Source organism: Elephas maximus, chromosome 20, assembly GCF_024166365.1.
Source record: "Elephas maximus indicus isolate mEleMax1 chromosome 20, mEleMax1 primary haplotype, whole genome shotgun sequence".
Lineage (NCBI taxonomy): Eukaryota > Metazoa > Chordata > Mammalia > Proboscidea > Elephantidae > Elephas > Elephas maximus.
The window spans coordinates 62,807,696-62,929,273 of NC_064838.1; the positions used below are offsets into that span (position 1 = coordinate 62,807,696).

General features: G+C 43.4%; 3 protein-coding genes and 1 pseudogene across 12 annotated transcripts; 3 read left to right on the forward strand and 1 right to left on the reverse strand.

Annotated features, from left to right (window-relative positions):
- Positions 1-9,004: 9,004 nt before the first annotated feature.
- LOC126063960 (60S ribosomal protein L23-like) lies at positions 9,005-9,435 on the reverse strand (annotated as a pseudogene).
- A 32,801-nt stretch (positions 9,436-42,236) lies between these two features.
- On the forward strand, positions 42,237-103,622 carry ABHD6 (abhydrolase domain containing 6, acylglycerol lipase). Of its 2 annotated transcripts, XM_049862607.1 has the most exons (11): positions 42,237-42,373; positions 63,450-63,514; positions 69,145-69,186; positions 71,786-71,938; positions 85,670-85,826; positions 87,080-87,193; positions 88,366-88,498; positions 90,634-90,791; positions 96,026-96,080; positions 96,515-96,615; positions 102,006-103,622. In XM_049862607.1, the coding sequence occupies exons 3-11, from the start codon at positions 69,167-69,169 to the stop codon at positions 102,180-102,182; spliced, it is 1,068 nt and encodes a 355-aa protein (XP_049718564.1). In that variant the 5' UTR covers positions 42,237-42,373; positions 63,450-63,514; positions 69,145-69,166; the 3' UTR covers positions 102,183-103,622. The 2 variants fall into 2 exon arrangements, with proteins under 2 accessions (XP_049718564.1, XP_049718565.1); XM_049862608.1 differs by lacking the exon at positions 69,145-69,186.
- Positions 103,623-108,605: 4,983 nt separating this feature from the next.
- On the forward strand, positions 108,606-115,783 carry RPP14 (ribonuclease P/MRP subunit p14). 9 transcript variants are annotated; one of them, XM_049862844.1, is made up of 7 exons: positions 108,606-108,840; positions 110,827-111,036; positions 111,996-112,093; positions 112,193-112,277; positions 114,487-114,563; positions 115,196-115,274; positions 115,697-115,783. In XM_049862844.1, exons 3-7 carry the CDS (start codon positions 112,008-112,010, stop codon positions 115,751-115,753), a joined length of 384 nt encoding a protein of 127 aa, XP_049718801.1. In that variant the 5' UTR covers positions 108,606-108,840; positions 110,827-111,036; positions 111,996-112,007; the 3' UTR covers positions 115,754-115,783. The 9 variants fall into 9 exon arrangements, with proteins under 9 accessions (XP_049718801.1, XP_049718808.1, XP_049718807.1 ...); XM_049862850.1 differs by lacking the exon at positions 108,606-108,840 and adding an exon at positions 108,847-109,032; XM_049862846.1 differs by lacking the exon at positions 108,606-108,840 and adding an exon at positions 108,847-109,014.
- A 51-nt stretch (positions 115,784-115,834) lies between these two features.
- HTD2 (hydroxyacyl-thioester dehydratase type 2) lies at positions 115,835-121,277 on the forward strand. Its single transcript, XM_049862843.1, has one exon. It carries the CDS (start codon positions 115,862-115,864, stop codon positions 116,366-116,368), a length of 507 nt encoding a protein of 168 aa, XP_049718800.1. The 5' UTR covers positions 115,835-115,861; the 3' UTR covers positions 116,369-121,277.
- The last annotated feature ends 301 nt before the right edge of the window (positions 121,278-121,578 follow it).

The window sequence follows — 121,578 nt, forward strand, 5'->3', positions numbered from 1 at the left end:
TGGATAGGCATCTACAGGGGCCAATACATGGGGCAAAAGATACCTTGGAAATTGAGGCAGGCAAGACGAGATTCCAGGGGGAGTGCAAGTGTCATGGGCTGAGTCGTCCAAAAGCAGCAACAACAAACAAGGAGGCTGTGGAAACTCCCCACTACCGTCAGGAGCGAGCTGCAGGACCCAAACAGGTGTTTCCAGTGCTGATTCCGCCCTCTGCCTAATCTGAGCCCAGCAGTGATCTTGTGAAGTATGCAAATCACTCAGTCATCACGTTTCACAACCAGCTTGGGGCTGGGGCAAGGGAAGGTGCATTATTTGAGGTTTCGTAATGGTGACATACTAGCTGATGAAGGATGCTCAACCACATACAGCATCTCCCGTACAGGGCTGTGCCTGGACCCCAAGCAAGTTACTTTCTGATTGCCCTTTGCTGTCGAGTTGATTTTGACTCATAGCGACCCTATAGGACAGAGTAGAACCACCCCATAGTGTTTCCAAGGAGCGCCTGGTGGATTTGAACTGCCCACCTTTTGGTTAGAAGCCATAGCTCTTAACCACTACGCCACTAGGGCTTCCAAGCTTCAAAGAATCCTTTTTTGATGTAAAGAGCACACTCCCTACTGTGGTCTCTAGGCCTGGTGACCTGGCCACTACCTACCCACTTCTACAGGGTCCTGTGGCTCCGCTCACCTCTCTCCCAGCCCCTACATTCCCACACACTGCCTGGCTTTCAGTTCCCAGCTCAGGGCCTTCGTACAGCTGTTTCCTCCACCTGCAGCGCTCTTCCTCCTTCCACCTCCAGGCCTCAGTTTCAGTGTTGCTCAGAGAAGCCTTCCTGCCCCTCCCCCGCATTGGGGTCTTCCCTCTTGTTCTCTACCACAGCCCCATTCATCTGCTTCATGGCCTGTGTCATAGTGACACGTGAACTTGGTTCCTGCTCTGACGTCTGTCTCCTCTCTGGACAGACTTTGGTGTGTGTCCTCACTGCCTGAGTCAGGGCTGGCACCTAGCAGGTGTTCAGTAAATAATCACTGAGTGCATGACAGGATCCCCTGACTAACCAGAGGCCAAGGTTCAATAATGCTGCATGAAGGTTTGGAGCCTGAGAACTTGGCTTCCCTGGATAACCAAGCAAACCTCAGCCATAGAGACGAAAAAAAAGACAGTAATAATAACAGCCACCACAACACCTTCTACTATTCGTGGGACACTAAGCGCTAAGTCCTCCAAGTGACTCTCTGGCCTCGGAAGCACAGGATACAGCAGGGCTTCTCAACCTTGCCACTATTGATATCTGGGGCTGGATAATTCTTTGTGGTAGGGGTCTGTCCTGTGCATTATAGGATATTTAGCAGCATCCCTGACCTCCACCTGCTAGATGCCGGTACCACCCCTTAGTCATGACAACCAAAAATGTCTCCATGTGCTGCCCAGTGTCCCCTACTGAGAATGCTGATTTAGAGTTTAAAGCTCATGCTCACCTGCTTATTGGCTGTTCGATCTTGAACAAATAACTAAATCCCTCTGCGCCTGTTTCTTCACCTTTAAAAGAGGGGTGATAATAGCTCTTACATGTAGAGCTGTAAAGATTTAATGGGTTTATAACTACGGTGCAATGGATTGCTTTTATATGGCCTTTCTTGCCATGGTCTTGTAACTCCCACCAAATGACTGGGTGGGACTATGCAAATGAGGTTCTTGTGGCCCACCAAGGGGATTGGATAACTGGCTAATAATGGAAATAAGGTGCATGGTCAGTTTTGCCATCCTACTAGACTAAAAATGAGCCAACCCAGAGGCAGAAAGGGGGAACCTCCCTACCATCGAGAAGAAGAGGTGGGAGTAGAGTGTGTCCTTTGGACCCAGGGTCCTTGTGCTGAGAACCACCTAAACCCAGGAGACAGAAAGAGAGAGTTGTGACACAGAGAGGGTAAGCATGGCAGATAGCCAGCAGCCACAGAACCAGGAGACCAGCAGGAGACACAATGGTGGAATCTTGGCACATAGAGCAAGAAAACTAAGCACCTCTGAGCAGGAGTCTTGCTGGTGTAGTGAGGAGTCCCAGGACACTAATTGGCAGAGTAAAAGAGCTTTTGTAACACTTGCCTGAGCAGGGCAGAGGCCAGAGAGAGGCCTGCCTGTGGGCACAGCTGAGGACCTGTCCTGATGGAAGAAGTATATCCTGAGTCGTTTCTGATCCTGAATTGTAATTCTGAATTATTTCCCTATTAAACCCCATAATCGTATGGTCTGTGAATTCTGTGTGGCCATTGCAAAGAATTATTGAACCCAGCAGGGAAGTAGAGAGTGCCACGGGAGGGACAGCTGGTGTCAGAATTGGTAAAAAAGTATAAGAGGGGAGCTATGTTTGACCTCCACCACATAGCGATCAGCCTGGGGCTGTCGAAGCTGATCATGGTTCTCCTCCCCCTTGGGAAGTTAGATAAGGTCTGACAACGCCACCACACCATTTTTGCAATAACTAAAGGACAGACTGAGCACAGCAGCTGGCCTTTGAGGTACTCGATCAGCACCACATTCAGTCTTCAGAATAAACTGGGCGAGAAGGGATTGCTACCCTGTTTTACAGATGTGGAAATTCAGACTTGGAGATCAAGAAGTCAGACCCGAGTTGCTGGCTGTGGAAGTGACATCAAAGGCAGGGATTTGGGTTCTCAGGGCTAATTCCCTTTACCAGCCCTCTCTTTACAGGTACGAGACGGGGCTGGTGGAACTGCAGACCTTGCCTGACCAACCGCAAACCCTGAGTTAGTGGTGTTGCAATTAATGGGTTAGACCTGCCAGGGCTGGATTAGGATGAGGGGAGTAAGCACTTGCCTTGGGAGTAAAATGTAAGGGGGTGTCAAACATACTCTGTAATCAAGATAAAAAACACTTTAATGCACTATTTTGAAAAATCAAAATTAATGCAAAAAAACCCATGACGAAATAAACGTCAAAATTCTAAGTAAAGACGGATCTGACCCTGCACTTGCCTGGCTCACCATTCTTGCCTCACCCTAATCCCGGCCCTGGGATCTGCAGGTCTGTGGAACCACTCAGTGAGCTCAGCAGGCTGGCTGCGGCTCTGGGTGACAGGCCGAAAACAGCGCCCTCTCCTAGCCAGTGGTGAGCACCACCCCTCTCTGGGGGAACCAAGTCTCTGCTGGGACCACAGCACCCTTTGTCCTGATACTCCCATGTGACATCTAGGTTAACGGTTGCAGGCAGTTCAAAGGATGCCGGTGGAGGCCCTCCACACACCCCCCTTCCAACCGGCCATTGCCTTTCTCTCATCACCACCTGTGTAAACATGCCCGGGGACAAGCTGCCTGTTAATACAAAGTTAGCCTTTCCAGGCGACCACGAGGGAGTGCTGTGAGGGGCCAGGACCAGGAGATGGAGGGCACCTCAGGCTGCTGACTCAGGGCCCTGAGCAATTGTACAAAGTTCCTTCTAAGGGTTTAGTAGTTCTTACCCTCATTTTGTTTCTTTTTACTTTGAAATCGTTTCAAGCTCACATAAAAGTTGCGAGAATAGCGCAAAGAACTCATATACCCTTCACCCAGATTCGCCGTCGGACATTTTGCCACAGTTGCTTTTTCATTCGTTTTCCGTATGTACGTTTTAATATTTTCTGAACCGTGTGAGCCTAAATTGGAGACCTCATGCCCCTTTATCTCTAAAAACTTGAGTCCATTTCCCAAGGACAAGGACAGTCTCTCCGATAACTACAGGACAATCATCAAAACCAGAAGGCTTAGCAACGATACCATATTAGTAACTTACATCGCTGGGGCAGGTGGTGCTGGGGGTATGGACCGAACTGGGTGACACTGTCAGAGGGGGTGGCACCAACATTTTTGTGTAGCGTTTCAATGGAAAATTATTTTTTATAAAAATATCCCTGTAAGCACAACAGAGAACCCCTGAGGGAGCAGGAGATCAGTGGGACGCAGACCCCAAATTCTCACAAAAAGACCAGACTTAATGGTCTGACTGAGACTAGAGGAATCCCGGAGGTCATGGTCCCCAAACCTTCTGTTGGCCCAGGACAGGAACCATCCCCGAAGACAACTCATCAGACATGAAAGGGACTGGACAGTGGGTAGGAGAGAGATGCTGATGAAGAGTGAGCTAATGATATCAGGTGGACACTTGAGACTGTGTTGGCATCTCCTGTCTGGAGGGGGGATGGGAGGATAGAGAGAGTTGGAAGCTGACAAAATTGTCATGAAATGAGAGACTGGAAGGGCTGACTCATTAGGGGGAGAGCAAGTGGGAGTACGGAGTAAGATGTATATAAACTTATATGTGACAGTCTGACTTGATTTGTAAACGTTCACTTGAAGCTCAATAAAAGTTAAAAAAAAAAAATCCCTGTAGTTGGTTGTAAGAACAAAAAATTTTCCTAAGCTCAGCTTAAAACCCCCCCAAAATAAAAATCAAACCCACTGCCATCAAGTAGATTCCTACTCCTAGGTAGCCAGCGGGACCAAGTAGAACTGCCCCATACGGTTTCCAAGGCTGTAATCTTTATGGACGCAGACTGCCGCATCTTTCTCCTGCAGAGCAGCTGTTGTTGTCATTGTTAGGTGCCGTCGAGTCTGTTCTGACTCACAGCGACCCTATGCACAACAGAACGGAACACTGCCCGGTCCTGACCCATCCTTACAATCGTTGTTATGCTCGACCTCATTGTTGCAGCCACTGTGTCAACGCACCTCGTTGAGGGTCTTCCTCTTTTCTGCTGACCCTGTCCTCTGCCAAGCATGATGTCCTTCTCCAGGGACTGATCCCTTCTGACAACATGTCCAAAGCATGGAAGACGCGGAGCAGCTGGTGGGTTCCAATGGCTGATGTTTCAGTTAGCAGCCGGGTGCTTTACCCATGTATCAATATACTTACCGGCTAAAACTCTATGCTGATTTACTTATAGCATCTTCTAGTGAGCTCCAGTCAGAGCTGTCATAACTACTCGATTCCAACGGTTCTTCGAATCCTGTGGTTTCCTCTGCAGATGCTACAAGCACACAGTTACTTTCGTTGCTGCCGTTGTGTTTATAGTCACTTTTGATTTTGTCAGATTTTCTAGTGTTTCGGATATGATATTGTGGTAATTAGCATGGGAATGACACCATGAGTGACCTCACTGGGTGACACCAACCCTAGTGACGCCACTTCTTATCTGCAGACCTGATTCGAATTTTACTAGATGTTCTAATAATGTTACTTACAGCAGTTTTTTTTTTTTTTTTTTTTTCTTTCTGGTCCAGGATCCAATCAGAGATTATTCGCTACACTTAGTAGTCATGTCTCCTTGGTCTTCTTTTTTTTTTTTTTTCAATTTCTTTTATTGTACTTTAGGTGAAGGTTTACAGAACAAACTAGTTTCTCGTTAAACAGTCAGTACACATATTGTTTTATGACATTGGTTAACAACCCCACTCTCCCTTCTTAGCCTTGGGCTCCCTATTACCAGCTTTCCTGTCCCTTCCTGCCTTCTAGTCTTTGCCCCAGGGCTGGTGTGCCCCTTTAGTCTCATTTTGCTTTATGGGCCTGTCCAATCTTTGGCTGAAGGGTGAACCTCAGGAGTGACTTCATTATTGAGCTGAAAGGGTATCCCGGGGCCATACTCTCAGGGTTTCTCCAGGCTCTGTCAGGACAGTAAATCTGGTCTTTCTTTCTGAGTTAGAATTTTATTCTACGTTTTTCTCCACCTCTGTCCAGGACCCTCTATTGTGATCCCTGTCAGAGCAGTCAGTGGTGGTAGCCAGGTACCATCTAGTTGTACTGGTCTCAGTCTGGGGGAGGCTGTGGTAGTTGTGGTCCATTAGTCCTTTGGACTAATCTTTCCCTTGTATCTTTAGTTTTCTCCATTCTCCCTTGCTGCCAAAGGGGTGAGACCATTGGACTATCCTAGATGGCCACTCATAGACCTTTAAGACCCCAGACGCTACTCACCAAAGTAGAATGTATAACATTTTCTTTATCAACTATGTCATGCCAGTTGAGGTAGATGTTTCCAGAGACCATGATCCCCATAGCCCTCAGCCCAGCAATTCGGTCCCTCAGGGAGTTTGGATGTCTCTATGGAGCTTCCATGACCTTGCATTGGTCAAGTTGTGCTGGCTTCCCTAGCACTGTGTACTGTCTTACCCTTCACCAGAGTTACCACTTATCTATTGCCTACTTAGTGTTTTTCCCTCCCCACCCCTCCGCTCCCTCATAACCATCAAAGATTGTTTCTTTTTGTGTGTAAACCTTTTCATGAATTTTTACAGTAGTGGTTTCATACAATATTTGTCGTTTTGTGATTGACTTATTTCACTCAGCATAATGCCCTCCAGATTCATCCATGTTATGAGGTGCTTCACAGTTTCATCATTGTTCTTCATATTTGCATAATACTCCATCGTGTGTCTCTACCACAGTTTGCTTTTCTATTCATCTGTTGATGGGCATCTAGGTTGTTTCCATCTTTTTGCTATTATGAACAGTGCTGCAATGAACATGGGTGTGCATATGCCTATTCATGTGATGACTCTTATTTCTGTAAGATATATTCCTAGAAGTGGGGTAGCTAGATCATATGGTATTTCTATTTCTAGCTTTCTAAGGAAGCACCATATCGCTTTCCGAAATGGTTGTATCATTTTCCACTCCCACCAGCAGTGCGTAAGAGTTCCAATCTCCCCGCGGCTTCTCCAACATTTGTTATTTCCTGTTCTTTTTTTTTTTTATTCCTGCCAGTAAATCTGGGGTGAGATGTTATCCCATTGTGGTTTTGATTTGCATTTCTCTAATGGCTAGTGATCATGAGCATTTCCTCGTGTGTCAGTTGGCAGCTTGAACATCTTCTTTGGTGAAGTGTTTGTTCATTGCCTTTGCCCATTTTTTAATTAGATTGTCTTTTTGTTGTAGAAGTGTTGGATTTTCTTGTAGATTTTAGAGATTAGACCTTTGTCTGATTTGTAATAGCCAAATTTTTTTTCCCAGGCTGTAGGTTCTCTTTTTACTCTTTTGGTGAAGTCTTTTGATGAGCATAAGTGTTTAATTTTTAGAAGATCCCAGTTATCTAGCGCATCCTCTAGACCTTGTATGTTGTTGGTTGTGGTTTGTATCCTGCTAATGCCATGTTTTAAGGCCTCTAGTGTTGATCTTATTTTTTCTTCTATGAACTTCATAGTTTTTTGGCTTTATATTTAGGTCTTTGATCCATTTTGAATTAGTTTTTGTATATGGTGTGAGGTGTGGGTCCTGTTTCATTTTTTTTGCAGACATAAAACTTTTTAACAAATGGTGCTGGCAAAACGGACATAAAGTTTTGCCAGCACCATTTGTTAAAAAGACTGTCTTTTCCCCATTTGATGGACTTTGGGCCCTTATTGAAGATCAGGTGACCATATGTGGATGGATTTACATTTGGGTTCTCAATTCTGTTCCATTGGTCAACGTATCTATTGTTGTACCAGTACCAGGCTGTACCTTTTTTTTAAATAATTTTTATTGTGCTTTAAGTGAAAGTTTACAAATCAAGTCAGACTCTCACACAAAAACCGATATACACCTTGCTATACACTCCCAATTATTCTCCCTCTAATGAGACAGCCCACTCTCTCCCTCCACTCTCTCTTTTCGTGTCCATTTCGCCAGCTCCTAACCCCCTCCACCCTCTCATCTGCCCTCCAGGCAGGAGATGCCAACATAGTCTCAAGTGTCCACCTGATCCAAGAAGCTCACTCCTCACCAGCATCCCTCTCCAACCCATTGTCCAGTCCAATCCATGTCTGAAGAGTTGGCTTTGGGAATGGTCCCTGTCCTGGGCCAACAGAAGGTCTGGGGGCCATGACCACCGGGGTCCCTCTAGTCTCAGTCAGACCATTAAGTTTGGTCTTATGAGAATTTGGGGTCTGCATCCCACTGCTCTCCTGCTCCCTCAGGGGTTCTCTGTTGTGTTCCCCGTCAGGGCAATCATCAGTTGTAGCCAGGCACCATCTAGTTCTTCTGGTGTCAGGATGATGTAGTCGCTGGTTCATGTGGCCCTTTCTGTCTCTTGGGCTCGTAATCGCCTTGTGTCCTTGGTGTTCTTCATTCTCCTTTGATCCAGGTGGGTTGAGACCAATTGATGAAACTTCGATGGCTGCTTGCTAGTGTTTAAGACCCCAGATGCCACTCTTCAAAGTGGAATGCAGAATGTTTTCTTAGTAGATTTTATTATGCCAGTTGACTTAGATGTCCCCTGAAACCATGGTCCCCAGACCCCTGCCCCTGCTACACTGGCCTTCGAAGCATTCAGTTTATTCAGTAAACTGCTTTGCTTTTGATTCAGTCCAGTTGTGCTGACCTCCCCTGTATTGTGTGCTGTCTTCTTTCCCTTCACCTAAAGTAGTTCTTATCTACTATCTGATTAGTGAATGCCTCCTCCTACCCTCCCTCCCCCACCTCGTAACCACAAAAGAATGTTTTCTTCTCAGTTTAAACTATTTCCCTTGTTCTTATAAAATGATCTTATACAATATTTGTCCTTTTGCAACTGACTAATTTCACTCAGCATAATGCCTTCCAGGTTCCTCCATGTTATGAAACGTTTCACAGATTCCTCACTGTTCTTTATCCATGTGCAGTATTCCATTGTGTGAATACACCATAATTCATTTATCCATTCATCCTTTGATGGGCACCTTGGTTGCTTCCATCTTTTTGCTATTGTAAACACTGCTGCAATAAACATGGGCACGCATGTATCTAAAAAAAAAAAAAATTTTTTTTTTTTTTTTTTTATGCATGTATCTGTTCGTGTAAAGGCTCTTATTTCTCTAGGATATATTCCAAGGAGTGGGATTGCTAGATCGTATGGTAGTTCTATTTCTAGCTTTTTTTTTTGGAAAGAATAATTTTTAATAGGTGTACCACATTTTTACACAAATAACACTGCTTGTATACTTGTTTGCCAACCTTGTAGGGGGGCATGGTTGGCAAATAAACATATGAGGTGGATTTTTTTTTACAATTACACTGGAGAATTATGCAATGCTGCCAGCATTGGATGCAATCCTGGGCCACAAGTCTGCACGCTCCTTTGCAGCTGGTCCAGTGATAGCAGAACCTTTCATCTTACCCCTGCCTTATCTTCAGAATAAAGGAACACACCGTCTGTTCTCCAGTATGACTTTCATTGTCGTATTACCACTGCTGGGTGTACCTTCTTTCTGAGTTCTGGTTTCCGTTTCTTGACGGTAGCCATCACCATGTCACCCACACCAGCAGCAGGAAGCCTGTTCAGTCGCCCCTTGATCCCCTTCACAGAGATGATATACAGATTTTTGGCTCCTGTGTTATCAGCACAATTGATCACAGCTCCTACCGGAAGACCCAAGGAAATCAGGAATTTTGCACCGGAGGACCCACCACGTCCTCGCTTCGACATCTTGGACGCCAGAAGAGGACAGAAAAGCTATTTCTAGCTTTTTAAGGAAGCGCCAAATTGATTTCCACAGTGGTTATACCATTTGACATTCCCACCAGCAGTGTAGAAGTGTTCCAATCTCTCCACAGCCTCTCCAACATTTATTCTTTTGTGTTTTTTGGATTAATGCCAGCTTTGTTGGAGTGAGATGATATCTCATTGTAGTTTTGATCTGCATTTCTCTAATGGCTAATGATCGTGAACATTTCCTCATATATCTGTTAGCTACCTGAATGTCTTCTTTAGTGAAGTGTCTATTCATATCTTTTGCCCATTTTTTAATTGGGTTATTTGTCTTTTTGCAGTTGAGTTTTTGCCGTATCATGTAGATTCTAGAGATCAGGCACTGATCAGAAATGTCATAGCTAAAAACTTTTTCCCAGTCTGTAGGTAATCTTTTTACTCTTTTGGTGAAGTCTTTGGGTGAGCATAGCTGTTTGATTTTTAGGAGCTCCCAGTGGCACTAGTTTTTTTTTTTTTCCCAGTTATCTAGTTTTTCTTCTACATTCTTTATAACGTTTTGTATACTGTTTTGCCATGTATTAGGGCTCCTAACGTGGTCCCTATTTTTTCTGCCATGATCTTTACCGTTTTAGATTTTATATTTAGGTCTCTGATCCATTTTGAGTTAGTTTTTGTGCATGGAGTGAGGTATGGGTCTTGTTTCATTTTTTTGCAGATGGTTATCCAGTTATGCCAGCACCATTTGTTAAAAAAGACTGTCTTTTCCTCATTTAGCTGTTTTGGGGCCTATGTCAAATATCAACTGCTTATATGTGGATGGATTTACGTCTGGATTCTCAATTCTGTTCCATTGGTCCACGTATCTGTTGTTGTACCAGTACAAGGCTGTTTTGACTACTGTGGAGGTATAATAGGTTCTTAAAATCAGGTAAAGTAAGGCCTCCCACGTTGTTCTCCTTTTTGAGTAATGCCTTATTTATCCGGGGCCTCTTTCCCTTCCATATGAAATTGGTGATTTGCTTCTCCATCTCGTTAAAGAATGTCCTTGGGATTTTGATCGGAACTGCATTAAATGTATAGATTGCTTTTGGTAGAATAGACATTTTTATAATGTTAAGTCTTCCTAGCCACGAGCAAGGTATGTTCTTCCACTTATATAAGTCTCTTTTGGTTTCTTGCTGAAGCGTACTGTAGTTTTCTTTGTATAAGTTTTTACATCTCTGGTAGGATTTATTCCTAAGTATTTTATCTTCTTGGGGGCTACTGTAAATGGCATTGATATGGTGATTTCGTCTTCGATGTTCTTTTTGTCGGTGTAGAGGAATCCAACTGATTTTTGTAAGTTTATCTTGTATCCTGATACTCTGCTGAACTCTTCTATTAGTTTCAGTAGTTTTCTGGAGGATTCCTTAGGGTTTTCTGTGTATGAGATCATGTCATCTGCAAATAGAGATACTTTGACATCTTCCTTGCCAATCTGGATGCCCTTTATTTCTTTTTCTAGCCTAATTGCTGTGGCTAGGACTTCCAGCACAATGTTGAATAAGAGTGGTGATAAAGGGCATCCTTGCCTGGTTCCCGATCTCAATGGGAATGTTTTCAGGCTCTCTCCATTTAGGGTGATGTTGGCTGTTGGCTTTGTATAAATGCCCTTTATTATTTTGAGAAATTTTCCTTCTATTCCTATTTTGCTGAAAGTTTTTATCATGAATGGGTGTTGAACTTTGTCAAATGCCTTTTCTGCATCAACTGATAAAAGCATGTGATTCTTGTCTTTTGTTTTATTTATGTGGTGGATTACATTAATTGTTTTTCTAATGTTGAACCATCCCTGCATACCTGGTATGAAACCCACTTGATCAGGGTGAATTATTTTTTTGATATGTTGTTGAATTCTATTGGCTAGAATTTTGCTGAGGACTTTTGCATCTACATTCATGAGGGATATAGGTTTATAATTTTCTTTTCTTGGGGTGTCTCTACCTGGTTTTGGTATCAGGTATATGCAGGCTTTATAGAATGAGTTTGGTAGTATTCCGTCCTTTTGTATGCTCTGAAATACCTTTAGTAGTAGTGGTGTTAACTCTTCTCTGCATGTTTGGTAGAACTCTGCAGTGAAGCCGTCCGGACCAGGGCTTTTTTTTGTTGGGAGTTTTTTGATTACCTTTTCAATCTCTTCTTTTGTTATGGGTCTATTTAGTTGTTCTACCTCTGTTTGTGTTAGTTTAGGTAGGTAGTGTGCTTCTAGGAATTCATCCCTTTCTTCTAGGTTTTCAAATTTGTTTGAGTATAGTTTTTCATAGTAATCTGATATGATTCTTTTAATTTCAGTTGGGTCTGTTGTAATATTGCCCATCTCATTTCTTATTCGGGTTATTTGATTCCTCCCTTGTTTTTCTTTTGTCAGTTTGCCGGTGGTTTATCAGTTTCTTTATTTTTCAGAGAACCACGTTTTGGTCTTGTTAACTCTTTTAATTATTTTTCCGTTCTCTATTTTATTTAATTCTGCTCTAATTTTTATTATTTGTTTTCTTCTGGTGCCTGAGGGTTTGTCTGGCTTTGGTGTCAGGGTTATGCTGACCCTGTAGAATGAATTCAGAAGTATCCCTTCCTTTTCTATATTCTGAAATAGTTTGAGTAGTACTGCAGTAAGCTCTTCTCTAAATGTTTGGTAGAATTCTCCAGTGAAGCCAGCTGGGCCAGAGCTTTTATTTGTCGGGAGTTTTTTTTAAATCACTTTTTCAATCTCTTCTCTTGTTACAGGTTTGTTCAGATTTTCAGCATAGTTTTGTGTTAGTTTAGGTAGGTAGTGTGTTTCTAGAAATTTGTCCATTTCCTCTAGGTTTTCAAATTGGTTCAAGTGTGGTTTTTCATAATACTCTATTATGATCCTTTTTATTTCAGTTGGGTCTGTTGTGATGTCCCCCACTTCATGTCTTATTTGGGTTATTTGTGTCCTCTCGTGTTTTTCCTTTGTCAGTTTGGCCAGTGGTTTGTCGCTTTTGTTGATCCTTTCAAAGAATCAGCTTTTGGTTTTGTTGATTTTTCTATTCTCTCTTTCATTTATTTCTGCTCTGATCTTTATTATTTCCTTTCTTCTGGTGGCCGTAGGCTTCTTCTGCTGCTCCCTTTCTATTTGTTCAGGTTGTGTAACTAATGTTTTGATTTTGTCCCTTCTTTTTTGATGTGTGCAGCTATTGCTATAAATTGACCTCTGAGGACTGCCTTTGATGTGTCCCAAAGGTTTTGGTTTGATATGTTTTCATTCTCTTTTGATTCTAGGAATTTTTTTTAATAATTTTTTTTGTGTTTTAAGTGAAAGTTTACAAATCAAGTCAGTCTGTCACATATAAGCTTATATACACCTTACTCCATACTCCCACTTACTCTCCCCCTAATGAGTCAGCCCGTTCCCTCCTTCCAGTCTTTCCTTTCCTGACTGTTTTGCCAGTTTCTAACCCTCTCTACCCTCCCATCTCCCCTCCAGACAGGAGATGCCAACACAATCTCAAGTGTCCACCTGATACAAGTAGCTCACTCTTCATCAGCATCTCTCTCCAATGCATTGTCCAGTCCCTTCCATGTCTGTTGAGTTGTCTCTGGGAATGGTTCCTGTCCTGGGCCAACAGAAGGTTTGGGGACCATGACCGCTGGGATTCTTCTAGTCTCAGTCAGACCATTAAGTCTGGTCTTTTTATGAGAATTTGGGGTCTGCATCCCACTGATCTCCTGCTCCCTCAGAGGTTCTCTGTTGTGCTCCCTGTCAGGGCAGTCATCGGCTGTGGCCGGGCACCATCTAGTTCTTCTGGTCTCAGGATGATGTAAGTCTCTAGTTCATGTGGCCCTTTCTGTCTTTTGGGCTCATAGTTATTGATTCTAGGAATTTTTCGATGCCATCTCTGATTTCTTCTGTTGCCCAGTGGTTTTTAAGCAGGGTGTTATTGAGTTTCCATGTATTGATTTTCTTTCCCTTGCTCTTCCTGTTGTTAATTTCTACTTTGGTGGGGCTGTGGTCAGAGAAGATACTTTGTATTATCTCAGTGTTTGGTGGTCTATTCTGGCGAACATTCCATGAGCCTTGGAAAAGAAAGTGTACTTTGCAGCTGTTGGGTAAAGTGTTCTATGTATGTCTATGAGGTCAAGTTGGCTGATTGTGCCCTTTAGCTCTTCTGTATCTATGCTGAGTTTCTTTCTAGATGTTCTGTCCTTTACCGAGAGTGGTGTGTTGAAGCCTCCTACTATTACTGTGGAACTGTCAATTTCTCTTTTCAGTGCTGTTAGAGTTTGTTTTATGTATTTTGGAGCCCTGTCATTGGGTGTGGAGATGTTTATTATGGTTAAGTCTTCATGATGGAGTGTCCCTTTAATCGTTGTATAGTGGTCCTTCTTTGTCTTTTATGGTGGATTTTGTTTTAAAGTCTATTTTATCTGAGATTAGTATTGCCACTCCTGTTCTTTTTGGTAGTTATTTGCTTGTTATATTTTTTTCCATCCTTTGATTTTTAGTGAGTTTACATCTTTATTCCTGAGGTGTGTCTCTTGTAGACAGTGTATTGATGTATCTGTTTTTTCTTTATCCATCCTGTCATTCTCTATCTCTTTATGGGTACATTTAGGCCATTTACACTCAGTGTAATTTTTGATAGGTGTGAGTTTATTGCTGTCATTTTGTAGTGCTTTTTCTTTGTGGTGCTGACTTTTGTGTGTGTGTGTGTGTGTGTGTGCTTTAAGTGAAAGTTTGCAAATCGAGTCTGTCTTTTTACAAAAATTTACGTACCCTTGCTATTTACTTCTAGCTGCTCTCCCCCTAATGAGACAGCACACTCCTTCTCTCCACCCTGTATTTCTGTGTCCATTCAGCCAGCTTCTGTCTCCCTCTGCCTTCTTATCTCCCCTCCAGACAGGAGCTGCCCACATAGCCTCATAAGTCTACCTGATCCAAGAAGCTCCCTCTTCACCAGTATTATTTTCTATCCCATAGTTCAATCTAATTCCTGTCTGAAGAGTTGGCTTTGGGAACAGTTCCTGTCTTGGGCTAACGGAAGGTCTGGGGACCACGACCTCTGGGGTCTTTCTAGTCTCAGTCAGACCATTATGTCTGGACTTTTTATGGGAATTTGAGGTCTGCATCTTACTGCTCTCCTGCTCCTTCAGGGATTCTCTGCTGTGTTCCCTGTCAAGCAGTCATCAGTTGTGAGTGCTGACATTTTCTTTGTTCCTCTTACTCCTGTGCTGAGTTCCTTTTGTTTGTGGATTTCTCTTTCATTTCTTTTGTTTTTGTAGATTTCATTTTTACTAAGACTTTGTTTTTCTTCTTTAATGAATGAGTAGGATTGTTAACTTTCTTTGTGGTTACCTTGAAATTTACCCTTATTTTCCTGGGTTTGAACCAGCCTATTATTGCTTGGTATCACCTTGCCTTCCTCTCCATTAGAAAGTTCTATACTTACACCGCTTATTCCCTCTTTTATTGTTCTGATGTTGTTGTCATTTACAGATTAACCTCTCTGGTTCCCTGTTGTAATTCTTTTGGTTTTGGGTAGTCCTCAAGCGTTCATTTCCTAGGTTGGGGTCTGGCTGGTACAATCTTGCATCCTAGATTCAGGCTGTGGTCTGATGTTGTTTGTTCTCAGACTGAAGGACTCCCTTTAATAATTCTTGTATTTTGGTTTGGTTTTTACACATTCCCTTCATTTCTGTTTATCTGGAAATATCCTAATTTCACCATCATATTTGCAGGACATATTATTCTTGGTTGGCAATTTTTTTCTTTCAAGTTTTTATATATGTCATCCCCTTGCCTTCTTGCCTGCGTGGTTTCTGCTAAATAATTAGAGCATAGTCTTATTACTTCTCCTCTGTATGTCTTTTTACTTTTCTTGAGCTGTTCTCAGGATTTTTTCTTGGTCTTTGATTTCAGCGAGTGTGATTATGATATGCCTTGGTGACTTTCTTTTGGGGGCTATCCTATATGGGGTTCGTTGAGCTTCTTGGGTGGTCAGCTTTTCATCTTTCATGATATTAGGGAAGTTTTCTGTCAGCAATTCTCCAATGATCCTCTCTATGTTTTTCATTTTCTCTCCCTGTTCTGGAGCTCCAATCACTTGCAAATTTTTTACTTTTGATTATATCCCATATCATTCTTGGGGTTTCTTCATTTTTCTTTGTTCTTTTTTCTGATCTTTCCTCAGAGTTGTATTCAAGTGTTTGTCTTCATTTTCGCTGCTTCTGTCTTCCATCATTTCAAACTTCCTCCTCAGCGCTTCTGTGACACTGTCCATTTCTGAAATCTTGTTGTTTATCTTTTGGATTTCTAATTGTTGTTTTTGTATGATTTTTAGTTGTGAACTTATTTTGGCATTTTGTTCCTGTATTATTTTCCTGAATTCTTCCAGTTTTTGGTCTGTATTTTCCATGAATTTTTCTGCCTTTTCCATGAATTTGTCTATTTTGTCCTCATTTTTGTCTGACTTTTGTTCAACTCTTGGATAGCTCTGAATATTAGAGATTTGAATTTTCTGTCAGGTAGTTCTAGTGCCTTTTCTTCTACTGGAAAGTCATTTGGTGTTTGTTTTGGATGCCTACTGGAACCACCCTGTCCTGGTTGTTTTTTTTTTTTTAATATGTTTTGATATCATCTGCTGTCTTCAGGACATTCAGTAGTTATTTTCTTTGTTTATTGATTGTAGATCTGTTTGTTTCATCCTGCTCTTTGTTGTATTTGTTTATGTCTGAGCACATAGGCTGTGCTCTTTGTTTACTCATCCGTGGTCATGATACTTTTCACCTCCTTGTCCAGTGGGCAGGGGCAGTCACTCAGCTGTGGTGCAGCAGGGCAGCTCTAGCGGGTGCTCTGTCTCCTGCTGGGAACTTCATGAAGCTGCTTTCCCATACTCCCTGTCCACTGATCTCTGATGTGGGCAGGGCGAATCCAAGCAGCATGGACGCTGCACTTCTCAGCCAGCCGAGCCACCACTGCCAGCCAGGAAGCACAGAGGTAAAGCAGCAGGGAGAGGATGCGGGGGGGCGCAAGAAAGCGTGTATCGCTGGTTACCAGGTGCTCTGTCTCCTGCTGTGAGCTCCGTGAAGCTGCTTTCCCATCCTCCCTGTTCGCTGGTCTCCAACAGGAGTCCAGGATGGCAAATCCATTCTGCGTTAGCTGATAGGGGACCTCTGCATGCATCTCTTTTCACTCTCTGTTCTCTGTCAGCTTCTTATTCCATTTGGTGCTTGGCTGAGTTCTTTATCTCTTCATTTAACACTTTGGGTTCCAGGACTGATGTTTGTCTCTGTTTTACTTAGTTTTTCAGGTCTTTGCTGTGGAGGGGCAGTGTGGTGCTTCTGTCTATGATGCCATGTTGGCCATAAGTCCCTCCTTGGTCTTCTTTAATCTGAAGAGTTCCTTGCTTTTTGTCGTCTTTCATACCATCCACATTTTTGAAGCATACAGGGCAGTTGTTTTGTAGAATCTCCCTCAGTTTGGGTTTGTCTGAGGCTTCTTCATGTTTAGATTTAAGTGACTAATGCATGCTGGGCAGGAATCCTACCTAAGAGACATTGTGCCTCACAGAATTTCTTAAAGGAGTGCCTTCTGGTAGTCACAGGGCTGCTGAGTGACTCTGAGATGCAGGAAGCAGGTCACAATCTAAAAGCTGTTAATCACTGCAGCTAACAGGATTGTGAAGCCCTTGTGGCACAGTGCTAAGAGTGTGGCTGCTAACCAAAAATTCAGCAGTTCAATCCACCAGGCACTCCTTGGAAACTCTATGGGGTAGTTCTTCTCTGTGCTATAGGGTCACAATGAGTTGGAATCAACTTGATGGCAACAGGTTTGTGTTTTGGTTAACATGATTTAGTGAGTGCTTGCTATTTGCCACTCCTCTCTGTATTTGTTGGCTTGGGGGGTACTCTTTCTACTTGGAAGACTATTGTGTGGGCTGCTTATGTCAGATCACAACAACGATAATAAAACAATAGCAGTAGGCTACACATATTGAGCAGTACTAGGTGCCGTATTACACGTTTTCCTTACATTCAATAGGTTCTTTAATCCTAACAACCACCCCACTATTATTATCCTCATTTTACAGATGATAAAAGTGAGGCTCAGAAAGGGTAAGTCACTTGCCCCAGGTCTCACAGATAGTAAGAGGCACGGCCAGGTCTGTTTCACACCAGAGTGGGAGTACCTGGCCAATATCCGATACCATTTCTTCTCTGGCACATAACAGTGCCAAGGCCCCGCTGGCGTTCTAGCTTGGAACACAAAGAACAGTCCACATTTCCTACCATCCCCACCAGTCTCTCCCAGGCTCACAGCATACGAGATGTTTTCTCCCCATATTCTGAAACTATGTCCCCTCTCTTGCCCCATACATAAGGAACATGAAAGCTTCAGGGACTCCCAGGCAGTGCGTAGAGTACCCCAGTAGGTGGGTGGTGTTCTCTAGGGATGGACACCCCTCCTGGGCCATGCATGCATTAAGGATTTATTTATAAATCCACTGAAAACCACTTCAGCCCCAAATGCAAGGTGAGAGAGCAGGTATGAGCAGGAGGTGTCAATGCTTCACCAAACCGTGACTCATGAATGATTCTCAAGGCAAGACTCCCACTCCCAGGATGGGGCTTCCCCTCCAAAGGCAGGTCTACTCCTAAACTACCCCAGAACCTGATTTAAATCAGGCCAGTGTCATTCTTAATATATGACCTTAAGAAATCAGCTGATTTGTTTCTTTGCTGCAGAGATTTGCTGGAACAATCAGCTCAAGGCTTGGGATTTGGGATCATTTTGTAATGTAGGTGTTCCCGTAGATTTGTCATTCACTCATTTAACAAGTCACTCTTCTAAGTGTGGGGGAGAACACAAAGACGAATAAGACAGTTGCTGCCCTTGAGAACTCCAAGTCAATAGTTATGTAATTGGATTTACCTTTGGTCTCAGTGAGTTTTCTGTGCCTCTGAGCTATCATTATGCATCCACTGACCACAAAACTGTCACAATTTTGAGTTACAGTGTCAATCTGACACTCAAACCAACTGAGGCCCATTGGACACCATTTTTTCTGGACTATTACGACATCTCTGACTGCAGAGTTGGGGAGGGTGACCAGCCATCTGCGTTTGCCTGGGACTATAGGGGCTCCTGGGACGTGGGACTTTCAGTGCTAACACAGGGAACATCCCAGGGAAACTGGGATGAGTTTGTCACCCCAGTGTTGGGGACAAGGGCAGCAGGAGTGGGTTGGGAAGATGAGAAACCCTTTGCCATTGAGTTGATTCCCATAAGACAGAGTAGAACTAACCCATAGAGTTTCCAAGGCTGTGATCTTTACGGAAGCAGACTGCCACATATTTCTCCCACGGAGCAGCTGATGGGTTCAAACCGCCAACCTTTCAGTTTTCAAATGAGCACTTAACCACTGCTTCACAAGGACATCTTGGGGAGATGAGAGAGGAATAATATTCATAATTGCTAATGTTTACAGTGTGTTGAAGGATTTACTACTTAGAACCAACTTACAAGGTAAGAACTATTATTCCTCCTATTTTGTAGATGTGAAAACTGTGGCCCAGAAAGTAAGCAAAAGTGTGCATTTAGAAGATGGCAGAAGCAGGCCTGCCAGACAGCAAACCCTGTGTTCCCAATCATTACTCTACACTGCCTTAGAAGTCTCCTGTGTAAATGTGGTGCAGATAAAGTCCTGAAACTATACTAGAAATTAATTCTCAGAGACTAAAAACAGGCTCCTCTGGGAGCAGAAGCCAGTGGAAGCTGTGTTTCCATGGCGACCCAATCATCTCCAACCAGGCTTTATTCAAATGTAGCTACAACTGTATAGAGCTGCTATCACTAAAATGAAATGCATTTCTTAAGGAAGGGACTCTCAGAAATTTTCTGAGCTTCCCCAACCCACATTCTATCAGTCAAAACTTCAGCAGAGGCTCCACAACAGCCTGCAAAATGTAAGTCTTGCATAAAGTCCTAGCACGTGCTTGAGGAGTTGATACAGTGGTTAAGGGCATGAACTTCAGAGACAATTCCTTACTCAAACCAATAACTGGCTATCTGACCTTGGGCAAGTAACCTATGTTAACCCAGGTTAGCTAGCTATTAATGGCCATCTGTCTATCCTGTCTTTAAGTGAAAGAAATCTACTTGAGAACACTTAGGAGCAGACAATATGCCTGTTTTCCACAGCTACCTTGACCTCCGAACCTATACCTGCCTCATCTCTCTCTACTCTGTACCAATGTCCATCCTACTTCTGACCCTTTAGCCTGTTCCCAGCCAACTGTGTGCCACCAGAAGGAGATGGCCAAGTTTGGTTCCTCCTGCTCCTTATGCCTTTGAGTACGTAGTATTCCTAGTCCCCAGAGCCCTAACCCAGGTGCCAGGACCACTGTCTAAAGGGTGGCCAGACTATGATCCATCCATACATATTTGTGACCCAGCTCCCCACCCAACTCAGCAGCTCAGAGAAGAGCCAAGATGGGAACAAGTGGAGATGTATTATCCTTCAGGAAACATCACGATTTAAATGGTATATGATGTGACACAGATCTTTGAAAGTTTCATTAAGATGTTCGTGTTTAGCAGCCATCTAAGATGCATCAATTGGTCTCAACCCACCTGGATCAAAGGAGAATGAAGAACACCAAGGTCACACGATAACTAAGAGCTCAAGACACAGAAAGGGCCACATGAACTAGAGACTTACATCATCCTGAGACCAGAAGAACTAGATGGTGCCCTGGCAGGGAGCACAACAGAGAACCCCTGAGGGAACAGGAGATCAGTGGGATGCAGACCCCAAATTCTCACAAAAAGACCATACTTAATGGTCTGACTGAGACTAGAGGAATCCCGGAGGTCATGGTCCCCAAACCTTCTGTTGGCCCAGGACAGGAACCATTCCAGAAGACAACTCATCAGACATGAAAGGGACTGGACAGTGGGTAGGAGAGAGATGCTGATGAAGAGTGAGCTAATTATATCAGGTGGACACTTGAGACTGTGTTGGCATCTCCTGTCTGGAGGGGGGATGGGAGAATAGAGAGAGTTGGAAGCTGAAAAAATTGTCATGAAATGAGAGACTGGAAGGGCTGACTCATTAGGGGGACAGCAAGTGGGAGAATGGAGCAAGGTGTATATAAACTTATATGTGACAGTCTGACTTGATTTGTAAACGTTCACTTGAAGCTCAATAGAAGTTAATAAAAAAAAAAAAAAAAGATGTTCGTGTTTAAGAGACTATGATGGGATCCTTAAAGGCCCAGGAGAGAAACGAGGTACACTGAGAGGGAGAGGTATCCATAAAATGAGCTGGGTGTTGTGGTTGCTAAAATGAAGTCTGGAAGGCATCCAGTAAGAAGCTTTGGAGAAATATGTGTTTTCTTACCAAAAAGAACTCTGCCCTACACACATACACACACACACACTCACACACATGCACACACCCGTGGGTAATCTTCATCCGTTGATTCCCAATTTACATTAATGTCTTCACGGGCTCTTTTCCATGGCTGACCTTCAACTATTCAAAGACAGTTTACAGGCCCCTCTAAGGCCTGGGTGAGCCCGGTAAGTGCTTGGTGCACGAACAATGATGCTGATAGCTAATATTATGCACACTTACTCTGTGCTAGGTATGGTGCTAACCTTTAAGCACATTATTCAGGTCAATCTCAATAGCCTTATGAGGTTGGTGCTGTCGTCAATACTTCATCATCATCCCTATCTATAGATGAAGAAACTGAGGTTTAGATAGATAGCTAATAAGTGGTAGAGCAGGACTTTATGAAGCTGGAACCAACTGTCTTCACCTGAGATGTGTTCAAGTGACTTAAACCCTTTGAGTTTTTGTTTCCTCATTGCCATCTGCTGTCTCTTACCAGCTTAGCAGCCGCAACTTCCAATCCAGCACCAGCGTTCTTATTTTCCTTAAAGTTGGTCAACCCCTAATTTTAATCCATGTGGTTCAGGTGAGGTAGGAAAGAATTCCTTAAACAAACATAACAATCACTAAACATACAGGGTAATGTGACTAAATTAAAACAAATATGTGTTTATCCGAAAACACTAAAGTAAAAAAAAAAAAAAAAAAAGCCATAAATTGGGAGAAGATATTGCAACACATACCTCTACAAGTCGTTAAGACAAGGACAACTAAAAAAACAGGGAAATGACACAAGCAGGTACTTCACGGACACGGAAACGTGAATGGCAAATAAAGATAAGAAAAATTGCTCAACCTCAATAGTAGTCACAGACATGAAGATTAAGATCACATTTTACACCCATTAGATGAGTCTGATGGTGCCCGGTGTTGCAAGAATGATTCCAAGATCCTAAAGCTATCCTCCTACATTGTTTTCTAAAAATTTAAAATCTGCCTTTTACATTGAAGTTTTTAATCCATCTTGAATTGATTTTTTTTTGCCTTTTGGGGGGATTAGATAGTGGTTAAATTTCCTTTTTTTTTTTTTTTTAACATGGATGGTCAATTGTCCTAGTACTTTCTATTGAATTGTCCCTCCTTTCCTCATGATCTGAAATGCCACCTCTGTCATAAATCAAGTTTTCCTATATGCCTGGGTCTGTTTCTGTGGTTTCTATTTTATTTCATTGCTGGTTTTATCTACCCCTGCATGGATACCATTCACTCTGCTTTTATAATAAGTCTTGATATCTTTTTTTCTTCTTCTTTGTGGGTCTTTTGGCTTTTCTTGGACCTTTGCTCTTCCATGCAGATCTTACAATGGGCTGTCAATTTCCTTGAAAAGCCCTGTTGAGATTTTGATTGAAGTTGTCTTGTTTCTGATTTTGAAGGAAACATTTCTAACTTTTCGTTATTGAGAACGATATTTGCTATAGGTTTTTGGTAGAAATCTATACCTTTAACTGGCTAAGGAAGTTCTCTTCCATTTTTAGTTTGTTATAAGTAATTACCATGAAAGATTGTTGAATTTTATTTAAAAAATTTTTTTGCAACTATTGAAATGATCTGATAGTTCTTCATTAATATAGTTAATTACAGGAATATATTTTCTAACATTAACCTATCCATGTGTTCCTGGAGTAAACCCAGCTTAGTTAGGATACAGTATCCTTTTTATATAATTTTTTTTAGATTTGATTTACTAATATTTATTGAGGATTTCTACTTGTATTTTTATGACTGATTTATGTGTCATATTGGCCTGGTCTTATTTTCTTTTTTTTATTGTGCTTTAGGTGAAAGTTTGTAGCTCAAGTTAATTTCTCATACAAAAATTTATACACATATTGTTATGTGACATTAGTTGCAATCCCCACAATGTGACAGCACCCTCCCCATTTCCACCATTCAACTAGTTTCTGTCCCTTCCTGCTTCATCCTGCCTCTGCGCAGGAGCCACCAATTTGCTCTCCTGTATCTGATTGAACTAGGAAGCACACTCCTCATGAGTATTATTTTCTGTTTTATAGTCCAGTCTAATCTTTGTCTGAAGAGTGGGCTTTGGGAATGGTTTGAGTTCTGGGTTAACAGAGCATCCGGGGCCATAATTTTTGGGGATTCATCCACTCCCTGTCAGAGCATTAAGTCTGGTCTTTTTACATGAATTTGAGTTCTGCTCCACTCTTTTCTCCTGCTCCATCTGGGACTCTCTGTTTTGTTCCCTGTCAGGGTGGTCATTGATGGTAGCCAGGCATCACCTGGCTCCTCTGATCTCAGGCTGGTGAAGTTCCTGGTTCTTGTGGACCTTTTGTCTCTTGGGCTAATATTTTCCTTGTGTCTTTGGTGTTCTTCATTCTCTTTTGCTCCATGTGGGTTGGAACCAATTGATGCATCTTAGGTGGCTGCTCACAGGCTTTTAACACCCCAGATGCCACTCAAGTCTGGTCTTATTTTGATGTCAAGTTATTTGATGTCATCATAAAGTGAATTGGGAAGTAGTTCCTCTTTTTCTATTCTCTGGAAGAACTTAGAGTGAAATGATCTATTCCTTAAAAGTTTAATAGACCTTGCTTGTAGGACCATCTGGGCTTGATGTTTTCCCTTGCTGAAAATTTTCATCAATTTCTTTAATAATTATAGGACTCATGTTTTCTAGGTCTTCTTGAGTCAATTTTATAAATTACTGTTTTCTAGGAATGTGTCTATTTGGTCTACATTCTCAAATATATTTGCAAAAAAATATTCTTTGATTATCATTTTAATTTTATCTAGTTACGGGCCAAAGGGTGGGTTTTGTTTTTTTTTTTAATATTGTTTATGTGTGCTTTCTTTCTAATTTTTTTGATCTCACCAGAGCTTTGTCTATTTTATTAGTCTTTTCAAAAGATAAATTTTGGCTTTGTTGAGCTTCTATTATGGCTTTGTTTTTATTTTATTATTTTTGCTTTTATCTTTATTATTTTCTTTCACATACTTCAATTTTATTCCACTGTGCTTTTCTAACTTCCAAAATTGGGTTAGTTAATCACTTTCCATCATTTTTTCATTTACTCATTTAAGGCTATGTAAATTTCTTTCTTACTAAGAACTGTTTTACTACATTTAACAAGTTTTATATCCTATGTCCATTATTGTTCAGTTCTAAATATTTTAAATTTTCCACTATAATTTCTTCTTTGACTCGTGAGTTATATAGAAATTGCTAAATGAATGTGGATTTATAATTTATCAGTTTGTTAATTATATAGCGTCAAAGGACATGTTCTGTATGATACTGATTCTGGAAGTTGTTACAACTTGCTTTATGGCCTTGGATGTGGTCAATGTTCCACGTGTAATTGTTGAATACAAGGCTCTGTCTCTGTCCACTAAATCAAACTTGATCATTATATCGTTCAGCTCTTCAGTATATTTTTTGTCTGTTCGTCCTATAAATAATAGACAGTTTAGAAGTGATACATTTTGCTGGCAAATTGAAATTTTATTATCATGTAGCGATCCTCGTCAACACTAATACTTTTTTTGTTAGTCTATTTTATCTAATATTAAAATAGCTACACTAACTTTCTTTTGGAAAGTATTTGCCAGGTACATCGCTTTTCACACTTACTTATGAACTTTCCAAATTCCTATGTTTTAGGAGTGCCGCTTGAAACAGTGGCTCTTCGGTGGTTTAAAAATCTAGTTTGACAATTTCTAACTTTTAACTGATGAGCTTAGCTCATTTACGTTTGCTGTGATTACTGGTATATCTGGACATGCTTTTAACCTTATTTTTGGCTTTTTTCTCTTTGTCTCACTTATTTCTGCACTTCTTTTAGGTTGATTTTTTTCCCCCTTATTGGCTTATGCCATTTCCCCATCCTACTAGTTTGTAAGTTATATATCTTATTTTGTACTATTTTAGTGAGACATTTTGACATTTTACCATGTGTACTTAACAAAGGCTAAATTTCCTATCTTTATTCCCTTCCCACACAAATACAAAGGCATTAAAACATTTAACTTCAGTAGCCTCTTTCCCAATTTATTGTTGCCCAGTGTTTTAGTTCTGTCCTTGTTTTAACCCCACAAATTAGATATTTTCATTGTTGTCATTATTGTTGTTTTGTACTGACAATTTTATTTTAGATTTACGTATCTACCGATTTGTACACTCGGCATTCCTCCTTTCATTTCAATTATTTTTAATGGGATCATTTTTCTTCTTCCTGAAGTACATCCTAGAAGTTCATTTAGTTGAGGTGTTCTAGTGGTAAATTCCCTTAGTTTTTGTTTCTCTGAAGATGTCTGAATTTCATCCTCTTTCTTGAAAGGTATCTTTGCTGGGTGCCCAGTTCTCAGGTCTTTAAAAACACGATTTCACTATCATTTGGCTTCCATTGTTGCTGTGAAGAAATCTGCTGTAAACCTAATTCCTTCTTTTGTGAGTAATTTTTCTCTTTTTATCTCTAGCTGCTTTTAAGGTCTTTGTTTTTTGATGTTCTGCAGTTTCACTACAACCTTTCTTGGTGTGGGTTTTCCATTATTGATCCTGCTTGGGATAGGTTATGCTTCCTATGTATGTGGATTCAAGTCTTTTTTATGTCCTAGAATTTCTCAGTCATTACTTTTTCAAATGTGGCTTGTCCTTCTCTCTCCTTCTTTGATGCTGATTAAATGGATATTAGATCCTCTTGTTCTGTAGTGCTTATTTCATAATATCTCTTTCATATTTTTTCTGTCTTGTCACGCTGTGCAGTTCTAATTTAGTGAGACCATACGGCATCTGTTCTTTTGGGTGGCGCGGTGGTTAAGCCTTCAGCTGCTAACCAAAAGGTCAGCAGTTCAAACCCATCAGCCACTCCTTGGAAACCCTATGGGGCAGCTCTACTCTTTCCCATATGGTAGCTATGAGTCAGAATTGACTCTATGGCAAAGTTTGGTTTGGTTGGTTAATCATGGTCTGTGGGGGTCCTGAATGCTTTCTTACAGAAAGAATCTTTGTTTATGCCTGGAGTGAAGGAGTGCTACCCATCTGAGAACACTCTAGCCCATTTGAGTGTCCTGGATAAATATGGGACTTTCAGGTTCAGCAGCTCCAAATTATAGTTGGTGAAGGTTTAGTCTCCCAACGTTGTTTGCGGGTCTGTATAGGCATTTTGTCTGAAGACAACCCTGCCTTTCACGTGTATTGCTCCTCACTGTCCCCCACACTTATTTGGACACAGTTTCAGCCCTGCAACACATGACAGTTCATTTTATCTAGGGTAGAGTTTCTTTGAGAAGATGGATGCTTCAGAATATCTGGTCCACCATATGCTGAGGTGCAATTGAATTTTTAAAAGCCTAAAGGCAACATGAAAACCCTGGTGGCACACTGGTTAAGAGTTCAGCTACTAACCAAAAGGTCGGCAGTTTGAATCCACCAGGCACTCATTGGAAACCCTATGGGGCAATTCTACCCTGCCCTATAAAGCAATGAGTTGGAACCGACTTGACAGCAAAGAGTTTGGTTTTTGGTTTTTAAAGGCAACATGGAGCCCTGATGGCTCAGTGGTTAAGGGTTCGGCTGCTAACCAAAAGGGCAGCAGTTCAAATCCACCAGCTGCTCCTTGGAAAGCCTATGGGGCAGTTCTACCTTGTCCTATAGGTTCGCTATGAGTCAGAACTGATGGCAACAGGTTTAGTTTGGGGATTTTTAAAAGGCAACATTGTGACATTTCATAATAATGCTTTTGTCACATTCCAAATTATTGAAACAATTTTGAATCTTGGTTTTCTTCCCAGCTTTGTTTGACTTCAATTCTTCTGATGAGCTGGATTTGTGTTGACGTAAATTATTTTTTTAAATGTCAAGGGCAGAGAATTGAAGCATTCCATTAGAGAATTCCTTCCAGCCTGATATTTTTAGATTAAACAAACCTGGGCCACTGTTGTTTGAGTGTTTATGAATCCATTGAACTGTGATGTTATGCATTCTAGGTTTCTCCATCTTGCCCATAAACAGATCATAAAATGCTTTGTTCAAAGCCTACTATAGTCAAGGTTCTCTATAGGATTTCTACAACAGTCTCCATAGCTACTTACATCAGTGAACCATAAAAAATGATTCCTTTGGACTGATTATTCATGGACAATCCATATCAGCTTTTAGTAATAACCCCATATGAGCTCTTAGTGCTCACCTCTTTTTTTTTTTAAAGTACTAACTTTGCTAGAAATCAACACCATACCTATCAGTCTCTAGGTTTGTGTGTCAATCTTTCTCCCCTACTTGAAATGGACACTCACTCATTGAAGCCTTTTGCATGATTTCTTGAAGATCACTAAATATATTTCTGAGATCATATCTAAACATCCTTTTGGTACCCTGGGGATTCATTTCTTTTGATTTGGTGACTTGAGCTAGTTTAAATTGACGGGTGCTGTTTCCCTATCTTTTCTTCCTATCCTGGGCTCCATTTCCTTCTTGGTGATGATGTTTTAACCCAATCAGATGGACATTCCTTCTCCCCAGTGAAGGTGGAGTAGAATAGAAAGCTGGTAGTTCAGCTTTCTCACCACCATCTGTTAACATTACATATGCTTGATTTCTTTTTTTAATTCAACTGCTTGATTCAAATCCAAATTTAAATTAATCTTTTTCTGTCTTTAGTATTTGAGTCTCAGTCACTCTGGGTTTTAGCTTCGCTTGCCTCTCCTTGGAAACTCTGTGGGGCAGTTCTACGAAGGCAATGGGCAAATGGGAATGGGCTGCCTCTCCTTAAAGGTCCAGATGAATCTTCTGGAAAATTTCCATCATCTTCCAACTTCTATACAGGTTCTTGGAAAATCTGAACTCACCCACAGTATCTCTCAGAGTTCTGCCTGTCCTTCCCGTTCAGGGTCTTCTCTTGCCTAGCACTGCCTAATTAGCATTTGCAACAAACGAATCAATAGACTGTAATTCTAAAAATTACATTTTTATAACTTCCTTATTATTGAGTACATCTTTTTATAACCATATACTTCATTTTGAAATACATCAGCTTGTTGCCTCATGATATATCTTATTACTTAACTCTTGCATCAATATACTTTTTTTCAGGTGTGTATAACTCATCCTGAAGTTTAGACTGTACTCCCAGAAGGAAGGAGTCTAAGTGCATGTTCCATACTAGGGTCCCATGCGTACGTAGACGTTCAATGAATATTTAATTCACAAATAAATGAATAAGCAATATTTTGAGTCATTTGGCAACAAAATGTGTTTGGCCTAAAAATGTTAATATTTCATATTGGATTTCTGGCTACAAGCTCTCTTAAGGTGAGACTTTGTCATATCTTTTGTATTTAACCTCATTACTGGTTATGGCAGCCATAGTGTAGTAGTTAGGACATAGATTTTATGTTCAGACATACGCAACTTGGTTTGTATTCTGGCAGTGTCAATTAATAGCTATGTGACCTTAGACAGGTTATTTAATCTCTCTGAACCTCAATTTCCTCATCTGTAAAATGGATGTAATAATAGTACCTGTCTCATAGAGTTATTGGGAGGATTCAATGAGATAATGCATGTAAAGCACTGAGCACAAGGCAAGGCACATAGGAAAAGCTCAATACATGTAGCAAGTTAATATTTGCCTGCTCTGTGCCACTCATCATGCTGGTTCCTGGAGGAGATGGAGGTGAAAACTGAGTTAGCAACTCAGTGGGGTTGAGAGTCACCTAAGTGAATGAATACATTGGGTACAATGTGCTATGAGGATGTGGATGATGGAGCAATGAATTTTGCCTGGGAAGGCTGATGGGAAGTGTGACATCTCAGTTGCATATTGGGCAGGGGGCTCAGTGGTTGGTTCCAAGTTGCCACACAGAAATGCCTGGGGAATGGATCATGCAAATGGCTGGGAAGCCCAGGGTTGCTGCCCACCTGGCATCTCTGTGCACACGGAGTGTCTTGTGTTTTTAATTTTTTTCCTACGCACATTTCCACATGCTGACAAGGCCTTTGTCCTTCATGTTATTCATGATTCCATCATAGTTTGCATACCATTCCCTGATTAAATAGTTGCTTAATATATTTTTTTTTCAGTCTCTCACACAAAAATTTATACACACGTTGCTATACACTCCTAGTTGCTCTCTCCCCAATGAGACAGCACACTCCTTCCCTCCACTCTCTATTCTTGTGTCCATTTGGCCAGCTTCTGACACCCTCTATCCTCTCATCTCCCCTCCAGACAGGAGCTGCCCACATAGTCTCATGCGTCTACTTAATCCGAGATTATTTTCTATCCCGTAGTCCAGTCCAATCCCTGTCTGAAGAGTTGGCTTTGGGAATGGTTCCTGTCTTGGGCTAACAGAAGGTATGGGGACCATGACCTTTGGGATCCTTCTAGTCTCAGTCAGACCATTAAGTCTGGTCTTTTTATGAGAATTCGAGGTCTGCATCCCAATGTTTTCCTGCTCCCTCGGGAGTTCTCTGTTGTGTTCCCTCTCAGGGCAGTCATTGGTTGTAGCCAGGCACCATCTAGTTCTTCTGGTCTCCAGATGATGTAGACTCTGATTCATGTGTCCCTTTCTGTCTCTTGGGCTCGTAATCGCCTTGTGTCCTTGGTGTTCTTCATTCTCCTTTGATCCAGGTGGGTTGAGACCAATTGATGCATCTTAGAGGGCTGCTTGCTAGAGTTTAAGACCCCAGATGCCACTTCCCAAAGTGGGGTGCAGAATGTTTTCTTAATAGATTTTATTATGACAATTGACTTAGGTGTCCGCTGAAACCATGGTCCCCAAACCCTGCCCCTGCTACGCTGGCCTTTGAAATGTTCAGTTTATTCAGGAAATGTCTTTGCTTTTGGTTTAGTCCAGTTGTTGCTGACCTCACCTGCATTGTGTGTTGTCTTTCCCTTCACCTAAAATAGTTCTTATCTACTAATTAGTGGATACCCCTTTCCTTCCCTCCCTTCCCCCTCTTGTAACCATCAAAGATTATTTTCCTCTGTTTATTTCTTGCGTTCTCATAATAGTGGTCTCATACAATATTTGTCCTTTTGCAACTGACTAATTTCACTCAGCATAATGCCTTCCAGGTTCCTCCCTGTTATGAAATGTTTCACGGATTCGTCATTGTTCTTTATGGATACATAGTATTCCATTGTGTGAATATACTATAATTTATTTATCCATTCATCCATTGATGGGCACCTTGGTTGCTTCCGTCTTTTGGCTATTGTAAACAGTACTGCAATGAACATGGGTGTGCATATATCTGTTCATGTAAAGGTTCTTATTTCTCTAGGATATATTCCAAGGAGTGGGATTGCTGGATCATATGGTAGTTCTATTTCTAGTTTTTTTTTTATTAACTTTTATTAAGCTTCAACTGAATGTTTACAAATCCAATCAGTCTGTCACATATAAGTTTACATACATCTTACTCCGTACTCCCACTTGCTCTCCCCTTCTTGAGTCAGCCCTTTCAGTCTCTCCTTTCGTGACAATTTTGCCAGCTTCCCTCTCTCTCTATCCTCCCATCCCCCCTCCAGACAAGAGTTGCCAACACAATCTCAAGTGTCCACCTGATATAATTAGCTCACTCTTCATCAGCATCTCTCTCCCACCCGCTGACCAGTCCCTTTCATGTCTGATGAGTTGTCTTCAGGGATGGTTCCTGTCCTGTGCCAACAGAAGGTCTGGGGACCATGGCCGCCGGGATTCCTCTAGTCTCAGTCAGACCATTAAGTATGGTCTTTTTATGAGAATTTGGGGTCTGCATCCCGCTGATCTCCTGTTCCCTCAGGGGTTCTCTGTTGTGCTCCCTGTCAGGGCAGTCATCGATTGTGGCCGGGCACCAACTAGTTCTTCTGGTCTCAGGATGATGTAGGTCTCTGGTTCATGTGGCCCTTTCTGTCTCTTGGGCTCTTAATTGTCGTGTGACCTTGGTGTTCTTCATTTTCCTTTGCTCCAGGTGGGTTGAGACCAATTGATGCATCTTAGATGGCCGCTTGTTAGCATTTAAGACCCCAGATGCCACATTTCAAAGTGGGATGCAGAATGTTTTCATAATAGAATTATTTTGCCAATTGACTTAGAAGTCCCCTCAAACCATGTTCCCCAGACCCCCACCCTTGCTCCACTGGCCTTTGAAGCATTCTTTTTATCCCGGAAACTTCTTTGCTTTTGATCCAGTCCAATTGAGCTGACCTTCCATGTATTAAGTGTTGTCTTTCCCTTCACCTAAAGCAGTTCTTATCTACTGATTAATCAATAAAAAACCCTCTCCCTCCCTCCCTCCCCCCTTCGTAACCACAAAAGTATGTGTTCTTCTCAGTTTTTACTATTTCTCAAGATCTTATAATAGTGGTCTTATACAATATTTGTCCTTTTGCCTCTGACTAATTTTGCTCAGCATAATGCCTTCCAGGTTCCTCCATGTTATGAAATGTTTCACAGATTCGTCACTGTTCTTTATCGATGCGTAGTATTCCATTGTGTGAACATACCACAATTTATTTACCCATTCATCCGTTGATGGACACCTTGGTTGCTTCCAGCTTTTTGCTATTGTAAACAGAGCTGCAATAAACATGGGTGTGCATATATCTGTTTGTATGAAGGCTCTTGTATCTCTAGGGTATATTCCGAGGAGTGGGATTTCTGGGTTGTATGGTAGTTCCATTTCTAACTGTTTAAGATAATGCCAGATAGATTTCCAAAGTGGTTGTACCATTTTACATTCCCACCAGCAGTGTATAAGAGTTCCAATCTCTCCGCAGCCTCTCCAACATTTATTATTTTGTGTTTTTTGGATTAATGCCAGCCTTGTTGGTGTGAGATGGAATCTCATTGTAGTTTTAATTTGCATTTCTCTAATGGCTAATGATCGATAGCATTTTCTCATGTATCTGTTGGCTGCCTGAATATCTTCTTTAGTGAAATGTGTGTTCATATCCTTTGCCCACTTCTTGATTGGGTTGTTTGTCTTTTTGTGGTTGAGTTTTGACAGAATCATGTAGATTTTAGAGATCAGGCGCTGGTCGGAGATGTCATAGCTGAAAATTCTTTCCCAGTCTGTAGGTGGTCTTTTTACTCTTTTGGTGAAGTCTTTAGATGAGCATAGGTGTTTGATTTTTAGGAGCTCCCAGTTATCGGGTTTCTCTTCATCATTTTTGGTAATGTTTTCTATTCTGTTTATGCCTTGTATTAGGGTTCCTAGGGTTGTCCCTATTTTTTCTTCCATGATCTTTATCGTTTTAGTCTTTATGTTTAGGTCTTTGATCCACTTGGAGTTAGTTTTTGTGCGTGGTGTGAGGTATGGGTCCTGTTTCATTTTTTTGCAAAGGGATATCCAGTTATGCCAGCACCATTTGTTAAAAAGACTATCTTTTCCCCAATTAACTGACATTGGTCCTTTGTCAAATATCAGCTGCTCATATGTGGATGGATTTATATCTGGGTTCTCAATTCTGTTCCATTGGTCTATGTGCCTGTTGTTGTACCAGTACCAGGCTGTTTTGACTACTGTGGCTGTATAATAGCTTCTGAATATTTCTAGTTTTTTTAAGGAAGCGCCAAATCGATTTCCAAAGTGGTTGTACCATTTTACATTCCCACCAGCAGTGTAGAAGTGTTCCAGTCTCTCCATAACCTCTCTAATTTTTATTATTTTGTGTTTTTTGAATTAATGCCAGCCTCGTTGGAATGAGATGGAATCTCATTGTAGTTTTGATTTGCATTTCTCTAATGGCTAATGATCCTGAGCATTTCCTCATGTATCTGTTAGCTACCAGTGACATTCTTTTGCCCATTTTTTAATTGGGTTGTTTGTCTTTTTGCATTTGAGTTTTTACAGTATCATGTAGATTTTAGAGATCAGGCGCTGATCGGAAATGTCGTAGCTAAAAACTTTTTCCCAGCCTGTAGGTAATCTTTTTACTCTTTTGGTGAAGTCTTTGGATGAGCATAGCTGTTTGATTTTTAGGAGCTCCCAGTTATCTAGTTTTTCTTCTGCATTGTTAGTAATGTTTTGTATACTGTTTATGCCATGTATTAGGGCTCCTAACATTGTCCCTACTTTTTCTTCCATGATCTTTATCGTTTTAGATTTTATATTTAGGTCTTTGATCCATTTCGAGTTAGTTTTTGTGCACGGAGTGAGGTATGGGTCTTGTTTCTTTTTTTTGCAGATGGATATCCAGTTATGCCAGCACCGTTTGTTTAAAAAGGCTGTCTTTTCCCCCATTTAAGTGTTTTGGGGCCTTTGTCAAATATCAACTGCTCATATGTGGATGGATTTCTGTCTGGGTTCTCAATTTTGTTCCATTGATCTATGTATCTGTTGTTGTACCAGTACCAGGCTGTTTTGACTACTGTGGTGGTATAATAGGTTCTAAAACCAGGTAGCGTGAGGCCTCCCACTTTGTTCTTCTTTTTCGGTAATGGTTTACTTATCCAGGGTGATTTGTTTCTCCATCTCATTAAAAAATGTCATTGGAATTTGGATTGGAATTGCACCATATCTATAGATCGCTTTTGGTAGAATAGACATTTTTACAATGTTAAGTTTTTCTATCCATGAGCAAGGTATATTTTTCCACTTATGTACATCTCTTTTGGTTTCTTGCAGTAGTGTCTTGTAGTTTTCTTTGTGTAGGTTTTTATAACTCTGGTAAGATTTATTCCTGGGTATTTTATCTTAGTGGCCACTGTAAATGGTATTGATTTGGTGATTTCCTCTTCAATGTTCTTTTTGTTGGTGTAGAGGAATCCAACTGATTTTTGTATGTTTATCTTGTATCCTGATACTCTGCCAAAATCTTGTATTAGTTTCAGTAGTTTTCTTGAGGATTCTTTAGGGTTTTCTGTGTATAAGATCATGTCATCTGCAAATAGAGATACTTTTACTTCTTCCTTACCATTCTGGATGCCTTTTATTTCTTCATCTAGCCTAATTGCCCTGGCTAGGACCTCCAGCACAATGTTGAATAAGAGTGGTGATAAAGGGCATCCTTGTCTGGTTCCCAGTCTCAAGGGGAATGCTTTCAGACTCTCTCCTTTTAGGATGATGTTGGCTGTGGCTGTGTATAAATGCCCTTTATTATGTTGAGGAATTCTATTCCTATTGTGCTAAGAGTTTTTATTATGAAAGGGTGTTCATCTTTGTCAGATGCCTTTTCTGCATCGGTTGATAAGATCACATAGTTCTTTACTTTTGTTTTATTTAGGGTTACATTAATTGTTTTGCTAATATTGAACCATCCCTGCATACCTGGTATGAAACCCACTTGGTCATAGTGAATTATTTTTTTGATATGTTGTTGAATTCTATTAGTTAGAATTTTATTGAGGATTTTTGCATCTAAGTTCACGAGGGATATAGACTTGTAATTTTCTTTTTTTTTATGGTGTCTTTACCTGGTTTTGGTATCAGGGATATGGTGGCTTCATAGAATGAGTTTGGAAGTATTCTATACTTTTCTATGCTCTGAAAAACCTTTAATAGTAGTGGTGTTAGTTTTTCTCTGAAAGTTTGGTGGAATTCTGCAGTGAAGCCGTCTGGGCCAGGGATTTTTTTTGTTGTTGTTGGGATTTTTTTGGTTACCTTTTCAATCTCTTTTTTTGTTATGGGTCTATTTAGTTGTTCTACCTCTGTTTGTGTTAGTTTAGGCAGGTGGTGTGTTTCTAGGAATTCATCCATTTCTTCTGGGTTTTCAAATTTGTTAGAGAATAACTTTTCATAGTAATCTGATATGATTCTTTTAATTTCAGTTGGGTCTGTTGTAATATCGCCCCTCTCATTTCTTAATCGGGTTATTTGATTCCTCCCCTGTTTTTCTTTTGTCAGTTTGGCCAGTGGTTTATCAGTTTCGTTAATTTTTTCAAAGAACCACCTTTTGGTCTTGTTAACCCTTTTAATCATTTTTCTGTTCTCTATTTCATTTAATTCTGCTCTAATTTTTATTATTTGTTTTCTCCTGGTGCCTGAGGGCTTCTTTTGTTGCTCTCTTTCTATTTCTTCAAGTTGTAGGGATAGTTCTTTGATTTTGTCCCTTTCTTCTTTTTTTTAATGTATGCATTTATTGATATAAATTGACCTCTGAGAACTGCTTAACTGTGTCCCAAATGTTCTGATAGGAAGTGTTTTCATTCTCATTGGATTCTCTGAATTTCTTTATTCCATCCTTAATGTCTTCTATAACCCAGTCGTTTTTGAGCAGGGTATTGTTCAGGTTCCAAGTGTTTGATTTCTTTTCCCTGCTTTTTCTGTTATTGATTTCTACTTTTATGGCCTTATGGTCAGAGAAGATGCTTTGTAATATTTTAATGTTTTGGATTCTGCTAAGGCTTGCTTTATGACCTAATATGTGATCTATTCTAGAGAATGTTCCATGTGCACTAGAAAAGAAAGTATATTTGGCTGCTGTTGGGTGGAGTGTTCTGTATATGTCTGTGAGGTCCAGTTGGTTGATTGTGGCATTTAGGTCTTCTGTGTCTTTATGGAGCTTCTTTCTGGATGCTCTGTCCTTCACCAAAAGTGCTGTGTTGAAGTCTTCTACTATAATTGTGGAGCTGTCTATCCTACTTTTCAATGATGTTAGAGTTTTTTTTTATGTGTCTTGCAGCCCTGTCATTGGGTGCATAAATATTTAATAAGGTTATATCCTCCTGGTCTATTGTCTCTTTAATCATTATATAGTGTCCTTCCTTATCCTTTGTGGTGGATTTAACTTTAAAGTCTATTTTGTCAGAAATTAATATTGCCACTCCTCTTTTTTGACTGTTGTTTGCTTGATATGTTTTTTTCCATGCTTTTAGTTTTAGTTTGTTTGTGTCTCTAAGGTTTGTCTCTTGTAGGTAGCATATAGATGGATCATGGTTTTTTTTTTTTTTTAAATCTATTCTGCCACTCTGTCTCTTTATTGGTGCATTTAGTCCATTTACATTCAGCATAATTATGGATAGGGATAAGTTTAGTATTATCATTTTGATGTCTTTTTTTGTGTGTTGTTGACAGTTTCTTTTTCCCACTTAATTTTTTGTGCCGAGTAGTTTATATATTGTGTTTTCCTCTATTCTTTGTAGTTGATTTTGTTTCTGCTGAGTCTCTATTTTTTTCTTGTATTTTATTTTGATGAGTAGGATTGTTAGTCTCCTTTGTGGTTACCTTAATATTTACCCCTATTTTTCTAAGTTTAAACCTAAATTTTATTTCTTTATATTGCCTTGTATTCCTCTCCATATAAAAGATCTATGACTACATTTCTTAGTCCCTGTTTATTGTTTCAGTGTTGTCTTCTTTTACATAATGATGTCGCTGTTTCCCTGTTTTGGGCATTTTTTTATCTTGATTTATTTTTGTGATTTCCCTATCTGGGTTGATGTCTGATTGCTTGGTCCAGTGTTCTAGACTTGGGTTATTATCTGATATTATTGATTTTCTAACCAGAGAACTCCCTTTAGTATTTCTTGTAGTTTTGGTTAGGTTTTTACAAATTCCCTAAACTGTTTATCTGGAAACGTCCTAACTTTGCCTTCATATTTGAGAGACAGTTTTGCTGGATATATTATTCTTGGCTAGCAATTTTTTTCCTTCAGTTTTTTTGTGTAAGTCATCCCACTGCCTTCCTGTCTGCATGGTTTCTGCCGAGGAGTCAGAGCTTATTCTTATTTACTCTCCTTTGTAGGTGACTTTTCATTTATCCCTAGCTGCTCTTAAAATTCTCTCTTTATTTTTGGTTTTGGCAAGTTTGATTATAATATGTCTTGGTGACTTTCTTTTAAGCTCTACTTTATGTGGAGTTCGATGAGCATCTTGGATAGATATCTTCTCATCTTTCATGATATGAGGGAAGTTTTCTGCCAACAAATCTTCAACGATTCTCTCTGTATTTTCTGTTATCCCTCCCTGTTCTGGCACTCCAATCACTCATAGGTTATTTCTCTTGATAGAGTCCCACGTGATTCTTAGGGTTTCTTCATTTTTTTTTTTTAATTCTTTTATCTGATTTTTCTTCAAATACGTTGGTGCCAAGTGCTTTATCTACAGTCTCACCAATTCTGCCTTCCACCTGCTCAATTCTGCTCTTCTGACTTTCTATTGAGTTGTCTAATTCTGTAATTTTATTGTGAGTCTTCTGAGTTTCTTATTGCTGTCTCTGTGGATTCTTGCAGCTTATTAAATTTTTCATTATGTTCTTGAATAACCTTTTTCATTTGTTCAATTGCTTTATCTGTGTTCTTTGGCTTGTTCTGTGTATTGCCTGATCGCCTTCCTGGTCTCTTTCCTGATGTCTTCAAGAGTTCTGTATATTAATCTTTTGTATTCTGCATCTTGTAATTCCAGGAAGGCACCTTCATCCAGAAGATCTCTTGATTATTTGTTTTGAGAGCTTGTTAAGGTGATCATGCTCTGCTTCTTTATGTAATTTTACATTGAGTGTTGTCTTAGTTTATCTTATGTTTCCTTCCTGTATCCTAGCTTCTTTGTTTTGTTTTGATACGCCCAAATAGGTTGCTTGAGTGAACTAGCTTGATTATTTTTGCCTTTGAAGCTCTAACATCCTGTAACCAGGTGACTAGGGCTGTTATCAGGTATATAAGCCTAGGAGGCTATTCACTTTTCTTGTATGGATTTAGCTCAGGTGTCCGGGTTGTTGGTCATAAAGTGTGTGGTACGGGCTGTGTCCTACAGTCTTAAAGGGGCAGGGTTGTTTGGTGTAGGTACTGGTAACTAGTTGCAGCAGGGGTTCACACTCTGAATAAGGCAGGGGGCTTCCAATCGTCCCCTGAGTGTCTGTGAGGAAATCAAGTCCCTGTTATCTGGAGTGCACAGGTGGGTGGGTTCTGCAGATGGACCGTGGGCACCCAATGCTTTTGGCTGTAAGGCCTGGGAGGTACCAGCTATCCTTGGACCCCTGTCATGGGTGGCTGGGTCACCTGAGTAAAGCCACCAGTCCTTAGGCCCCTGATGTGGGTAGGTGAGGACCCTGTTTAGTAGGCAAAGTGGTGTCAAACATCAAACACCCAACTCTCCACTGCACAGCTGAAACAGTTGCAGCCTGCCAACAAGGGTCTATTCTCCTGAGATAGGCCCACACAGGTCCATGCAGGGGGAAAAGTATTCAAAGTCCACAGACCATTTATACCTGGACAGGAGCCGCTTCCGTCCTGAGCTCCCCAGGTTAGTGGAGCTGGCAGATTACCTTTCCCCCAGCTGTGAATTTATTTCTTCTCCAAGGCCAGGAGGATGGCTCAGGATGCTCAGCAGAACCTACCTCAGGCCCAGGGAAATCAATAGCCACTGAAGCTGGCTTGGGGGCTGGGGGCATGGTAAAATATAAACAAATACTTAGCTTTTGCCGAGAGCACCATTCTTCTCTGGTTCCGGAGGTGTGAGTAGGCTATGCAACTGGCTGTTTCTCCCTGAGGAAACTGCGGCTGAACACTACCACCAACCTGCTGCAGTCGCTCCTAGCAATGGTTTCTGAGGGTTCCTGGCGATTCAGGTCTGGCAACTCCTCTCTGCTTCTGAACTGCCTCTCCCACCCCCTTCCGCTTAGTCCATTTGCTAACTTTGCCTTTGATGTTCAGGGCTCCTAGCTTGTCATAAATATAACTGTTTCACTTTTTTTGGGGGGTCTTTGTTGCAAGAGGGATCACCAGAAGCGTTTGACTACTCTGCCATCTTGGCCTGGCGTCCCTCTACTTTTTTTTTTTTAATAAATAGACTCTATAAGTCCTTGAGGGCAAGAAATATGTCTTTATTCACCTAGAGAGTACCCGGCAGGTAGAAGGTGCTCCATAATGTTTCATGAATGAATGCATGTAGTGAACTCCTTTGGCCGCTGGCCCCACCATGTGCTGGCTCTGAGATCTTTAGCAAGTCAATTAAGCCCTCTGTGCCTCACTGCTCCTGTTTGTAACATGGGTTGGTGTCTCTGACAAGGTGGTTGTGAGGGCTAAGTGAGGTGATGCCCAGTGCCCAGCAGGTAACTAGTGTTTATTAAATGGTGGTGGCCATCAGTACCACTCAGTTCTGACTGGCATGCCACTGGGTCCAGGAGATGTCCACAGACTGCATGGCATGGTGAAGCCTGGGGTATTCTGCTGCTGGCAGAGGAGAGGTTTTGGAACTCTTTGCTAATGCTGGGGTAAGACTGTCAGTTGAGAAGGCATTTCTTTTTGGCTTAACTGAAGGTGGTATCAGGAACTTGGGTGGCCCCTAGAGCTGCTCCCTGGCCTCCCAATGATTCCTCAGTGACAGGGCTCAGAGCACTGCTGACTTAAGGTGGGATGGAAGGTGAATCCCCTCACCTCCTCCTACCTTCTTGACAAAACAAAAGCTGGGGCTAATTCAGTCTTCTGTCAGTCACCAGTGCAGGGAAAGAGTCATCGAAAACATGACTCCCACCTGGTGTGTCTAAATATAAAACTCTCTGGAAAAAAAAAAATTCTCCCTGAAAATACAAAGTCCAGACGCTTGGAGACCCTTCAAGCATGAATTACCCACTGTTAAGGTTTTGGAAGCTGAAATTTAAAAATTTTTTTAAAGTAGTGTTTTAAAAGACAGTTACTTGCAGCCACACCAAGCAACATTTGATGGTTTCCAGGTTGAGGCTTTCCTGGAAGTCATTCATTGATTTCATTCATTTATTAACTCCTCAACACCAGTGTGGTGAATGCTCCCCGAGTCTAAGACTGCACGGCTGCTATGGCTGTTACTACGTCTATTACGTGACAGATGGAGATTACTCTGCACTGACCCACTGGACCTGCTCTGGGCGTGGTGGACGACAGCTGCCATAGAAATGTTCAAGTTTGGCAGCGAAACAAGATGAGGCCAGAGAGGAAGGACCGGGCAACACATCCTTTAATGAGTAAACTGCCCCCCAAAACTCTGGGAACAGTTCCCTTAAACAAGCGAAATGTAGCCCTTGAAGTCTGGGTGAGGAGGTGACCAACATCACAGAGGAAGGTGCTCCAGGCCAAGCCAGGGTGATTGTCCTGAACTCCAGCTGAATTCCAGAAGCATCCTTGATAAGACAGGCTTTACAGGGATGGGCGGTCACCAGTGGTCTCAGACGTGCCTCTTTGCCACTTCACTGGGGCTTGTCCATATCCCATTCCTAAACCTAAGACCTACCCTATTCATCCAGGCTTGGCCAGCCTAGCAGGCTTGGCCAGCCTAGCAGGCTTGGTGGATAAAGGAGGTTGCCTTTGTGATGGGTTTAAATGGCCAAGAGGGTCCTTCTGGGCACTGGAACCACCAGCTTGGCAGACAAGCAAGCCAAGTTCTCAGTAGGAAGACCTGAGTGCCCTGAGGGCAGGACCCTGGCCTCTCCTTGCTAATTGCTACACAGTGCCTGGCACATAGTAGGTGCTCAGTAAATACTCGTTAAATGAACAAATGAATGAGCACTTTGACAGAAAAAGCCCCACAGTGCAGTGTGAGCCCAGCAGCAGCTGGGGAAAGACTTCTGAGAGCAAGTGATTTCTAAACGGAGACAAACAAAACCAAAAGGAATAGCCAAGCCAAGCAGGTGAGGAAGAGAGTTTTGCTGGAAAGAGCGGAGAGGCAGAGTGGTGTAGTTCTCCCCGGGCATCTTGGAGTGTGAAGGGGAGTGTGAAGGGGAGTGCTGCTGGGTGATGTGGCTGTCATGGAAAACTGAGGTCAGATGCTGAAGACCTTAGCTGGTGGGCGGGGGGGGGGTAGTCAGAAAACTTCATTTGAATTTAATGGGTGATAACTTTTATCCCCCCATTTTTTCTAAACATTTTTTTGTGTATGTATGTGTGTATGGCAAAATATATGTAACATAGAATTTACCAGTTTAACTCTTTCTAACTGTATAACTCAGTGGCATTAATTATATTTACAATACTATGCAACCATCGCCACTATCTGTGTCCAACACTTTTTCATCACCAGAGACAGGAACTCTGCAGCCAGTAAGCATTGCTCTAACTCGCCTTCCTCCACTCCGGCAGCCCCTGGGAACCACTACTTTTTCTGTCTCTATTCTATTCTAGATATTTCACGTAAGTGGGATCATACAATATGTGATCTTTTGTGTCTGGCTTATTTCACTCACCATAATGTTTTCAAGGTTCATCTGTGTCATAGCATGTATGAGAACTTCATTTCTCTTTATGGCTGAGTGATAGTCTATTGTGCGTATATACCACGTTTTGTTTATCCATTCATCTGTTGATGGACACGAGTTGTTTCCACCTTTTGGTTATTGTGAATCATGCGCAGTGACCACTGGTATGCACGTGTCTGTTAGCGCCGCTACTTTTAATTCTTCTGGGTATGTACCTAGGAGTGGAATTGCTGGGTCATGTGGTAATTCCATGTTTAACATTTTTAGGAACCATCAAACTATTTTTCACAGCAGCTGCATCGTTTTACCTTCTCACCCAAACCAAACCAAACAAACCCACTGCCCTCCAGTCCATTCCGACTCATAGCAAACCTATAGGACAGAGCAGAACTGCCTCATAGGGTTTCCAAGTCTGTAAATCTTTAGGAAGTAGGCTGCCACATCTTTCTCCCTCTGAGAGGCTGGTAGGTTCAAACCACCGACCTTTAGTTAGCAGCCAAGAGCTTAACCACTGCGCCACCAGGGGTCCTTCCTTCTCACCCACCTCCCTGTTTTTTCGCCTAGTGAGGTTTAAGGTTTAAGTAGCCCTTTTTAAAAGGAAGACATGACTGTAGTGGGGATATAGCCAATGGTTGCACAGGCCTTTCAAGAAGCCCATTTTCTCCTCCTAGCACTGGTGTGGGGCAATCCTGGGTTGGAGGGCCAGCTCTGACCCTACAGGCTGAGTATCTAGGCAAGCCCCTCACCTCCCTCAGCCTCGGTTTCTTCTTCTGAGTTAAGGGAGCCTACATAGGATTAAATGAGGCGGCGATGTACGCGAGGTCCTTAGCTCTTAGTGCTTAGTCTGCTCGTAGTATCGCTTGGCTTGCCTGGGAACCCACGCGCTCTCTCCCAGTCCTTTGGGGGCAGAGATCCTGTCTGAGTACCTCGGTGGCAATGCCAGGCACATCTCAGCAAAGGAAACAACAGCCCGACGACTAGGGCCTGGCGCTGTGGAACCGGACTCTGGGTACCACTCCCCCGCCGGGCCGCCCCACTGAGAGCTCTTCGGGGCGGGGCCACTCCAGGCGGCATTGCCCTCCTCCCGCCGCACCCGCAACACAGCAGGTGGCCACGCTCGGGAACCTGGGGAGGACAGGCTGCTGTGCAGATACTAACTTCACCTGGGGTTGAATGCTGTGAGCCGACGCGCGGAGGAGTTGGGGGCTCCCTTCTGGGGCTCCCCCGGCGGCGCAGGGAGCCGGGTGCGGGCGGGGGAGCGGCGGGGGCGGGGCCAGCTTTTCCTGTCGGAGGACTCAGACCTGCGAGCCGCGCCTTTAAGGCACCGAGCCGAGCCCGAGCCGAGATCCGCGCGGGCACGGGCGCTGCGGCCGGAGCTGGTGCGGGCTGGGGGCCGGGTCCGGGGCCGCGACGAGACGGCTGAGCCGGTTCAGGTGAGCGCGGGCGGGCAGGGCTGTGCGCTTAGGGAGGGAGGATCCGGGCGCCCCCACGGCCCCGTGACCTATCCTCCACTTCCCGGGTCCCGGCTGCCGGGCCCTCCCCGCGAGCGGCGGACGGGGTGAAGAGACTTGCACCCCTTTCTGCTCCGTCCCCCAGCTCGGCACCAGAACCTGAGCGCACCCTTTCCGTGTCTGGATGGATTTGGGGTTTGTGTACCCCCGTCCTCCGCACTTCCCGGGTCCGGGCTGCCTAACACCCCAAACCCGGGACAGGGTGAGGATAGGTCGGGGACCTGCACCCTCTTTTACTCCGCTCCGCCACTAGCCCCTATGCACCCCTCCCAGTGCCTGGATGATTTTAGGGCTCCTGCACCTCCGTTCCCCCTACTTTCTGGGGAATGGCGACAGCTTGCTTTCCCAGCCGACATCACTCCCCTTGTCGCCTCCCCCCGTCCAACTCCAGACAGCTGCACGCCCTAAGACCCCTCCAACACTCGCCCCCAGCAGGCTTTCAGCTTCCCTTCCCACAGTCTGCTCCAGTTGCCTCGACCTGTGCCCTCTCCACCCTGCCACCCGCGAATCGGGATTCTGGTCCAACCACCCTGACAGCCGGGTGCCCGCCAGCCCGCCACCCCGGCATCCCCGCCTACGCCTGCACGGGTTTTCAGGCTGCAGCCGTGCAAATGCGGATTGTGTAACGCGGGCTGTAGGGAGGGCACGTGGAGACCTGCTCCCCTGAACTGAACCCGCAGACCAGTGGGGGAGGCCAAGTTGAGAGAGGGAGGCAGGGAGGAAGGAAAAAGATGCCCGGGGTCTAGAGGCTGGGCATCCAGGAGTATGTATTCTTAGGGTCCTTTTCGTGCCCCAGGATGATTAAGAAGAGGAAACGGGCACAGGGTCCTACCCCCGCTGGGACCAGGAGGCCCGCAATTTGCCTCACCCTTCTCCAGCTCCAGCTCAGAGATCCCTGATGGTGGGCTCCGCTGGGCTTGGGCTTAAAAATAGTCTAATAACAATAGTAACTGAGATACAATAAGCAAGTGTGTGGGTAGTGGTTGAGTGCTACAGCTGTTGACCGAAAGGTCAGCAGTTCAAATCCGCCAGCTGCTCCTTGGAAACTCTATGGGGCAGTTCTGCTTTGTCCTGTAGGGTCGCTATGAGTCAAAATCTACTCGACCACAACGAGTTTTTTGGGTGTGGGTGCCAGGCCCTGTGCTAAGCACTTTAGGAAGATTATCTGCCATAACCCTTATAACATACCCATGTGGTAGGTGCCAAGGAAGAGTGAGGCTTCCAGAGGCGGCCCCAGATACAGTGAGCCTGACTTCACAGCTCCCGTTCTGAACCACTAGACTTTGTTACCCAATTGTAACTAATTAAGTCTTCTTAACACCATTTTTATAATGTAAGAAGTTAGAAAGGAGAGAAATAACCTGTGTTCCCAGCATCCATTATTTTTTTTTAATTAGGTTCCTAGACCAGCAAGGGCTCCTTGGTGCCCTCTTCAAAGAGACTGAGGCCCGGAGAGAAGGGACTGGCTGAAGGCCACACAGCTAGAAAGTACCAGGTCTGGGATGCAAAACAGGGCCTCACGTGTTCTTCCTGGGCTACCGCCTGGTATCCCAGGCCCCTAAGCAGAGGCCCCTAGAGACTCGGCCGCACCACCTCCTGTTGCCTTGGCTGAGCACCAGAGCGTGGCTTCTTCCCACTGCTGCTTTAGCTTAGCTGTTGTCCTCGGGAATGCCTTCCTGGAACCTCATATACCCCTTAGGGCAGCTCAGCTGTCCCCTCCGGGAATATGCCCCTGATTCCCCCTGCTCATGAAAGCTGTTCCTTTCTCTCCTGGAATCCATAGCTGGAATCTTACTACTTCCCACCCCCCAGATGGCATTTGGAAAATGCTCCTGTGGGCATCACCCTGTTAGGTGCAGTTGTCCTGCAGAACCAGAAACACTCCCCAAGGCCCCTCTTGCGACCTGCCTGCCTGGTCAGCCTCTAGAACGCAGAGAGAGGGGTCCATGGGAGGAAGGGTCGACTTCTGAAGTAAGAACAGGCTCAGGATTTCTGAACCCTGCAATGCCAACCTCCCTCAGTTGAGCTTCGGCCTGACTACAGGGAAAATGGTTGAACCTTGTACCTTACATTAATATCATACATTTATTTTTGTTCTTAACCAAAAGGATTTTCACCGGGAAATCAGACAAACTTGGGTTCAAATCTTACCTCTACTACTTGCTAGCTGTGTGGCCATGGGCAAGTTACCTAACCTTTCTGAGCCTGTTTCTGATAATAGTTTCTGGAGACAGTGGTGAGACTTAGATAAAATACTGCACACCGCCCAGGACATGGTAAGCACTCAATAAGCACTAGCTGTTTTACAGGCGGAACCCTGATGGCACAATGGTTAAGAGCTTGGCTGCAAACCAAAAGGTCAGCAGTTCCAACCTACCGGCCGCTCCTTGGAAACCCTGTGGGGCAGCTTTACTCTGTCCTGTAGGGTCGCTATGAGTCGGAATCAACTTGACAGTAACAGATTACTATGAAAGAGGAGCCTGGTTGCACAGTGGTTAAGTGCCAGACTGCTAACCAAAGGATCAAATCCACAAGCTGCTCTGCGAGAGAAAGATGTGGCAGTCTGCTTCTGTAAAGACTCATAGACTTGGAAACCCTGTGGGGCACTTCTACTCTGTCCTGTAGGGTCGCTATGAGTCGGAACCAACTCGCTGGCAATGGGTTTAGTTCGTTTTGTTGTTATGAAACGTGAGTGACAGTTTACCGTCATTTTGAGTTACTACAGAAAAATTATTACTAAAGCACTGACATTGACTGTGCTTAGGGTGGGCCAAAGGAGTTCTGGCCAAGAAGAGGTAAGCATTTTTTTGTGCTCAGAAAGGCCTATGAGGGTTTCTTCAGCCTAACCCATCCTTTGCTTTGCAGGAAGAGACAGAATTCCTTTTCTATTTCCCTAGTTTTAGAAATTAGCAAGCATTGGACTCTGAGAATCTGCACACCTGGAGTGAATGTGGAAATTTAGTGTGTGCAGCTGGAAGTAATTATGAAACTTAATGATAAGAGAAAAAAACTTGCTCTTAGAGGTGACCTCGATTTGCACTCTATGTTGGTTCAGGCGTGTCTTGCGGGCTGGAGGTTAGAATCAAAGCTTCTCTCTGGATTTGCATGGAAGGAAAGCAGGAGTGAGTATTTTATCCTAGTAGGCTAGTAAGGAGCTAAGAGCAGAAATCAATTTCCCTATGCCATATTCTGTAGGAGCCCTGGTGGTGCAGTGGTTAAGCGCTTGGCTGCTAACCGAAAGGTTGGTGATTCACACCCAGTAGCTGCTCTGTGGAAGAAAGATGTGGCAGTCTGCTTCTGTAAAGATTTACAGCCTTGGAAACCTTACGGGGCAGTTCCACTCTGTCCTGTAGGGTTGCTGTGAGTCAAAATCAACTCTATGGCAGTGAGTTATGCCATTTTCTTTACTAAACTCCTGGTTATTTTGGTGACTGGGTCAGTTATGGCAGTGATGAGTGTTCAAAAGAAGAGGGGAACTATGGACTTTAATTAATAATAATGGAACAATATTCATTTGTCAGTTGTAACAAATGTACCACACTAAGGCAAGGTGTTAATAATAGGGGCAACTGCAGGGATGGGGAGGGGCGTATGGGAACTCTGTACCTTCTGCTCAATTTTTCTGTAAACCTGAAAACAAAAAAACCAAACCCACTGCCATCGAGTCGATTCTGACTCACAGCAACCCTATAGGACAGAGTAGAACTGCCCCATAGAGTTTCCAAGGAGCACCTGGCAGATTCGAACTGCTGACATTTTGGTTAGCAGCCGTAGCACTTAACCACTAAGCCACCAGGGTTTCCTGAAGCTGCTTTAAAAAATAAAGGCTATTAATTAATTTAAAAGAGGGGGACAGGAATGTCCCCTCAAAGCTAAGTGTTTGGAATATGCCAGGAAGCTAGTTCTGCAAGTAGAAAAAGTTTTACTTTAAAATTTCTCTTCATTCTTTATTGGGATAATTGAAAACCTTTGAGTTTAGATTGCTTTTGAAGACGTCACTTTTTGTAAATTTCCCAGTTCTGTGGAATTTAGCAGTCTACCGGACTTCTGGGATCCTGAGGGACTTCCACATTTTTCATGCTGTCTAATGTGATGGTCACTAGTCACATGTGGCTATTTAAATTAAAATTACATCGAATTCAAAATCCAGTTTTTCAGTCACACTATAGCAGATAGAGAACATTTCCGTCTTCGTAGTAAGTTCTATGGCACAGTGTTGTTTTAGATTAATAAGACCATGGCAAAGCTGCTTGATGATGGGGTTAAGTTCCATTCCTCCTGTCAAGTCATCTGCAGGCCAAGAAAAAGAGTGAGCAGAGAAAGGGAAGGTTAATAAACCCCCCTAACCTCGTTCTGGCTGGCTGACTTACTGGCTTTTAACAAAGCAGGTTAAAAGGATGAGAGAGAGGGTGGGATCAAATGAAGCATCTCAGGGCGATGCAGCTCTGCCCTGGCTGCACATTAGAACCACCTAGAGAACTTTTTTAAAAAACACCCATGCCTGGGCCAGGTCCAACTGAATCTCAATCTCCAGGGCTGAGGCCCAGGAATCATAATTTTTAAAAGCTCCCCAGGGGATTCTAATAATGCAGCCAGGATTGAGAATGACTGACTGCCTTCAAGACTGTGAACTTAAAAAAAAATACTTCTAGCAAAGTTGCAGGGTACACGGTCAACAAACAAAAATCCACAGGTTTCTGTACACCGGTAGTGAGAAACCTGAAAGGGAAATGAGAGAAACAATTCCATTTACAATGACATCAAAGAGAATAAAATACCTAGGAATCAGTCTAACCAGAGATGTGAAGAATTTATACAATGAAAACTGTAAAACGCTGATGAAAGAGATTAAAGAAGACTTAAATAAATGGAAAGGTGTTCCATATTGATGGGTTGGAAAACTTAATATTGTTAAGATGTCAGTAATACCCAAAGCCATGTATAGATTCAACACAATCCGGATCAGATGCTAGCAGCCATCTTTACAGAGATAGAAAAACAAATCCTCGGCTTTTATGGAACGGCAAGAGGCCTCAGATAGCTTTAAAAAAAAAAAAAAAGTTGAAGGAGAAGAACAAAGTAGGCCTCACTGTTCCTGATTAAAACACACTGTACAGCTTTGGTAATCCACACATCCTGGTACTGGTGTGACAATAGACACATAGACAATAGAATTGAAAGTCCAGAAATAAACCCACACTTCTGGGGTCAACTGATTTTTTTTTTTTTTTAATTGTGTTGTGCTTTAGGTGAAAGTGCACAGTGCAAATTAGTTTCTCATTCAAAAACTTATACACAAATTGTTTTGTAACATTGGTTGCAATCCCTGCAATTTGTCAGCATTCTTCCCCTTTCCCTCTACACCCCAGGATTTCCCATGTCCATTCATCCAGTTTTCCTGTCCCTTCCTGCTTTCTCGGCTTTGCTTTTAGGCAGGTGTGGCGCATTTGGTTTTGTGCACTCTGTTGAACTAAGAAGCACGTTCCTCACATGTGTTGTGTTACTGTTTGCTTTGTAGGGTTCCTCCAGTCTCTGTCAAACTAGTAAGTTTAGTCTTTTTTGTGACTTTGAATTTTGTTCTGTATTTTTCTCCTGCTCTGTCTGGGACCCTCTACTGTGATCTCTGTCAGAGTGGTCAGTAGTAGTAGCTGGGCACTATCTAGTTCTTCTGGGCTCAGGCTGGTGGAGGCTGTGGTCCATGTGGTCCTTTAGTCCTTTCGACTAATATTTTCCTTGCCCCTTTGGTTTTTATCATTCTCCTTCGTTTCAGACTGGATGGGATTAATAGATGTATCTTAGATGGCCACACACAAGCTTTTAAGACCCCAGATGCTACTCACTTAAGACGTGGAACTCTTTTTTTATGAACTATGTTATGGGTATTTTTTTTTTATGTTATGCCCTTTGACCTAGATGTCCCCTGGGATTATGGTCCCCAGCCCTCAGCACCAGCAACTCGGTCCCTCAAGGTGTTTGGATGTGTCCAGGGAGCTTCTGTGACTTTGCCTTGGTCAAATTGTGCTGATTTCCCCTATATTGCATGTTGTCTTTCCCGTCACCAAAGTTGACAGTTGTCTACTATCTAGTTAGTGATTTCCCCTCTCCACCCCTCCCTTGCCTCATAACCATCAAAGATTTTTTTTTTCCTCTGTGTGAACCTTTTTCTGTGTTTTTATAATAGTGGTCTCATACAGTATTTGTCATTTTGTGATTGACTTATTTCACTCAGGATAACCCCTCCAGATTCATCCATGTTGTGAGATGTTTCGTGGATTCATCATTGTTCTTTATTGTTGCGTAGTATTCCGTTGTGTGACAGACACATAGACCAATGGAACAGAATCAAGACCCCAGATGCAAATCTACCCACCTATGGTTAGCTGATCTTTGACGAACGCCCAAGGTCCATTAAATGAAGAAAAGATGATCTTTTTAACAAATGCTGCTGGCAAAACTGGATGTACATCTATAAAAGAATGAAACAGGAGCCATACCTCACATCATACACAAAAACTAACTCAAAATGAATCAAAGACCTAAATATAAAACCAAAGATTATGGAAGAAAAAAATGTCCTTAATACATGGCCTAAATACAATACAAACCACAACTGACAATGTACAAGCTTTTTTTTTTTGCTGGGAGTTTTTAAATTACCTCTTCAGTCTCTTGTTATGGGTCTGTTCAGATTTTGTGTCTGGGATTGTGTCAGTTTAGGTAGGTGCTGTGTTTCTAGAAATTTGTCTGTTTCCTGTAGGTTCTCAAATTTGTTGGAGTACATTTTCTCATAGTATTCTGTTATGACCCTTTTTATTTCAGTTGAGTCTATTGTAACGTCCCCATCTCATTTCTTATTTGTGTTATTTGCTTCCTGTCCTGTTTTTCTTTTGTCAGTTTAGTCAATGGTTTGTTGATTTCATTGATTTTTTTCAAAGAACCGACATTTTGTCTTGTTGATTCTATTGTTTTTCTATTTCATTCATTTCTGCTCTTATCCTTATTTTTCCTTTCCTCTGGAGGGTGTGGGCTTCTTTTGCTGTTCTCTTTCTGTGTGTTCGAGTTGTAGGCCTAACATTTTGAATTTGGCCTGTTCTTCTTTTTTGAAGTGTACATTTATTGCTATAAATTGACCCCTGAGCACTGCCTTTGCTGTGTCCCAAAAAGTTTTGGTATATGTTTTCATTCTTATCTAATTCTAGGATTTTTTTTTTTTTTTATTCCATCTTTGATTTCTCAAGCTGCTTTCAGGGTTCTTTCTTTGGTTTTAGCAAGTGTTATTATGATACATCTTGCTGACTTTCTTTTGGGGTCTATCCTGTATGGTGTTTTTTGAGCTTCTTGGATGGTCACCTTTTTGTCTTTCATGATATTTGGGATGTTTTCTGCCAGCAAATCTTCAACAATCTTATCTGTGTTTTCCATTTTCTCCCCTTTTCTGGAAGTCCAATCACATGCAGATTTTTGTGCTTGATTGTGTCCCACATAATTCTTAGATTTTCTTCATTTATTCCTCTGATTTTTCCTAAAACAAAGTGGCATCCATGTATTTATCTTCAGTCTCATCAATTGTATATTCCACTGTTTGAGATTTTCTCCTAAAACCTTCTATTGAGTTGTCCATTTCTGAAATTTTGTTTATCTTTTAGATTTCTAGTTGCTGTTTTTGTGTGATTTCTAATTATTTATTTATTTTGATTTTTTTGGTCTTGTATTATTTTCCTGAGTTCTTCTATTGCTTTGTCTGTTTTCTTTGATTTTGGCTATGTTTTCATTGGTTTTGTCTGTGTTTTCTTTGATCTCTTTGCTAATCTCTTGAAGAGTCCTAAATATTAGACTTTTGAATTCCCTATCGGGTAGTTCTGATGCCTTTTCTTCTGCCATAAGGTTATCTGATTCTTTATTTTGGTCACTTGCTGGAGCCATCTTGCCCTCCTTTTTTTTATGTTTTTTGGTATTGTCTGCTATCTCCGAGACATTAAGGTGTTATTTTCTTTATTTATTGATTGTATGTCTGTCTGCTTCTGCTTTTTTGTTTTGATATGTCAGGGCAGGTGGGCTGGGCCTGCTTTGCTGCTTGCTCGTCTGTGGGCATGATAGCTTCCACCACCTTGCCCAGGTGGGCAGGGCAGCAGCAGGAAGGGGGAGCCCACTTCACTGTACACTGTATGCTGTACGAGGTGCTTGAGGGCAGACTAGGCGGTGCTGTCTGCATCCTGATGTTGGTCCAGCAGTATGGGATCATTCACAGCCCCTACCTAGATGGGTAGGGGTATCAGACAACTCATTTCCCATCATTTAGCAGCTGGTCGAGTGGCAGGAGTGGAGGAGCAGTGTGGGCCTGGTGTGGTGGTGGGCTTAGCACTGGAGACATGCTAGCTGCAGCAGCACAGTGCGGGCTGGTGGGAGGTAGGGGGAAGTGACTTACAAGGCTAGGTGGGAGAGAGAAAGAAAAGTGAAAGATAAAAAAAATCCACAAGATGAGAAGGAACGGGGCATGCCCAGGGGTGGGGTGTTTCATATTGTGGACTCTGCAGTTGCAGCTCCTGGGATGGGGGGGTGGGATTCTTGCTTATATTCACTAGAAGGGTGGGGGGTCAGAAAGTGTGTTTCTCTTGTTACTGGGTGCTCTGTCTCCTGTTGGGAGCCTTCCTGTAATCCCTGTCTGGGATTGTTGCTGGGTGTGTTTTAAGATGGCAACGCTGTGCAGTGTTAGTTTGCAGGGGATCTCCACTCCATATCGCTCCTCATTCTCCGTGTTCTGCCAGTTTTTTTGTTCCATTTTGTGTTTGATCTAGTCCTTTTTCCCTTCATTTGATGCTTAGGTTTCCAGGATTGACGATTGTGTCTGTTTTACTTAGTTTTTTGGGTCTTTGCTGCAGGCGGATGGTATGGTGCATCTGTCTAGGGCCCATGTGGCTTCATGTTCTTAGCTATATTTGGCAAGAATGCTAAGGCCATTCAATGGAAAAAGAAGAGTCTCTTTAATAAATGCTCCTGGGAAAATTGGATTTCAACATGCAGAAAAATGAAACAGGATCCATGCCTCACACCACACACAAAAACAAATAAAAAAAAATAAGGACCAAAATATTCAAACTAAAACCATAAAATGCTTAGAAGAACAAGCAGGGGCAATGCTGTCAGGCCTAGATTTCAGCAATGGACTGTCTGTTAATGAAAGCATTAACAGCAAAAGACAAAATAAATAAATGGGACCGTATAAAAATTAAAAACTTTTGTTCATCAAAAGACTTTACCAAAAAAAGTGAGAAGACAAACTACTGACTGGAAGAATATCTTCAGAAACCATATATCCAACAAGAATATAGTAAACAGTATATATATGTAAAACTTCAACAACTTAAAAACAAAAAGCCAAATAACCCAATCATAAATAAGCAACTGACTTGCATAGACATTTCACCAAAGAGGACGTTCAGATAGGCACCGAACACATGAAAAGATGCTCAACATCTTTAGCCATCAGAGAGATCCAAATCAAAACCACAATGAGATACTATTTCATTCCCACTAGGATCAATGGTTAAGAGCTTGTCTACTAACCAAAAGGTCCTCAGTTCAAATCTACCAGCTGCTCCTTAGAAACCCTATGGAACAGTTCAACTCTATCCCATAGGGTTGCTATGAGTCAGAATTGACTCAACAGCAACAGGGTTGATTTTCGGGTTTTAGGATGGCTAAGATTAAAAAAAAAAAAAATGCAAAGATATGGGGAAATTGGAACCCTTATCTTTCGCTGGTGGGAATGCAAAACGGCATAGCCGTTGTGGAAAACAGCATGGTGGTTCCTCAAAAACCAAAAATAGAACTATCATATGACCCAGCAATCCCACTACTAGGTATATACCCCAAAAACTTGAAAGTAGAGACTCAAAAAGAGACCAGTGTTCACTGCATCACTATTCACAATAGCTAAAAGGTGGAAACAACCTAAGTGCTCATCATCAGATGAATGGATAACCAAAATGTGGTACATACATGCAGTGGGATACTACTTAGCCACTAGGAGAAGTCATGATACATGCTACAGTATGGATGGAGCATGAAGACATTATGCTGAGCAAAATAAGCCAATCACAAAAGGATAAATATTGTATGACCTCACTTATGTAAGGAGCCCTGGAGGTGGAGTGGTTAAGAGCTCAGCTGCTAACCAAGAGGTTAGCAGTTTGAATCCACCAGCCACTCTTTAGAAGCCCTATGGGGCAGTTCTACTCTGTCCTATAGGGTTGCTATGAGTCAGAATTGACTCTATGGTAACGGATTTTTTTTGGTAACAGAAGTGAAGTGGTATCGTTTTCGTTTTAATTTGCGTTTCCCTAGGTTTTTAATGATATTGGGAAACCCTGGTGGCATAGTGGTTAAGTGCTACGGCTGCTAACCAAAAGGTCGGCAGTTCGAATCCACCAGGCGCTCCTTGGAAACTCTGTGGGGCAGGTCTACTCTGTCCTCTAGGGTCGCTGTGAGTCGGAATTGACTCGACAGCAGTGAGTTTGGGTTTGGAATGATGTTGAGCATTTTTTCATGTGCTTATTGGCCATTTGAATATCTTCTTTGGAGAAATGTCTATTCAAGTCTGTCTTAGTCATCTAGTGCTGCTGTAACAGAAATACCACAAGTGGATGGGTTTAATAAAGAGAAATTTATTTTCTCACAGTCTAGTGGGCTACAAGTCCAAATTTAGGGCAAGTCTCCAGGGGGAGTCTTTCTTTCTCCGTCTGCTCTGGAGGACGGTCCTTGTCATCAGTCTTCCCTTGGTCTGGGAGCTTCTCAGCACATGAACCTCTGGTCCAAAGGAGGTGCTCTTCTCCTGGCTGCTTTCTTGGTGATATGACATCCCCCCACTCTCTGCTGTCTTCCCTTTCCTTTTATCTCTTATAAGATAAAAGGTGGTGCAGGCATCCCAGGGAAACTCCCTTTATATTGGATCAGGGATGTGACCTTAGTAAGGGTGTTACAATCCCACACTAATCCTCTTTAACATAATCTAGTCTTGCCTCATTAACCGTAGGCAGAGATTAGGATTTACAACACATAGGAAAATTACAATCACAAAATGGAGGACAACCACACAATGCTGGGAATCATGGCCTAACCAAGTTGACATATTTTGGGGGGACACAATTCAATCTATGACAAAGTCTTTTGCCCATTTTTTTTTTTTTTGAATTGTTTGTATTTTGGTTGCTGCATTTTGTTTCACTCTTAACTATGAATTTCTGCATGCGCTTTCACCTTATATTCCCTTTCCTGGTGCCAGTTTTCCTGGGTTACTGAGATCTCCTCTGGGGAGAAGGTTCTGGCTAGAAAGAAAGTGGGTACCACTATCTCACAAAGGTTCTTGACTTTGTGTTGGGAGCCAGAAATCTATCCTGTTATAAACCTATCACATGTTTATAAAAGGGCTTCCATTTGTTTAACACTGCTTTGTTCCCGCAGTTAGAAAATCTGTAGACCAAGTTCACCCTCTTTAGAAATGGCAACCCCCCCCTTTAATCTCCTGGCTTTTCCTTTTAGGCATGCAGCTTCGGCAACAGGAGAATGTTTTTGGGTGCTGAGGTTCTATTTTAGGCCCTCTGCTTTTGCATACCCATATGGAGGGCTATTTTAATTCCTTTCAGTCATGTGGAAAATAGTGGCTTATGAGATGCCCTTTCTAGTCCTTTACCTCTGAGGGGTGACCTCGGTTGGTTACAGTGAATGTGTTCACACATTCATGGCAAACTGTTTGCATAAAAGCTTGTTCTGGGCATCCCAGAGCCTAAAGCCTTGAAAACCCTATGGAGTGTTCTGCTCTGCGTGCATGGGGTCGCCGTGAGTCAGAAGCGACTCAATTTAACAGCAACAATAAAGAGCCTTAAGGCTTGGAGAAGCTTGGAGTCAAAGGGTCAGGGTGTGGCTGGAGAGTTTCTGGCACGGGTTTCTGTCTTTTTTAATCACGCTTTAGGTGAAAGTTTACGGAGCAAATTCGTTTCTTATACACAGATTGTTTTGTGACATTGGTTGCTAACCCCACAATGTGTCAACACTGTCCCCTTCTCTGCGCCGGGTTCCCTGTTTCCATTCGTCCAGTTTTCCTGTCCCTTCCTGCCTTCTCATCTTTGCTTTTGGCTGGTGTGGCCATTAGTCTCCCAGGTGTGAACTGAGCTATGAAGCCTGACCCTCACGTGTGTTATTGTTGGCCCAATAGACCTGTCTAATCTTTGGCTGAAGGGTGAACCTCAGGAGAAGTGACTTCAGTACGGAGTTAAAAGGGTGACCGGAGACCGTGCTCTCGGGGTTGCTCCAGTCTCTGTTAGACCACCAGGTCTGGTCATTTTGTGTGTGTGCGTGTGTGTGCACGTGAACTTGAATTTTGTTCTGCATTTTTCTCCTACTCTGTCTGGGGCCCTGAACCGTGATCCTTGCTGGGATCTAGTTCTGGTTCTGGGCTCAGTCTGATAGAGGTTGTGGTAGTTGTGGTCCATTAATCCTTTGGACTCATGTTTCCCTTGTGTCTTTGGTTTTCTTCATTCTCCTTTGTTCCGGCTGGGGTAGGACAAGTGGATGTATCTTAGGTGGACTGTAAGCTTTTCTTGTTTAAAACATGATTTCAAGCAGGAAGTTGTTTTATACTGTCACCACAGACCACATTTGACCTAAAAGACTGATGATGTTTTGAAGGTGCTGGCCTGGGTCAGGGCATGTGTGTGATATGTCTCATTGCCTTGATTTTCAACCAAAGTAATTTTAGAAAGATACATCGCAGCATCTGCAAGTTCCCTGCCTTCCAGTCGAGCCCCAGATTGGTCTGTCTGCCAGTCACTTCTCTGGCTGTGTCTCTCCTCTGGAGAATTGGGTCGCAGGGTTTTTTGGTCTGTGATTTCCCACCCACGGGACAAGCCTGGTTTGGTCAAGTGTCCTTGCCCACAGCATTGCCTCAGGAGACAGAAGCCGACCAGGAAGCTGTGGGCTGGGCTGGTTCTCCAACAAGAACCCCTGGAGGAACCTGTTGCCAGTGCCTTGGTGCAAGGTAGGATAGAGTGACTCCTGTTATCAGTACCTAGCCCAGAGCACAGAGGAGATAGTGCTGAAGGGACACTCTTGTGGTTACAGCATGGAGAATCCTTATCCTCTTCTTAGAGTGCTGGACTTCAACCGTTAAGGATTGCAGTTCCTGCCACTCCAACTTAACCTTTGGGCAGTGACATCACATAGGGTAGGAATCCCCTCAGTCTTTGAGTGTTACCTTAGTAGGCAGCCAGGCCACCTGGCTGATGTGTAGAGATGGAGGGATTTTCACCCCGACGGCGTGAAAATTATGCCAGTTGAGCTAGGTGTTCCCTGAGACCATGATCCCCAGCCCTCAGTCCAGTCATTTGGTCCCTTAGGGAGTTTGGATGTGTCTGTGAAGCTTCCATGACCTTGCCTTGGTCAAGTTGTGCGGGCTTCCCCAGTATTGTGTACTGTCTTACCCTTCACAAAGTTACTACTTATCTATTGTCTAGTTAGTGTTTTTCCCTTCCCACGCCTCCCCTCCCTTGTAACCATCAAATATTGTTTCTGTGTGTAAACCTTTTCTAGGATATATTTGTAGGAGTGGGATTGCTGGATTGTATGGTATTTCTACTTCTAGCATTTTAAGGAAGTGCCATATCATTTTCCAAAATGGTTGTATCATTTTACGTTCCCACCAGCAGTGTATAAGAGTTCCAAGCTCCTCACGGTCTCTCCGACATTTGTTATTTTCTGTTTTTTGATTCCTGCCGGTAATGCCAGGGTTAGATGATATCACATTGTATTTCGATTTGCATTTCTCTAATGGCTAGTGATCTTGAGCATTTCCTCATATGTCTTTTAGTTGCCTGAATGTCTTCTTTGATGAAGTGTCTGTTCATATCCTTTGCCCATTTTTAAATTGGATTATTTGTGTTTTTGTTGTAGAGACACTGGATTTTCCTATAAATTTTAGAGATTAGACCTTTGTTGGATTTGTCATAGCCAAAATTTTTCTCCCAGTCTGTAGGTTCTCTTTTTATTCTTTCGGTGAAGGCTTTTGATGAGGATAAGTGTTTAATTTTTAGAAGATCCCAGTTATCTAGCTTATCTTCTGGTGTTTGTGTATTGCTAGTTATGGTTTGTATCCTATTTATGCTGTATATTAGGGCCTCTAGTGTTCACTGGGTAGTGTTGACCCTATTTTTTTTTTCTATGATCTTTACAGTTTTTGGTTTTGTATTTAGGTCTTTGACCCATTTTGAACTAGTTTTTGTATATGGTGTGAGGTTGGGGTCCTGTTTCATTTTTTCACAGATGTATATCCAGTTTTGCCAGCACCATTTGTTAAACTGTCTTTTCCCTATTTAATGGACTTTGGTCCTTTGTCAAAGATCAGGTAACCATAGGTGGGTGGATTTACATCTGGGTTCTCGATTCTGTTCCATTAATCAATGTGTCTGTCATTGTATCAATAACAGGTTGTTTCGACTACCATAGCTGTATAGTAAGTTCTGAGGTCAGGTAGTGTGAGTCCTCCTACTTTATTCTTTTTCTTCAGTAGTGCTTTACTAATCTGGGGCCTCTTTCCTTTCCATATAAAGTTAATGATTAGTTTTTCCATCTTTTTAAAGAATGCTGTTGGTATTTGGATTGGAATTGCATTGTATTTTTAGATTGCTTTGGGTGAAATTGACATTTTTACAATGTTGAGTCTACCTATCCATGAGCATGGTATGTTTCTCCATTCATGTTGGTCTTGTTTGGTTTCTTGCAGTAGTGTTTTTAGTTTTCTTTGTACACGTGTTTTACATCCCTGGTTAGATTTATTCTTAAGTTGTTTTTTTTTTTAAGAGCTATTATAAATGATATTGCTTTCCTGATTTCCTTTTCATACCCAGTGCCGTTGAGTCGATTCCGACCTATAGTGACCCTGTAGGACAGAGTAGAACTGCCCCATAGAGTTTCCAAGGAGCGCCTGGCAGATTCGAACTGCCAACCCTTTGGTTAGCAGCCATAGCACCTAACCACTACACCACCAGGGTTTCCTTCCTTTTCATAGTTCTCTTTATTGGTGCATAGTAAACCAACTGATTTTTGTATGCTTATCTTGTATCTTGCTACTCTGCTGAATCTTCCTATTAGTTCCAGTAGTTTCCTTGTGGAGTCCTTTGGGCTATGTATGTATAGTATCACATCATCCACAAATAGGGATAGTTTTACTTCTTCTTTACCAATTTGGATGCCCTTTATTTCTTTTTCTTGCCTTATTGCTCTAGCTGGGACTTCCAGCATGGTGTTAAATAGGAGTAGTGGTAAAGGGCAACGTTGTCTTGTTCCTGTTCTCGGGGGAATGTTTTCAGCCTCCCTCCGTTAAGAATGTTGTTGACTGTTGGTTTTGTATAGACGTCCTTTATTATGTTGAGGAGTTTCCATTCTGTACCTATTTTATTGAGAATTTTATAAAGAATGGGTGTTGGATTTTGTCCAGTGCCTTTTCTTCATCAATTGAAATGATAATACGATTCTTTTCTTTTGATTTATTTATGTGGTGGATAACATTGTTTGATTTTCTAATGTTGAACCATCCTTGCATACCTGGTATGAATCCCACTTGGTCAGGATTTTGATATGATGCTGAATTCTATTGGCTAGAATTTTTGCATCTATATTCATGAGGGAAACCCTGGTGGCGTAGTTGTTAAGTGCTACGGTTGCTAACCAAAGGGTTGGCAGTTCAAATCTGCCAGGCGCTCCTTGGAAACTCTGTGGGGCAGTTCTACTCTGTCCTATAGGGTCGCTATGAGTCAGAATCGACTCGATGGCACTGGGTTTGGTTTTTTGGTTTTATATTCATGAGAGATATTGGCCTGTAATTTTCTTTTTTTGTGATGTCTTTGCCTGGCTTTGGGATCAGAGTTATGCTAGCTTCATAGAATGAATTCAGAAGCATCCCTTCCTTTTTAATGTTCTGAAATGGTTTGAGTAGTACTGGTGTAAGCTCTTCTCTGAATGTTTGGTAGAATTCACCAGTGAAGCCACCTGGGTCAAGGATTTTTTTGGTTGGGAGTTTTTTAAATTACCTTTTCAATTTCTTCTCTTGTCATGAGTCTGTTCATATTTTTGACCTCAGTTTGTGTTAGTTTAGGTAGGTAGTGTGTTTCTAGAAATTTATCTATTTCCTGTAGGTTTTTTAATTTGTCGGGGTATAGTTTTTCATAGTGCTCTGTTACGGTTCTTTTTATTTCAATTGGGTCTGTTGTAATGTCCCCCATTTCATTTCTTATTAGAGTTATTTGCATCCTCTCTTTCTTTTGTCATTTTGGCCAGTGGTTTATGGATTTTGTTGATCCTTTCAAAGAACCAGTTTTTTATTTTGTTGATTCTATTGTTTTCCTATTCTTGATTTCATTTTTTTCTGCTCTGATCTTTATTATTTTCTTTCTTCTGGTGGCTGTGGGCTGCTTTTGCTATTCTATTTGTTTGAGTTGTATAGCTAAGGTTTTGATTTTGTCCCTTTCTTCTTTTTTGATGTGTGCCTCTATTACTATAAATTGACCTCTGAGCACTGCCTTTGCTGTGTCACAGGGACTTTGGTATGAGGTGTTTTCATTCTTATTTGATTCTAGGAATTATTTTTATTCCATCTTTGATTTCTTCAATTACCCAGTGGTTTTTAACCAGGGTGTTATTCAGTTTCCATGTATTGGAGTTTTTTTCCTTGCTCGTCCTGTTATTAATTTCTACTTTTATTGCATTGTGATCAGAAAATGTGCTTTGTATTATCACGGTGTTTGGGATTTTGTTGAGCATTGCTTTGTGGCCTAAGATGTGGTCTATTCTGGGGAATGTTCCACGTGTGTTAGAAAAGAATCCCTACTTTGCTGCTGTTGGGTGGAGTGTTCTGTATATGTCAGTGAGGTCAAGTTGGTCGATTGTGGCCTTTAGATCTTCTGTATCTTTGTTGAGTTTCTCTCTAGATGTTCTGTCCTTTACCAAGAGTGGTGTATTGAAGTCTCCAGCTATTACTGTGAAAACTGTCAGTTTCTCTTTTTAGTGCTGTTAGAGTTTGTTTTATGTATTTTGGAGCCCTGTCATTGGGTGCATAGATATTTATTATGATTATATCCTCGTGGTTGATTGTCCCTTTAGTCGTTATATAATGTCCTTCCTTATCTTTTATGGGGAGCCCTGGTGGCACAGTGGTTAAGAACTGCAGCTTCTAATCAAAAGCTCAGTAGTTCGAATCCAACAGCCACTCCTTGGAAACCATATGGGGCAGTTCCATTCTGTCCTGTAGGGTCACTATGAGTTGGAATTGACTTGATGGAAATGAGTTTTTGTCTTTTATGGTGGATTTTGTTTTAAAGTCTATTTTATCTGAGATCAGTATTGCCATTTGTACTCTTTTTTGGTTGCTGTTTACATGATAATATATTTTTCTATCCTTTCATTTTTAATATTTTTATTTCTAAGGTGTGTCTCTCATAGACAGCATATTGACGGTCCTGTTTTTTAATCCATTCTGTCGTTCTCTGTCTCTGCATGGGTGCACTTCAGCCGTTTACATTCAGTGTCATTATTGATAGGTGTGAGTTTATTGCTGTCCTTTTGTAGTGATTTTTCTTGTGGTGCTGATGTTTTCTCTGTTCCTCTTCCTCTTCTGTGGTGAATTCCTTTTGTTTGTGTATTTTTTGTTGTTGTAGATTTTTGTGTCTACTGAGACTTTATGTTTTTCTTCTGTATTTTGATGAGCAGCTTTGTTAACTTTCTTTGTGGTTACCTTGAAATTTACCCCGTCTTCCTAAGTTTAAACCAGTCTTTTATTACTTGATATTGCCTTGACTTCCTCTCCATTTGAAAGTTCTATACTTACTCTGTTTATTCTCTCTTTTATTGTTCTGGCGTTGTTGTCATTTATAGATTGACCTTACTGGTTCCCTGTTGTAAATTTTTTAGTTTTGTTTTATCCTTGAGAGTTCATTATCTAGGTTTGTATCTGGCTGATGCTGTCTTCTGTCCTAGATTCAGGTTGTTGTCTGATATTGTTTGGTTCTCTAACCAAAGGACTCCATTTAATAATTCATTTGATGCTTAGGTTCCAGGATTGATTGATATTTGTATCTGTTTTACTTAGTTTTTTGGGTCTTTGCTGCACAGAGACGGCATGGTGCTTCTGTCTATAGCACCATGTTGGCTTCGCCTCCTGCCCCATAGGGTTTTCTTGGCTGTAATCTTTACAGGAGCAGATCGCTAGGTCTTTTTCCCACAGAGCCTCTGGGTGGGTTCATACCACCAACTTTTTGGTTAGAAGCCCAGTGTTTACCTGTTGTGTACCAGGCCCCATTGAGCACTTAAAATGTGGCTAGTGCAGCTGAGGAACTTAGTTTTATTTAATTTAAACAGCCACATGTGGCTAGTGGCTGCAGTATTGGACACCATAGGATAGGCTATTTTATTTGAGAGTTTATATGGTATTTTTTAGTTAGAAAAAACTTTGTACATGGACGTGGTAGCAATTCAAAAGGTACAGAAGGGTATCAGTGAAAAGGCTCCTTCTCACCTCTGCCCCAGTTTCACTTTCCAGTGCCAGCTTCTTGTGAATCTATCCAGAAACATTTCATACATGTATAAGCGTGATGTATTCTACCCCCCTGGCTCTCTCTCTTCATGAGAGGTTTTATTCTGTCCACTCTTGTTCCTTGCTTTTTTTGAGTGAACACTATACTTTACAGGTCATTCCCCCATAGGGACAAATAGAACTTCTTCATTATTTCAATGGCTTATATTTACTTGTATTTACACTTAATGGCAGCATACAATATTCCTTTGTAAAGCTCTCCCATCATATACTTACAAGATTCCCTATAAATGGCCATGGATGGTTGCACAACAACAACAAAATGAGCATGAGTGTTCTTTCCAATCTTTTGGCATAAAAATGTTGTAATGAACAGTCTTGCACAAACATTTTCATACAGCCATTCAGATATAAACACAGGGAATTTCCAGAGATGAGATTGGTAGATCGAGAGTATGTGCTTTTTACATTGACACCAATTCTGCCAAATTGTTATCCACAGTGTTTGTTGAGGGCAATTTAAGGTGGCCCATCATGTGAGAGTATCTATTTCCCCATGTCCTCACCAGCACCCTGGCGGTGCAGTTGTTAAGACCTACGGCTGCTAACCAGAAGGTTAGCAGTTCGAATCCACCAGGCACTCCTTGGAAACTCTATGGGGCAGTTTTACTCTGTCTTGTAGGGTCACTATGAGTCGGAATCGACTCGACGGCAATGGGTTTGGTTTGGCAATGGGTCACCCACACAGTCTGTTAAACTTTTTGTTCTTTGCCAGTATGATAAAGATTGGTATCACCTTGTAGTTTTAATTTGCATTTCCCTTTTAAATGGGATTGAGCATCTTCTTATAGATTTAAGAGTCATTCGTTTTACTTTTCTGGTAAATTGTTCATTCATGTCTTTTTCCCATTTTTCTATTGGATTGTGGTTTTTTGTGTTTGTACTTGTTCTTACTGAGTTTGTAGGTATTCTTTATACATAAAGAAAATTTATCTGTCGCCTCTGATATGTATTGACAAATTTTAATCTTATGTATGGTGTCTCTGTACTAATGATCATTTAAAACATTTTTATGCAATCAACTTATTCATCTTTTCTTTTTGGCCTCTGGGTTTTATAGCATACTTAGAAAAGCCTTCCCCGTGGAGATAAAACAGAGTTCTTAGGTTTTCTTCTCAAACTTTTATAGTTTTATTTTTCTGTTTACATTTTTGACCCATCTGAAATAATGCAGGGTTTTGCCGATTCTTCTTTGCCTGTCTCCTTTTTCTGCTGTTGGGCCTTGGCTAGCATCTCTCTGCTTCTTCCCAGCCCTGATTTTTTATTTTAATAGCTATTTTTAAGGGTACAACTCAGTGACATTAATTACATTCACCATCTTGTGCCAACACCCATTTCCAAAAGTTTTACGTCACCCCAAACAAAAACTCAGTCCCCGTTCAGCAATAACTCCCATTCCCTTCCACCCATCCCCCTGCCCCTGGTCCAAAAAAAACCAAACCCATTGCTGTTGAGTCCATTCCACTCATAGCCACTCTATAGGACGGAGTATAACTGCCCCATAGGGTTTCCAAGGAGTGGGTGATAGAGTCAAACTACCAACCTTTTGATTAGCAGCCAAGCTCTTAACCACTGTCCCAACAGGGCTCCCCACCCCTGGTAACCGCTCATCAACTTTGGTCTCTAGGCGTTTGTCTGTTCTAGATATTTCATTTGAGTGTCATCATACAATATTTGTCCTTTTGTGTCTGGCTGATTTCACTCAGCATAATGCTGTTTAGGCTTTTCAAGGCTCATCCCTGTCGTAGCATATATCAGGACTTCATTTCTCTTTATGGCTGGCCAGCCCTATTCCTGAGCAGCGTGATCCCCGGTCACCAAACACTGTGTTAACAATATTATCCTCATTTGCCCATTGGTTGCTGCCTTCTCCCGTTCACTTCCGAATACAACTTTTAGATCAGCTCTAATCCTAAATGGGGAAGGAGAGTTTGTATCTTTTTTTGAGGCTCTTTGTTAAGTTCGTAGTCTCCAGAACCACTGTTCTCCTGAGAATGCCAGTTCCTGCATTATTGCCCTTCTCACCCATGAAGCATGGGCATCTCAAAGCACGTCCCCTGCTTTGCCCTCTCACCACTTATTTCATTCTTTGACCTCCTTTAAGCATTCCTCTGTCTGGGTCCTTATCTGAGATGTCTTGCCCTTTGTGCACACTGGAATGACCAGTACAGGTTGTTTCACTGGGGGAGGTGTCCTGAGCAAGAAGCAGACCATAAAGCCCCAGGATTTTTGTACTTTGACTTCGCTTGGAGGAGAGAGCTCCACTTCCATTGAAGCCAGCAGTTTGGCCTGCTGTTAAGAGTTCATTCATATTCCCTAGTATAATTTAATGCTTTGTCATTTTATTTCTTGTTATTCCAGAATCTCATTTTCAGCTTCTGCCGGAGCCAGTAGCAGCTAGAAAAGAAGGCTGTGCTCTTTGAACGGTGAGTATAGATTTTTAACACCGTAGATTACCCAAAAAGCAGCACTTCATGGGATTGGGGCCGCCTCTGCATGTTTCCGCGCAGCCTCTCTGCAGGCCAACGGGGAGGGGTGATTTCTCTGATTTAGTATATCTGCTGGGTGGGGACTGGGCACCTGAAGCTTTCAGGGGCCCCTTTACATCCCCCTACAAACAGTCCTCAAAAGCTGTCCAAGAGCAGGGCTCTGAGCTTGAAAGGAGTCTAGGAGACATGGGCCTGTGGGCCCAGGACAGTTTCCTGCAGAGTGTGGCATTTGAAACAGGCTGTGAAGCCCAGAGAGGAGCTCATCAGACAGCCAGAGCATGAGAGTGCAGCACACGGAAGGAGCTGAGCAAAGACAGAGCAATGAGGCTGTATGGAGCTGGCATGGGGAACACGGAGTTGGTTATTTGGGATGCAGGTGGAGACATGGGAGTCGAGACTGGAAAGTTGAGTTGAGACTATGTGTGGCGTGATTGGAGTCCATGTTTTATTTGGTGGGTGTTAGGCCTAATCCCTGGTATGAATGGAGAGGATTCTTCTGGCAGCTGGGGTGGGAAAGCACAGCCTTTACAGAAACGGGGCAAGAAGAAATGAGGACAAGGACCCAGTGTAGTGGCCGAGAGAGCTGTGGTCTGACTCATACAAGGTCCCACACCTAGTGGGAATTTTTATTCCCACCCAACATTCCTAGTAAATGTTGAACCAGACAGGCTTTAGGAAATGGTTGCAAGAACCTTTTTGAATTTTATTTAGTTTTAAATAATTTAAATTTAATAGCCACTTGGGGCTAGTGGCTACCATCTTGGACAGAGCAGCTTGTCTGGACTCAGACAAATTGACTCCAGTGCTGGCACCTCTTCACCATTGCACTATCAGGAGTAGTGAGCAAGTGGGAAGCGTGAAAGTAGTCTGGGAGGCTAGACTGATGGGGAGACTGTTGGCAGAAATTGGTGAGTTGGGGAAAGTGAGAAGGTGTGTCTGGGGCTCTGGTAAGAGTTTTGGGTCAAACAGACATCTGGAAAAGTCTGGAAGGAAGTCTTGGCCAGGAATGTTGATTTTTAAGTTCCTTGCAGGAGGGGATGGTGGAGGACGTGGGAAAGGAGAGAGTGAGGAAAGCATCATGGGAATATCCAGGGAGAGAGTGAAGAGAGCATCATGGGAATATCCAGGGGGAGAGTGAGGAGAGCATCTTGGGAATATCTGAGGGGAGAGTGAGGAGAGCATCATGGGAGTATCTAGAGAGAAGTGTGAGGAAAGCATCATGGGAATATCCAGGAGGAGACTGAGGAAGGCATCATGGGAATATCCAGGGGAAGACTGAGGAGGGCTTCATGGGAATATCCAGGGAGAGACTGAGGAGGACATGATGGGAATATCCAGGGGAAGACTGAGGAGGACATCATGGGAATATCCAGGGGGAGACTGAGGAGGGCATCATGGGAATATCCAGGGGGAGACTGAGGAGAGCATCATGGAACCCTGACCAGATTTATACACAGCCACGGCTTGCTTTAACAGCCAAGCTGCCGGAGCTGCAGCGTGCAGAGGAGGAACGGGCTCCGGCAGAGTGAGTGGGAGACAGTAAGGCCAGGAAGGCAGTAATCCTAGGGGTGGTGCTACACTTTCAGTGATGACTGGGCAAGCTTAGCTGCTTGCTTGAAAAGTTTCAGTGTGTTCTTGCTCTGTGATGGAGAAGATACGTGTGACAAGGGGTTAGAACTGCCCACTTCTTGAGTTACTCTGTCTCCTCAATCCCGGGGCTTACAGAGAAAAGAATCTTTTCTTTGTCTTTTTCAGCTGTTAATCATTAATGATAGTTTTGAGGAACCCACTCATATTTACGGAGCGTGGTTTCAGAATCAGTGTTGGATAGATGCGACAGCTGGGGTACTGCACTCAGATCTCAAGCACTTAGTGTTTTCCTAGTGGAGAACATTGTGGAAATCATTTTCACGTCGCAGAATTAAAGGAAAAAATCATAAGCAGCTCTGAATGGTTTTAAAAACACATCATCCCAGATAAGGTGATTTGTAAAGTTGTTGGCATGTTACTTGCTCTTAAAACAATCCTAAAGGAGTGCAAAGGACGTTGGTGGGGACGCTGAGCTCTGTGCCTTATGCATAACTGATTGCACTGTTGTGTAATAAACACCAGTTTACCAAAAGCATTGTGAGAAGGCAGAGATGGCATGAACTGGGAGACCGACACGATTGGACTGAAATTCAGGTCATGCCACTTACCTGCCAGGTGACCTTGGAGGTGTTTCTTAACCTCTTTAGACCTCAGTTCCTGCATCTTTAAAATGGGGCAAATACTTAATTCCTTATGATGTGGTAAGGGATGAAATGAGAGGATATCTATCAGTCACCTACATGAGGCCTGGCATGTAGTAGTTACTCAGTAAATGGAGGCCGTCACTCTTATGTCTTTGGCCCTGGTGGGGGCGTACATGGTTATCATTGCTGTTATGATTATTATTATTTTGGCGGGCACAGGACTTTGGATTTGTTAAATTTTGTGGTTTGTGTGTCGACATCCGGGGAAAGGCATGATTCTCTGAAGCTGTAATTTACACACTTCATTTACTCTTGGATTTTTACTTTATACCCTGAAGATTAAGCTCAGGTTCCTCAGTGAGAATATTGGAACAGAGTAGATCTGTCAAATATTATGTTGTTGGGTGCTGTCGAGTTGATTTTTACTTAAAGTGACCGCATCTGACATACTACAGCTGCCCTGTAGGATTTTCTTGGGTGTAATCTTCACGGGAGCAGATGACCAGATCTTTCTCCTGCAGACCCACTGGGTGGATTCGAACCACCAACATTTCTATTAGCTGCCGAGCACTTAACCATTGTGCCACCAGGGCTCCTTGCCTAATTTTATGCCCTCCCAATAAACTTGGGAGGCTGAGGTTTCTCTGAGACAATGTCTATCTGGACCCACTGACTATTCTCTATTCAGTTGATCTTTCCCCCTGCATTCAGAGAGAAAGGCTTGAGTGTTAAAAGGTGGCGGGGGGAGGCCAGGGGCAGGCTGGAGTCTGAGATCTGAGAGTGTTGCTGTCCTTGGTATCCTAATGGCCGGCTCTCCTTTCTGACATCACCTCTTTTTCCACCATGCTCCAGGGCCACCTTGAATCATCTTTAACCCTGGGGTGCCTCACTTTACATAATAACCAAACCAAACCCATTGCCGTTAAGTTGATTCTGACTCATAGCGACCCTATAGGACAGAGTAGAACTGCCCCATAGAGTTTCCAAGGAGTGCCTGGTGGATTCGTACTGCCAACCTTTTGGTTAGCAGCTACAGCACTTAACCACTATGCCACCAGGGTTCCCCACTTTACAATAATAGATAGGTAGAATGAGTGAGTTTTTACTTTCTAATTTATTCAGGCAATAAACATTATCAAGGACCATGTATTTGCCAAGCACTGTTTTAGCTTCTGGGGAAACATAACAGGGAGCAAGATACTCATGGAGCAAGCCAGATCCTACTCTTAAACTGATGGGAATAATTTCAGAAATGTTTTAAGTCCACAGGGTGGGAAAGGACAGGAGAGATGACTTGGTTGATTGTTCTGATGGCATAGAGGAGGAAACCAAGGTCTCACAGCTGTGTGGCCGAGCCAGGACCGAGCACCAGCTGGAGTACCCTAGCCCTAGCCCAATGCACATCTTTTGCCCTGGCATGACCCCATCAGCAGCCGCTCACGTACCACCATCACGGTTTTCACCAGCTCCGTGTATCACCTACTTAATATTTTTCTTTACCTTAATTCATTTTTTTAAAATTAATTTGCATCCCTATCATAAACTGAAAAGATCCATAAAAATACATAGAAACAATGTTATTAAATAGCTGATGCTGTTTGCCTAAGCAGAAGGCTCAGGGTTAGAGAGCTGTTTAACAGCACCCTGCTGAGAGTTTCTCTTTGACTTAAGCAGGACTGAAAAAGAACAGGACTGAAAGTTCCCTGAAAAGAGACTAACTTTCAATGTCAATGTTATATAATGTAGGTACCCTTATGCATGATTTAATATTCTCATGCTCCCTAACGTCAAACAGCCTTGCAAACTGTCTTAGTTATCTAGTGTTGCTGCAACAGAAATACCATAAGTGGGTGGCTTTAAAGAAGAGAAATTTATTTTGTCGCAGTTCAGGAGTCTAGAAGTCTGAATTCAGGGCACTACTTCTCTCCGTTGCCTGGGGGAAGGTCCTCGTGTCAGCTCCTGTAGCCCCGGCATTTCTCAGTTCCTCAGTGAGCGCCACGTGGTGTCTGTCTTTCCCCCGTTTGTGCTTGCTTGTCTCTGTGCCTAATCTGCTCTCTTTCTAAGTCAAGTGATTAAGGGTATGATTAGCACATACCCTACACTGATATGTTCTTACTAACCTAACAAGAACCCTATTCCCAAACGATCCACAGGTATACCAAAATGACCCCAAACCTGTTGACAACAAGTCGATTCCCACTCATAGTAACCCTGTAGCACAGAGCAGAACTGCCCTATAGGATTTCTGAGGAGCGATGGTGGATTCGAACTACTGACCTTTTGGTTAGCAGCTAAGCTCTGAACCACTGAGCCACCAGGGCTCCGATCCACTGGTGTAGGGGTAAGGATTCCAACACACATTTTGGGGAGGCACAAACATCAGTTGTATGGGCCCCATGCTTTGGGATACTCTACATTATGCCCCTTAGTTGGTTTTTGGTCATTGGTGGTTCCTGGCTCACAAGGCTTGAGTTCCCAGGTGCCTGAAGTATTCTATAAACCAGCACCAGCGGGGACAGGGGAGCCACCTTTTCAAAGGAAAGCTGGGGCAAGTCCTTTGGAAAATGAAGGATGTTGCAGACATAGGAGTGATTGTCCACTCTTTATCTGTGTAGAAAATTCAGAAAGCATTGCTGTTTCTTCAACCAGAGCCTGGCTTTATTTGACCTTGTCAGGGGAAGTGTGCAGGGTTCACTCTAGTAAGTACAAGGCTTGCTGTAAATTGATCGTACTCTACAAAGGCTCCTTACTGAAGACTTTATTCTGTTATTAAATGGAAGATGGAGCCAGATGAAGCTGACCTTGACCTTCATGGCAGGTACCGACAGAGGACCCTCAGTTCAAGATCAACACCTCCAGTGCCAGTCTGTGATGTATGTGGCTCTGGGCATAAAATGTCCTGTTTCCTAGTCCAAAGGAACAGCATGTAATTAACTTCCTGCAGTTCAGGAAGCAGAATTCACAGTGGCCCTTGGCAGTCTTGAAGGTCTTGGTATTTTGTGGAAAAGTTCTCTTGACGCTGGCAGTTCCCATTTTCAAGTTGTTCATGACCCACGATGTTCAAACGGATTTACACAAATTCCCTTCACTCCAGGATTAATTTGCTTACCCCTTGATGGTGAAGCCTTTTAGCAGTGTAAATTGTACTCTTCATTAAATAGGTGACTCCTCCAGGGAGTTTTGTAATTACTGAAAAAGAGGGAAATGTCATGTCTCCTACAGTGTTAGGGGCCATGGTTGTCCCTAAAACAAATTAAACAGGATTAGGTCCCTTTTGTAACTTTGCTTTTCATTAATTCACTTGCCCCACCTTTGTGTTCTGTGCTGTTCTAGGCACTGACAAAGAAGAACATGTATGATTGTCCCAGCCTTAAGGTAAGGAGCTCTGGTTCTAGAAAGAAAAACAGGCCAGTGATTTATGTGTGTTAGGAAAAGTGCTGACAGTGACCAAGAACCCAAGAGGGCAGTGAGTCTGAAACTGACAATGTTTATGCCCTGGGAAGGCAGCAGCTTTCATCCCTGTAGACCCAGGACTGTTGCCAGATCGTGTGCGTGTAACTGAAAGGGACCATCTACAGGCAGAGTGTGCGTGCAACTGAGAGGGACCATCTACAGACAGAGTGTGCGTGTAACTGAGAGGGACCATCTACAGACAGAGTGTGTGTGTAACTGAGAGGGACCATCTACAGACAGAGTGTGCGTGTAACTGAGAGGGACCATCTACAGACAGAGTGTGCGTGTAACTGAGAGGGACCATCTACAGACAGAGTGTGCACATAACTGAAAGGAACCAGCCAACCCACCTGTACTCACCTGCTGTCTCCCTCAAGACTGTGAGGAGCTTGTCTGGGCAAAGCTCTTGCAAGAGGCCAGACATCTAAGTGGAGATGTCACATCTTCAGCACCTTCTTCTGTGAAGTTACGGAGGATAAGTGTAAGTGCTTAACAGCAAAGAGGCTATAGAGACCAAGAAAAGGCAACTAAAAAAATTAGACAAAGTGGAGCTTGGTGGAAAGGACAAGGGGTCTGAGCCAGAAAACTGTTTTGTAGTCATGACTCCTTCCGCTGGGCAGCCTTGGGCAAGTTACTTAACCTCTCTGAACCTCAGTTTTCCCAGCCTGTAAAGCCTGGGGATAAAATATCTGCCTTACCTATCTGACAGGGTTTAGGGTTGGCACATTATGGCCTGTGGGCCAAATTTGGCCTGCAGCCTGTTTTGTAAATAAACTATTATTGGAATACAGTCAAGTCACACCCATTTATTACATATTGCATATGGCTGCTGTCTCGCAAATTGAGTATTTGCGACAGATACCCTATGGCTCACAAAGCCTGACATATTTATTGTCTGGCTCTTTACAGAAAAACTCTCCAACTCCTCTGCTCTCTAGTGGTGAGGTCATGCTGTGCCCTCATGAATCCGTTATGAAATTCAAATGCGTATCCCTGACAGAGGTATATGGGGAAGATCTCTCCATTTTACAGGAAATGCAAGAAAAGCTCTCATTTGTTAGAGGCTAATGCTTTTCCTTGAAGAAGTCTCATTTTTTGTGATTAGTGAATCCCTCACACTGAACACAGGTGTCTGGAAATCGAGGCAGAGGGATACCTGGATTTGAGGTCACTGGGGGAGTTGGTTTCTAGATTCGGGAGCATGATGGGACTTGAAATATTTTTCCATCCATGCTAGAATGAACTTTGTTTGAGCTCATGACACAGGTCTAAATGGGGGTTCTGGCCTTACATTCACCTGTGATTTGTAGAGTGCCTACGATGTGCTGGGCCCTAGCATGGGTGCTGGGGACACAGTCCCTGCCCTCATGGAACCCACATTCTAGCCTTCAGATGTGTCCATTAGGAAGACATCAGAAAGTACATGGAAAGCTCTACTTTTCAGGTTTTTTCCCTCCTAACTTACCGCAAGGGTCCCTGGGTGGTACAAATGGCTTGCGCTTGACCACTAACCTAAAGGTGGGTGGTTCAAACTCACCCAGCAGCACCAAGAAAGAAAGGCCTGGTGATCTGCTTCCATAAAAATTACAGCCAAGGAAACCCTATGGAGTGGTTCTAACTCTGTAACACGTGGGATTACCGTGAGCTGGAATCAACTCGACAGCAACATTTTTGGTTTAGCTTTTTATTGTATATTATGCATTTCAAATAGGCTGTACATGTAACATGATATGTAATTCAAAAAATTTAAAGGGGTATACAGTGAAAAACAAGTTTCCCTTCTGTCCCTGACACCGTGAATGCAACCACTGATACTGGTTTCTTATGCATAGTTCCAGAGTTACTCTGTGTGTATACAAGCATTCATGTATAAGTACTTTTTTTTTTTCATTTGTTTCTTTAGGGTCCTATGTCCTCCCTAATTTTTATTTTTAAAAACTGCAAACTATAGAAAAGTTGAAAGAATGGTACAATAAGCACCCATTTATTCTTCACCTGGATTCACCAGTGGTTATCATTTCACTGTATTTGTATTTTATGTCTCTCTCCTTTCCCTCCCCCTTCACACACACGCACACACATGCATGCACGTGGACGCACACTCACACGCAATGTTTTTTCTCTCCTGAAACTTTGAAAAGTGAGTAGCAGGTATCACTATACTTCACTCCTAAATACTTCATCAGACATTGCCTAAGAACAAGGACGTTCTCCTGCGTAGCTACGATTTCATCATCACACTCAAGAAATGCATCACTGATACAATATTATCTGATACCCAGTCCTTACTTGGAGTTCCCTAATTGTCCCGCTCATGTCCTTTAGAGCGTTTTTTAAACTCTGGGATCCACCCAAGGATCCCTCGCTCCATTTAGCTGCCCCGTCTAGCATGTTTAAGCCCTGGCTTGCTTCTCTTTCCTCCTCGTCTTTATCCCCCTTCTGGGTTCTGCACTTTTCTTTTCCCCTTTGCTTCTTCCCCTTTCCTCTTGAGACAGGGTTTCAATACAATCACTCTCTTCAGCCCCTGCAGGCATCCGCCAGCCCTGGAGAGTAGGATGGACCTCGACGTGGTTAACATGTTTATGATCGCGGGCGGCACCCTGGCCATCCCAATCCTGGCCTTTGTAGCCTCGTTTCTTCTGTGGCCTTCGGCGCTGATAAAAATCTATTATTGGTAAGTTAATTCATGTTATGATTGACGTTTTCAAGAGTAGCATAATACCATCTGCATGTCCTTTTTATCATGGTTTAACATTTTATCGCGAAAAATTTAGTCATACAGAAAAATTGAAAGATGCTGGTCCTTTTTTTTTTTTTTTAATTTTGGAAGTGTTCTTGAAGAATTGGAGGTAGTTTCTTACCAGATAGATTTTTTTCAGGCTTTTGATAGTGTCTTTGTCTGGGAGGCCACCCATGCCCCCAGTCACTGATTCTGTCTTTGAGCAAGGATTGTGCCTCTATCAGTCCTTTGATATTTTCTTTGTCACTAGATGCTGATCCAGTGAGGTCCTTAAACGTACAGTATGTGCAGTAAAAAATGAGTTAGATTCCCCGCATGGGTTAGAATTTCTGGGTTTGAAGGATTAGGACCGTAGTCTCTTGGGACACTTGGTCAATTGGCATAAAGTTATGTTCTACATCCTAGACTGGTGAGTAATGTCTGGGGTCTTAAAAGCTTGTGAGTGGCCATCTAAGATACAACTATTGGCCTCTACTCATGGCAGAGCAAAAGAAAAAGAAGGAAACCAAAAACTCAAAGAAGAAACTAGTCTACAGAACAAATAGTCTATACAAACCACAGCCTCATCTACCCTGAGACCAGAAGAACTAGATGGTATCCAGCTACCACCACCAGCAGTTCTGATCAGGGGCACAATAGATGGACCCTGATAGAATGGGAGAAAAATATAGAACAGAACATCAGATTTCTCAAAAAAAAAAAAAAAAAATTAATTAGTTAAACAAACCAGACCTACTGGACGGGTTGAGATTGGAGAAGGACTTCCTGAGACTACTGCCAAGATACTCTTAAAACTTTGAACCAAAACTAACCCCTGAAATCACCTTGTAGCTAAATAACAAATTGGCTCCCAAAATATCACCCGTTAAGTACTGTGTTCCTTTAAAAAAACACCTATATTAGACGAAAAAGTTAACAATTACTTTAAAACAAAGATGAGAATGTAAGGAGGAAGGGAAACTAGATTAATGGAAACAGAACAACCAGAATGGAAATAATGTGGATGTTCACACATTGTAAAGAATGTAACCTGTATCACTGAACAGCTTGTGTAGAAATTGTTGAATGGGAACCTAAACTGCTGTGTAAATCTTAACCAAAAACACAATGAAATATTATTTAGAAAAAGGAATTAGAAGCCAGGACCATCGAGACAGCATGTTCAAGGACAGACCAGTGGTTTTAGATGGGTTAGAAAAGAATTTACTAGTGAAGCGACAAAAAGAAAAAGAAGTTTCCAAAATTTCTGTCATTCTCGTACCATCTTCATGATTCTTGTCCCATCTGCATACCACCTATACTTTTCTTTTCTTTTATATATTTTTTAAGAGTGACTCACTTTTTTTTTTTTTAACCTTAAGTCTCTTTTAAAAGGAAGCTTTCTCTCTCTACCTTTCTAGGAAAACTTGCCATACTTGCCATAAATAGTACATTAATATAAAAAAAGTAAAACACAATGACATTAAACATGTTACTCAGTTTGGCCTAGATACTGTTGCCTGTAAAAGGCTGAGCCTCCTTTCTCTTTGTTACAAAACGTAAAAGAGGTGTTACAGGTGCAGCAGCCCCGAAAGGCTAGTACCTTTCTCCTTGATACAAATCAGAAGGTTAATAGTTGAAAAGGGTGACTTTCTCATAACGTGCTTCAGTGACTGTTACGGATTAAGTTGCGTCCCCCCAGAAATATGTGTTGTAAATCCTAACTTCTATGCCTGTGGTTATAATCTCATTTGGGAGTGGGTTGTCTTTGTTATATTAATGAGACGGGATTAGTGTAGGGTGTATCTTGGGTCAGTCTCTTTTGAGATAGTACAGAGATTAATTGCAAGCTAGAACCAGAGCTGAGGGAAGAGAGATCTGAGCTTGTGAAGATCACCCAGGAGTAAAAGCTCAAAGAGACAAGGACCATCTACCCACTCGTGATATTTCTGTTACAGCAGCGCTAGATGACTAAGTGACTTTTCGTGACACATCCATTTGCCAAGTAAAATCACTTCTCAGACCCGTAAGGTATGTGTCCCACCACAGGAAACACTGAAATAGGTGTGGTTCTTCACTCGGCCATAAGTAAGTACGCTGAGATTCAACCAGGGCTCCTAGAGGTTAAGGAGCCCTGGTGATGCAGTGGTTAGGAGCTCAGGCTGCTAACGAGAAGGTTGGGAGTTCAAATCCACCTCAGAAACCCTATGGAGTAGCTCTGCCCTGTCCTATGAGTCGAAACTGACTCGATGGCAACGTTTTTTGTTTTTTAATTTGGTAGCGCAGTGGTTAAAGCGATCGACTGCCAAACAAAAGATTGGCAGTTTGAAACCACGAATGGCTCCACGGGAGACAGATGTGGCGCTTTCTTCTGTAGAGATTTACAGCTTTGGAAACCCTTTGGGGTTTCTATGACTCGGAATCGACTTGATTTTTTGAAGTTAGCCCTCAGTTTTGAAGTTAGCACACACTTCTGTGTACAGAAAGAAGAATGTCTTATGCTTGTGCCCTTTATCTGCCCTCCTTTCTGGCTCCCTTTTGTTTCATTAGAGCATGGAATTTTCCACCTGCCAGCCAGGCTCTGATCCTTGAAAAGAAGCTAATTGAACAGAGGGGAACCTTTCATCTCTCTCTCTCGCGGTGGTGGCCCCTTCAGAGGTCACCCAGGACCCACCTCGGTGTTGACAAAGCTGAGACTCTGGCCACTTGACCGCCATTGCCCAAGTTCTGTGCTTCGGGCCAAGGCTCCTGTGCGGCCACTAGCATGGAGAGGACAGGGTCTTCCCCCCCATCCTGCAGAGGCACTGTAGACCTCCCCACACAAGCGCCATCTTTATTAAACAAATCAAGCCGAAGCAGAGAATGCTGTTCACCGGTGTGACTATGGATATGGCTGCCGACAGAGGTGCGATTATATCAATCAAGGCTAATTCCACCCCCCACAGGCGGAAACCAGCCCCAGTGCTGTACTGGCTCCCAGCCCCCATACTTCTTGTGTTGTCAAGGAGAAGGGTTTCAGAGTCAGAGTTTTAGAATAATTTTGATATCTGACTTTTAAAGAGAAAAATAGCTTCATAGCAAATAATTTACTTTTTAAAAATTGAGTAAGATTCACATACCGTAAAATTGACCCTTTCAAAGATACAGTTCAGTGGTTTTTGGTATACTCATAGTTGTGCAACCATTCCCACTGTCTAATTCCAGAACATTCCATCTCCTCCACCCCAAAAAAGCCTGTACCTTTTGGCATCCACTCGCACTTTTCACCATCCTTCATCCCGTGGCAACCATTACTTTAGTTTCTGTTTCTTTGGATTTGCCTGTTCTGAACGTTTCATATAAGTAAAAATCATATAATATGTGGCCTTTTGTAGACCAGACTTAATGGTCTGACTGAGACTAGAGGGACCCCGGAGGTCATGGTCCCTGGACCCTTTGTTAGCCCAAGACTGGAACCATTCCCAAAGCCAATTCTTCAGACAGGGATTAGACTGGACTGTAAGACAGAAAATGATATAGCTGAGGAATGAGCTTCTTGGCTCAAGTAGACACATGAGACAATGTGAGCAGCTCCTGTCTGGAGGCAAGATGAGAAGGCACAGGGGACAGGAGCTGGTTGAATGGACACGGGGAATACAGGGTGGAGAGGTAGAGTGTGCTGTCTCATTAGGGGCAGAGCGGCTAGGAGTACATAGCAAGGTATGTATAAGTTTTTGTATGAGAGACTGACTTGATTTGTAAACTTTCACTTAAAGCCCAATAAAAAAAGAAAGAAAGAATACAGTGTGTGGCCTTCTGTGACGGACTTCGTTCACTTAGATCCCTGGGTGGCGCAAACAGTTTGCTCTTGACCACTGACTGAAAGGATGATGGTTTGAATCCACCCAGTGGCATTGAGGAAGAAAGGCCTGGACATCTGCTTCAATAAGATCACAGCCAAGAAAACCCTGTAGAGCGTGGTTCTACTCTGAAGCACATGAGGTCACCATGAGTAGGAATTGACTCAACAGCAACAGGCTGTTTTTTTTGTTTTTTTCCTTAGCATGATGTTTTCAAGGTTCATCCATATTATAGCATATATTAGTACTTCATTCATATTCATGGGTGAATAACATTCCATTGTATGAATGTACTTTGTTGTTGTTCTGTGCCTTCCAGTTGGTTGAGGCTCATGGCAATCCTATGTGACAGAGTAGAATTGTCCCATAGGGTTTTCTAGGCTGTAATTTTTTTTTTTTTTTTTTAATCTTTATGGCGAAACCCTGGTGGCGTAGTGGTTAAGTGCTACGGCTGCTAACCAAGAGGTCGGCAGTTCAAATCCGCCAGGTGCTCCTTGGAAACTCTATGGGGCAGTTCTACTCTGTTCTATGGGGTCTCTATGAGTCGGAACCGATTCAATGGCAGTGGGTTTGGTTTGGTTTTGGTTAATCTTTATGGAGGAACCCTGGTGGTGCAGTGGTTAGAGCACTTGGCTGCTGACCAGAAAGGTCAGCAGTTGTAACCCACCAGAGGCTCTGCAGCAGAAAGATGTGGCAGTCTGCTTCTGTAAAGATGTACAGCCTTGGAAACAGTATAGGGCAGTTCTACTCTGTCTGTAGGGTCGCTGTGAGTCAGAGTTGACTCAGTGGCAGTGGGGCTCAGCAGTGGGAATCTTCATGGGATCAGATGGCCAGGTATTTCTCACGCAGCCGACCTTTCAGTTAGCAGCTGAGTGCTTAGCCATTGAACCACCAGGGCTCCTTCTGTGTTTATCCATTCATCTGTTGGTGGACATGTGGGTGGTTTCTACTTTTTGTCTTTTATTAATAGTGCCACATAGCAAATAGCTCCCTTCTATTAACAAATAATACCATCCAAACCCAGAGAGACCCATGAATCAGAGCCTTCAGTTGCTCATTAATTGACAGGACAGACACATGTGATCTTACCGCCCACCCTTAAGAAACTCTTAGTCATGGCTCCACAGGACAATGCAGTGGGGCCAGCTTACAGACCTGGGTGGGTCAGGGTGTTTCAGGACTGCTGTGCAAACAGGATACTGTAAGTGGTAGAGGAAGCACCTCCCTGTCCGCACCACCCTGCTGAAGGAGCGTGCTCAGAGTGAGGCGCAAATGTTTGGTGATATGTCCTCCTCAACTTCCCTCTGGGAGCTTTCTTGTCAGGCCAACATCTTCTCAGCTCCTCAGGAACAGGTGTCCCCAGTAGGCTGTAGCCGGCCTTCAGAGCAGCTTTCTCTGGTACTGAGTATCCCTGGAGTCTGTCCAGCCCAATTCCACAGCAACGTGGACGACTGCTGTATCTGCAGGAGATGCCATGGGCTTCACTGCGTGTCAGAGCAGAGCCACAGTGGGGGTGCTGTGGCCACTGTGGGTGACATCAGGGGCAGCTCTGATTTTCATTGTATCTTGAAAATATTAAGACTTCACATGATGAAAAAACTGAGATTTTTCTAAGATTTTTGTTTGCCCAGAGAAACTCAGTAGTGAAATCAGGATAAGAAGTCTTGAAATAAGAGGAAAAAGGGTATACGGATTGGAAAAAAAGGAAATAAAAAACAAAAACAAAAAACTGACATTGTTTGCAGGTGGCACAATTGTGTACTTATAAAGTTCAAAAGAATCTATAGCTAATTTATTAATACTCGTAACTAAATTTGGAAAAGTTGCTGAATACAAGATCAAGAAACAAAAGCCAGTTGTCTTTCTATATGCCAGCAGCAAACAACAATGAAAAATTTTCGATGATGGCATTTGTAGAGTACCATCAACAAATATAAAATACCTGAGAATGACTCTAAAGAACAATGTGAAAGACCTACACAGAAAACCACAAAGTAATGATGAGAGAAATTTAAGAAAACCTAAATAAATGGAAGGATTACTACATTCACGAGTTGGAAGACTTAACATTGTAGAGATATCACATTTCCCCACAAGGATCTACGGATTCAGGGTACACCCAATTAAAATCCCACAGGGTTTTTTTTTGGGGGGGGGGGTGGGATAGCTGATTCTTAAATTTATAAGGAAGGGCAAAGAGCCAATTAAGCCAGACAGTCTTAAAGGAAAATAAAGCTAGGTGATTTACGTATCAGCTGTGAAGACTAATTATAAAAAAAAAAAAAAAAATTATAAAGCTACAGTGAATTAAGACAGTGTGCAGTGGGCACAGGGCGGGACAGACAGACCAGTGGAGCAGGAGAGTCCACTGCAGAGGCACATAGATACAGTCACTTGATTTATGACAGAGATGGCTCTGCACTGCAGCTGGAGAGGGGCCTGGGATAGTAGAAATCCATCTGGAAAAAAACAGAATCTTAACTCCCGTGTTAGGCAGAATGTCTAAAAAGGACTCCCAAAGATAACTCAACTTAGTTCCTGGAACTCATGAATATGATGAATTATGTTATTTACGCGGTGTAGTTGACCTGAAGATAGGGAGTTTATCCAGGGGGCCTTATCTGATCACATTTGCCCTTAAAAGTGGAGAGATTGGAGCATGTGAAGGATGCATCCTGTTGCTGGTTTAAAGTTAGACATGTGAGGAGGAATGCAGGAGGGCCCTAGGACCAAGGAGGAGCCCCCAACCCACAGCCAGCAAAGAAACAGGAAGCTCAGCGCTACAACCCCAAGGAACTGAATTCTGCCCACAACATGAATGAGCTTGGAGGTGGACTCTTTCCCAGAGCCTGCAGACAACAGTCCAGTTCAGCTGACCCCTTGATTTCGGCCTTGTATACCCGAGGAGAGAACCCAGCCGAACCCACTTCTGACCTACAGAACTGAGATGATCAGTGGTGGTAATTTGTTATGGCAGCCAGAGGAAACTAATACAGCCCCATCCCAACCTCATATCTTAGACAAAAATCAAATCAAGGTGGATTGTAGATTGAAATGTGAAAGGTAAAACAAATCTTTTAGAAGAAAGCATAGAAACATATTCTTATGACTTCAGGGCAGGCCAAGATTTCACAAATATGACACATAATCTGAGAAACTGAACTGTATGAAAAAGAATGGGGCATCAGGATTGGAGGAAGACTCATTTAACATCCTGAAATATGCAATTGATATCACTTTACTTGCTGAAAGCGAAGAGGACTTGAAGAAGCACTTACTGATGAAGATCAGACTACAGCCTTCAGTATGCATTACACCTTAACATAAAGAAAAAAAAATTCTTACAACTGGACCAATAAGCAACATCATGATAAACGGAGAACAGATTAAAGTTGTCAAGGATTTCATTTTATTTGGATCTACAATCAATGCCCGCGGAAGGAGCAGTCAAGAAATCAAATGACATATTGCATTGGGCAAATCTGCTGCAAAAGACCTCTTTAAAGTGTTGAAAAGCAAAGATGTCACTTTGAGGACTAAGGTGTGCCCGACCCAAGCCATAATGTTTCCAATTGCCTCATGCATGTGAAAGCTGGACAGTAAATAAGAAAGACCAAAGAAGAATTGACGCCTTTGAGTTGCGGTGTTGGAGAAGAATATTGAATATACCATGGACTGCCAAAAGAAAGAACAAGTCTGTCTTGGAAGAAATACAGCCAGAGTGCTCCTTGGAAGCGAGGTTGGTGAGACTTCATCTCACATATTTAGCACATGTTATTAGGATGGACCAGTCCAAGGACGTCATGCTTGGTAAGTCAGTGAAAAAGAGGAAAACCATCTATGAGATTGATTGACACAGTGGCGGCAATAGTGGGCTGAAACATAGCAACGATTATTAGGATGGTGCAGGACCAGGCAGTGTTTTGTTTTGTTGTACATAGGGTCATTATGAGTCAGAACTCGGTGGCACCTAACAATAACAAAATAAAAACATTTTATTCATAAAAAACACGGTTTTGAGAGTGAGAAGCCAGATCAAACAAAGGGAGAATATATTTGCAATCAATACATCCAAAAAAAGACTTGCATCTAGAATACATAAAGAACTCCTACAAATCGATAAGGAAGAGCATATAACCAAATTAATCGATGGACAAAATATATGGCTACATCATAACAGAGGGTATTCAAATGGCCAGTAAACGTGTGAAATGGTGCTCAACTTCATTGGTCATCAGGGATATTCAGATTAAAACCACAATGAGATACCATTATACATCCACCAGAATGGCTAAAATGAAAAAGTCTGACTGACAATTCCAAGTATATATATTGCTGATGGGAGTTTAAATTGGTTCGTTCACTATGGAAAACTGTTTGGCAACATGACCCAATAATTCTATTCCTAGGTTTGTACTCAACAAAAATGTGAATAAAATGTGTTACATACATACAGTGGAACACTACTCATCCAGTAGGAGAAATGAAGTCTTGATACATGCTACAATATCGTTGGAGCTGGAAGACATTATGCTGAATGAAATAAGTCAATTGCAAAAGGACAAATATTGTATGACCTCTCTTATATAAAAAGACAAGAAAAAACAAATGTGTAGAGAACAAAGTTTATTACTGGTTATCATGCAGGGGAGCGAGGGGGTTAACAGTGATGGAAACATTGTGTTGATCAAGGGTAGGGTTGTGCAGCCAATTATTGTAATTGCTGCCAATAAATTGTATGCCTCTAAAAAGTTGTGTGATAGATGTATTTATAACAACAGCAAAACAGAAAGAAAGAGTAGTTGCTGAGGCTGATCATGTACAGCCAAAAACCTCATGGGATTTGGTTTCTTGGTTTGGAGATTTAGGGTTATGGTTTCATGGGACATCCCAGTTAATTGTCCTAATAACATGTTTAGTGCCCCTGTTCTACCTCCTAGTTCAATGCATAGTGGCTGGGTTCTTGAAAGCTTGCAAGTGGCCATCTAAGGCACAATTGGTCTCTATTCACCTGGAACAACAGAGGAAGAGGGAGAGTCCGGAACAGGAGGAGGATATGGCATGTGTGGCTAACTGCCTCCATGAACAACTGCCTCCTTTGCTGTGAGAACAAAAGAACAGGATGGTGCCTGGCTATCATTACTGAACATTTTGACCAAAGATTCTGAAAAAGAATACTATTCTAAAAAGGAAAATGCAGAACAGAATTTCAGATTCTTATGGACACCAGACTTCCTGGAGGAATGAAAGTTGAATGAACCCCTGAAACTATTGCCCTGAGATAATCTTTAAACCTTAAACCAAAAATATCCCCTAAAATCTTCTTAAAACCAAACGATAGGTTAGCTTAACTAGTAAAAAATATCTACCTTGAGCATTATTCTCTTTAAGAACTATCTATGTGGGATCAAATTGAGAACAGCAACTTAGGGGGCAGTGAGTTGATGTTAAGAGGGGGAGGAACAACTCAGAAAAGGAGAATGAGAATGGTTATACAACTTGAAGAATATAATCAGTGTCACTAAATGGTACGTGTATAAACTGTTGAATTTGGTGTATATTTTGGTGTGTATATTCTCAACAACAAGATAAAATTGTTTTTAAAAAATTTGAATGAAGACATGCATGAGAATGTTCATAGCAGCTTCATTCATAATACCTTCAAACTGGAGACACCCGAAATGCCCATGAATGTTGCAGGAGTTAAATAAATTGAGGTTCAGTCATGCAGTTATTTATACAATGGGATGCTATAACTAGGAAAAGGGAAGAAATAGTGATACGCTCTACAACATGAATGATTCCCACAAACAATATTGAGCAAAAGGAGCCAGACACAATAGCCTATTGTATGTATGGTAAAGGGACAAAACAGGAAAGGCTGTGTTAGGGAGATGGAAGTGAGGTTGTAGTAACCTTTACGGGGTAGCGATTGGGAGAGGCAGGAGGGTGGGTGTCTGAGATGCTTTCATATTCTAGATCTTGATCTGGGTTGGCAGGTCCATGGATTCGTTCACTTTGTGCAGATTCGTTGGGCTGTACACTTGAATTTGTGCACTTTTCTATGTAACAGTTATACTTTGATTAACAGTTTCTTCATGAAAGGATAAGTAAAAGTGTGGAGACACTGGACTCCTGGTACATTGCTGCCAGGAGTGTAAAATGGTGCAGCTACTTTGAAAACTGTCTGGCAGTTTCTCCAAAGGTTAAAAATAGAGTTACCATATGACTTAGCAATTCCATTCCTAGATGTACACCCAAGGGAATTGAAGACATATTTCTACACACACACATTAAAAAGGTTCACATATATTCATAGCATCATTATTCATAATTGCCAAAGTAGAAACCACCCAAACGTCCATCAACAGATGAATGGATGAACAAAATATATACCCATACAATGGGCTGTTATTCAGCCTTCAAAAGGAATGAGGTACAACATGGACGGACCCTGAAAACGTTACATTAAGTGAAGGGAGTCAGACGCAAAAGACCACATATCGTGTGATCCTATTTATGTGAAATGTCCAGACTAGGCAGATCCACAGACAGAAGCTAGATGAGTGGTTGCCGGAGGACGGAGGAAAAGAGGAGTGGCGAGTGACTGCTTAATGGGTCCGGGGTTTCCTTTTGAGGTGATGAAAATGTTACAAAATTAGATAGTGGTGATGGCTGCACAACTTTGTTGATAATATGCTAAAAACCACCGGGTTGTCACGTTAGAGGGGTGAGTCTTATGTGAACTATATCTCAATAAAAAGAAATGATGAAGTACTTTTCTTCAGAGGGTCCTGTCCACTGGAGAAGGCGAGACTTGTAGCACAAGGGGCCAGGACTTGGGAAGCCTTCTCTAAGAGGCACCCCACAGAGTTTCCATTTTGGGTTTCTCTGTTTAGGTCAGTAGAGTCTTCAGTGACTTCTGTCCCTGAAATCAGAGGAATTTGGCTCCTGTACTGAGAATGTCTGTCTGTAAAAGATCTGGTTGCTGAGACATTGGTTGGTCCCAGCATCGTTCTTGTCTTTGCTTCTGTTCTGAACCAGTGCAGCTATTTTCTAACCTCTCCGCCTTTATAACGTTTATGAATTAGAGGTAACTTACTCGCTCTTACCCTTCAACCAAACAAGGCAGTTTTTTTTTTCCATCTGGGCCATGGGTCTTCCATAATTTTTTTAGCTGGCCTGGTAAGCTTTAAGAGTCTTCTTCCTACTTTTTCACTGATCGGATCATTTGATGCTGTTGAAAATATTAGTTCTCCAGCTCCTTGTTTCCAGAGCCTTGGTAAAGTTCTCCAGTGGCTGTACCAATTATAACATAAAAGCATTCCTGGTTTTCTTGTTTCTTTGTTTTTTCAGAGTGAATAGTGTCAGCTCTAATCCAGCGCCATAGCACCACCCCTCACAAGAATTCAAGGCCCTGAAAAAATAGGTTAATTTTTTAAATGAAAAATAAGAAGTAGTGAGTAGTCCCAAGAGCTCCACCTGGTCGTGGAGAAGTCTTCGGTTCCTGAGCCTGGCACTTCATGCTGCCTTGCCAGCCCCATCTCCCATCCCTCCGGGTTCAAGCTACATGTGGTGATTCCTATGCCCTTGCCCCCACCATGCCTACTTCATGGCACACCTGCACCATTGTCTCCAGCTAAAAGATCCTGACTGTCTGGGTACCTACTCAAATCTCGTCTTTTCTACAAAGCCCATCCAGCTCCTCCTTGGGTACTTTCTGCTAGGGCTGTAGAGAATTTGAAGATTATAAAAAGGTACCACAAAGAAAATATACATTACCCATAGCCATCTAATCATTTTCTTCAATGCATCTTTCTTTTTTGCCACTTCTTATCTTCCACTCCATGTGTGCATTTCATTTACTTGGATCCACAGTCAATGTCCAAGGAAGAAGCAGTCCAGAAATCAAACAACATATTGAATTGGCAAATCTGCTGCAAAAGACCTCTTTGAAATGTTAAGAAGCAAATGATGTTACTTTGAGGACTAAGGTGTACCTATCCCAAGCCATGGTATTTTCAATTGCCTCAATGAATAGGGAAGACCAAAGAAGAATTGATGCCATGAATTATGGTGTTGGCAAAGAATACTGAGTATACTATGGACTGCCAGATGAATGAACAAATCCATCTTGGAAGAAGTACAGCCAGAATGCTCCTTAGAAGGAAGGATGGCGAGACTTCATCTCAAGTACTTTGAACATATTATCAGAAAGGATCAGTCCCTGGAGAAGGACATCATGCTTGGTAAAGAAGAGGATCAATGAAAGAGGAGAAGACCCTTGATGAGATGGATTGACACAGTGGCTACGATGATGGGCTCAAGCATAGCAACAATTGTGAGAATGGCGTAGGACCAAGCAGTGTTTTGTTCTGTTGTACATAGAGTCGCTTTGTGTCAGAACTGACTCAACAGCACCTAAAAACAATAACAATGTGTGTATAATTAAAAATGTTTTAACAGAATTGGAATCAATAGTATAAGAAAAATTGGGGTACTTTTTTTTTCCACTTGATATGTCATAAACATTTTTCCATATTATTGAATGTGCTTTGAAAACACCAATTTTAATAACAGCAAAGTAGTCCAACTGTTACATAGTTTGTAATACATCCAGACAATGGACTGTCTTATATATGCTTCCATACTTCTGTGTGCAGATACAAGTACATATGACTATCTGTCCTTATCTCCCTCCCTCCCTCCCCTTATTTTATACAAAGGGTTAAAATCAGTCCATTTAGACTATTCACTTTTGCATGGGCAAGACTTGGCTATCTCTTTGGTGCAAAGCATACCATAAAGTGGATCTCTCATTGAATTAATTTTATCTTCCATCTTGGAGGGATTCTTCATGCAGGTAGTTCAATTTGTTTAGATGGTAATTTTGAATTGAAATTGATTTGACGCCAAACTCTAGCACTGCCAAGTCTTATATAACCAACAGGAGCCGAGCTTTCAAACAGCTGCCATATGTTGTCAGGAATAAGGCCAAAGGACCAACGCAGATAGTTCTCGAGAAACAAGTTGTCACTCTGCAAGTCTTTGGGAATATGTATTAACACAAGGTTATTACGTGAGAAATACTTCTTACGAAAACACCCCCTTTCCCCTTCCTAGTACAAGCGGTTAGTAGAACAGCTTTCTGGAATGGTTTTTGTCATGAATTGACATTGTCCCCCCCCAAAATGTGTGTATTAACTTGGTTAGACCATAATTCCCAGTATTCTGTGGCTGTCCTCCATTTTGCGATTATAATTTTATGTTGAGAGGATTAGGGTGGGATTGTAACACCACCCTTAACTCAGATCCAGTGTAAAGGGAGTTTCCCTGGGGTGTAGCCTGCACCACCTTTTATCTCTCAAGAGATAAAAGGGAAGCAAGCAGAGAGTTGAGGACCTCATACCACCAAGAAAGCAGCACAAGGAGCAGAGTGTGTCCTTTGGACCTGGGGTCCCTGGGCCTAAGAAGCTCCTAGATCAGGGGAAGATTGAGGACAGCAACCTTCCTCCAGAGCCGACAAAGAGAGAAAGACTTGCCCTGGAGCTGACACCCTGAATGTGGACTTGTAACCTACTGGACTGTGAGAGAATAAATTTCTCTTTGTTAAAGCCATCCACTTGTGGTGTTTCTGTTATAGCTGTCTAGATGGCTAAGACAGTTTTGTTTACTGCTTCTTGTGGTTGAAGCTCTGGGTGACTCCGGAGACCTACATGGAGGGCAAGGCTGGAAGAAGCGTTTGCCTTTCCACGGAATAAGACGTACAGAGAAGACCTGTGTCCCATCTTGAAGCCACTTCCCTGGAGCTTGCTGATTTTGTTTTGCCATTATTTTTCCTCCCCAGGTACTGGCGTAGGACTTTGGGCATGCAGGTCCGCTACGTCTACCATGAAGACTATCAGTTCTGTTACTCCTTCCGTGGCAGACCAGGGCACAAACCCACCATCCTCATGCTCCACGGATTCTCTGCACACAAGGATATGTGGCTTAGCGTGGTCAAGGTGAGGTTCTAGATTCTTCTCTTGCAAAAGGGCGTCTGTCACTCAGTGCTGAGGGTTTCCACTTGGACCTGATGTCATCAGAAGTGATAGAAAACAAAGGGAGCCCTGAACTGTGGGTCAAGTCATCTTACTTACAAACTAACCCAATGTATTATTCACATTCATTTGTCAGGCAAAAGTTTATTGGGTTGAATATTATTCATAAAATCTGTGCCTTAGAAATCATTTTACCTTGTGAGTATTTGTTAGGGTTTCTGACGCTCGGCTTCATCTTGGAGTTGCCATGGATATTAAGATCAGGCTTTAAAAAACTAATTTCTTCTTTTATACTCCAAGTTCCTCCTCTTCCTTCCCCTCCTTTTTCTCCTTCCCTCTTCCTTCTTTCTTCTACTTTTGCTTCTTTTTCACTTTTTTTTTTTTTAAGCCATGTAGAGAAATGGCCTTGATCTAGCAGCTTTCTGGAATAGTTTCCCAAATCAGTCATTTTTTGTCCAGGTTTACTTGGCTGTGGCTACTTGTTTGACTTGGTAAGGGTAACTGGCTCGTGAGGCCAGGGCTGGGAGAGGTCTTGGGAGGGCTACCCCCGAGGCTCCCCACTCAAGCAGAACTACCAGAATGATCCCAAGTAATTATGTATACCTGGAGGAAAGGGCTCACACATCCTCTGCTTACCTGTGTTCTTATTTCGAAATTTCACCATGAGGACAGTCATCCCATGTGTTCATGAGCCTCTTGCTTCCTGACCCCACCTCAGATAAGCATCCTTCATGTAACTGGATGTTTGTTTGTTGATAACTGTTTTTTCTCAGTTTCCTGGTTGAAAGTGGTACATATATAAACGGAAGAAGGTGAAAGTTGTTTTAGGATGATCATCACCCCTGGCATTAGACCTTAATGCAGGAAAATGTAAAGTTACTGAAACCAGAATTGGGGTGATCAGACATGGTTCTTAGGGAAAGCATGGCTCCTATTGGAGCTGGTCAGTGTTCTGGGGAACTGAACCCCTTCTAGTTCCAAGTCAGCAGCTACCTGACTGGAGTAAGTACAGACAGGGTGTGAGAAAGGAGAAGGAGGGCCTCTGCTCCCTGTGAGGCTTTTGGCCATGCTTATTCATGTCAGGTGTTACTGGGGTAAAACACCAAGTGGCCCAGGCTCAAACACATCCCCAGGGATGGCTGTTCAGGTCACCTAGGAAAAAGGACAGACATGTCCTACACACCACATGTTGACTCTCTGGGGCTGTGTGTCTTCAGTTCCTTCCCAAGAACCTGCACTTGGTCTGCGTGGACATGCCAGGACACGAGGGAACCACCCGCTCTTCCATGGATGACCTGTCCATAGATGGGCAAGTCAAGAGGATACACCAGGTAAGCAGGAGATGCCACCAAAACTTCCCAGACTGGGTCCTACCTGCCATTGCATGGCCAAGTCTGGAGAGCAGGCAAGAGGGTTCCACGCTGATTCATGGCCCATTCCCAATGCATTCTGTCTGCAAGTAATTGTGAACAACATGGCAAGCAGATAGTAGTCCTGGTCAGCTACGGTGGGCCAAGGCTTATTGCAGGTGTCCTCCACTAAGCCTCCTGTGGTTGTTTCTGAAGAAATAACAATCTGGTCGTTTTCTCAGCTCTTTGAAAAAGGAGTTTGGAATTTCTCAAGACCATTTCCTTCTCTGGGGGTTCTATTTTTCTGCTTATTAGCTGCATGATGACAGCAATAGCCTCTGTGCCTGATTGGGGAGGTTGGGGGTGGTATTCCCTGCATTTCATCCCACTTTAGCATCTATCGCCAGCCTCTCTGGCTAGGCACTCCAGGCCACAGGGGCTCATGAGCCGTTTCAGAATTTGTTAGCCTATAAGTTTCAGATTGACGTTAATTTGTTTTTTTCCCCAGATGAGGATATTTATTTAATGTCTGCCTCCCCCTTAAACTGAGTATTCTAATAAGGTCAGGAACCCTGTTTCTCTCGCTCTTTGCTGTGTACTCAGCACATGTCGCTGGTACATAATAGATATCTGATAAATATGTGTTAGATGGTTAGATGTTTGGATGAATGGATGGATGGACGGATGGACAGATGGAAAGGGCTTTGAATTACGGCAGGAGTCAGCAAAATATTGCCTCTGGGCCAAATTTGGCCTGCCACTTGTTTTTGTAAACCAACTTCTGTTGGAACAAGGCCATGTTCTTCCATTGATGTATTGTCTTTGGCTGCTTTTGTGCTACCACAGCAGAGTCAAGCAGTTACAACAGAGATTAGATGGTATACAAAGAGAAAGTACTTACTCTCTGGACCTTTATTAAAAAGTTTGCTGACTCATGAATTAGGAGAGCCCTTGTTTACTTATAAATGACTTGTCAATAACTTGTGCCAGGTAAAGAGAAATACTCGTCTTAAAACGGATCCAGTAGAGTCTGAGACCCTGTTTCATCAGTAGCCCTTTTTAATTGTCCCCAAAGGAAGTACAGGAGTTTGCTGCTCTGTAATTTTCATTGTCCACAGCTGTATAACCAAGCCTCCCCTCATTTCCCTTCCTAGTTTGTAGAATGCCTCAAGCTGAACAAAAAGCCGTTCCATCTGGTAGGCACCTCCATGGGCGGCCATGTGGCTGGGGTGTACGCTGCTTATTACCCATCGGATATCTGCAGCCTGTCCCTTGTGTGCCCTGCTGGTAAGTTACAAGCTAAAATATCCCGGGGAGGGACTTGAGCACAGCAGGATCTGCCACTCTGAAGAAACAAGTGGCCAGTGTCTGCTGTGACCCTTTCCTCAGCAGCATCGTTTCAATGAGTGCTGTTATGGATTAAATTGTGTCTTCCAAAAATGTGTGTCAACTTGGCTAGGCCATGATTCCCAGTATTGTGTGATTGTCTACCATTTTGTCATCTGATATGAGTCTCCGATGTGTTGTAAATCCTACCTCTATGATGTTAATGAGGCAGGATTAGAGGCAGTTATGTTAATGAAGCAGGACTCTTTCTGCAAGAATAGGTTGTGTCTTGAGTCAATCTCTTTTGAGAGACAAAAGACAGAAGTGAGCAGAAAGACAGGGGGACCTCATATCACCAGGAAAGCTGCACTGGGAGCTGAGCACATCCTTTGGACCTGGGGTTCCTGTGCTGAGACGCTCTTAGACCAGGGCAAGATTGATGACAAGGACCTTTCCCTAGAGCCGACAGAGAGAGAAAGTCTTCCCCTGGAGCTGACACCCTGAATTTGGACTTCTAGCCTCCTAAACTGTGAGAGAATAAATCTCTGTTTGTTCAAACCATCCACTTGTGGTATTTCTGTTATAGCAGCACTAGATGACTAAGACAAGTGCTCTGGAAATAGGCAGTGTTTTAGTGATAACTAAACAAACAATAGCTATAGAACAATTATCATATCAGACCGACTGTCTTATTTATCTAGTACTGCTATAACAGAAGTACAAGTGGAAAGACCGTGTCATCTCCTCAACGGCATTGTGAAAGCCACACTCCATACCCCACATTAGATCAAAAGGGTTGCTGCAGAGAGGAGGTCCATAAGGTATGGATTTCTGCAGCATAGCCAGTATCATTGATACCACTGTCCTTCTTTCTAAAATCTAGCTTTGGGGCTAAGCTCGACACCTAGAAATTTGCTCAGTCATGGAAGTGAGACTAGCTTTGCACTCCTGTGGAGCATCAGCCTCCATAGACCACCTTGGGTCATGCTCCAGGGTGGTGGGAAGTAATGGTCAGCTTCAAGAGACTGGTTCTCAGCAGAAGCCTGATGCTCTTCTAGAGAAAAGGGCCTGTGTAGACGGCAGCGGTGCTGCTGCCCTGACACGGGGACAGCTCAGGAGAAGACTCCCACTCTCCCCACGCTTTGTGTCTTGTTCCTAGAGGAAGAGTTTACAGGGAAGGGGTCCAGGCCAAAGGAAAGAGTAGTAAATCACTCCAGTGATATTTTTTTTTCTTTTTCTTCACGTATTTTATCCAATCTCTCAAAGACACAGATGTGAAATGGGCTCAACAAGTTGTCTTCTAGACTGTTGTCGTTGTGTGCTGTGGAGTCAATTTTAACCCATACCGACCCCATGTGGCAGAGTAGAACTGCCCCATAGAGTTTTCTAGGCTGTAATCTTTATGGAGAAACCCTGTTGGCATAGTGGTTAAGTGCCACGGCTGCTAACCAAAGGGTCAGCTGTTCGAATCCGCCAGGCGCTCCGTGGAAACTCTGTGGGGTAGTTCTACTGTGTCCTATAGGGTCGCTATGAGTCGGAATCAACTTGATGGCACTGGGTTTGGTTTTGGGTAATCTTTACGGGAGCAGATCTCCAGGTCTTTCTCCCATGGAGCCACTTGGGGGGAGGGGGGTTGTTTCGACTGCCATCCTTTTGGTTAGCAGCCAAGTGTGTAACTGTTGTACCACCAGGGTTCCTTGTCTTCTGACTAGTGCTGCTTAAAACTCTAGTATGCATAGGAATCCTCTGGCAACTTATTAAAATGCAGATTCTGATTCAAGAGGCTCAGGGCAGAGCTGAGATACTGAGTTTCTTGGGAGCTCCCATGTGATGCCAATGCTGCTGGTCCAGGGACCACAGTTTGAGGAGCTAGGCTCTAAGACATCCGTAAGGATGCTTCTCAGAGTGTGGTTTTGATACTGAGCTAAGGATGCAGTATCAATTTTTTTAAAAATCTAGTGCTGAGGAAAAAAAATCTACTGGTGAAAGAAACCTGAAATATATTAGCTCTGGGCGGATCTTGGAGTTTACTGCAGAAATGGGAATGTACATAAATGGCAGATGTATGCCAAGCTGTTTTGGTTTGAATCCCATAGGTCTGCAGTACTCAACGGATAACCAGTTTGTACAACGGCTCAAAGAACTGCAGGACTCGGCCTCCGTCAAGAAGATTCCCTTGATCCCGTCCACCCCAGAAGAGATGAGCGAAATGCTCCAGCTCTGCTCCTATGTCCGCTTCAAGGTGCCCCAGCAGGTAACGTGGTCTCGGCAGCAAGGAGCCTGCCCTCGCCACAAGCTGGGCAGCCTGGCTCAGGCAGTGAGGACCAGCTCCATTCATTCCTTCGTCTACTCATTGGCCCTTTCATGTTCTCATTCATTCATTTGCTCAACAAGTATCATCCATTCATTCACTCAGTGAGTATCTGTATAGTGTCTATGACATGTCAGACACTGAGTGGGCACCCCTAAAAAAACCCATTGCCATCGAGTTGATTCCAACCCATAGCAACCCTGTAAGACAGAGTAGAACTGCCCCATAGGGTTTCCAAGGAGCGGCTGGTTGATTCAAACTGCTGACCTTTTGGTTAGCAGCTGTATCACTTAACCACTGTGCCACCAGGCCTGAGTGGGCACCAGGGTGAATAAATGAGACAGAAGGTCCTTGGAAAGACAGTTCACACAGTCCAGTGAGGGTAGCAGACAGTTAACTAGTAAACAAATCATTACAAATTGTAATAAGCTTTATGGAGGAAATGAAGAGGGTGCAGCGATTGAAAATGGGGGGTGCGGAAAGCTTCGATAAGCCTCTTTGAGGGAACAGCATGTGTAGAGGTGGAAAAAACACAGGCAAGCTCAAAATGCTGGAAGGAGGCTCAGGCAGCTAGAGCCTGGAGGGCAAGGGGGAGAGTGGCTAAGGTGGGGCTGGAAAGGGAGGCAGGGACTAGATCAGAGGTCCTCATTTTTTCTATGTCAGGATTTTTTTACATTCTTAAAAATGGTTGAGGAACCCAAAGAACTTTTGTTTATATCAATAGATGTAGTTGATATTTACCATATTAGACATTAAAACTGAGAAAAATTTAAAACGCAAGAATATACACACTCATTCCGTTAGCTATAGAGTGATACATTAATCCATATCATGTAAGCTTGAGAGAGAATGAAATTGAAAAAGGCAGGTAACACTTAATCTTACCATGAAAGTTTTTGACCTTACAGGCTCCCTGGTAGGGCCTCAGGGAGAAGAAAGAACCACTTTGAGAAGCACTGGCCTGGATCCTATAGGGCCTTATAGGTTATGGGAAAGTGTCTGGGTTTTTCCGAAATGCAATAGGAAAACCACTGAAGGGCTGTAGGGAGCAAAAGTAGAAGCAGAGAAATCCATGAAGAGTCTGTTGTGAACCGGAAGTGATGGTGGCTTAGACCAGGGTGGTGGCAATGAAGATGAGAAAGAGACAGATCTGAGATGCTTTTGGGATGAGGGAACATGAGGAGTCTCTGGTGATTTCTTGTACTCAAGTAACTGGGGGATGGGGATGAAGGTTACGGGGAAGGCAGGAGAGGGCAGATTTGGGAGACAAGCTAAGACCTCCATTTTGGGTGTGTTAGATTAAAGTTGGAAACCCTGGTGGCGTAGTGGTTAAGTGCTATGGCTGCTAACCAAGAGGTCGGCAGTTCAAATCTGCCAGGCGCTCCTCGGAAACTCTATCGGGCAGCTCTACTCTGTCCTATAGAGTTGCTATGAGTCGGAATTGATTTGACGGCAGTGGGTGTGTGTGTGGGTGAGATTCAAGTTGTCTGTGAGGCTTCCAAGTGGAGATGTCAAGTAGGTAGTTGTGTATACAAGCATTGCTGAGAAAAGTCTGGCCTGGGGGTATACAGTTAGCACCAGGAAGTTGTGTATACTAGTGGAGCTGAGAGAAATCTGGCCTAGAGGTATACAGTTAGCACTATCAGCAGACAGATCCTGACAGTCATGGGTCTGAATGAGCTCATATAGAGCCAAGAGGAGAGTGTCCATGGCAAGAGGCCTGATTACACCAAATCGTCTCTCTCCAAGAATAAAGAGCCCTGGTGGTGCAATGGTTTAACACTCGGCTTCTAACCATGAGCCTCTCTGTGGGAGAAAAGAACTGGCAATCTTTTCCTGCAAACATTGGAGCCTAGGAAACTCTATGGGGCAGCTCTACTTTGTCCCATCGGGTTACTATGAGTCGACATTGACTTGACACGCAACAACATTACGGATTAGGAGTCCCAGGGTAGTGCGGACAGTTAAGAGCTTGGCAACTAACCTAAGAGTCATCTGTTTGAATCCATCCGGAGGTGCCTTGGAGGAAAGGTCTGGTGATCTGCTTCCAAAAGGTCATAGCCATGAAAATCTGATGGAGCACAGTTCTACTTTGACACACATGGGATCACCATGAATTGGAATGATTCAGTGGTCAACTGTTTTTTGTTTTGTTTTTTAATTGTAGGAATTGGGCTCTGCCTCAGGGTATAGGGTGGGTCCTCCCAGGAGTGAAGAGAATGGGCTCTATTCAGAAGCTGGGAACACTACCCAGTTCATGGGTACGACTGTCTCTGAGGAGGCCCAGGGGAAGAAGCACCCAAAATCTGATTCTTTGGTGTCAAAAAAAAAAAAAAGAACAATTCCAGACTTTGATAGAGAGAAGCTTTATCCAGAAAGAAAAGGGACTGTTATAGCCGTCGGGGAGGGGAGAACACTCAGACCATAAGGTCTCAAAGAGTTAGGGAGAAAGCATTTTCTTAATAGAGACTGAGAGCAAACACAGCTATAAGAAACCCAGGTGTGGAGGAGTAGCCTGAAAGGCTGATGTCATCAGACAGTGAATCAGAACGTAAAGCAGTCCCCGGATTACGAACGGGTTCTGTTCCTAAGTCTGTCTTTAAATTGAATTTGTACCTAAGCTGGGTTCCGCAACAGTTAGGTACGGTTCCTATCTAATATCAGTCAAATGTCTGTCTAATAATAATAATGTTTTGATGGGTATTGCAGAGTAGTGCCCGTTTGTTATTATGAACCACTGTATGTACCTCAAATTTTTAAAAGGCTTTATGATGTTTAGTTTGTAACTATAGGCTGTATGTAATTCGGATGTTCATTACCCAAGGACTGCCTTACAATAAAACCTTAGAAAGCCGGAACCTGTGTAAGGTGGAAACCTGTCAGAGAAGGCAGAAAAATTTTCAAGAACTGGAAAAACAAGGCAGTCCTGCTGAGTTCCAGCTCTCACAGGTTTCAGTATGTGCTGAAGTCAGCCTGTTCTCTGGAAGGGCCCCTTAAAGACGGGTGGTATGCTAGCTCAGGCTGAAGGTGAGTCAAAGAGCGGGGACATGGGGGAAAGAGAGCTTAAGCCAATTTTGGCTAACAGGCACTTTGTTTCTGATTAATCAGTGGGGACAAGCAATTCAGTTACTCATTTACGAGGCAATGAAGGGAATTTGGATGGTCTGTGTCTGGTGGCCTTGTCCTAAGTAAGCAAGGGGGCATCTGTGAGTCTTATTTTCTAAGTGTTAGGGAAAGGGTGGCTATTTGCAGCAGGCCGTTTTCCTGAACGCAAAGGATGTGGGGATTTCTCTAACCATCACTGTTTTCTGATATCACAAGGTCAAGGTATACTTCAGCATCAACAGTGGTATTATCTAGCTCTGAAATCCCCTGCCTGCCTTTGTGGTGGTGAAGTTGAAAAATTGCCTCCTAGCTATGGTCCCTTCCCAAAATACAGAAACCAAGCTAATGTTTTGAGTTTTCAGGGATATGCAATCAGTGAAAGAAAATATATGGCAGCTCCAGAAGCCTTTCCCTCCTAGGAGAGAAGATGCCTTTGAGCACTTAGCCTGCAGTGTCATGTTGTGTTGTGATTGTCTGCACATCTGTGTCCTCCACTCTACGCTCTGGAAGTTCAGGGTCTTTGTCTTAATTCACTGTTCTATCCCCAGGCTCTAGTACAGTGCTTGCATGAAGTAGATCCTAGGTATAGACTGGATGGATGGACAGATGGAGAGACGGATGGATGGAGGATGGGTGGGAGGATGCCTGGATTATGCAGGGATGGAGAATGCATGGATGGGCACATGCGGGATAGATGGATGCATCACCTGACCCATGTGTGTGGACATATGATTCAGGGATGTAGGATGGATGAGAGGCTGAATGGCTGGCCGTGTGGCTGGGTGAATGTCTAGATAATGCAGGGATGAGAATGGATACATGGGTGCATACATAGATGATTTAGGAATGCAAGATGGATGGATGGATAGGTGAATACGTAGGTGATACAGGGATGGAGCGTGGATGGGTAGGTGGGTGGGTGGATGGATGGATTGGATGGATGGATTGGATGGACGGACGGACGGACAGACGGATATATGCTGAGCAGAATCAAGGTCAACAACCTGCCGCTGGTCTCACCTCTAGGCTTCCACTTCCAGACTAGTCAGATTCTCATCCTACTCCAAGGGGTTAGTTTAACCCAAAGCATCCCTGGCTGGCCCTTCCCCACTTCGGTCAGTGGGCAGGAGTCCTGGTGGAGTGCATTTAAGGGGTCATCTTCCCAGGTAGCTGAGAGGACTGGTGGTTGCTCATGTAAACCCTGCAGTCTACCTCAAGAATCTTCAGGTAGACCATGTTCCTTCAGGCCACAGCCGCCTCTTAGGGTCAGTAGCCCCAGGTCCAGGAGATCTGGCCTGTCTTCGTCACCAGCCTCAGCAAGGAAGGCAGAGACCATGTCAGATGATAAACAAAGGACTGAAGAGCCCTTTCCAGAATCTTCTCAGTAGTTTATTTCTTCATTGTTTAAGAGGCCCTTCATCCCCAGTGGTTTCATTTGTACGTTTAATAGACCTTGTTCAGCATTTCGATATTATTGAATAATAACTTGATATTATTTCCATCCAAATTGTGTCTTCTGCTAAGCAGAGAATTTCTCAAGATAAAGGTACTGTTAGGCCATCTCAGGTGTTTTCTGCATGCTGCAGGGAGACCTTTGGCTTCACAATACTACCCAAGTTCCTTCCCAATTAAAAAAAAAAAAAAGGAAAAAAGGCATCTTAGGAACCCAACTCCCAATTACATTGTATAATTAAAAAAAAAAAAAGTAATTGCCATTGATTCGACTCTGACTCATGGCAAACCCACGTGTGTCAGAGTAGAAACTGTACTCAAAGGGTCTTCAATGGCTGGTTTTTTGGGAAATAGATTGCCAGGCCTTTCTTCTGAGGTGCCTCTGGGTGAAGTGGAACTTCTAGCCTTTCAGTTAGCAGCCAAGCGCGTTAACTGTTTGCACCACCCAGGGACTCTACTTTGTATAATAAAAACCCTAGGAATTCAGAGGGCCAGGTCCTAAAAACCTTGGCAGTGTAATGAATTGCTGGATTTTATTTCCCTTCCTTGTCCCAGAGCTGTGTGAGGCCTGGGGAAAGGAGTCTTCTCTTGCTCTCTAACTCTGGTTTATTTATCCTTAGATCCTGCAGGGCCTTGTCGACGTCCGCATCCCTCATAATGACTTCTACCGAAAGCGTAAGTAGCCCTGCTTTAAGTTTTGAGCTGGTTAAGAGCGTTGCTTTGTAGATTGTTGTTGTTCAGTGCTGTCAAGTTGGTTGCGACTCATGTACAACAGAATAGAACACTGCCCGGTCCTGCGCCATCCTCATGATCATTGCTATGTTTGAGCCCATTGTTGCAGCCACTGTGTCAATCCATCTCCTTGAGGGTCTTCATCTTTTTTGCTGACCCTCTACTTTACCAAACGTGATGTCCTTCTCCAGGGACTGGTCCCTCCTGAAGCTTTGTGGATAGATGGCTTTTGTTTCTTAAATTTCTGAGACTTGGAATGTTTTCCTGGGCCCCTGGAGAGAGAACACAGTGGCCTGAACTTGGGGATCATCCCGGGTCCGGTGTTGCCCATGGGCACAGCCCAGGGTGCGCTGACTTGGTTTTCCTTTTCTGAGAAGTGTTTTTGGAAATCGTCAGTGAGAGGTCGAGACACTCCCTTCATCAGAACATGGACAAGATCAAGGTGCCGACGCAGATCATCTGGGGGAAGCAGGATCAGGTACGTGACATGAGCCTCTGAGGATAAACATCCTTGGGGAAGGCAAGCTTTCCTTTATAAATAGACTCGCTGACTCGTTTCTGCTGTCAGGAAGAGGTGGAGTAAACCAGGGTCGGGTACCAGAGTTTACAGGGAGCGTTGACAGTGGTAACATTTGTCTTTGAAAATGAAAGGCAATTTCAGCTTGTTTTTGAAAATTATTTTTAGCAATGCTATGTAGTCACTTAAGACAAAAAAAAAAAAAAAAAAATTAAAGAATACAAAAGAACTTAACAATGAAAATTTGGTCTCTTTCACATCCCAGGTCCCAGTTCCCACTTCCTCAAGCCAACTCTTTATTGCCTTGTGTATTATATGTCTTACATTTTCTAAGCCAGGGGTTGGCGCACTTTTTCTGTCAAGGGTCAGATAGAAAATATTTTAAGTTTTGTGGGTCATAGGGTCTCTGTCGCAACTGCTCAGCTCTGCTGTCGTCGTACAAAAGCAACCGGAGACAGGACATGGGCAAACGGGCACGGCTGTGTTCTGATGAGTCTTTACTTGTACACCCTGTTTGCTGACCCTCTTCTTAGCATGCGCATATGTGCATCGATTAGATATGTAAGTTTTTTGGACACGCTGTGTACACTATCCTGCACCTTACTTTATTTACTTAAATATATACCTGGGAAATCATTTTAGAGCAGCCCATACACATCGACTCATTTTGTTTTTTAAAAATATTATATTCTGAAATGCTTTCAAACCTAAAGTTCTAAGAATAGAAGAGAGTACTCCTGTGTATTCTTTTCCCCAATCCATCGTTTTTTAAAGCTTTACTGAGGTATGACTTACATACTGTACGCAACACCCTCCCAGTCTGCCACCATCGGCACAGCCAGGTGTAGAACTTCCATCACCCCAAAAAGTGCCCTTGTGCCATTTGCAGCCCATCTCACCTCCCACCCCAGCCCCACGCAACTACTGATCCATTTTCTCTTTCTATAGTTTTGCCTTTTTTTAGAAATCTCACATAAATGGGATCATAGGATGTGTGGTCTTTTGTATCTGGACTTTTTTCCACTCAGCAGGATGTTTTCAGGGCCATGTACGTTGCTGCGTGTATCAATAATTTGTTCCTTTTTATTGCTGAGTGTTAGTTCATGGTGTGGGTGTACCACATTTGATTTATTAACCATGTTTAACATTCTGCCCCATTGGCTTTATCATTCTCATCTATTTATCTAGAAAAAAGATACTTTTGGACCGTTTGGAGCAGGCTGGTTACATTATGCCTTTTTACCCCTAATATTTCCGGTGCGTTTACTGTGAACAAGATTGTTCTATCACATACGTACATTATCACATTCAAGAGATTTGACATTGATACAATGCTTGAATCTACAATCTACATTATTCCAATTTGGTCATTTGTTTCAATAATGTTCTACATTGTATCTTCTTCCCTTCCTCTCCCTACCCTGGTCCAGTATCCAGTCCAGGATCCCATATTAGCTGTCTGTTTGTTGTTGTTAAGTTTCCATCACAAGTTGACTCTGACTGTGGTGGCCCCGTGTGTGCAGAATAGAACTGCTCCATGGACCCCGTGTGTGAAGAGTAGAACTGCTCCATGGACCCTGCGTGTGCAGAGTAGAACTGCTCCGTAGACCCCGTGTGTGCAGAGTAGAACTGCTCCATAGGGTTTCCAAGGTTGTGATCTTTAGAAAGCAGATCACCGACCTATCTTCTGAGGTTCCTCTGGGTGGGTTCAAACTGCCAATCTTTTGGCTGGTAATCAAGCACTTAACCATTTGACCACCGAGGCACCCCATGTCTCTTTAGTCTTCTTTAATACGAAGTGACTCCTAGGATTAACTTTGTCTCCTATGACTTTGACATGTTTGAAGAGTGTTGTTAGGTGCCATCGAGTCGATTCCGACTCATAGCTACCCTGTGTACAACAGAACGAAACACTGCCCGGTTCCATGCCATCCTTATGATCATTGTTACGCTTGAGCCCTTTGTTGCAGCCACTGTGTCAGTCCAGCTTGTGGAGGGTCTTCCTCTTTTTTGCTGACCCTCTCCTTTACCAAGAGTACACAGCAGTTATTTCATAAAATGTTCCTCAGTTTGAGTTTCCCTATGATTCCTAACCAGAGTATCTCATAAGCAATAAGGTATCATGTCTGCAGACACACAGTGTTCTTCTGCCAGTTGTTGGTGATACTATTTTGATTGCCTGGTCAAGGCATTGTCTTCTTTTTTTCATTGTAGAGTTGCTATTTCTTCCCTTGCAACCAATAGCAGTCAAAGGAGACACTTTGAGACCAGATATCCTGCTCCTTATCAAACTTTTTGCCCTAGATTTAGCCTTTGTGGATGATTCTTGTCCAAAACAATCTTTTACTCCATTCTTTTTAAGAGTTGCATCCAGACCAGTTGCATCGAGCTGACTCTGACTCATAGCAACCATGTGTGTCAGAGTAGAACTGCCCTCAGTAGGGTTTTCAGTGGCTGATTTTTTGGAAGTAGATTGCCAGGCCTTTCTTCTGAGGTTCCTCTGGGTGGCATTAAAGCTCCAACCTTTTGGTAAGCAGCTAAGCATGGTAACTATTTTTACCACCCAGGGACTCCAAAGAGCTGCATAGTATTCCATTATATGACTCAGCATAATTAACATCTTACTGATGGTCATTTAGGTTGTTTCCCGTTTTTTGCTATAAACAGAACTTCAGTGAGCATCATTATACCTGTGTGTTTACGGAGCATATGAGCATATCTGAAGGGTCAACTGCTAGAAATGGAATCACTGGGTCAGAGGACATGTACATTTTAAAATTTCGTAGGTTTTGCCAACTGGCCCTCCAGAGAGAGACTGATTCAGGCCCAGCAGCTCCTTCATTTGCAGCTCTTCTCTAGAATCCACGCGAACTCAGAGTTCTTCCTGAAGCTTAAAAGCCAGAGGGGGCGATGAGACGTGAAGCCCTTGTAAGGCCCACAGGCAAACAATTACAGTGGCTGCTAAAGGCTGTCCAGGAGTCTGTGCTACTGAACATTGTGAGAAAAGGAAATTAGAGAAAAGCTCTCCCCACTGAGAGAATTCCCCGAAGGATTCCAGGGTAAAAGCCACCTCTGTGAGCCCTGCCTGGGCAGGCTGCTGATCACCACTGCATCTGCTGATTAAGGTATAGGCAGGAGGTCGGGCTGGGGCCACAAACAGCCCACCGCTGTGCGGGGCAGCCCGGGCAGACAGAGCCTGGGCCCTGGGCGTGTAGGGAGGGTGGGGTAAACAGCCCACCATTGTGTGGGGCAACCCCAGCAGGCAGAGACACCAGGCCTGGGCCCTGGGCGTGTAGGGAGGGTGGGGTAAATAGCCCACCATTGTGTGGGGCAGCCCTAGCAGGCAGAGACAGCAGGCCTGGGCCCTGGGCGTGTGGGGAGGTCGGGGTAAACAGCCACCGCTTGCAGATATCTCGGATTTGGCTGAGCATGCACAGAGCAGAGATGTGGACGTGGAGAGGAATGTGGTCTCGGGTCTCATCGGCCCCTTCTGCAGTAGCCAAGGGCCTGAAAGGAGCTTTGTTTGTGTTTAAATCAGAGAAGCCTGACCCAGGCTATGCCGGCAGGGACTTATTCAATCAGGGTGAAAACAATGAAGGCCCTTCTTCACTATCAAAATCCCAAAGGTGATTTGGGGCTCTCGGGGACCAACAGGGACAGGCGAGAACCTGTCGTCCTGCGGAGATGGTGCAGTGGTGAGAGCAACAATAGCCGCAGCGTCCCCACGTCTGGGTTTCCAGCCCGGCCTTTGCCCTTTGTCAACCTCATGACCTTGAACTGTCACCCAGCCCCTTCAAAAATCATAGTTATTGTGGGGCTCAAATGAAGTAATATTCATGAAAATAACCTTTCTCTGGTTCTAAAAAAAAAAAAAAATTACACATGTCCACACCTCTGATAACTGGCCTCAGCCCATGGTCCAAATTTCCTCAAAGATTCTGAAGTCCATTTTATTCCAGAGAAAGGGCCTCCCGTTCTGCGGGCCTGCTGTAAATGTGATCAGATCCTTATGTATTCTATGGAGCGTCCCCAAGGTAGAGGCCAGACAGCATAGGCTTCTGGGGGCCTTCATTTCATGGCCTTTTGCTTCCCAAGCTGCTGGCTCTTTTCCTGCTCTGTCAGTCATCAATGTGTGGTAACACAGAAGCCACCCCTGACAGGCTGCAGTCAACCTCCCTCTTCTCTGGCCTCCTGAAGGCCAGCCACTGTAGCACCACACAATCACAGAGGGACAACGAGAAATGTCATCTATGCAAATGACACCCCTGGAGTTGTGCTGTTGAGAGTACCGCTCAGAAATAGAAAGGCCTGGAGTTTGTTGGGGACTTTGCCATTAGGAAAATTGAGGGGAGGTGCCCTCTTGTCTGGGATGAACTGAAGGTGAGGTAATTAAAGCGGGGGTGGGGGGAGAGGAATAAATGGGAATCCAGCTCCAAGGAAAGGCAGTTTGGGAGAAAAATTGATTGGAGGACCAGCAGGGCAGCCCAAATGAAAATAATGACATTTGAATGAGTTGTTTCAAAAGTGTCAGCCCTGGAAAAGCGGTGAGTTTCATGTTGGAAAAGCATTCTGTTACTTAAACTTTAGGGCTGGGGGTTACACAGCTCTGGGACCCCCAAAGGATCTTCAGGGAGGTACCCCCTACTCCTGTGATGATCAGCTTCACCTCTTGCGTCTTCCCTAGGGACCTGTCCCACAGCTTGGACTCCTGGCCCCTCCTGCTCCACCCAGAGGGTCTATTGTCTTGGCTAAACCGGATCCAGTCACTTTCCTTAACATAGCCTCCTAGCGCCCCACTGCCCTCAGGTCGAGGCCTGACCCTGCTGTGGCTGGAGTAGCTGGTCCCCTCCTCTCTCCACCATGTCTCATCCACCCAGGCTCCTTGCTGCCCTCTGCACTAGCCATGACCACCACCACCCCCCATCCCCCCACCCCCCCCCCACCCCACTGGTGCCGTTCTCTTTCCTATGAGTCCTCCTTCCTTCTTGGCTTCCTCAGGACTCAGGAATGATGCCTTCCCTCCTCCCTGCTCCTCGATGCGTGCTCTCAGCTCTCAATGCTGCATTTGTCTACTGTCTTGTCTGGCTTCCCTGCCCGACCACAGCCTCCCCAGTTGGGGACTGTGTGCTTTTCACTTCAGTATTGCTGGCAGCAGCACAATTCCTGGTAACTAGCTGCTGAATAAACCATGAGGTATGCCAGTCCCTTCCATCAGGAAGCCCCAAGTCCCAGCCTCAACATGGCCTGGTCTAGAATTCACCCAGGCATACCTCCGTGGACGTTCTGTCCTCAGAGCCCACTTAGGTATCTGAATCTCTATGTGCCATCTAGTTTCCCTTCTTGCCTCACAGGTGCTCGATGTGGCTGGGGCAGGCATGTTGGCCAAGTCAATCGCCAACTGCCAGGTAGAACTTCTGGAAAACTGTGGGCACTCAGTGGTGATGGAGAGACCCCGGAAGACAGCCAAGCTCATCGTTGACTTTTTAACATCTGTGCACAACACAGACAACAAGAAGAAGCTAGACTGAGCCCCTGACTGCAGCCTGCATTCCGCACACACACCCGCTCCCATCTGCAAAATCTGATGTGGCCACCACTTCTCAGGGTTCCTGCCCCAAATGCAGTCGGAGCACCAGCATCCCTGAAGAAGCTAGACTCCTCTCCCTGGTCCCTACAGTTCCGCAGATCTTCAGGGGCCTGAGGAAATCTCCAAGATGTTCTTCACAAATGGAAAATCATATGGAACAAAAAAAGAAAACTTAGCCATAAAAATCTACCAAGAAGTCTTCAAGTTCTTGTCATGGGAAAGCTTACACAAAGCAGCCACCTTGGGCCACAATCCCTGAGGATACTTTCTTTCCAACATCCTTTACGGACTGATAACCTGATGTATTTGTTGCTTCAGTGCTCCCCTGCCTGTCAGTGACTGTTCTAGAAGCATTAGTGCGTGTTCATTGAGCCCCTACTGTTTATGTCTGATTTCAGCTTTACACAGAGACTCATAATGAACGCAGCCCGTCAGCTGCAGGACCAGGGGGAAATGGCCATGCTCAGAGCTGCTGGAGCAGTGGAGACCACAGGTGGTTGATGTGTTCGACACCCACGCATCCAGTGTGTCACCAGTGCAGCTGGAGCAGTCACGCAGTATGAAGCACACTGGATGGGGGAGTTTCCTGGAATAATTTATCATTTTTCAAAATAGGACTAATAAAGCAATAAGGTTCTAGACATCTATCTAAAAATCAAATTGGGGTTCTACACACAAGTAGCTCATGGGCCTCTTTTCTATTTTGTTGTGCTACTGAAAGCCCTTGGATATAAAATACTAGCTTGTTTATGAATTCTGTGAATTCTGTGAACAGTAACGTGATTGAAAATAAGTCCCAACAGCTGTAGAAGTGACCACAATGACATGGAATAAATTTGCTCAGTCTAGATCAGCTACAAGCAGATGGTTTCTATATGGAAGCTCCTCATTGAGTGCAGCGGTGGCAGATTTGCTCTTAATGTTAAAATGTGTTTTTTAAAGTAAGGCTAGATCTCCAGGCAGTGGAAGTCTTGGCTTGGATGATTTATGAGTTTCCTTTTAAGAAATCACATTTGCAGTTTTTATTCAGTTGAAAATGCATACAAAAGCAAAGGTCAGCCACTCCTCAAGTCCACCTTGCAGCCAAAGATTAGACAGGTCTCTGAAACAGAGTAACACGTCAGGAACATGCTTCAGAGAACGATCAGGTGTACGAGGTCAAATGGGCAACTCCTGGCCAAAGGCAAAGATGAGAAAACAGGAAGGGGCAGGAAAATCAGAAAAATGGAAATGGGGACTTCAGGGTGGAGAGGGGAAGAGTGCTGACACATTGTGGGGATTGCAGCCAAGGTCGAAACAACTTGTGTATAAATTACTGAATGGGAAACTAATTTGCTCTGTAAACTTTCACCTAAAAGCACAATAAAATGTTAAAAAAAAAAAAAACACAAAACAAAGGGCAAGAGTCACCCAACTGTTCCTTATGACCATCTTCTGCTGCATTTAGTTACCGTTTCTGCCCTAACAGCCCCAGGAGCTTAATTCCTTCAAATCCTGTTACAGAGAGGCTACAGCCAAGTAGTTCTGGAAACAGAGCGAGAAGAACTTTATCATTTAAAAAGGAATTCTGGGCTTAATCTGAATATTTTAATTTATAAGAGTGGAACACAGATCTTAAAAAACAAAAAGATGAAAACATATCAGAGTTGCAAGATACAGCTAAAGCAGTGCTCAGAGGGAAATTTATAGCCTAAATACATAGACTAGAAAAGAAGAAAGGCTCAAAGTCGATCTTTTAAGTTTCCATCTCAAGAAGTAGGAAATCAAACCTAAAGGAAATAGAAGGATATAATATAGGTAAGTGCAGAAATCAATGAAAGAGAAAAGAAAGTCAATACCAGGCTTGTTTCACCCTTCTATATTCACAGGAAGTCTGAGGTGAGTGAGGTTCTGGTAGAGGTGGTCCATCTTGGTGGGTATGAGTGGTGAGAGATGGTCTCCTCAGGACCACTGAAAGAGCTGCAGACTAGTATAAGTACTGCAAACCAGAAACCCTGCTATGGGGAAAGTTATTATGTTCTGGGTTGGATAACAGCCAAGGAGCACATCAGGAGGCCTTCCCTTGCCCCCACAGAGGGACCATTCAGGCAGGGTGTGTGCTGTCCACCCAGCTGTGGAAGTCAGTGGGCAGATCTGCAGCAGGATATAGCTCCCATCTCCTCTGCTATTACCAGAAAACACTGACTGGAGTTATGAGCAGAGAATATGGAAGAGTCATCTTGGGGTAAGCCTTAAAGTGGGTTTTCAAGGTTCTCCCTTGGCTCTGCAGTTCCAGCTCCACTGTGAGAGGAAGACTGGAAAGCAGAAAAGGACAGCTCCCCCTTGCTCCCCATTTCCTGCCTTTGTGATTATGACCAGCTTGCTGGTTACTGCCAGCTAGCTGCCCCCTGCCAACACACACACCCCACTGGGCCCTATGGTGTGTGCCTTTAATGATAGTCTTAGGCTTCATCCCTCCCTGAAAGACTTCCAGGAGATTCCCAAATAACAATGCAAAGCCCCAGGAATCACGACTGGGTTCTTGATCTCATTGCCTGGAGTTGGGCCTCCTAGGAGGGTGGACTCACCTGGACAGGTATTGAAGAGGCCAAGGGACAAGCAGTGGTCAGAACTCAATTTGCCATCAGTCTGGACTTGTTGTCCAAGACAGAGGTGACACCAGGAATGACAGCTGCCCTGTTCAGCAGTGCTGCCTGGGCTGTAAGTCTATGCTTTCCACTTGAGCCCCGGTGAGTATTTCCCATCCCAGGGAACCTTACATGTTGGTTGCCTGGTGCAAGTTCCCAGAAAATTCTGGGATTGGAATGCATGTCAGGCCAGGATGGAGAACTGAATCACACAACTGTGTGCCAGGTGCTATTCTGTGTTTTCCATGCATCACCTCACCAAGCTGTCTCCCAGCCCTAGGAGGTAAGGCCAACCCTGTGCCCATTTTACAGCCATGGAAACCAAGGCATGGAGAGGTGAAGTATCTTGCCCAAGATCACACAGCTGACAAGTAGAGGGAAGCTTCTCTCTTTATAATTGACATACAAAAACAGTACTTTCACCAGTTCAGGTAGGCACCCTCCTGCCCATCTTACCCGTTGAGCCTGAAGCACTGTCAGCAGGACAGACAGCCCTCCAGGATCACCTGGCTCAGGCTGGTGTGCAGCAGCTTTAGCCTAACATCACCAAGGCCATGCCTCTTGGCTTGGGCTCCTGCTGGGGAAGGCAATCCAGTCATTCATTCTGCAAATAATTAAGGACATCCCATGCCCAGGCAGGAAACAGCTCACCTGGATTCCAGCATCATCCTAAGGGTGCACCAGGGGACAGCCTGCCTTCCTCTTTCCAGCCTCTCATCAATCAGGACTGGTGTGGCTTGTTCCCCTCACTGATACCCCTACACACACACACCCACACCCACACCCACACCCCCCCCCCCCCGCACACACACACCCCATGCTCTGGAAATTACAATCCGCACTGTTTGTCCAAAGCAGTTTCCCTGGGGAGAAGTCTCAGCTGGGTCTCATTGCCCGTCAGGAGGCCAAGTGTGAAAAGCACGCTTGGAGACACGTGGCCTTTGAAGAGAAAGGTCAACAGCCTGGACTCTTACCAGCCAAGTGCATACCCACTGCCTTTAGGCAAATTTGGGGGTTTAATTAAACATAAATGCCAGACTTAGGCCCCCTTATATACTTCCCAAGCCCTAAATACCGATCTCAAGATAATCATGGACTGGTTAGTTAATAACATCTTTCTAAAATGATGAATGCAGATTTTAACATCCACAGTGAAGTGTGTTCTGCTTTGGGGGACCTCCTTGTATTAGGCTGAGAAGCCTTTTATTAAAAGTGGCAACTCAGTGGGTCTGTTTCAGAAATGGGCTTGCTGAAAGACGCTTTGGTCAGATTTGGGAGTTTTGTTTTTTCTTCCATTCTCTTGGTCTCTTTCCATTTTTGTTTGTCTCTGTTTTGTCTGTCTCTCATGCCACACTCAGGCACCCTACCCCCTAACAACGGGAACGCTGGCTCTACCAACGCATCATCTTTTATCTCTTCCAGTGCCACTCCTGTGACCACACAGCCTGGATTTTCCCATCAGCCTCCCCTCCAACCCAGATTGGATGCTGCTCTCAAAACCTCTCAATTCCCTTCAGTGAGGCAGATACAAAAGTTTGGTTTTTTTCGGGGTGGGGGGTGAGAATATAGCCACAAATGGGGCAGTGGAGATGTCATAAACTACCTGCCAGAGTCAAACCCAAAGGGGAGAGTTCTGGGGCTCCTGTTTTGGTATACCTAGCTGCCCCAGAGGTCTGGGGCCTGGAGTCGCCATTCTCCAGACTGGAAACACCCAGAATGTGGATCTGGGGTGTCCGTGCCAGCAATAGGACAAGGTTTTTGCCTAGTCAGGGAAAAGAGCATGGCTGACTGACTGCTCAGCTCTCCTTTCAGGAACAGGACGGTTCTCTTCCCTTGGCTCCTAAAGGGAAATTTCCTTAATTGGTTTCTGAATCTTTGGCCTCTAAACCCTGCAAGCAATGAATGGGAACCATAGTCCACACCTAGGAGGCCTCTGAGCTCCCGCAGGGAGTGGGATGAGAAGGAAGTATTCTTAGGGGCAGAAAGTGGCACCTAGGTGATAGTCTCAATGACCCCGAGGTCAAGGCTGGCTGGGGGGTGGGTAACTGTCGCTGAGAACAACTGGAGAGACAACTGCCAAATGTTAACTTTGAATAGAGGTCCCAAAACCCTCAGGACCAGATGTGACTCAGAATTCAGAAATCTTCCAGTTTTAGGAAGGTATTATGGTATGTGTACCATATATTATGTAACACCCCCAGTGGGGTCTGGGGCAGCCTTACATGATCAAATGCATTCATTTTTCTGCTGTGCAATGTATGACTATCCACAGTAAGTAGGACAAACACTATAAAAAGTCTCCCTCAGTTCAGGTTGAGTACTGACGTCAAATGAAGACAGCTTTGGCTTCCAGGCTTTTTTGGATTTCAGACTTGCAGATAAGAGGTGATAAGCCTGTGTTCACAGTTGCCTCCCTCATTCTGCGTCCTGATGAAGAGTGCTTCTTGCCAGTGGAAGGAAGGGCATGCAGAGGGGTGGCCCAGAGTGCCCTCTTGTGACAGTAAGGGGCAGGTCCTTATTTTTATTTCACATTATTTTATTAAAATGATGCCCTCAGACAGAGTAGCAGGGGCGGGGGTCTGGGGACCATGGTTTCGGGGGACTTCTAGGTCAACTGGCATAACAAAGTTCATTAAGAAAATATTCTGCATCCCACTTGGCGTCCGGGGTCTTAAAAGTTAGCTAGCAGCCATCTAAGATGCATCAACTGGTCCCAATCCACCTGGAGCAAAGGAAAATGAAGAACACCAAAGACATAAGGAAAATATGAGCCCAAGAAAGAGAAGGGCCACATAAACCAGAGACTCCATCAACCTGAGACCAAAAGAACTAGATGGTGCCTGGCTACCACCAATGACCGCCCTGACAGGGTACACAACAGAGAGTCCCTGACAGAGCAGGAGAAAAGTGGGGTGCAGAACTCAAATTCACGTAAAAAGACCGAACTTAATGGTCTGATTGAGACTGGAGGGACCCTGGAAGACATGGTCCCCAGACTCTGTTAGCCCAGAACTGAAACCATTCCTGAAGCCAACTCTTCTGACAAAGATTATACTGCACTATAAGACATAAAATGATACTCATGAGGAGAGTGCTTCTTAGCTCAAGTAGATACAGGAGACTAAATGGGCAGCTCCTGTCCAGAGATGAGATAAGAAGGCAGAGGGGGTTGAATGGACATGGGAAATGCGGGGTGGAAAGGAAGAGTGTGCTGTCACATTATAGGGAGAGCAACTAGGCTCACGTAAGAATGTCTGTATAAATCTTTGTAATAGAAACTAACTTGAAACCTGTAAACTTTCACTGAAAGGACAGTGAAAAAAAAAAGATGGCTTTACCTTAAATCAGTGCCTGGTGGCGCAGTGGCTACGAATTTGGCTACTAATCCAACCCCCGGTCCTTGGAAACTCTATTGGACTAGTTCTACTTTGTCATATAGGGTCGCTATAACTCGGAATCGACTCGATGGATACGGGTTTTCTAGGGACTCTAACTCAAAGGACAGCCTGCTTTTCAGAGTTTCATATTTGGAGATGCAGCTCAGGGTTGCCTCAAACGAGCAGCTCCCAGCTAGAGGGATGGAATAGAGCGTTTGCGCTCACTGCTTTCCCCGCGATGGGCACCAGGGGGCGCTGAGCTCGGCCGTCCCAACGCCTCATGAGAACTTATGCCGGGGTCCTTAGGGTGACGTCACGATGACGTCACATCCGTGCCGGGACGTCTCGCATCCGGGGGAAGGGACAGAGGAAAGCAAATGTAAACACGCCCGGAGTTTCCTCGGCCCCGGCTCTGTGTTCTGCGTGGGCACCCCGAGCTGTGGCAGATTTTCGCAGCGAACAGGAAGCGTCCGGGGAGGCGCCAGGCGAGGCCAGGCAGACGGAGAGCGGGTGGGCGGAAGCCCCGAGGGCCAGCGGCCAAACCACGGGAGCGGCTCAGTCGGCCGCGCTGCTGACGCCTGGTCGCGCGCGCCAGGTGCGCACGCGCTGGGCGGGAGCCACGGGCCGGGCTGGTGGGCGGTGCGGGGCCGCCGCAGGTCCCGACTTGTCCCCTTCGGCGGACACCGCGGGGAGGTGGCCGGGAGGATCGAGCAGGAGCGCGTGTGCAGAGCACGCTGCCTGCACCTGGCACGAGGTCGGCGCTAAATCAGTGCGTTAGTCGAAAAAAGTACGGGATCGGGTGGTTAGTTTTTTTTTTCTTAATAGCTGGTTTATCCAAAAACTGTGTGTTGAACGCTTTTTGTTGTGTACGACGCACGGTTTTAGGTTCTTGGGAGACAGGAGTGAACAAGACAGGAAGCTCTTTATCTTTTCTGGAGCGTAGTTTTTGGGGCAGGGAAGGGGAGTACAAATAAAGAGGAGGTGAATTACACGATTGTGTTAGATGGCGGTAAGTACCGTGAGGAAAGAAGAATAGAGCAAGGACAGGGACAGGGGGTGCTCGCGGTATTAGGATGGCCACTCGGTCAAATTGAGGAGTGAGGTTTGAGCAAACCTGTGAAGGAGACGAGGGCATGAGCCATGTGACACCTGGAAGGAGAGCATTTCCGGCCCAGGGAAGAGCTAGAGCCGAAACCTAGAGGAGCTGGAGACCGGTGTGGCGGGAGGGAGCGAGCAAGGGGGAGAACGACAGAAAGTGAGGTCCGAGCCGGGGGAGCAGCGTGCAGTTCAGGTGGGGCCTTGTTGGTCTCTGTAAGGAGTGTGGCCTTATTTATTCAGAGTGAAGCGGCAACCAGTGCAAGGTTTTGAGCAGAGGAATGAGTGGTGTGAGTAAGTTTTGTTAGAATCGTTTCTGGCTGCTGTAGGGAATAGATTGGGGAGAACAGGAGTGAGGCGAGGCCACGTATTAGGAATAGATAAGTTCAAGAGCATCCCTGCGGTCATTAAAAAGGCTGACTTCTAAAGATGGGGATGGCAGTCACTATAGGAGCGCTTACTTTTCCTGGTTAGTGTGGTGGATATGCCAGGCTCTATGGCGCACTTCCCAGGCATTGTCTCATTTAATCTCAGGACAGTCCTCAGAGGGCCGTGCTGTCACTGAGCCTGAGGACCAAGGCTTATGGAGAAGTGACTGCTCAGTGAACGTTTACTCTTTAAGTTCTACCTATGCTTATCCCTGCCACCGGCATCCATCTCCATCAGCACAGTCATTAACGCTTTAACAATACAAGAAAAAAAAATTTTTTTTTTTCTGTTATGTGCCAAGCAATGAATGAGACAGGTGAGGTTCTTTTTTCCCTGCTCATCTAGTCAGGGGAGGCTGTAGTGACTGGGAAAGCAAAGCACTAGGCAACTATTGCTGTTGTCCTGAAACCAAAGACTTAACCTGAACGCATAGGCCTACCACTACCACCATTCACTGGTTTAGTCAGTTGACAGGTGTTTGTTAAATACTGCTTCTGTGCTAGGCATCGTGAATATTAGTGTTTGTGGAATAGATGGGTGGATGTAGCGCTTTGATCCTGACTTTTCATTTTTCTCTGGAGCTCATTATCAGGGCGCGGTTGCACCTGGGCCTGACCTGGAGGGGTTTTTGTGCCTGCTACTCCATAGTGGGGAAACCTTGGTGGCGTATCGGTTAAGTGCTACTGCTGCTAACCAAAGGGTCGGCAGTTCAAATCTGCCAGGCGCTCCTTGGAGACTCTGTGGGGCAGTTCTACTCTGTCCTATAGGGTCGCTGTAAATCGGAATTGACTCGACGGCACTGGGTTTGGTTTGGTTTTGGTTTAGTCCATAGTGGTGTGACCAAGGAGAAGGCACTTGGTTGACCTCAGTTTCCTGGTCTACAAAGTAGCAGTGTCAGGCTGGATGATCACTAAGGGTGCTTCTAGTCTTTGCTGTTTGATATGGTCCGGTTTTATTAATTTGGAGTAAAGGCCTAGAACAGGTCTTGGGAAGAACCAGGGTACTGTCCATTTCTTTCACTCAAACCAAAAAAAAAAAAAAAAATCTGTTCTCATAGCGACTCTATAGGACAGAGTAGAACTGCCACATATGGCTTCCAAGGAGCGCCTGGTGGGTTCGAACTGCCCGCCTTTTGGTTAGCAGCTGTAGCTGTTAACCACTACACCACCAGGGGTTCCTTGCATCGCTCAGCAAACGTTTACTGAGGATCTGGTGGTGCTGGTGAAACATCAGTGAAGAAGAGAAGGCCTCCCTGAAGAGGTGACACGTAAGTCAAAACCAAAAGGATTAGTAAGAGCTGTCCAGGTGGAGAGTGAGGTGGGAGTAGAGCCAAGAAGAGGAATTCTCTCCAGGTGAACCAGCATGTCTAAGTCCTTGAAGATTCCAGATTCATTAGAAATGGCATTGAGTTCCCATTCCAGGAATCCCTTCTCAAACCCCTTTCACTGGCCTGCCAAATAGTCCTGCACAGACTGGCCTGGGACAAGCAGACTAAAAAAACAGGCAGACCGAGGATGGGCAGGGACAGCAGAACTGCCACCCCTCATTCTCCTCTTCATGTTCTGTGTTGGCTGGGAGTAACAAGAGGGCCTTAAGAGCCCTGGTTTTACTTGCTTGGGCTTTTTACTTTGATTAAGAGACATCATATCAGAGTGATCCTGAGGGGACTCAGGAATGGTTGGAACCTCGGCGCCCTTGGGCAAGTGTTACCTAAGCCTTAGTTTTCTTTTCTCGAAATGAGGGTTATAATAGCATTTACCTTGTAGGATCATTTTGAAGAGAAATGAGGTAAGCATTTAGCACAGAGCTGAGTGCTCAGTAAAAAAAAAAAAAAAAAACAGGAAGGGTGTTATTAGGGTTTAAGAGTATGGTGGTCTGGCTTGTGTGAAATATGGAGACTTCGTTAATGTCTGTATGTATAACCTTAATTTGACCAGAATTAGAAGAGCTACTGTACTAGGAGGTGTTTTAAAAACATAGGTCAAGTTCTTGTTAAAATCAAAAACCCATTGCCATCAAGTTGATTCTAACTCATTGTGACCCTATAGGACAGAGTAGAACTGTCCCGTAGGGTTTCCAAGGAGCGGCTGGTGAATTCAAACAGCAGACCTTTTGGTTAGCTGCTGAGCTCTTAACCATTGCACCACCAGTGCTCCAAATTCTCATTAAAAATGTGAAAATAGCTCATACCTTGATAATTTCTAGTCCTTTTGACTCTTACTGTAGGTGTGATCAGCAATGGAAAGGATACCAGCATCACCTGCCACATATGAAAGAATAGTTTACAAAAATCCCTCTGAGCACCACTACATGAAAGTCCGCCTGTAAGTTCAGTCCCCCAAGTTCTGTTTTAGATTGCTTTGTTGAGTCTGAAGATCGTGAAATCTAATCGTATGTATTTTTTTCTTTTTTTTTTTCCACAGAGAATTTCAGGAACATGGGATTGGACTGAATGCTGCACAGTTCAAACAGTTGCTTATTTTGGCTTTGAAGGACCTGTTCGGGGAGGTATGGAATGACTTTGTAGATTGACCATTCCTAAGGTCTTTGTGCGTAGTGGCTAAGTGCTACGGCTGCTAACCAAAAGGTCAGCAGTTTGAATCCACCAGGCGCTCCTTGGGAACTCTATGGGGTAGTTCTACTCTGTTCTCTAGGGTCGCTGAGTCGGAATCGACTCAATGGCAGTGGGTTTTAAGGTCTTTGTAAGAAATACAGAAAGAACTCTTCAAAACTTTATTTAAAAACAGTATTTGGAATACAGAAGCCGACTTTCAGAAAGGGTGCGTTTTTGGTAGACTTGTTCTAATATGCTTTCTATTTAGACAGGAGCTTGTTAGGCAAGTGCTCATTCCAGCACAGTGCTACTCAAAGTGTCATCCAGACTAGCAAGGCACAAACCGTTCTCTTCCCCTCATGAGGGGCTTGCACCGCTTCCTTTTGAAAGAAAGTCATCTTAGGAAAAGGCTGGACTAAGCAGGGTGCTTGCTTCGTGATGTTGTTGGTTGACATTCTGGTACAAGATCCTTGTCATAGACAAGCACTTTGAGGAGTATCGTTCTAGCATTCCCTTGAAAACAGAAGTGGAGTTTTAGAAGTCTAGACAGAGAACGATGAAGAATTCTCTGGAAATTCACACATTTCGTCAGATATGCTGAGCACCTCATCAAAATTTTTACTCTGCGAAAGATTGTTAAACAGATGAAAAGTTGAATTACAGACTGGGAGAAAATATTTGCAGGTCACACATTTGACAGATGACTAATATGTAGAATATAGGAGGAACCCTTAAAACCCAACAATGAAAAACCAAACAGTCAATTAGAAAATGGGCAAAAGACACGAACAGACGTTTCACCAAAGAGGATATATAGACGGCAAGTAAATACATGAGGTGTTCACCATCACCAGCCACTAGAGAAGTGCAGACTGCAGCAGTGAGCTGTCACTGTGCATTTGCCAGAATGGCTGAGCTGAAAGTAGTGAGAGCAGCATGTCTTGGGAGCCTGTGGAGGCACGGGGTCCTCACATGTTGCTGCTGGCCCAGTCGCCCTGGGACACAGTTTGGCAGTTTCTGTTATTAAAAAAAAGCTAAACATGCGACTACCTTACAACCCAGCAATTATACTCTTGGGTATTTAACCCAGAGAAGTGAAAACTTAGGTTCACAAAAAACCTGTATACAAACGTTCGTAGCAGCTTTACTTATAGTAGCCAAAACCTGGAATCACCCCACATGTCCTTCAGTGGGTAATGGTTGAGCAAACTGGTACATCCATACCTTGGAATATTCACTTACCAGTGAAAGGAGTGAACTGTTGATACACACAACAGCCTGCGCGAATCTCCAGGGAATTATGCTGAGTGAGAAAAGCCAGTGCCAAAAGATGAAACACTGCACGATGCTGTTTATGTAACAGTCTTGAAATAGCATGATTTTTAGAATCTGCAGAATAGGTCAGTGGTAGCCAGGGCTGAGGGATGGGAGAAGGGGTGGGCGTGACTATAAAGGGGTAGGATGAGGGAGCCGTGTGACGGTACTGCGCTTTATCTTGATTGTGGTAGTAGTTAACATGAAACTGCGTATGTGATAAAACTGCAGCAAACTACACAGACACACCTAAACATTAGTACATGTATAACTGATAGGATCTGAGTGAACTCTAGATTGTACCAGTATCAGTTTTCCTGGTTTTGATATTCTACGAAGTTATGCAAGATGTTACCATTGAGGAAGGTTGGGTGAAGGGGCACGGGGACTCCCTGTACATTCTTTTGCAAACTCCTATTTCAAAGAAAAAGGTAAAGAAAAAAAAACTGTGTATCTTGTATGTGCCAAGAATAGAAACTGGTTCCCGGAGATATAGCTGTAAATAGACATACAGCCTCTGCCTCATGGGGTGAATGGTCTTGGTTCATTAGTAGGAAAACATATTAGAGGAAGAACAGGGTCCTACTGGAATTGAGCCTCATCTTGGGGGTCAGGGAAAACAATTTAAATAAAGACTTGAAAGGTGTGAGGAGACATTAGCAATGTAAAGAAGTACCGGAAGGATTTTCCAGGCAGGGGAGCTGTAAGTAAGCGGGCACCTCAGAGCTGAAGACTGCAGCACCATTAAATAGCATATTGCTTTTTGTGGAGGAAAAAACTCAAAGTTGCCAGGATTTGTTCAAGAGTAGTGATGATACTAGTCTGACAATAGCGTTCTTTCGTGTGTAGGTTGGTGCTGCCTTGCCCTTGGACGTCCTGACATATGAAGAGAAGACCTTGTCAGCCATCTTGAGAATATGTAGCAGGTACATCTGGGACAATTCTCGTACAACAGGGCAGAGAGAGATGGGGACGGAGAGTAGAAATGCTCATATTTTGAGAGTGAAAGTTTTGTTGTTGTGAACTCTGAGCAGCTTGCGGGCGTTTAAACTGGAGAGAATGTGAATTTCACCCTCCAGCAGCTTATACTCTAAAAAGGGCAAAAGTTGTGATTTGGTGACGTGTAGTTTTCCAGGGGGCCCTGGTGACGCAGTGGTTAAGTGCTCAGCTGCTAACCAAAAGTTTGGGGTTCCAACCTACCCAGTGGCTCTGGGAAAAAGACTTTGGTGGTCTGTTTCCATAAAGGTTATGTGCACGAAAACCCTGTGGGGCATGGGGTTTCTGGGAGTCGAACATAACTCAGCGCCCCCAGACAGCAGCACGGAGTTTTCTAGTTGGCGGTTATGGGTGCAGACTCAGATGTCTTTTTTAGAAGCATTCCTCATGGAGGTTCATCTTATTGTCTGCCTTTGACACACCGTGCTTTGGCTTTTAAGCTCTTCTTATTTAAATTGGGGTTTCTGGTAAGCAGTCACTCTCTGGACCATTGCAAACAAAATATTAGGGAGAGGTTGCAGAGATAAATATTTGACTTTATGCTTTCCTGATCTTTCCCCAGTGGTCTTGTCAAGTTGTGGAGCTCTCTGACCCTGTTAGGATCCTATCAAGGCAGAAAATGTGCTTTCAGAGTGATGCAGGTAAAGACTGTCCCTTCATATATCCCAGCCTGTGGTGGATCAGCTGCTTTTTAATATATGTGTCCCGTTTTTATTTGTTGGTGTAAATCTAGTGTGTTTAACATCATCCAGCTGGCGGGGGGTGGGGATCCAGGACTTCACATTGCTTCCAAGAATGTAAGACAATGCGTTTAGATTTTTAATTGTACGGGAGGAGATTTGGGATAAAACGTGGCTGGCGTAGTGCCTTAGGCGTTGACTGCGTTTTCTGAGCTTAACGTATTGTGTATTTGTGGCTTCCTCTCAGGATGCTCTTTAAAGTGCCACTGTGTCAGCTTGGTTTACCCTGCAGAACTGGGCATGTTGCCACTCCACATCTCGCACTGCCCTGTTTCAGTATGGTTTCCCCCGGTGTTGGGTTAACTTTTTTCTTTCCTTTGCAGGTGTCTCCATTTCTTCTTGCATTATCTGGCAATAGTAGGGAACTAGTATTGGGCTAGTAGTCTTCTATTTCCGAGATACTCATCCACTCCCCAAAGGATTTTTGGTGCCCGTGCAATGTTGGAAGACTGAAGCAGACGAAAAGCTTTGGAATTGTGGGTACGAAGATGTTCTCGGTAATTTCTAGCCATCGCCTCTGGTGGGGTGGCCTTCAGAAGGGAACCCACTTGAACCAGCCAGTGTTGAGGGGGCACCGCTTTCAGCATATGCACGTCAGAGTCGGGGACCGGGCTGAACTCAGCAGGGCCTTCACACAGAGGGACGTGGCAGTCTTCGCAGAATTAACGGGAGATGTCAATCCTTTGCATTTAAATGAAGATTTTGCAAAACAAACCAAGTTTGGGAAGACAATTGTACATGGAGTTTTGATCAATGGACTTATTTCCGCTCTCTTGGGCACTAAAATGCCGGGACCAGGCTGTGTATTTCTTTCCCAGGAAATTACCTTCCCAGCCCCTTTGTATGTTGGGGAGGTTGTTACAGCTGCTGCAGAAGTGAAAAAGCTGAAGCGCTTCATCGCTGTCATTGCAGTGTCATGTTCCGTGATAGAAAGTAGAAAGACTGTTATGGAAGGCTGGGTTAGAGTTACGGTCCCAGAAGCTCCCAGTCCCTGAAAGAGGTCAAAGATGCAGGTTCAGCCATCAATGCTCTCGTTACTAAAGAGCCTGTAGGGAAAACGAGGATTGCTGCTCTTTACCAAGAAATGGCTGGTGGACCCAGAAGCCCGTAATGGGGGGAGAGGGGAGTCAGTAGAAGAATGTTCAAATGTCCACTTTTCAGTTTGGCCTTATGCTTCATACAGACTTGCGTATGCTCATGATTTCATCACCTTTCTGGGTTTTTCAAAAATTCAAAAAATACGGAGAAGGTCATCGTTTAGCCAAAGGTTCTACTTTTAGGATTTGAAACCTAGGTAGATTTGCATTTGGGTAGCAAATGTACCTCTGTCTACGTAGAATCAGTTTCTGCTGAATTAATAGCCGTCTAACAGTTATTGAAGGTATCAGCAGACGTGGGGGCATCTTTGAACACTTACCCTTTACCTGTAAATATTTTTAGGCCAGTTCTTCCGCAGTTTCTGGTCAGAGCTTATTGTCACTTGTTACTCCTCACACCACGATAGTGTCCTGCTCAACCTTCAGTGGGACTTGCCTTCCAGATGGTTTTCCTGTAATTGGAGAAGGATTTATGTGCAGACTTGGACTTAGTTATGTAAACTCAGCTCATCTAAAACGGGATAGCAGCACCTACCACAGAGGATTGTTGGAGGTGGTGGGTAAAGGAGCTAAGTGCAGGCCTGGCCTGTAAAGGCTGGCTTTGGATACTGCCGTCCTCTCCCTGTGACTAAGACAGTTCTAAGACTGGCCCACAGTTAAACATAATCAGTCTGTAAGGGTGGTGATGCAGATCTGAAGTAGATCCTGAACGCTGAGGTTCTGTTGTAATGCTCTGGGTTCTTATTTCCCTCCTTAAAATACCATGAGTTTTTCTCCCCTGTTACCTAAATAATATGCTTATTATAAAAGATTATAAGAAGTAAAAGTATAAGGAAGACTGTGGAGGCTGGTTCTTAAGAGTTGGGGGACACTGAAGGAGAAATGTGCCTACTGTGTTAGTAACAAAAATAGCCAACACCTTTAAGACAAGAATCTAAAAATACCATGTGGTCCATCTGTGCTCCGTGACACTAGATGGTGGCCCTGATCACAGACAGCTGTATGCTTTGAGCAGAAAGATCAGATCAGGTGTAACTGGTTGGCTCAACCCACATTTTCTGGAAAAAAAAGTTTCATCTTGATGGTGGATCCATAACTTGATTTATATTTTGTGTTTTTTTTTGCATGAAGAGGAGCAGTTGATGACTACAAAGGATTATTTTAGTCGCTAGAGGGCAGTGATGTGCATAAAGCACTTTAGAACTGTCTGATGTACCATCCTGTAGTTTGTGAAGGTGGGAAAAAAATACCCAAATCAGCGTGAGGAGCAAGGGTGTCCTTCTCATGAGTCTGAAGTTGGGCAGGCTGCGTGCAGGGTTGTAGCTACGTCAGGGAGGCTGACTTTTAAGTGAAACGCTAGATGTGCTGAAAATCTGACGTAATGTTAACATTGAAAAATAAAATGTATAGACTTGGAAGCCAAGACTGCTTGTTCCTGTGGAACCTGTCACCTGGGACTTAGCGGTAGTCTTGAAGTAAGTCCATAGATGGAATGTGGTGTGAACGTTGATATGAATAGCTACCATTTTTTGAAAACCTAATGAGCCAGACACATTTTCTACCTTAACTCTCTCTAACGCTTGAAACAACTTCAAAAGTCAAGTAGTACTGTCCTGTTTTATAGGCGAGGGCACAGATCCATGCTGTTTGACTTAGCCAGCATTGTACAACAAGTACACAGTAGAGCTGGGATTGGAACTTGGGCCTGCCTGGCTTCAAAACACTTCATTTTCGATCACCCTGTGGGTCTTTTGGGGCCCTGGTGGTGCAGTGGTTCAGAACTTGGCTGCTAACCAAAAGTTGGCAGTTCAAATCTACCAGGCGCTCCTTAGAAACCCTATGTGGCAGTTCTACTCTGTTCTGTAGGGTCACTATGAGTCAATCAACAGAAATGGGTTTATGGGTCTTATAGGACCTTGGTGATGCAAAAGGTTAAGCGCTTGACTACTAACCAAAAGTTCGGTGGTTTCAACCCACTCGGTGCCTAGGAAGAAAGGCCTGGTGATTGCTTCTGAAAGTTCACAGCCTTGAAAACCCTATGGAGCAAAGTTCTACTCTAACACGTGGGGTTGCCGTAAGTCAGAGTCTCCGTGACAGCGGCTGGTTTTGGTTTCATGGGTCTTATTCCTATTACTGGAGCCCTTTATAAGTGTCTTGGTATATGGCTTTAAAGTAAGTGGAACCATCATTCCATAGAATAATTCTTACATTCAGAATTTTCTAGATCTTGTTCTTTGCTACATTTGTAGCATGTTCATATATACTGTTACTTGGTGGCTCCCAACCATGCCTATCACGTAACGTTTTTCTAAGGTGACATTCAATGATTATTTGTCTTCAGAGCAGAATTGCTGAAAGGGTTATTCTAAAGGTGAGAAGTTACGTGCAGGCCGAGTTTGGGAGGAAGTGTCAGATCTATCTGATAGCTGATTTGTTCTGCCTAACTTCCAAAAGTAGCTTCTCAACATGAGCGTTTCCACTTTAAGGTCCTAAGTGTCCTGGTCTTTGATCTCGGTAAATCAATAAAAAGTTGGAACAGAGAAGTAGGCTAGAAGTTAGTGACACTTCTCTGTAAATGAGAACTTGTCATTTTCACCAAGAGCCAATATTCTCAAACCTCTCATGCTTTGTTAACTAAAGCCGCTACTGGAAATACTGGCTAGCGGTTCTCATTTCGAGCCCTGTACAAGCTGCAGAAAAGAATGGCTCTCTTCTAATGAAAGCATGGGTGACCCTCAGATTAGGAAATCCTCTCTCAACTGAGAGGTGGCCTTGACTGTTCCAGGTCACACAAAAATAATGACTAAAAAGCAGACCAAATTGTGCTAGCACTTTCCACAGCGGGGCATTGTAAGACTGCAATTTACGTGAGGTTGGGTCACCGCAAAGGAAATAACCCTCTTAAGCAACTTCCGCCTAATGTACTGGAAAATCGCTTAACAGCTTTTTATGTTCTGTTAGAAATATTTCCATATTGGTGAAACGCCACTCATTTTCTGAGCAGCAAATCTTCAAGTAGCAAGGAGAGAGAGCCTCACCACAGCCGCCATCTGACTTGTATATTAATCTAGGAAAAGAAATGGCTAAATGCACACGAGTGCCTCTTAGGTAACCACAGGTTTTCATTTCGTGCTGAATTATTAGTCATTTTTCTTTTATGTTCTTTGAGTATGATTCAGAGACCAATTTACTCGCAAAGAAAATTGCTACTAAATTTATATCTATTAAGTTTTTCTATTAAAACATACCCCGCGAGGGCTGAGTGTCACTCTGAGCTGCTGTGCCACTCTGAACGCCTCACGTATGGACAGAATTTATCAACCAGCTCTATCTGAAGAGAATGGGCAGGCTCTCTGAATTACTCTTGGGCTGTGCTTGATTATCTCCACGGTCCCAGATGGTCACTTCCTTTGTTCTTGTCTTTGCCTTCATTTGGGTTGCAAACACACAGATGAGAATTACCAGCATCTTAGATTTTGGGTCAGAGCAAAGTTACCAGCTAGAAGAAACCATTTAAGTTCAAAATTATAAGAAAACCAAGACTAATATTAATACTATGTAAATAGAACAGGGCTAATAGGCCTCACAAACAGTCCATTTCCAGGGTGACTTAGCTATAAAAGCAGTTCAATGACCACCTTATAAATCAGGCAAAATTTCACTGTGATGTGATGAAAAATACCAACATGTAGGGAAATAAGCATGATTATGTGTGAGTTGAATTTTGTTATGTCTACGTCATGAATATTTAAAGAAATAAAATTTTGCATTGGAAGGCCGTGCTGCTTAGGAAACACCATTTTTCACAAGCTTCTGTGATTTGATTTGTAGAACAATTGCCAGGTCTAAAAGCGAAACTCGCTGTGTTTGTTCAATCTGGCCAAAAGTCAAGTTGTTAGATAAAAAACCTGTAAGCCATGGAAACGTTTGGCAACATAGGAGAATTTTTTTTTTTTTTAATTTGCTGCTAGCCCTGAGTTTGTATATGTGGCAAAAGCTGAGGTGTCTGCATTCCTTAGCTTTTCCTGGCCTGAGACTGGAAGCAAAGCTGATTTGATTCCGGCCAGCTCTGGTCTGGGGAGGGTTTCCCCACGTCCTGTCTGAGCCACTTCAAAAGCCAGATGGAATACCACCTCACCCCTACAAAAATGGCAATGATCAAAAAAAAGGAAAACAACAGGTGTTGGCAGGGGTGTGGAGAAACTGGAACCCTCATCCATTGCTGGGGGGAATGTAAAGTGGTTCGGCCACAGTGGAAAACATTTTGGCGGTTCTTCAAAAAAGTCGAACATAGAACTATCATGTGACTTAGGTATATACACAAAAGAATTGAAAACAGGAACACAAACAGAAGCCTGTACACCAATGTTCATTGCAGCACTACTCACAATAGGCAAAAGAGGGAAACAACTGAAATGTCCATTAACAGTTGAATGTATAAACAAAATACAGAATAACAATGGAATACCACTCAGCTATAAAGAGAAATGAAGTCCTGATGCCACAACATGGATGAACCTTGAAAACATCATGCTAAGCAAATAAGCCAGTCATAAAAGGAAAACGTATGATCTCACTTATATGAAATAAGCAAATACATAGAAACCAAGATTATTGTGGTTACCAGGGGTGGGAGGAAAGGGAAAGGATTTTGCTTGGGACCACTGAGTTCATGTTAATGGTGGTGGAGTGATTTGGAAAAGGAAGGTGAGAATGGTTGCACACCTTAAAGAATACCCGTGTCACTGAACTGTGCGTGTAGAAATTGAGATAACATATATTTTGTTATGTATACTGTCATTAAAAAAAAAACCAAATGGATATTGAAGCTGTTCTGGGGCTTGGAGCCTGGTCTCCAGTAGATCTAGGGATCTAGTTAAGTCCAAGATCCTCAGAGGATTTGGGGAGATGAAGATAAAATTATGAGGCTCATCATAGTAGTTACTTTGAGGGGCTTATTTCAGGGAACAATTTCCAGGAAAAGGCTAGCTTGAAAGACGTCTCTGGTTTCATTGCATCATGTACCCGATTTACCACTTTCAGTTTCCTTTTCCTAGTAAAGAAAACTAGAGAAGACTTGTTATTTTATGATCTTTGCAACTCTTATC

Bases quoted from the DNA above. Each gene is read 5' to 3' on its own strand.
- ABHD6 (XM_049862607.1), top strand. From the start codon at position 69,167: ATGATTGTCCCAGCCTTAAG. The intron at 85,827-87,079 runs GTGAGGTTCTAG...GTGTGTCTTCAG, and splicing joins TGTGGCTTAGCGTGGTCAAG to TTCCTTCCCAAGAACCTGCA. The intron at 88,499-90,633 runs GTAAGTTACAAG...TGAATCCCATAG, and splicing joins GTCCCTTGTGTGCCCTGCTG to GTCTGCAGTACTCAACGGAT.
- RPP14 (XM_049862844.1), top strand. From the start codon at position 112,008: ATGGAAAGGATACCAGCATCACCTGCCACATATGAAAGAATAGTTTAC. The intron at 112,278-114,486 runs GTATGGAATGAC...TTTCGTGTGTAG, and splicing joins TGAAGGACCTGTTCGGGGAG to GTTGGTGCTGCCTTGCCCTT. The intron at 115,275-115,696 runs GTAAAGACTGTC...TTTCCTTTGCAG, and splicing joins GTGCTTTCAGAGTGATGCAG to GTGTCTCCATTTCTTCTTGC.
- HTD2 (XM_049862843.1), top strand. From the start codon at position 115,862: ATGTTCTCGGTAATTTCTAGCCATCGCCTCTGGTGGGGTGGCCTTCAG.